The sequence below is a fragment of the Cyprinodon tularosa genome, unplaced genomic scaffold (assembly GCF_016077235.1).
Source record: "Cyprinodon tularosa strain WSP-4 unplaced genomic scaffold, ASM1607723v1 ctg351, whole genome shotgun sequence".
Lineage (NCBI taxonomy): Eukaryota > Metazoa > Chordata > Actinopteri > Cyprinodontiformes > Cyprinodontidae > Cyprinodon > Cyprinodon tularosa.
The window spans coordinates 151-129352 of NW_024039065.1; the positions used below are offsets into that span (position 1 = coordinate 151).

A 129202-nucleotide genomic window follows, 5' to 3' on the forward strand; every position below is an offset into this window, starting at 1 on the left:
ATCGGAGACAAAGGATAGCTCTCGCTTAGACTGAAAGAATTTTTTAGATACCATTTACGGTTTGTCTTCAGCACTTGTTTGTTCGGAGCTGATAATCCCATTCAAAAAAGCCTGAGAACTAAGGAACGATAGTGCTGCGCGTTTCTCTCTGTCACTGACAGGCTCGTTAACGTTGTCAAGGTAACCGAGCTTCAAACAGATTTTACCTCCACCACTTTAAACAGCACATTTTAATCTAATGGAGGGAGACAACACTGATTTAACATTAGGAAGTGGATACAATATGACTACTGGCCATGACCCTTCCCTTCACACGCAACCCTGATAGACTTTCAAAATAAGACTCCGGGGACCCTTCAAAATAAAAGCCCCTACATTAAACTCATATTTTTTTCCCAGCATATGGGTCAACATTATGATCCGAACTCAACCACTTTTTTAAAAATAAGACTCTAGGGGTTTTTCAAAACACACCCCACAGCAAATTTCAAAATAAAAGCCTCCCATTGCCACTTCATCTACTGCCCTAATAAAAGGGGAAAGAGTGATTTAATGATTGGAAAGTCATCAAGTATCACTGCTGGGTCTGACCCTTTTCCTCAACACACAACCATGCTAGACTTTCAAAATAAGACTCCAGTGACCCTACAAAATAAAAGCCTCTATATTATACTTGTGTATTAATTGATGCAAATGGCTCAGCATTATGACCCAAACTCTACCAGCTTGTTTCTATTAGACCCTAGGGACCTTTTCAAAACATACCCTGGAGTGAATTTCACAATAAAAGTCTCCCATTTACGCTCTAACACAGCATCTATTCACCCAATAACATGGAAAACAAGTGATTTCATATTTAGAAATGGATTCTATATCACTGTTGGGCATGACCCTTCCCTTGAAACACATCCATGATAGACTTTCAAAATAAGACTAAAGGGACTCTGCAAAATAAAAGCCTCTTTCTTACATACACTCATTCATTGTGCCGTATGGCTCATAGCTATGACCCAAACTCAACCAATTTCTTCAAATTACACTACCAAGGCCTGTTGACCACACACCTCAGTGCATATTTCTTAATCAGGTTCTAAGATTTACACTGTAATAAAGCATCTGATAACCTCGTAACATGCAGCCTAAGCCTGCCAACGGTGCTGTCATCAACACAGCAGCTCATAACATGCAGGTTAGATTTTTGGATAAATTCAGCTCCTTAAGTTTTATTAGCTCTCTTTTTATAAGCTTCTCTCTCTCTCCTTCCTGTGCTTCTTATGGTCAGTCTTGTACTTTGGTGTGTGGATTTTCAAGCTTCTAAGGATGACACTGTTTTCTCTATGCTGATCGACTGACACATTTTAATTAATTTCACATTTTTTTTACAAGTCTTGTCATTTCCACATATGATTTCAGACTTTAATACTTATTATACATATTCAACATTTATCTTCCTATCCTTAAGCTACTCATTTTTGTCTTCAACTAGTTAAGATTAAACTTTTTTACTGTTTATGTTACCGTTTTTGCTATTTTATATAATTTCTGCATATTTTTTCCAATTTTGGCTTGATTCTGCTCTCTTTCTGGAAAGACATTAAGCTTTTCTGCTTGCTGTTAATTCATAACATTTCTGCCATGTTTCTGCTGTTGGCTTCAGCTACTTTTAAGAAACTAATTAGACATTTTTTTTTGCTATTCCATACCATTTCAGCAGCTTTGACTTTAAATTTCAGCTTGTTTCTGCCATTTAAACCTTACAGCTTACAGTTTAGCATACAGCATTCACACTGCATTTTCGCAGGAAATGCAACTTTTTCTAGTTTAAATGTAAATTCTCTTGTTCCGTTGGCAAAATGTATCTTTTACCTTCATATTTCAAGAACAAATGCACTTATTTTAAGGAAAAATTACTCTTGATTTAAATATTTTCCAGTGCGCTCACAGAAGGGAAAAACAACAATCGAAAATATATGAAGAAAACAGAAATAAAATTGATAAAGAAAACTAAAAAAATGAAAGATCACTGGACAGCTGTCCCCAGAAGCCAGCTCTGTAGAAACCGTGCGGCTGAGCTCATGAAGAACTGGACCTGTGTTTTTGGGGAACCAGTGAAGTGGTTCCGGCTGTAATGTGGACGGATCTGGGTTTAAATCCCGGTCGGGTCAGGAAGGGAATCAGGGAAATTGATGGAGCAGCTGGAAGCATACGAAAGATGAGAGGCTGGTTCCTTAAAATAAGTCTGTAAAGCTGAATGAAGCATGAATCTGTTTTTATGTCTGATTCAGCCTGCAGATTACGTCTGCTTTGTGTATTTCTATATCCAGAGCCGTTCCTTCTGTGTAGATCTAGGTGAGATGGCAGAATGAACAGTTAAACGTTTTTCTGTGGGAAGAAGAACGATGATGCTCGTTTACAAGAAAGTGTCAGCCTCACCATCACCATGGAAACATGTTGCTGTTGGCCAGAAGCGAAATGAAAGGCGGTTCTTTAAGTTAAAGTTCTGGCCTGCAGGAACCTCTCTGACCATCTCCTCCTTTCTAACACATGACGCCATCTTTGTTTGTGTGTTGACCTTCTAATCCAGCCTTTCTGACGTGATGAACTGATCCTTTCCTCCGTCACCTCTTCCATGTCTGCTCTGAGCTCTTCCTTCAGCTCTCCTCCGTCCTCTTTTTATCCGTCTGTCTTCTCTTTGCTGTGTATCCAGCCTTTTACAGCGCGGCGCCGCTCACCTCGGCAGGCATCATCCCCATCATGCAGTCGCTGTGCCCTGATGGACAGAGGGATGAGTTTGGATTCCTGCAGTACAAGAACTCGACGTGAGTACAAGTCAGCAGGGACCTGATTTCTCCTTCCACCCGTTGTCTTGTGGGATTGTTCACTGCCAGAGAAGCTTAAACCAAACAAGTCCACCGGAACGCCGCTAAACACCAGCAGGACTAAATGAGCAACTGTTAAACACGTTCAATCTAGAAAGGGTAAATAAAGTCACATCTAGATCTGGATTAAAATGAAGCAGGCTTTCCTGCATAAACAATCCGGGCGGTCCTAAACTCAACGGGTCAGACTGACATCCTGCTAGAACCTTCCTTCTCTGTTAGATCAGATTAGGCTGTTATTGGATGATTCATCGCTCTAAATCCAGTTTTACCGGCCACCAGCTTAAAACCAGGTAAAATGAGTGGTGTAAAGCTCACTCTAGTGGTGATATGTAGAGTCTGGCTACAGACTTCCAGTGAGGATGAGAACTGATGAAGGGAAGTACTTGGTTACATGTGAAACTAGAGTCTGATTAAAGGCCACTAGTTTGAAAGCAAATAAAATGAATGTTACTGTAGCTTAGGTTTATTTTAGAATAGAATAGAATGAAATTCTGGTTTTTACAGCAGCAAAAACATAAGAAAAATAGTCACACATATAGGGACCTTAGAAAAATCTATAAGAATAACATAATAGTGAAAGGTTAAAAAAATAAACAATAAAATAGTGTACTGTAAAGGGTTTTAACAATATCAATACAGTACAGCTATGGACATTTTTTACAGTTATGGATATTTGAAAATAGCAGCAACATCAGAGATGTGCAAAATGGCAGCAGCATGTTATTTAACTGACTGAGGTAGAAACTGCAAAATCAACATGAATGTAACAACTTATAAAGGTTTTTGGGAACAGCGATGGTTCTAGAGTCTTCCAGCTGCAGGGAGGAAGGATCTGTGATAACGCTTTGTGGTGCATTTAGGGTGCAGCAGTCTGTCACTGAAGGAGCTTCTTTAGGTGGAGTTTACTAGTATATTTCTGATAAAATTTTTGACCTGTTTTGGAAAACTATTAAATACAAGTACAGTTTTCCTGAAAAAGAAGAATCTCCTTTGATTTGAGCAGTTAAAACAATTAACCAGTGCATTAAGAAGATTGATCTTTAAAATAAGAAAAAAACAACAACTGTATAATATCTACTCACCTTATTTTAAGGGCAGCAATATTCATTCCACTGGCAGAACATCTTGTTTAATGTTCAAATTAATGGCAAATGTTTTTGTAGTGTAGCTTGGTAGCCCCTGCAAAGATTTGGAATCTAAATAAGTATTTTTTTACTTAAAATAAGTGAATTTTTTCTTGAATTGAGGAGGTTAGTGAGATACTTTGCCAGTGGAACAAGACAATTACCACTAAAATTAAGAAAAAAACTGCATTTATTTATTTCAAGTGCATATTATCTAATTATCTTATTTTAAGAGTAAAATACCAATTCCTTTGGCAAATCATCATAAATTAAGTGTATTTACCCTTAATTAGAGTAAGTGAATAGGATGATTTGCCAATTGATTTTGTATTTTTACTCTTAAAATAAGATAATTAGATATTATGCATTTGAAAAAAGACAATGCAATTGTTTTATTTTATTTTTTTAAATGTAAATTGTCTTCTTCCATTGACTAAGTTGTCTCACTTGCCTCCTAAATTCAAGAAAAATGCACATATTTTGTTAAAAAATGATTTATTTAGATTTCTATTTTTTGCAGTGTGATAGCCTTGTGTTTTGATCAACCAGTCGGGCTTCCTGGTACCTGATCAGAATCAGAACCAGGCCCGGAAGTTCTGCAGCGTTCTGTGGATACCAGGTTCTGACCCTGTTTTATTTCCAAACCTTCTTCTTCCAGAGTGACTCAGCTGCTGGAGCGCATCAGCGAAGTGGTGGAACAGAACCGCCTCTTCACCTCTGACAGACCGGATTTGGGCCAAGACCTGAAGACTCTGCAGCAGCGCCTGGAGAGTCTCAGTGCTGCAGCGTTACCACCTGAGTACAACTTCAGCAGCAGCCAAGGTCTGATTCCTGAACCTGTACCGGTATACTGGGCCGGACCCAAAGATGGAGCCCGGAGCCCAAAACATCCCCTGTACCATCAGTTCTGGCTGAGTTCTGACTGAGATGTTTAGCAGATGAAGCCCATAGGGATCAACGTAAAGCAGCTAACGGGTTCCTGAATCTCATGAAGCTCGTATAGAGCAGGCCAGTAAAACCAGTGAAGCAGTGTGCTGGGAACCATGGGAGCCTCAGCAGCAGCTGCTGACGCCTCATCAGGACCAGTTTATTTATATAAAAAAAAAATGTTCAGCTGCAAATGACCAGAACTAATGTTGCCACTGACCTAGCAGCTCTTAGAACGGTGCATTCAGTGACCAGAAAGAGGTGGGAGATTTGACCTTGATGGTTAGGTCAATGGCCTCAGCTCTACTGGTTCTGAGGGCATACCTAAACATTACTGTTGTTTTGTTTTTTTTATCTTGGGGCGGGGGTACAGCACTAGTGGCTTTTCGACAGTAGGCTGACAGGTGAGAGTGAGGGAGACATGCAGCAAAGGAGCACAGGTCGGATTCGAACCCTAGGTCGGCCACGTCGAGGACTAAGGCCTCCAGACATGGGTTGTGCTCACTAACCACTGCGTCACCTGGATTAGAACCGTTAAGCACTCTGATAACTCTGCAGATCATCCCAGCAGCGTTTCAGGAACCTTCTGTAGGATTATCAGTGAAACAAAATATTAACGTAGAAATCTGGTTTGTAAAGTTCTAGAACCCTGGTTCAGTTAGCTCTTCTTCTACTCTAGAAAACATAATTTATTCATAAACAGCTGAGATGGAGGGCTGTGTCTCATAACCCCCTCCGGTTCAGTACTTCTGCCACACTGTCAGAGAAACCACTATATTCTAAGGGGATCCCTTGGGTTTACTGCTACTGTAGATCTAGAGGCTGTAGATCTTACCTACTGCGTCCATATAAACCTGCTGTAACCCTGAAACCATGACCTGCATGACCTCCAGACAGACCTGGTTCAGAAACCCAAACATTAGCTAATTACCTTGGGGCTGAACTTCTGTGTTTCTGAAGGTTTTACTCTGGCTGCTGTGATGAAGAACCAGCAGGAGGTCCAGCGCTTCCTGGTCCAGAACCTCTCCCTGTCTGACTCCAGCGCCCGTACTCTCCTCCACAGTCCAGTCAGCCTCCAACAGGTAATAATAACAGTAATAAGTTCAGAGCTTCTCCCTGCTGCCCTAAAATGTTTCAATGCTGAAATTCTCCACCAATATTTAATGCTTTAATGCAGTGAATCCCAAATGCAGGTACTTGTACCCCTGCTGGTCTGCGAGTGCATTGCAAGAGGCACATTAAATATTGTATTTCTCAGGTGATGATATAAAATAGGGCTGGGATCTATTCTGCTTTCTGAGGACCCAACTAAAAAATAAAACAAGCTTTTATCAAGCAAAAAGTAAGTTATTGTTCTATGTTTTGAGTTCACCTTCAGCTTTAACATACATCGAAACTGAGCAGAGGAACCGACTGGATGTAGAGAACAGTCGTTTTTCCCACACCTGAGCTCATCAAAGCAGCACAGGCGTCTTGAATGATGAAAACAATGTAAAATAAATGGATTAAGTCTCACTATTATTTTTGTTCTATATTTTTTTCCCAATTCATTATGTTTAAATGTGATTACAGGGGATTTACTCAGAGGAGCTCCAGTTTTAAAAAGTCAGATATTATAGTATGATTTTATGTTGTATTTATTTTGATTCCTTAACTAACTTCTGGGCAACATATTTATGTCGATTTTTTTTTTAAATTTGAGTTTGAAGGAATAACATTCCAAAGAATGAAGTGGTCAACTTAAAAAGATTAAATAAAATGCTCCTTATTTTCAATTTAATTCAATTTAATTAAGTTTATTTCTATAGCGCCAATTTACAACACGTCATCTCAAGGCACTTTACAGTTTACAAATCATCCAATCAAATTAATTCAAAGTTTTCTATTTAAGGAAAAAAAGTTGATTGCATCGACTCATTGACTCAAATACAATCCCTCACACTAATGCTTGTAGCGACAGTGGAGAGGAAAAACGAAAGTTACGTATGTAACTACGGTTCTATGAATCCCGGATGACCGCCAGAGGGCGGTGCTGAAAGCACTGAATGTTCCCTTCGGGCATGCGCAGTTCGAGTAATTATACCAACAGAGTCACACCTGTGACACCGGATGACCACTCAGAAGCTATATAGCCTGGTGTCATCCTTTGCTCTGCTCCTACAGAATCTTCTCGCAAAAGCAAGGAATCTGAGTGACAGAGAAGCTCTGGCGGTCATCCGGGATTCATAGAACCGTAGTTACATACGTAACTTTCGTTCTATTTCATCCCTACTGACCGCCAGAGGGCGGTGCTGAAAGCACTGAATGACTAATGCCAACGATGTCACAAGGAATCCTGAGCACATACCTCACAGAGGAGGCCCAGCAGAACCTTGTAAAAGGACCTGACCCAGGGGATGAGGGGCAGCCACATTGACACTGTAGAACCTGGTGAAGGTGGTTGGGGAAGCCCATGAAGCAGCAGCACATATAGCAACCAGCGGAACCCCTCTCAAAGCAGCCCAGGAAGCGGTGACGCTCCTGGTGGAATGTGCTCTCACACCGACTGGCAGGGAGCAGTGACCTGCAGCGTAGGCGTGGCAGATGACACTCACAATCCAATGGGACAGACGCTGTTTAGAAAGAGGACAGCCTAACCTTGGACCCCCATAGCATAGGAAAAGCTGGTCCGAGCGTCTCAGATTGGCGGTGGCTGCAATGTATGCCTCCAACGCTCTTACTGGGCACAACAACTCAGACTCATTCTCAGTTGTACCAGATTGAGGCTGAAACCGAGCCAGCCGCAATGGCTGGTTACGGTGAAAAGGAGACAACACCTTAGGCACAAACGCAGTATTAGGCCACAGGGTAACACCAGAGCCATCTGGATTCCACCTGATACACCTAGGGCTGACAGAAAGAGCATGCAGCTCGCTGACCCTCTTAGCTGAGACGATAGCCATCAGGAAAGCAGTCTTGCAGGAAAGCCACTTGAGTTCTGCTTGTGCCAAAGGCTCGAATGGAGGGTGGCACAGAGCTGTGAGAACCAACGGCAGATCCCAATCTGGGGCTCGTGGGGCTGGCTGCTGGCACAACCTACGAGCACCACGCAGAAAAAGTGAAACCAGTTCATGGCGCCCCACTGTACGGTTGTCAACAGTTCGGTGAAGACATGAAATTGCTGCAACATACACTTTAAGGGTCGAAGGAGAGCGGCCCTTATCAAGGAGAGACTGGAGGAACTCCAAAATAGTGGGCACCGAGCAGGAAACTGGGTTCTCATTGTGGGCAGAGCACCACTGAGAAAAGAGGCGCAATCTGTTAGCATACTGCAGCCGAGTGGAGGAAGCCCTAGCACTCAATACGGTGTGTCTCACGGTGTCTGAACACCCAGTCAGCCTCCCAGGGGCCATGCCCACAGCTGGAGACGTTGAGGGTTGGGGTGCCATATCTGTCCCCCCAACTGAGACAGCAGATCCCTCCTTGCTGGAAGACGCCATGGAGTACCGTGACACAGACTCCAAAGCAGCGGGAACCACGGCCGCACTGGCCAGAACGGAGCTACCAGCAACATTCTGTGGCCCTGCTCGAGAACCCTCCGTAGAGTCGGCCAAATCAGTGAGAGGGGTGGAAAGGCATACAGGAGAACCTGCGGCCATGGATGAGCCAGTGCATCCTGGCCCAGTGCGCCCGCCATCCCGGTTAGGGAATACCATAGGGGGCAATGGGTCGACTCCTCTGTGGCGAACAGATCTACCTCTGCCTGCCCAAAGAGGTTCCAGATTATGCGCACTACGTCGCGGTGAAGAGACAACTCTCCCGGAGCAGGTGCCTGGCGGGATAGAGAGTCCGCAACCTGGTTCTGCCGTCCTGGCAGATACGCTGCGCGCAGGGTACACAGACGGGGAAACGCCCATTCCAGGAGATCCCTCGACACCTTCAAGAGACGTGCTGACCTGGTGCCACCTTGGTGGTTTATATGATAAACAACAGAGGTGTTGTCTGTCCGAATCAGCACGTGCCTTCCCTCTAGGTGGGGCAGAAGGCACCTGAGGGCCATGTGCACAGCCCGCAGCTCCAGCACATTTATGTGTTCGGTGCGCTCCCTTGGGTCCCAGAGACCCCGAACAGCTCTGTGTTGCCACACGGCACCCCAGCCCATGAGGCTGGCATCCGTGGTGACCACCTCCCTTCGACACACTACTAGCCCCATTGGAACACCACTGGACAAAAGGGTCCCGTCTCGCCAAGGAGCTAGGGCATGGAGGCAGCTCCTGGTCACCATTAGCCTGCGATGCCTGTGCAGCCTGGCGTCTAGGCGAAAGCTGTTGAGCCATCGCTGCAAAGGACGCAGAAGGAGCAGCCCTAAGGGCACGACACGAGTGACTGATGTCAGTTTGCCCAGCATTCGCAGGAAGATGATGTAGGGAAACTCCCTGCCCAGTCTGAATCGACGGACAAGCTGGAGTATGTCGTCCACCCTGTGAACAGATGGACAGGCCATCATGGTAGCAGAGTCCAGATGCATCCCAAGAAAGGTGGTTGTCTGAGATGGAACAAGACAACTCTTTGCCAAGTTGACTTTGAGGCCTAACAGTGACACATGAAGTAGAAGCTGGGACGTATCCCGAGAGGCAGCTACCTGAGAGGGAGCACAAAGAAGCCAGGTATGGCAGAATCCTGACTCCGGAGGCCTGTAGAGGAGAGAGGGCTGCTTTCACGCATCGAGTAAACACCCTCGGGGAAAGGGAGAGCCCGAATGGGAGCACCCGGAATTGCCAATGGCGCCCCGATAGGCAAACCTGAGAAAACGGCGATGTTCTGCGGCAATAGGCACGTGAAAGTAGGCGCCTGTCAGATCTACTGATGTAAACCAATCTCCCGCCACAATGGTCTGAAGGACCTCTGTTATGGTGAGCATGTGGAAGGGAAGGACCTTCAGGTACCGATTCAGTCCCCTTAGATCTAAAATGGGGCGAAAACCGCCGGTCTTCTTGGCCACAAGGAAGTATGTGGAGTAGTAGCCTCTGGGTTGCCGCAGAGGATCTACAGACTCGATTGCCCCCTTGCCCAGGAGGGCGGAAAGCTCCTGGTCTAGTGCCTGAGATTTCACCGGGTCTGTGATGACAGTCATCTTGACCCGGTGTGAGAGGGGGGGCCGCCGTCGGAACTGGAGCCTGTAGCCATTGGTTAAGGTGGCAACCACCCATGGATCTACGGCATGAGCAGCCCAGAAATTCAGCTGCTGATGGGAAAAATGTCCGACGGCTGGCCCGGTGGCATCATCTTCTATCCCCACGGCCCCTGGGGGCTCTGGGGGGAGGGCGTCCAGGATTTGAGGCCCGGGTCTGTCTAACAGGGCGGCAGACTGGCTCACGAAAGTCCCTCCTCGGTCTCTGCCGCACATCATGGGGATAGGAACCAACAGGTCTGCCACCAGTCTGAGGTCGTGGCTGAACGCTGGGGGTAGTGGCAGGGCGGCCCGAACGCTGGGGAAAGGCAGGTATGCTCCTGCGAAGGCCGGAAAGCTGCTGGCTAGTCTGACGTGCCTGAGCAGTCCGTTCCAGCGCCTCCAAGGCAGCTGATCCAAACAGCTCCCCTGGTACAACCGGGACACCCCTGAGGGTCCTACGGCATGCTTCAGTCAGAGGAGATTGTGCCAACCGGACCTGTCTACGAGCTTGGACAAGGAAAGACATGACCCGTCCAAGCTCTCTGGTCATCAGCGCGAAGGCCTGCAGCGCTGCGTCACTATAACCAACCGCCGCACTTGCACCACCAGTGTCCTGAACAGATGCAGACAGGGCAAACATGAGGTGCGCCAGAGAATTGCCAAGGCGGCCAGCACGCGCTCCTGCATTGTACGCCTTACAGAGGAGGTCATCTGTAACCCGACATTGAGTCCGCGGGCACCGGACATCAGGACGCAGGGCTTCATCTGGTGACACAATCAGTGAAGCAACAGCTGGTTCAATTGCTGGCATACAGTCCAGGCCGGCCTTCACCGACTCATGCATGGCAGCTAATACACGACCATCCGATGAGACACGCGACAGCGCTCTTGGTTCCCGCCAACAGGCGTGTAACTCCTTCAAGTACTCCTCTGATGGAGGTACAGAAAAAGGAGTAGGAGCCCTCCCACGTCTGAAAAAGGCACTGCCGGAGCTGGATGCCTCTCCTTGTGGGAGTTCCAGCTGCAGCTGCTTCAGGGCCATAAACATGACCTCCCGCATGGAACTGTCACCGGCCTCTCCAATCGCCCTCTGAGATGAAAATGAACCAGCCTCAGAGGCTTGAGAGGACCCTGCCTCCTCCTCATCTCTAAAATGAGAAGCGGAAGCAGCCAGAGAGATAACGTCATCCTCTACAACCAGCTCGGGCATTGGTGGGGAAGAGAGCCCAACCACTGGGAGCGAAGGATCAGATTGCTGTGTCTGCAACAAGGACTTCATCTCTGCCTGCTCTGCTGACAACTGCTCCACCCTTGTGGACAGGCCCTGGTCAGGTTTGGCCCGCTTCCTCCGGGGGAGGGGCACAGATGCTGTGGTCCCACCACGGCGCTTAGAACGCTTGGGGGGAACCACCTGCCCAGAGGGCGGAAGGTCCGAGCCCTCCTGGGGGCACAACTGGGCCAACCGGGCCACCCTCACTGCATGGGGCATAAAGCTGCAGTTCATACAGGGGTTCTCAGACAGCGCCTCCAAAAGGTGCTCATGTCCAAGGCAGGTAGGGCACAGGTCGTGGCCATCCTCTGCCTGCAGGGCAGCCCCACAATCCATGCAGCTGTGAGAGCCATCCATGTCGAAGGCCGACAAGGCTTAAAGAACAGAAAGTTATCGAAAATCGGGAGAGGGGGCGCAAACGCAGCCGTCACCAATTACAGCAGAGAAACGAAAGGCTGCGAGCACAAGGCAGACGATACTTGGAGAGGGGGCGAGAACCGCTACCGTCACCAGGTATAAAACCAATAAACCAAAAAAGCTAACAACGTTAGCTGTATGGAAACTTAAGTTGGGAGTAGGAGCGAACAACGCTGCCGTCACCAATTAAGAGAGCAGACCAACGAAAAGGCTGCAAAAAAGGTTGATTTTGGGAGAGGGGGCGAAAACGCTGCCGTCACCATTCATAACTAAGCAGACCGATGAAGAAGGCTGCAAACAAACCAAAAAAGGCTAACAACGTTAGCCGTCTCCAACTTCGGCAAACGAAGTAGACCACACTTGGTTGGGAGAGGGGGCGAAAACCGCGGCCGTCAGTAATTATAGCAGCGCAGACCGGTGAAAAAAAGGATGCAAAAGTAGGGAATATACTGGGAGAGGGGGCGAAAACCACTGCCGTCACCAGGTATAACACCAACAAACTAAAGAAGCTAACTACGTTAGCCGTATATAACTTTGGCAGTGAAGTTATTCACACTGGGAGTAGGGGCGAAAACGCTGCCGTCACCAGTTCGAAACAAAACAGCACGAAGCTGTAGGTAAAAAGCTAAAGTCGTGAGCCGGGAGAGGGGGCGCGGACGCTACCATCACCAGCAAACAACTCACTTACCTTCCGTAATCCTCAGAATCGACCCGTTGCAGCCCTGGGAGGGCGGAGAATAACAGCAACTCCGGTCAAGATACAGGGGCTTCAGACAACGGGGAAGTTAGCGAACCGCTTGCGAGAAGAAAAAAGGAGCAGAGCAAAGGATGACACCAGGCTATATAGCTTCTGAGTGGTCATCCGGTGTCACAGGTGTGACTCTGTTGGTATAATTACTCGAACTGCGCATGCCCGAAGGGAACATTCAGTGCTTTCAGCACCGCCCTCTGGCGGTCAGTAGGGATGAAATAGAACTCCCTTTTAACAGGAAGAAACCTCCAGCAGAACCAGGCTCAGTGGGAGCGGCCATCTGCTGAGGCCAACTGGGGCTCGATAAAATAGTTTTGTACGTTCCACTTTTGGACATTCATCAGTACTTTGTTTTGGCTGGGGGTGGGGGCGGGGGAGGGGGGGGGGGGTAATTGTTAAATCAACAGAAGATAATTTATCTATAAGAACTTTGAAGTTCCACTAAATGTTAGAATAGAAATCCCTTTATTGTCCCACAATGGGGGAATTCTAGTGTTGAATTAATACATTCAGTTAAAGAAGTTCATAGCATTTCATTCCCTTTCTGATTAAAGAAAAACTATAAAATAAAACCACCGATGAGAAATAAATACGACCTGCTCCTGTTTCCACAAGGCCTGACGGGGACCCAGGTCCATCAGCTGTACTGATGGGAGTTCTGGCCATTAGGATGAAGAGTCATCTTATTGTTAACAGTCAGACCGCTTGTTTGTCTGCTGTAGGTCTACAGTCTCGTCTTCGGAGCTTCGCTCAAAGACAGCGGAGGGAGCAACAGCAGGAGTCATGGACCAAAGGGCATCAGTCAGAGCAAAGTTCTGCAGGTTAAGGTGAGCTCACATGTACACCTAGATGAATACTGCTGCTCCCAAGTGATGGAGGAAGGAGTAGGCCCAGCAGCCACTTCACTCAGAATTAAATTCAATACAGTTTATTTCTAGACCACCTCAGGTCGCTCTGCCGTTCACCAGATCAACCAGTTTTTTATCTAAGGAAAACCAGTTGATTGCATCGACTCATTGACTCCAATGCAATCCCTCACACTAAGCATGCTTGTAGCGACAGTGGAGAGGAAAAACTCCCTTTTAACAGGAAGAAACCTCCAGCAGAACCAGGTTAAGTGTGAGCGGCCATCTGCTGAGGCCGACTGGGGTCATAATGGTCTTCCTGCTACATTCGGATCTTTATTTCTGCTCTTAATGGATAAACTAGAGCGGAAGCTGATTTCTTTAGCGGTCCTCTTTAATAATGTGACAGCAAAACAAACCAAACCTGATCTCACCGGGTCAAGCTGAAAAAAAAAAAAAAACTGTCCATCAATTTCACATTAATTATGTTAAAATGCAGAGAAGATCCAGCCTTGAAGAACTTGAAGCCTGTTTCTGCTCCAACCTTTAGGAGAAGCTGCTGGGAGGAGTTCAGAGTCTGGATGGAGGCCTGATACACAAAGCTCTACATGATCCAACTAAAGCCGCCCACAGAAAGGTTCTGGTCCAGATGATGTCCTGGGCGCTAGGCCTGACTGCCGCCTCAGACAGCCAGAGGGAGCATCTTCAGGGGGTTCAGGAGCTGGAGGTAGACCTTCTCTTCCTCTTTTACGGCTTAAACCAGACGCCCATAAATTGATCTTCCAGCTGGTTTTCCCGACTGACCTGAAGTCAGACCAAACCTTTAGCAAAACAATTTTTGTTTGCTGAAGTCCAGAACACCTGGACTGATGATTTTTTTTTTATTTCAATCATGCTTTATGCCATTACAATGAATTGTAATGCAATGAATACAATATAATTCTATAATTAAGTAAAATAAATAAAAAGTAGCAGGAAGACAATAAACGTGGGCTCTATCTCAGTCGGACAGTGATAGGAGTAACGGCGTTAAAAGTAACGACGTTACTAACGCCGCTACCTTTTTTAGTAACAAGTAATCAAAATTATTACTCTTACTGTAACTATAACGCAGTTACAATTGCCGAAACCCCGTTACTGCATGTTACTCAGGTCGTACAATTAATCTTTTTTCATGATAGGACTCGTGCGTGCGTCATGAGAGAGGGGAGGATGGAGAGTGAGGAGGATGGAAATACCGGTGTTACGTCGAGCTGCATTTCCCCATCAGATACGGTTTACCCTGCATCTCCGCACGGCGCGGCGGCACGATTCACCGTGCAAGCGACAGGAAACGTGCATGCTCGCTAAAGGCGCGTAACAGCCGCCCTGTGCTCGCGCCACAGGGTAACTATGAAGAGCGTGAACGATCATTAGCCTATATGGAGAAAGAGAGAAATATGGATGATAGTTGGACGGATGGAATAGATAGATAGATAGATAGATAGATAGATAGATAGATAGATAGATAGATAGATAGATAGATAGATAGATAGATAGATAGATAGATAGATAGATAGATAGATAGATAGATAGATAGATAGATAGATAGATAGATAGATAGATAGATAGATAGATAGATAGAGCTACATGTTGCAGTATTTATAACAACCCAAACACAGGATTTCAGAATTAGACATCCCCAGTTATTAATTTCATACACTTGCAAAAGTAACGCAATAGTTACTTTTACTACTAACTAGTTACTTTTATTGTGGAGTAACTCAGTTACCAACTCAGTTACTTTTTGGGAAAAGTAACTATAACTAATTACTTTTTCAAAGTAACATGCCCAACACTGGTCGGACCTATGCAGCCCCCTTGTGTAAAATCGTGTTGGGTGTGAGATATTCCCATTGACTGTCAATGAGCGCTACACGGCACAACCTCATCCGACACAACTTTCTGTCAGATTGGATGCAAAATTGCATTCGTCGGTTGCGTACGACTTTATAATCACAGATCTGATTTTTTTTCTATGTCACACTGCCAAGATTTTCTTCACTTCTGTCTCTGTGCTATACACAAATAAAAAATAAAAAAATCCCACATTTTACATGGACATATTATGTAAAGTTATTAAAAACAAAAATAAAGCAAAGCTCCAGTTAGCTAGCTCCCTAACTGAGACAGAAAGTAGAAAGAAAATCTGAGCTTAGCAGGTTTTGATGGATCTTTTATCTCCAGACGTCTGACTGACTGACTGTCTTCTAAAACATCCTGACTCTGTTTCTACGCATTCTTACAGCTGATTGAGTGACATGTTTCTTAAATGTTAAAAAGTAATTTTTTTCACATTATAGGTTATTAGAACTTCCAGATTGAATAACTCAGTAATCCAACCAACAGGGAGTTCTCCTGACTGGATCCATGCTGGAGTTCCTCACCTGTGGGGAAGGGGGTGCCACTGAGCTCAGGAAGATTCTGTTGGTGCCTGAGACGCAGCAGGCTGCACTGCAGTCGTACCGCAGTGTGATGTGCAGCGGGGAGGAGGGTCAAAGGTCAGAGCGCTTCAGGCAGCTGAGCCAGGAGCTCAGAGAACAGATCGACACACAGAGTGTCGCTGACAAGGTACTTCCTGTCTGTGTGTGATGGTGTCTGAATGGCCTGACCCAGGGGTGGATTTGGGAAATGTGGGGCCCTCTGAATTGAGAAGCCAACACATAAAACAGACCCATTCTACAGATAGAGAAATGTTAATAGAATAGACATCCATTATCTGTTCTAGGTTGTGTCCCTCTCTTCTTGTCCCTTTTCTTCTTGTTTTCCTCTCTATTTTGTACTCAGCTGACTTTTCATGCTGTCTCTAAAGGAATGAAAGCTTTTTTCCAAGCACTAAGCTCACTTAGTTGATTGCTCCTTCCTGTGTTTCCAAAAAGGCCAAAGTAAATAACCCAGTCCTTCTTTTCACTGTAGACAAGCCATGATCTGCTTATCTGTTCTCCATTTTTCATTTGGATGAAATAATAGCTGCATGAATCATGACAGCAGACAAGATAGAGGAGAGCAGGAGGCGGGGTTACCAATCTACTTGCTCTGAAGAGCAGAGTTCGCTGCTTTTAGATGTTGTCGCCAAAGTCTGCAGTAGCAGAAAAAAGTCGCTATGATTTGGCGCTAGGAGCTTTTATGAAATCAAATTGCTCTGAAAAGTCACTAAATATGGCGACAAAAGCGCTAAGTTGGCAACACTGCTCTTTGCATTGTTTGTTAATATTCTAAGCGTTCTGATGGCATTTTAGCCAAAGGATTTTGATGAAAAACATAATTAATTTGAATAATTGCGGAATAGTTGTATTAACCATGAGTTTTATGGGGCCCAGGAACTTGGGGCCCTTGGCAACTGCCTAGTATTGCCAAATGGTAAATCCCCCCCTGCCCTGACCTTATAGGCCAGTCAAAGGCCATATAATGAATGTGTGTTTGCTCTAAAACTCTGAGATTTATCTTCTAAGAGGAACATTTTGAAAAAGGTGGTTTTATTGTAGAGAATCAGGCAAAGTTTAAGCCACCCAAAAGTCACTGTAAAATGTCAGCGTAACGTAACTCGGTGGAGAGTATATAATGGGACCTTTGATTGCTGGGAGGACAGGTCAACATAAAAAAAAAGGCAATAAAATGTGTAACAGAGGAATAATTAATTTTTGCATCACAATAAACCTTTTGTGGGAAAAGTAGGAGATATTTTTTCCTCTATGCAATAATCTTATCATTGAAGCCTTTTTTTAAAGTTATTTTAGATGAATAATCATTGAACCTGGTCTGTTTTCAGCTTCATCTGGAGCAGCCCGGCTACCTGCCCCCCCCTCTCCCAGTCCCACCTGGGCGCTCTGTTGAGGGATTTGGCTGATGTAGAGAGGCTCCTAAAGGATGTGGACCTGCTCTCTGGGCTGGCCCGCCTGCTGCTCAAAGGAGCCTGCGCCGGTCAAAACCCGCTGTCCCCAGCCAACGGGACATGGCCCCTCAACACGACTGCATGGAGCTCCAACACCACCGACGCTCCCAGGGAGGATGGAGAGGAGACAGGGGAGGGAGGCGGAAAGGCCAAGGCGGAGGAAGAAAACCCTCACTCTCAGTTTTCGGCTTTCGTCCAGCTGTGGGCGGGGCTACAGCCCATCCTGTGTGGGAACAACAGGTAGGTGGAGCATGAAGATGGATCAGAACATCGACTGCAGGCGGAGCAGGAAATAGGGAGCACTGAAAGGTTCAGTTAAAATCCGTCTGAGAAAAGAAAGTCATTTAGAAAATTAATCACCAGGACATTTATGTTGACCCGAGACATTAATAATGTCGCCTCTATTAGCATTATGTTGAGTTATAGTAAAAGAGGCTCATAAATTCAACAGTTTTATATTTAACAAACAGCTGAGCAGTCTGTTTTCCAATCTGATCCTCGATTTCATGTGGGAAAATGATTATCTATTAAAACGACTTAGAACTCCTTTATTTATGGTCAGAGATTAGAAGAAGTCATCATTTGGAGGCATAAATTGACTGGAGGCTGAGATATATTCACCCTCTAGATCTAGATTAAACACACAATCACAAATAACGGACTGATTAAAATAATATAAGAAAAAAACTTGATCTTCTTAAATAGTAACAAGGTCTAAGGTAAATCCCATCATTCAGTCACACTACTAAGGATTTAATTTTTATTTTAATCCTATTTATACAGGTAATCTCAGTGAGATCCAAGATCTCATTTTTGATAAAACTAAATCAACAAAAATACAAAAGAATATAAACCCAGGTAATTAAATAAGTTAGCAAAAAACATCTTTGTAGAATCATTTAGGAGAAGGTTTCTGTTCAGGATTTCTTTCTTCTCCCCTCCAATTAACTGAAAGGAAGAACAAGGATTGAAGTTTTCTCTTCAAAATCTGTAAGAAAATCTCTCTGAATGGTGCGTCTGTCTTCCTGTCTCCATGGCCAGAGGAGTCTCCAGTTTCCAATGCCGCCATGGTTAACGGAGTTTCCATTGTCTCCAATGTTAGCATTGTTAGAGCGGTTCCCCAAGGTATTCCATGATTAGCAGGGGCAGATTTAGAAAATGTGGGGCCCTAGGCAAAGACAGACATGGGGCCCTCTGAACTGAGAAGACAACACATAAAACAGACCCATTCTACAGATACAGAAATGTTAATAAAATAGACATCCATTATCTCTACTAGGTTTTGTCCCTCTCTTCTTGTCCCTTTTCTTCTTGTTTTCCTCTCTATGTTTTGTACTCAGCTGACTTTTCATGCTGTCTCTAAAAGAATGAAAGATTTTTTTTCCAAGCACTAAGCTCACTTAGCTGATTGCTCCTTCCTGTGTTTCCAAAAAGGCCAAAGTAAATAACCCAGTCCTTCTTTTCACTGCAGACAAGCCATGATCTGCTTCTCTGTTCTCCATTTTTCATTTGGATGAAATAATAGCTGCATGAATCATGACAGCAGACAAGACAGAGGAGAGCAGGAGGCGGGGTTACCAATCTACTCGCTCTGGAGAGCAGAGTTCGCTGCTTTTAGATGTTATCAGCACAGCCTCCAGTAGCAGAAAAAAGTGGCTAGATTTGGCTCTAGGCGCTTTTTAGAAATCAAAGTGCTAGAGGGGTCTGAGAAGTGGCTAAATATAGCGACAAAAACGCTAAGTTGGCAACACTGCTCTTTGCATCGTTTGTTTTCAAATGGTTTGCTGCTGTCTGTTTGGACCTTTATGAACATGTGCAGTAAGTGGAATGATCCAATATGGTGGACACTGAAGGGGGGCTGAGACACACTTAATATTATAAGTGTTTTGATGGCATTTTAGCCAAATGATTTTTATGAAAGCATAATGAATGGGCTCAAAAAAGAAGCAGCAGACATTTACGTATGTGGAAGAAACCTGTTACTTTCAAAATTCAGACTGTAAATGTTGCTCCCTTTTGTTTCAGGATCATTGAGCCTGAAGCGCTGAAGCAGGGGAACATGAGCTCACTGGGATTCACCAGCAAGGAACAAAGGAATCTGGGCCTACTTGTTCATCTGATGACTGCAAATCCCAAGATCCTCTACTCCCCCATTGGCTCTCAGGTGGACAAAGTCATTCAGAAAGTAGGTAGCCTGCCTGGAAGATGACATGATAACATGGCAGCTTTCCTTTGACATGTTCCACCCATCAGACGACAGGAATGGGTCCATCCTCTGCATCTTGGTCTTTAAAACTCTTTGCAGGGTGTTATTCCTTTTTTTTCTCTGTCTAAGCAGACTTTGGTTTCAGGAAGGTGATAGAGAAGAAAAATCCTAAAATATTCATGCCTTTCTTCTCTTTTCAATTACAGGCAAATGAGACGTTTGCGTTTATTGGGAATGTGACACATTACACCCGTGTTTGGCTGAACATCTCAGCCCAGCTGAGGACCTTTCTGGAAGAGGGCCGACTGCAGAGCCATCTGTTGTGGCTCGAGCAGGTATACCGCTCTTCAATGATAGTTCTCTGTTACTATATTGCTAAAATGTTAAGATGTATGAATGCTTCCACCGTGCTGTGGAACAGGAACTTGCACACTGGGTTTTCCTTTTATACTAGTGTTTGTTAACATTTAGTTTAAATAAAAAATGTGATTGTGCCAATCATCTGTAGTGAGTCCTACTGAGTCTGATTCTCTTAGAGTCTTAGAGTCTGATTCTCTTAGACGGCTGATTGACTTTAGGTTGTTAGCCATTAGGAAACGTCCAACTATTTCATCCATTGGCGTGTGGTGAGGTTCATGGCTGCCAGATAAACAACTATTTGAAACCTCCCCTTTTTTTTACCTTTTTACTTCAACATTTTGTGGTTTTTAAAGCTTTTTGTTATGTAGTAACCAACTTAGTAGCAGTCAACATAGCAAGAGACAAATATATAGTCAGATTCTGTTCTTTTTTTTGTTGTTGTTGTTGTTGGGTTAGTCTGGGCAGCTCCAAACTTTTGGGTCCCAACAGAGTTTTGATTAATCTTCTGTTTTATCAGATAAAATTTAAAAAGAACATTTCTTATCCTCATGCCCGCCCTCCACCTGTTTGCTGTCTGGACTCAGCACCGCCCTCTATCAGTGAGGGATGGAACTGTTTACCTTTCTCTGTCCATTATCACTCTGCATTAATGGATGATTACGAAGATAAAATATTTCACACACATTCAATAAATATAAACGACAGACTATTCAACATCAGGTTTAGTTCATATGTAATGCAACATTTATATCAGTAATATGAATTAACACAGGAATAGTTGTTCTCTGAAAGGCTGCAACAGTTAAAGGCCAGAACACACCGAATCCGATTTTGTTTCCAATCCATGTCTGACGAGGTCGTGGTGTTTAGCGCTCATTCAAAGTCAATGGGGACGGTCAAACCCAACACCATTTTACACAAGCGTAGCTCCGACTGAGATAAACAGAGATCAACAGGAACCTGAAAAGGTACAGAGGAAAAGTTTAGATGAAGACTGGATCAAAGATGCTCTATATTCAGTTTGACTGAGTTTGAACACGTTTGAGAAGAAGATAAAAGGTGAGTTTTAGAAGGGCGATGCTGGTGGAGATGTACCTGCAGAACAGATGGAGGGTTTACAACATATGGGCTTAGGGGGACTGAACATAAAACTTTCCACTTTTAAAACCATTTTTGCTCCCTTGCATTTTACCTAAAAGGGCTTAAGGGATGTGAATCCATCGCTCCACTCCGCTCCGCTCATTTTGTCCCTCCCGTCTCTGTCCAGCTGTCATCGGAGCTCCAGCAGCAGCCGAACCTGTTGAACGGCACAGACAGCGAGCTGATTCAGACTCTGATGATGGGAAACTACTCTCTGCCAAACACATCTGCCCTGCTGGAGCAGCTGGATACCATCGACAACGCTGCCTGTGGCTGGACACGCTTCATGTCAAAGGTCAGCCCAGCCTGGATCTAAATTGAATCAGCAGAGTTAATCAATTTAGTTATAAAACTATCTGAATCAGACTTGGCTTAGTTAGATCCACTAAAAACAGTAACTCCATCTGACCCAGAAGATCTTCAGACACAATACTTATTCTCCACCTGGATGACTTCTCTAGGTCAGATAGCCTGTTAATACAGGAAGTGGTCATAAAGCCTGTCGGCCATTACAACAGCTGGTTGCCATTGAGACTGAATGAGGCAGAAGACTTTGGACATCTCTCAATATGTGTACTTGTACATTCTCATGTGCTTGTGCGCTCGTGAAACGTCATCAAGCTCAGCCTAGTAGTGTTCCAATTCACAAGACGTCAAGACCGAGAACGGCAAAGGTCCCCGGATGTCGTTCTCACCCCGCCCTCTTTACCCAGCATGCAGCAGAGCAGACTTATCCTTTCTTGAGATTGACAGCTGTCCCAGCATGCACTGCGGCAGCAGCAGCTTTCAATGGCGCGCTCACAGAGCTCAGAGTATTAAGTTAAAAGGTCTCTTTTCTGTTGTTCTATAAAAGTTCGTTTTAAGATCATTTGAGGTGAGAACATTCACTATATGGCCCATTTACTGATTTAATGTGTAATAAAAAAACAATTCAGAAGTTGAAAGGACTGCTGCAACCTAACGGCAGTCACGTCTAATCCTAGCCCGTCTGCAGCAGCCCTCTCTTTGCCTAGCCGTGTGTGAAGGACCGCTGGCCTTGATGGAGAGTTTTTTGTTTTATTTGGCAAAACGTTCATTTGATTTGTGTTTATCTCACTTTATTAATTATTATTCCCCCACTAAATGAAAAGAATTAAGAATCAATTATTAACTACAGACTATTAATAAAAGGCGGTGAAATGCAGCTCCAGGCTAGCCGAGCGTGTGGTGACGTCACAAGAACGCTTGTTCCATTTGACCCATATTTATGCTGCATGCTCCCATTCTCCACGAGTCCATACATTCCTCTGTTTTACTCAAGAACATACTTGGCGAGGACAGGAGTCTGTACTCGCGTTCTTGTAAATTAAGAAACGGCCATAAGCCCCATTTACAGTTGGAGCACGGTAACCAAGGTAACTGTTGAGGGTAAATGGCACGCACAACTGTACCGAACCGTGCCAGACACAACCAAAACGCACTAAACTGGTTAGTAGGGCTCAACGTGGTTCAGTTCTGGCTCGGTTCTCAGATAACAAAGACCGCATGAGCAGACCACGTCATCTCCTTACAATCAGCCTCCCTAATCAGGAAACTTTAGACATTTATTTAAAAATAGCTTCCCTACCGTGCCACACAATTTCCAGTGATGATTCTGCTTAGCAGTCTGATGAACCACAATTACTGTCGATGTTTCCTGCATCTGTAAGCCTTGATTAGACTATCCTCTAGGGCTGGGTAAAAAAATCGATTTAATCTATTTTTAATCGATTCCTTTACATTTTTGCAATATCGATGTCTAGGGAATTAGATTGATTAGTTTTATAGTGACACGTGTCTTGTGACGTTCACATTCAAATGAGCAGGAAAGTTGCACTCAAGATTACTTCAAGCCAGACAGCTGCAAATATAGCCAATAGGTTGACTGAAGACATTAACAAATGGGGGCTGCATTTGCATGAGCTGCATGTCTGCTGTGTCCCTGCTGTGTCATGTTTTTGCTTGCTGGAGTTCACTTTTTCACAAACAAGTTTGCACTTATGAGACAGTTTTGTTCACATCTCAAGTTTAAACTGTCTGTATTTTGAAACACAGTTGAACCACTTTCATTATTGTTAAAAAAAGATCGAATCGAAATTAATCGATTTAGAACTGTATTAATCAAAATCAAATCGATTCAGGACTTGAGAAAATTCCCAGCCCTAATCGTTTTTCGTATCCACTTCCCAAAAGCCGACTTTGTCAAGTAAATTCACCAAAGCCTGCCTTCTTTGCCTGACTCTCCGCGAACAACGAGATATCACAAATATAACCAAACTTCCTGAATGGAGGAGGCGAGGAACCGTGCTAGCGTGGGGTGTAAACGGTCGTAAGGAACCGAGCTTGGCACAGTTAAATGATCGAAGCTCGGCACTGATGTGTTTTCAGAGGGGAACGTAAATGGGCCTTAGGACAGTTCCTAACTGGTTGACTGTAAGGAGATGAGGCGGTCTGCTCATGCGCTCTTTTTTTATCTGAGAACCGAGCCAGAACTTTACTGTGCCAAACTCTACTGCTGAACTAGTACCAGTTTAGCGCAGTTCTGTTGCATGTCATTTACATTCAACAGTTATCTTGGTTACTGTGCTCAGACTGATCTCGGCAGGTTTTCAAAAGGTTGTGTGAATGGCGCTCTAGGTACGGCACTGGACTGGTATCAGTTACCAGAATCAGGATCAGTCGCCATAAAAATCCATTTTGTAATCCTGTTTGCAGGTCAGCGTTGACGTCTTCAAAGGCTTCCCTGATGAGGACAGCATCGTCAACTACACCCTGAGTCAAGCCTACCAGGATAATGTGTCGGTGTTTGCCAGTAAGTCGCCCCTTCAGTGCATCACAAGCGTATTATATGAAGTGGAAGAAGAGCGATCCTCTGGTTTTAACTAATGTTCAAATCAGAATAGCTGTGAGTTTGTATTGGATCCCTGAGAATCTGTGCAGATGATAACATGAAGTAACAGCATGGAGAGGTCAAATGTAGGCGACAGATTGGAGTTTACAAGGGTTAGGTTTAAAACTATAGGTGTAAGAATGTCTGTGACGAAATATATTTTTTAATAAGTATTTTTTGTCTAAAAACTGTAGCAACATCTAAACTTATAACAGTTCTCATTTTCATTTTGTCAGTGTTACAAAAACAATGCACTATTATATCAAACTCAGGTTGATAAATTCAATGTTCTTCACATTTTCCCGTCCTCAGGTGTGATTTTCCAGACTAACAGGGACGGTTCTTTGCCACCTCATGTTCAGTACAAAATAAGGCAGAACTCCAGCTTCACAGAGAAGACGAATGAAATAAGAAGGGCGTACTGGCGACCCGGACCCAACACAGGGGGGAAATTCTACTTCCTTTACGGCTTCGTCTGGATTCAAGGTAACTTCTGCATTCGACTTTCCCTTCAGGTGTGAAGATGCCTTCTATATGTTCTATATAGAACTTCTATATGCTTCACATCTAACACTGAGTCCATGCCGAACTTCTTCAACAAGTTGTCTGCAACTACAAGGTAGTGCATGGGGGCCGTGAAAGTTTTGGTTGATTAGACTTTTTTTCTATTCCCCCCCTGCAATTTTTTTTCCACTAATTGAAATGTCTTTAAATCCACATTAACATGAATTAAACACACTGTAGTAAACAGATAAATGGAGGCAGAAGATGTCTTTCTGTCATCAATGCACACATTAAGCGATACACAGGAGCTCTTTTAAGCTGGGCACCATTTCATTCACAAAACCTGTCCTATCAACCAGGAATCAGAATCCCAGGGAGAAATTACTTCCATTACATTACTCCATCTGTAATAGAGTGACTAAAGGATCAGTTTGATAGAACACTATTTCATACAATATATATAATTAGGGGGTCCCTGCTCCATCTAGCCATCACTTTGGGGGTCCTTGGCCTGGTCAAAGTTAAGACCCCTGCCTTAAAGTATTGGTGCTGAAAAGCCAAATCACTAACACTCCAACCTGACCTCGCACACACTGTTAACGAAAGCATCAAAAGCCGTGTTTCCATCCAACTGAAAAGCTAATTTTAAGCACTAAGCGTAATGGGGAGTGTTGGATTCAGTAAATGTAGATTTGCAAATAAATCGAAATTGAGTCTGCACAGGAATGAGATTCAAGCAGCTTCTGCAGGAGCGGAAGGAAAAGCCCAACCCAACTTCAAGCTTTTCTTCTCCGAATCCCCTCCTGCAGCTGTCTTTTATTAACAGAACATAACACATGGTTACAAAACAGTATCTGGTCTGACAGAACAATTGATCAGTTCATAAAGACAAGACGCTCCATCAGAATGACAAGTCAGGATGGTCTCCTGACTGCATCACAAGACACAGTGCAGCATCCCCCTTGCACAAATGATTCATAAGCACACATTAATTTTACTATCATCATTGAATAAACCTGACAGGGAGTAGCAGCCTAGTGGTTAGGGCATAGAGCTTGGAACGCTGAGGTTCTGAGTCTGAGCCCCACTCCCACAGACTGCCACCCTGGGTCTCTGAGCAAGACCCTTAACCCCACACTGCTCCCCAAGATGATTTTATAAATACCAACAGGTCATAAACAAAATGAGCTAAAACAAAAAAAACTAATGAGTTTGCTTTTAAAATGTAAGGAGCAGATAGAAGAGATATTTGCAAAAAGGAGTAGAAGTAAAAAGTTGTTTGAAAAATAATTTATTTCAGTAAAGTATAGATTGCAGAAATGTCTACTTAAGTAAAGTAACAAAGTATTCGTACTTTGTTTCTTGACACCTCTGCAGACGTCTACAGAAGATCCTTCCTGCCTAAAGCTATCAACACCTACAACGACCGGTTTAATAAAAAACTACCCTATAAGTTTCTGCCATATTTAATTTCTCTTTGGGATCAATAAAGTATTTTTGAATTTCCATTAAGCTTTTCTGATGTGATCATTAAAAATGTGCTTTAGAAAAAGCTGATGGAAACGCCCCTAATGTTAAAAACCCAAACATGGACTCTGACTCTTTCTCCTAATATGAATAACCTATTAGTTTTTCTACGGCTGTGAACAAACGACAGGCTGCTGATTTACAGCCGCAATCAACAGTAACCTCTGACAGCACACCCACTCAGCAAACTTTGCATTCTGGGAAATAACCTGCCACCGACATGTTGTAAACTACATGCTGTCACCTGTGAGATGGACAAACCTTTTTTTTTTGCCCTTTTATTTAAGCGTTGGACAAATGAAGCTTTATTACTGAGCTTAAAACCATGTAGAGCCTCCACTGAAAACTTTGATTGTATCAAAGCTCAGGTTACTCATTAATGAGTTGAGATAAAAAAATATATAAATATTGGTTTTAAGTTAACATGGTCATAAATGACCCAGTATTGATCCTTTACTTTATAAAAAGATTGATTGTGTTGCTGCTGCACCTACAGCTCCTCCATCTTTATCTGTCAGAGGCGGGGCCATAAATTACGACCCAGTTCTGCACATCTGTCCGGTGCAGCTGCCATTTTTTTTTTTTGGGGTTTGTTTTCCTAAAATCAGCATTTATATGAATAAAATGCTCAGCTTAGCTGGAATCTAATGAGGCAGTATTCATGCTTTTTTATTTACATTTCTAAAGATTTTAAATTCCACTCTGATAAATAGAACCCAGGGTATCCTCTGTATCTCACAGATTAACCTCACAGAGGAAACTGTCGACCTGACAGAGTGAGGGGATCAAACTGAGTCCCTGCAACCTCCTCAGAACACAAGGGCACTGCACTACTCACTAGGTCAACACTCCCCAGGACACTGGGTGAAAAATAACTGGTTTGTTTAGAGAAGATTGGATCTTGGTCTGCCTCTGAATGAAGCACCAGGATAGAGGAACGTTTCCATTTGCACTGATGAGACTGGAGAGAAACGCTTAGCTCTGATTCACATATCAGAGAACCAATTCATTCCAGCTGTGAGGCATGGTGGTGGAAGAATGATGGTCCGAGCTGTTTTTGGACACATTCTCGTTATATGTCAGGTCTAAGCACCTAAAACATCATACATACATACAGGGAAAGAAATAAGGCACAGAGACAATTAATTTAGTTTACTCGCGAGGAGAGTAGGAAGAGACTACGGAGTTTACAAATCTCCAACCCACTCTACAGCCTTCAGCTTTCTCCTCGCTATTGAAGAAAAGGGGATGTCCCTAATTACACAAGCTGAGGTTTAACTAAGGGGAAGGGAAACAAAAGGATCTTTCTTTAAATCAGCACATATGTTAAAACATAGCATCTGGTTGTTTTACAATTGAATTGTTCCAAGAACACATGTTTAGAAGAAACATGTGATGGAGGATGTTCAGGCCTCTTTCACAACCTGTCCGTTGCATGACCTTTATCTGGAACGATTTTAAGCAAGAGTTGATAAAAGATGAATCACACATTATACATCATAATAGTTCATTAGAACACAACCCATGAAACACAAAGAAAGTAAGAGTATAAATAAAATATTTCTAACACTATACCACAATATTCTCGAGTTGAATGTGAAGCCACCTGTCAAAGAGGCACGGCCATCTTTGCTGCTTCTGTTTTAGTAACACATGCCATGACTCAATCGATGTGTTTCAATCTGTTAGATTAAAGTTTGATTTATGCAAATACTACGTTTGATACATGCTGGTGAAGATTCTCAGTCATCCAAGTAATCCAAAAAAGTAAAAAAAAAAACATCCAGGAAGCTTTTTCAATTCAAAATGTCAGAATTAGCATTGAGTTCAATTTCAATTTTAAATTGAAAAAGCTTAAGTGATGGGAAGCGAAACGTCTTTGAACTTGGAAACAAAGTCCAGTTGACTGTTTTTTAACCTTTTTTGGAATAAGTTTGGTATAAACAATTCAACCAGCGTTTGTTTAAAAAAAAGAAAAGAAAAAAAACTTTAAATGAAAGCTTGCTTACGTCTTCGCTTTATGGCTGCTGAATTCTTGCTTTTTTCTCTCGCAAATTTAGTTTGTTTCTTTGCTTTTATCCTTAAGACATGATAGAGCGAGCCATAATCAACACATTTGTTGGCCATGATGTGGTGGAGCCTGGGAACTATGTCCAGATGTTCCCTTACCCATGTTATACCAGGGATGAGTAAGTATCATCACGTACTGAACATTTAAGCTGCCAAATGCAATAATCCTTAGATTCAGGTGTAAAAAATCAAGTGAACACATGTTGATGCAATTAAATGCGATTAAACTGATTTACTTTACATGATTCGTGTTTTGCTTGTTCCCTTTAGCTTCCTGTTTGTGATTGAACACATGATGCCTCTCTGCATGGTGATCTCCTGGGTTTACTCCGTCGCCATGATGATTCAACACATCGTAGCAGAGAAAGAACATCGACTCAAAGAGGTCAGACACTCCCTGTAGCTTTACATCAGACTGGTTAGGATTTACCCTCGCTGACCTCATGTTTTATTATCGTTTGGATTTATTATTTATTATGACCGTAACGTGTGCAGATTCAGATTTCTCTCCATGTCATATTGCCATCTGGACCCTTGTAGCATAGAGGGCGCCCAAAAATGTCCCCACGGGACCTGGTGGTTCTGCAGGAGAATAACTTTGGTTTCTCTACCTTTAACACATAGAGGTGTTGAGTTAGAATAAATACTTAAACTGGAAAAAAATCGAAATCGAAATTGTTTTCTTAAAATAAGTGAATTTTTGCTTGGATTAAGGAGGTAAAAGAGACATTTTGCCAATGGAACAAGAGAATTTACATTTAAAATAAGAAAACAGAATTGCATTGTTTATTTCAAGTGCATTTTATCTAATTATCTTATTTTAAGAGTAAAAATACTCATTCCTTTGGCAAACTACTCAAATTAAGGATTAATACACTTAACTTAATTCTAATAAGGCAGAAAAAACTATTTTGGTATTTGTCCTTCACCCTTTATAAGGAACTCAATGAAATATGATTGAAAATCAAAATTTCATGCCAAAAGTGCTATTAGAGAACAAAAACTACTACTAATATTACTTTTGTAACATTCAAAAGATGCAAAAATGAAGCTCAATGTAAAAAGAAGAAACAGCCGCTTGCCCTAATACATTAAGAAAAATAACAAAAGTGTCTCTATAAGAAATTTGTGAAAAAAAACTCACAGAGTCAAAGAAACCGTTTTTTTGTTGTTACATAACCTTAGAGCGGAGGTCTTCAACAAGGGGTCCGCGACCCCTAGGGGGTCCACGGAGGTACTGCATGGGGGTCCTCCCTGCAATTGTTTCCACTAATTGAAATGTCTTTAAATCCACATTAACATGAATTCAACACACTGTAGTAAACAGATAAATGGAGGCAGAAGATGTCTTTCAGTCATCAATGCACACATTCAGCGACACACAGGAGCTCTTTCTAGCTGGGCACCGTTTCATTCACAACACCTGTCCCATCAACCAGGAATCAGAATCAGAAATACTTTAATAATTTTCGTTAGATTACTCCATCTGTATTAGATTTACTATAGCACCAGTTTGATATAACACAATTTCACACAACATATATATAATTAGGGGTCACCGCTCCATCTCACCATCAGTTTGGGGGTCCTTGGCCTGGAAAACGTTGAAGACCCCTGATTTAGAGTATTAATGCTGATACATCACTCACATTTTTTTTTTTTTTTTACTTTTCTTTTTATTTACTTTTTAACTTTTCCACTAGTTTTTTCACTGTTTCATTTAACTTTTTACATTTTTTTTTCTTTACTTGTTAACTTTTTTTTCATCTTAATGTAAAGTAGGTAATAAATCATTCAAGTTCTCATCTAATTGGTCAAATGCAAAACTAACATGTAATGCCATGCAGCAGTATCTTTGCTGAATGGCTGGATATAGATCTTGTGTTTCTAGACCCCAATGAGGGACGTTTATAGGGCACGGTAACTTGCCCTATAAATGGTTAAGTATTAATTTTTTCTCGGGACTTTTTATTTTTATTCCCTACATTTTAACAAATAAATATTATTCAAATATCGGTTCTTTCCGCTCCTTTATTTCTCCAACCTTGCCTGTTGGTTCTAAACACATTGATAATTAAATGATGTAACAGCGGCAGCTAAATAGTAAAAGTCAAGAGCTAAGAGAATCAGTCACATTGGAGCCCAGTTAGTTTATAGACAAACAATGATGGAGAAAAGAACGAAAACTCTGCAGAGACGAATCAGATTCTGAAACGTAAGAGATTCCCCACCTGTTAGAATATATGAGGATATTCTGTTTCAATCTGTATAATTTTGCAACCTTGACATTGTAATTACTGCATCTTTAAAGGTAATCTGCTGATTATACAGGACTTCTGTTTAGTTGGTGCCTGCCATAAGCAATGCATGGGTATGAAATGCCCATTAGAGATATTAATATAGGAATTAAAACGTCCGGCTCGGTCTCGAGCAATTCTAAGCAATTAAAGTTACTTTGACAACAAAAATCTATGCATAAAAATGAATAGGCAGAGGGGAGAAAGAAGAAAAATCCACTTTTCTTGAGGCTTCGCTGTGTGGTCGTATCGCGACAGTGGCGTTGGATGTAGGAGTTTGCCCTGAAATCGAAGGGTTGACGGTTCAAGCCCCGACTCCGACTTTCATTGTCGTTGTGTCCTTGGGCAAGACACTTCACCTGCATTGTCTACTGATGGTGGTCAGAGGGCCCGGTGGCGCCAGTGTACGGCAGCCTCGCTTCTGTCAGTGAGCCCCAGGGCAGCTGTGGCTACAATGTAGCTTGCCACCATCAGTGTGTGAGTGTGTGCGTGAATGGGTGAATGAATGTAGTGTAAAGCGCTTTGGTCAAGTCTCCTAACTTGAATAAAGGCGCTATATAAGTACATGCCATTTAGCATTCACCTAAAAACACAGTTTAAATTTATTTTTGTAGATAAATTCTTCATCTTCCAAAAACTGTAAATCAGCCTTAAAGCACCACAAGGTTTGAGGGGAAAACAGATTTAGAATGGATGACATCACACAGCAGAGAGGAGAGGGAAGGTTTTCTGATGAGGCTGAAACATTTTTACATCGCCCTCATTCCAGCATATTTAACAGTTATAGCTTTAACCTTTAGGTACAATGTACAACTTGTACTTTTTTACATATGTGGAGGAGTTTAATTGGTACTTTGAATCTTTTTACACCAGTATCTGTACTTTTAATTAAAGAATATGATTATTTTTGACCCCTCTTCCTTGAAGAGATGAATTCTTCTGTTCCTCACATATCTCTGATTCAGAATGCACCTCATTAGTTACTAAACTGGGATTTAAATGTTAAAGATGATCAGCTCTGAACTGAAAGATCCTTTTATTAAATTTGCAGTAGCATAAAATGTCTTTGTTTTTACGCTCTCAATGTTTGAATGTGCTTTTGTTTGACAGTCTGACTTCATGCTATCACTGCTCTCCTGTATAATGAGTGTAGATACAGTAGATTCTGAAGTCTAACCAGCTTAATGTCGGCCTGTGGTCGGATCCCTCATATGCAGACTTCCATAAGAAAGAGACTCTTTAAAGTTCCAGTTTAGATGCGTCTGTTTCCTATCGAAACTCCCAAAGACAGAAGCTTTCTGTGTTTCCATTCCAACATGGAGAGACTGTACCAAAACCAATCATGAACACCTGGTTAAACTCCCGGGAAAAACGCTTCGGCTTCAGCCTCCAACGCCAACTCAGGAAGTTGTGTCAGAATTTCGCGCTCCTGGAACACACTGATTGCATGTGATCCCCAGGCTGTTCAAACGAGCCAACTGTGAATATAAAGACGATGGCAGGAAAATGAAAAAATAAAATAAAATAATGCTGGAAAAATAACTTAAAGAATGATAAAAGTAAGAATAACATCTGATCATCTTAATCGTCTCAGTCCGGCTTATTGAACATGGCTTAAACATTACTGTAAAAGACATCTAATAGGAAATGTATCATAGTTTTATTTAAAACACTTTATATGTAAGGTTATTAAAAGACAAAAGGAGAATTGAAACATTTTCCCACTCAGATGGTGATATTTTTGGAGAATGATCAAAAAAAGCTAAATGTTTTCAAACTGATTACAAGAAAAACTAATAACTACTACTACTAACTAACTAACTAACTACTACTAACTGACTCTTCTGGAACGCATGACTCAACACAGACAGACTACCTCCTCCGGACAAGCCTCTACCATCCACATAAACCTTAAGGACAAAGAACGTTTAAGGACCAGAATGTTCACATTTTAGATAAAGAAGACAGGTGGTTTGAAAGGGGTGTGAAGGAAGCCATTTATTTTAAAAGAGAAAAAACGGAGGCTCGTCCCCGCGGCTCCCAGGGGCGCCGACATTGCGGTGGCTGGGGGACTTGTTCGGGGCTGTCTCTCCTCCTCCCTTGGTGGGGGTCTGATTTCCTGGGCTGGCCCCTCCTTGGTGCCCTTGCTCTTGGGGTCCCTTTTCGGCTCTCCACAACCACTATTGAGCATTTTCTCTATGGATAAACTTTACATGCACAGGTTCACCCTCACAAACAATTACAGGTGCTTGGTTCCAGGTACTCAGAGATTCCCTTCCATACAGAAAGCCCACATTCATATCTTCAGGTAACACAGAGTACATGTCATGCCTTCCCAATACCAATTGCAACTAGGCCAACAGCTAGGCCAACAATGACCCTTAGCGACTGCCTTTTCAAAGAAATAACCAGTATCAGTAACGACCTCAACGACTCCCATTATTAAGGGGTGGAGCCGGTTTTCCAGCTTCAATGTGCATGTTTTCTAAGCCATTACAAGGCTCTATAAAAGCCTGGAACTCAACGCTAATCCAGACATTTTGAGTTAAACTTCCTGGATGGAAATCGAAACAGCTTCAAACTTGGAAACAAAGTCCAGTGGATTGTTTTTTTAACTTTAACTTTTTGGATTAATTAACTAAATTAATAATACAGGTTCTTTTGGATCTAAATGGACGTTTAGAAGAATCACTTTATAAAAAAAAAGCTGCATTTGTGTTTTTATCAACACTAAAACATTAGTTGGTTCTTTATCCTTTTTTCCAAAGTTATTAAGGGCCACAGTGGGGGGGTCCAACAGGCCCTTTGAGGCCCCGGATTAGCTGCTATCAGACTCCGGCCACTGAGAATGAATTAAAGTCTCTTGTTTTTGTGAGTTCTGCTTCATCTCTGCTGTGTTCCATAGTGGAGTGAGTTTGGTGGTTCAGGGCCTTGAGGTGTGTTTATGTGCTTATTTGAGTGTTGGATAAACTAGCTGACTGTGTAACCTTTGGACTCCTTCATCAGGTAATGAAAATGATGGGCCTGAACAATGCAGTCCACTGGGTGGCCTGGTTCATCACCGGCTTCGTCCAGCTCTCCATCTCCGTCACCGCTCTCACCGCCATCTTGAAGTACGGCAGGGTGCTGCTCCACAGTGACCCGCTCATCATCTGGCTCTTCCTGACCATCTACGCCGTGGCCACCATCATGTTTTGGTGAGATTTAACCAAACACTTTTTAGAGCCAGACTCAAAGTTTTTAACATTTCCCAAAAAAGCTTCTGAACTGTTTTTTTGAAAGCTTCTCTTAGTTCTGTTAAATTGGGACAGTTTCCATATTGACTCCCAGAATATTATTGTGTTATGCTTTAATGAAATTCCTGTGTGTCACATTTTGGATTGTCTTTATGATTCCTTAAAGAATCGATAGTGAATTGTTTCATTAAACATCGATCATGTTGCAGCTTCTGATCAACCTGTAGAATATATTTAATTAAATTCATTTCAGTTTATTTATATAGCATCTATTCACAACACATGTCATCTCTAGGCACTTTGAAATTCACCAGATCATCCAGTCAAATTGATTAAAAGCTTTCTATCTAAGGAAAACCTGTTGATTTCATCGACTCCTTGATTTGAAGGCAATCCCTCACACTAAGCATGCTTGTAGCGACAGTGGAGAGGAAAAACTCCCTTTTAACAGCAAGAAACCTCCAGCAGAACCAGGCTCAGTGTGAGCGGCCATCTGCTGAGGCCGACTGGGGTTCAAGGAGACCGAAGCAGACATAGAAAAAGAAGCATAGATACAAAAGGCAACTGTCAACCAGCTCCACAGGCAGCCCCGTCCAGGAAACAAACAGCCAGCTCCCAGAGTATGAAGAGAGCACATCCAGCCAGTCATAGTCAGAGAAACAGGACTACACTGAAAAACAGGCTGATCTCCAGCATCTATAAACAAAGGTGTTGATGGCAGCAGCTGATATTTCTCTCCAGGATGGAGTCACAGCCAAACAGGAACAGACTAGATGAAGCTACTATGAGAAAAAGCAGAGAGAGCAGAACGTTAGACATTGAACTAACATTATGCAGAGCGGGAGAATAGAGATAGAATCAAGCAGAAAAGTGAAAAAGGAGTCCCTATGTCCTCCAGAAGGGCTGGTTATCTCCCGCAGCAGTGTGTCGCAGTGAGCTTGACGCAGACATTTTGATTTATGCTAAATTTTGAGCATGGTCTGCGCTATACACTGTGGGTCTAGATACGGCCCAGACGGAGAGGAAGTGGGGGTGAATTTAATCCGACACGGAGAGACATGATGGCGAAAAAGAGCGGGGATCCAGGTGGAAAAAGGGTCCCAGCGTTCTCGTGCACCTCACTCTTCTAGCTGGCCCAACTTCACAAGTTGTTTTCTACAATTGCGGTCATAAAAACAAAACAAGTCGGCTTCCTGTCTGCGGTCAGCTACAATTTGGGAGAGGTGCAGCGGAGTGTCTGTGGAGGGGGCGAGGATGTCTATTTGTTCACTGCGACACCTACGCAGACGACCTATTTTCAAAGTATAAATCAGCCTTAAGCCTACAGCAGCAGAACTATAGAAATAGCTCAAGATAACCTGAGCCACTCTAACTATGTGACCTTCTACCTGACTGAGGCTGAGGAACCAGGTGAGGCGTAACAATCTGTCCAATCAGAGAAGGCCAATGGCTCTGTGACAACAGTTAGAGGATCATCAGTTAATGATGGAGTAATCTACTAAATTCAGATGCTGGGATATGGGGTCTGTTAATAATCCTTAAGGTAATATTGAGCCTGATCTTTCACCCTCCATGTGCTCCAGGCAGGAGGCTGACCCAGCGGGCCACAGGCCTTTGGCAGTAGATATCAATTAAGAATAAATAATGATTTTCTCTTTGTTCCCCAGTTTCCTGGTATCGGTGATCTACTCCAAAGCGAAGCTAGCTTCAGCCTGTGGAGGAATCATCTACTTCCTCAGCTATGTGCCCTACATGTATGTAGCAATCAGGGAGGAGGTGGCCCACGATAAGATCACTGCCTTTGAGAAGTGTATTGCTGTAAGACCTTTTCTAATTTTCCTCCTCCTTCATGCGTTGCTGTTGAACCGGATGTTTCCTAACCTGTTTTCTGTCTTGGCTTCAGTCCCTAATGTCCACAACAGCCTTTGGTCTGGGCTCTAAGTACTTTGCTCTGTATGAGGTGGCTGGTGTGGGCATCCAGTGGCGCACCATCAGCCAGTCTCCAGTAGAGGGCGACGACTTTAACCTGAGCCTTTCCATGATGATGCTTATCATTGATGCTGGGGTTTACGCAGTGTTAACCTGGTACATAGAAGCTGTTCATCCAGGTGAGAAATCCCTGCTTCCTGAATCCTGCCGGCTGTCCGCTCCGTTCACGGCGGTTAAACACGATTCCCTCCCCCTGCAGGAATGTATGGGCTGCCCCGCCCCTGGTACTTCCCCCTGCAGAGGTCCTACTGGTCAGGCAGTGGACGTGTTGAGACCTGGGATTGGCCCTGGTGTGGAGGGGGGGCTCCACGGCTAAGTGTGATGGAGGAGGATCAAGCGTGTGCCATGGACCAGCGGAGGTCTGGTACGTCTGTTTTGAACTCTCTTATGCAAACCTCTGAAAACTGAACTATTATCTTTTTTTTCTAACTTTCATCCAAAATAAATGTCAGAACGTCTTTTCACTTTACCTCCAGAGGAGATGCGGGGCATGGAGGAGGAGCCGACCCACCTGCCTCTGGTGGTCTGCATAGACAAACTCACCAAAGTGTACAAGACTGGCAGCAAACTGGCCCTCAACAAGCTGAGCCTCAACCTCTACGAAAACCAGGTGGTCTCCTTCCTGGGACACAACGGAGCTGGGAAGACAACAACCATGTAAGGAGGAGGAGTTCCAGCTGGGAAGCGTTGGTGTTGTGGTTCATTGCATCTGTTCAGGTTTCACCACGTCTCTGCGTTCGTCTTCACAGGTCCATCCTGACCGGCTTGTTTCCTCCAACCTCTGGCTCTGCCACCATTTATGGCCACGACATCCGGACTGAAATGGAGCGGATCCGTCAGAACCTGGGCATGTGTCCGCAGCACAATGTTCTGTTTGACAAGCTGAGCGTGGAGGAGCACCTGTGGTTCTACTCCAGGCTCAAGGGCATGGCGGAGGAGGACATACGCAAGGAGATGGACAAGTTAGTATGAAGCTGCTGAACCCACAGAAGGCTGAGTGAAGTGGATTCCCCAGCAACATCACAACAACCTGCAAATAACCTAAATGCTTAATGCAGATCTGCAATGTTAGAATTCATTTTTGTTTGTGCTCATTTGTTTGTGAGACATTGAAGATATTGTTTAGGTCACATCCCCTTATTAAGCTCAGATGCATCTGGAGATCTGGGAGGCTTCTTGCTGTCTGCTGACATTCAAATAATGGAGGTCTATGGTGCCCGAGACAGAAAGGTCCATAAAAGTCCACAAAAAAACGTGTCAATATTCCTCCATACTGCTCGTCCAATGTATTCCAAGTGTCCTGAGTGGGTAGCATCCAGAATTTACTCGAAACGAAGTCATTTAGAATGTTTTTAGAGCATAAACAGTAGTGTATAGGATTTCCTGAAAGCGAGTTCACGAGTCTACGGAAACCGCGGCAGACCAAACCAGATGAAAGTGCGCATTCAGCGTCTGCTCTGCCGATAATGCAAGCGTAGAAGAAGAAATGTGCTGTTTACCTGTGCAAAGAAAGAAACAACGAAAGAAAAATGTCTGAGGACTTCAGTGCTGAGGAAGAGCATGAGTTCTTTGCCGAGCTGAATGCGCACTTTCATCTGGTTTGGTCTGCCGCGGTTTCCGTAGAGTCATGAACGCGCCGGCGCGCGCTTTCAGGAAATCCTATACACTACTGTTTATGCTCTAAAAACATTCTAAATGACTTCGTTTTGAGTAAATTCTGGATGCTACCCACTCAGGACACTTGGAATACATTAGACGAGCAGTATGGAGGAATATTGACACGCTTTTTGTGGACTTTTATGGACCTTTCTGTCTCAGGCACAATAGACCTCCATTATTTGAATGTCAGCAGACAGCAAGAAGCCTCCCAGATCTCCAGATGCATTTAAGATATCAAAAAAGTACTCCAGAGTGTTGTTCAGCATGGGGGTGAGTAGAAAATGAAGGCTAATCATGTTTTGGGTGTACTATTCCTTTAAGGATCTGACCCAAAAATGCAGTAAACCACTCAGAGAGCAAGGCAAAAGTTTGAACAGGTTTATTGATAAAACCAGCGGGGGTTGGATTTAGGAAACTCAGTGTACTCAGAGGGCTGGTGAACCGGAACTGAAAGGGAGGAGGGAAGTACACAGAGGTGAGTTCAGGAACTGTGGGAATCTTGAATGCAGTGGGGAAAATGCTAGTGAGGGACTCACGTTTGGGGGAGTTCTTCTCTAACTAGCATCCAGTCTGTGTGGGTTGATCAGAGAAGAGGGAACATGTCAAAGAGTGGACAGGTAGACATTCTTTGGACCTGGAGGAGCACTGGAGCGGACTGTCACTTGGATTTCCGTGAGGGACTTGAACGGCACATGTGGAGGTTTCTCCCCTGCTTAGTGTGAACTCGATAAAGAATCCTTCCAGGGGAAGAAGGCCCAAACATCCAGTATGCAGGAGGACTTCCTGCCAAAGGCTAAGACAAAAAAATAAGTTTAAACTCAGAGAGACAAAGATACAGTTTGACTTAGTGGAACAAAGACTTAGGTTAGATTCTTCTAATCTAAGCATGGCTAGAGTACCCAAAACTGGCAAACACTCTGGCGTCGAGGTAGTGACAGTCCACTGCTTAAGTTCTCCTCCAGATAATGATCCAAAGAGCCGCAGGTGTGCAGGGAGGACCAACAAAGACAGGGCACCACCTGGTGGTGGAGGGAGAGACAGACACAAAACAGACCACACAAACTGGATTCCGGACAATTTATTTTGAGGAGTATAACATTTAATTATTTTGGGGGTAACTTAAATACATTTGTGATCAGTGGAAATTACCATCTAGTAATAATTTCTCAAAATGAGATTTGATAATTACCTTCAAACAATTATCTTCTTTTAAATGAACTAATGGATGTTTACCTACAAAACCAAGCAATTAATAGTGAAATTTAGCATGCATCATTCTGAGCAGAAAGACTTGATGATAAATAATTAATGATGTCATCAATTTCCTCCAGTGGTAGTGCTGACCAACACAAAACATGGATGTGATCAGTTTATGTAAAAAGATATAAATCAGAAATGAAAGCTGCTCAAAAGAAGCAGTTAGGATGTAGAGAACTTTGGTTCAAATCATGGTGGTGGTGGTAAGGGGGGGAACAAATAATGTTTAAGGCACTAAAGAAGCACTTATTCAATTCAATTCAGTTTATTTATATAACACCAATTCACAAGACGTCATCTCCAGGCACTTTACAAATACCCATAATTTAAGAAATGTTGACTTATTTTTAGGTCATTTTTGTAGTAAAAAGAAGATAAATATGAGTCCTGAAAATCCTCCAAGGAATGTCCAATGTTTCACCACCAAGTGGGTCTCAGAACCATATGGTCCGACCCAAACACGGTGCAGAACCCAGCTTAATGTGAAGGAAGCACAGTTCTGCTCTGACTCTAGCAGAGGGTTGGTGCAAAAAAAGTCAATCTAGATAGGTAATCTTTTCTTAAAATAAGTGCATTTTTTCTTGAATTGAGGAGGTGAGTGAAAAAAACCCAATTGCATTGTCGTATTTCAAGTCTAGTTATCTTATTTTAAGAGTAGAGAATCTCATTCCAGTGGCAGATCATCTTATTTACTTACTCAAATTAAGGTTAAATACACTTAATTAAAGAAATGTTAACGTATTTCTAGATTGTTTATGGAGAAAAACATTTATATGATTGTGTGTCCAGGATGATTGTGGACCTGGAGTTATCCAACAAGCGCCACAGCTTGGTCCAGACATTGTCAGGAGGGATGAAGAGGAAGCTGTCCGTGGCCATTGCCTTTGTCGGCGGCTCCAGGGCCGTGATCCTGGATGAGCCCACAGCAGGGGTGGATCCTTATGCCCGCAGGGCCATCTGGGACCTCATCCTGAAGTACAAACAGGGTGGGTGATGCAGCAGATCCAGACCAATTGTCTGACACAGTTCAATCGTACTAATTGTGTCATAACTGTGGTTTAGCTTCTGTTTGCCTGGAAAGTCTGCAGTTTTTTAGATGCAGGTATGTTGTCCTCTCACTGATGCAGGGAAAGTTCTGCTCAGGTTCTTGGCCAGGGCTGTCCACCATGGCTGGTGCCTGTTCACCAGCTCTACCCACCGGCATCCCACCGAGTAAAAATTGGTGGAAAAGGACATGATTTGTTTCTAAACAACGTCTACATTTGGTTGAAAAGTGAATGGGGGGAAAAAAGGCGTAATTTTCAGATAGTTGAAAAGATGTTGAAAATAGGATTTTTAACGTCTTCTCAACATCTATTATTGGACTAAATTGGGACAAAATCACAAAACACAGCCCAATTTTCAACCATGATTTATGGACTAAATTAACACTATGAGCAACTGACCAGATTTAGCCTAAAAACTAACGCTTAAATGCAGTCTGGTGTTTTGGAGGGATGGGGTAACCTGACTCCGCCAGATGGATTTGCTCCGCATATCCATCTGGAAACCTTCCGTTGAAGAAATTTTGGGAAGGGGCGAAAATACTGGTTAGCTGATTGGCCTATGTAGGTGATAGACGGGCCAAATGAACCAATCAGATCAACGAAGCATATGACGTACTAACAGAGCGACGACGAAAACACAACCACAAGCCAGGCTACTCTTGCCGAAACCAGTCGGGAGAAGAGCAAAAACATCTTTTCCTCTGAGAAAAGCCTCCAGAGCAGTGTTTTGCTCTTCTTTCAGTGAAGAAATACTCTGTAATTCCAATAAAACTTGCTCGATAGCCACGCTAACACTAGTTTCATCGGCTGAAGCCGCCATGTTCTTTAGACTGAACTGTTCTCGTTGCGTCACACCTCAACCCGCCTCAAAGCCAACGCTGATTGGACGTTCGTTTGGTGAACGGCTCCAAATTTTCTTTAACGGAGAGTGAAACCTTGAAACCTCGCGAGATCAGGATGGTCTCACGAGGCTATGGGGATGGGGATGGTTTTACCACTAACATGAAGCTAGTATCCGGCTCTGGAAGTGTCTCACTTCACTAACTTAAATTTCTTCTTCTTTTTTCTCTTCCAAGCATGTTCTGCTCAAACTGTCCAGTAAACTCGTAGAACAGAAATCCTTGCTGTGTATCCTCCCGTTCATCAGAGTGATGCTGTGGCGGTCTGTTTTTTTGTGCCTTTGCTCCAGGCCGGACCATCCTGCTCTCCACCCATCATATGGATGAAGCCGACCTTCTGGGAGATCGCATCGCCATCATCTCGCACGGCAAGCTGACGTGCTGTGGAACACCTCTGTTTCTGAAGAGCACCTATGGAGACGGGTACAAACTGACTCTGGTCAAGAAGCAAAGAGAAGGCAGAGGTGCACATTTACAGTTTCCCTCAATCTTTTATTTCTGTAGACTTTTGTTCCAAATAAACCGACCTCTTAAAATGCTTTAAAGAGTCCTCTGTGTTTGACCGTCCAGGCCAGGGCAGCCAGCCGAAGCCTCCCTCCTCCTCATCGTCCCCTTCCTCTGCGCTGTCGCCCTGCTCAGAAGCTCGGGTCACCCGGTTCATTCAGAAGTTTGTGGCATCCTGCTTGTTGGTGTCTGACTCAAACACGGAGCTCTCCTACATCCTGCCCTCCGAGTCCGTCAAGAAGGGCTGCTTTGAGAGGCTTTTCCAGGTATGAAAAACTGATTTCAGTGGGAGTTGCCATTCCATCAGCGTTTGACAGTTTCCTCAAAGGCCAGACTAAATGGGTTCAACCTCTAATTAGCCACTAAATGAGGACTGTTATTGTTGCACTAAAGGTTTCTTCATTCTTGATTGAACCAAATTCTTTTCTATGATTTAAACTAAGGGTGTGCAAAATAATCGTCATGACAATGCATCACAATTCTAATTTTTGTCATCTACTGCATCGATTCTTGAAGGCAAGAATCGATTATAAAAAAAAGAAAAAAAAGAACAAATAAAATACAATAATGGTTGGCGCACATCAGCCAATTCAAGTGGAATACAACTTCCAGTCCAGCAGATGTCGCTGCAGATGTGTTGACGCTCGCTGCTTTGTGTCACAAGCATGTCCGGCCGCGGGAAACTGAGACGAGTCATTCATAAACAAAATATGGAGGAGACTGAGAAAATTCGGCCCCCGGTTCCATCACATTTCAAATCAGATGCTTGGATGCATTCTGGCTTAAAAAACAAATAAGGTAAAAATGAAATTGATAAGATGCACGTAATTTGTAAAAGGACCACTGAGGCCATGTAAACGGCACTGATTATCCTTAATTTGTTATTTTAAGTTTTATGAATCCTAAGATCTTTTTGTCAGTGTGTCCACGCCAGTAATAGTAATATTTGTGTCCAGTATTTGTTTTCATGGCAAAACCTCCAAAAGTTGTTTCCATAAATACAGCTATGTATGAATTCAGTTGCTTTCAGTTATGTATCAATTGAAGACACGATCCAGATCATACCCAGCCAGTCAGCCACTGGTAAGGGCTGTATCTTTTTCTTACAGTGTTCAGTGAAAATATCGCAACGCATCGCGATGCATCGCAATATTTCAAGTATCGTGATGCATCGTGATAGAATCGCATCGTGGCATGTGAACCGTGACTCAAATCGAATCATGACTTCTTTGCCAATACCCACCCCTAATTTAAACAGGCAGCAAGAGGAGGAACATTAGATCAGAAGAATTTAGAGGGAAATGCCTCACCTGGTGACAACAGAGAACAGTGACGCAGATGCGTTTTTATTTCAGCAGTTTAACTCTGAATCCAGTTCATTTCAGTTTTCAGTTTCACAGTAGTAACCATTCAAAATTTCCTCACTTTCCTTGATGGGTCCTTGGCTGGTCCCCTACATTTCCTTTATAAACATCAATATTTGTACTAAAATATTCTGTCATGATTTGTGGAGATTAAGAAAGCGCCATCTCCTGGTCAGACCCTGTAACTCAATGAAAGAGGGGAGTCAGAGTACAAAAACGTGCAAGACGGGGTCACTCCAGTGCCTGGAAGTTGGAGGGGATTCTGCATGGAGTTGAAGGGAAGTGGGCTGCCATTTTGGTGGAGTTTGACTTGGAAGTGCCATGTTGAATGGCTGCTACTGTATATAGCGCCAATTCCCAACACTCGTCATGTCAACAGTGGTGGATGAAGTACTCAACAGTAGTACATTCGGTGAAAGTATTGATGCAAATAGTCAATCTTACTCAACTACAAGTAAAAGTTACTCGGTTAAACATCTACTCAAGTTAAAGTATTGAAGTACTCGATTTTGAAAATACTTAAGTATTTAAAGTGACATGCATTTAAAAGTACTTTAATATTCAAAAATACAAATAATATCTTTACATTTCTGCATCCTTTTAAAGAACCGGTAACTTTCAGAAACCTCCTGCTGTATTGATGGGTAAAACTTCCCGCTACAGATTCTACACCATCTGGAAAGAATTTCAGCATAAAAATGCCACAAAAAAGGGCTGTTTTTTTTATCGTTATTTCTTATTTAGAAACCTAAGAGAAAACAGGAAAGTCTTGATTCCCCTCACACTTTGATTATGGGATATATATGGAGGACTAAGGTCAGGCAGAATTAAATAGCGGCGAATAAATAACTAGTGTAAAATAATACAAAGGAAGAATAAAACAGACAAAAATATTATAATATGCAAATAAATAAATACTTATATATAAGTAAATAAAACAATAAAGCTGAAGATTATAAAGGACAAAAAAATAAATAAGGTAAATATTACAAAGGCAAGTAAATATAGAAGCTAATTAAAAGAGTTATATACATTTATGTATCACTGTATAATTTAATTTCTACTTACATTTATTTGTTTATTGTATTTTTGGTGGCAATTAATTGTAGGCTTATTTATTTACTGAGCATTTATTTATTTCTGTATTTATTTTTATATATAGCAGAGTCGGTCCTCCATAGATATGGGTTAAAGGTCGAATCTATTAGAAACTGGAACTCGAGAGGTTTTGAAAGCTCATCCTACTGAACAATTTGGCCACATGGCAACAACTAACACTTTAATAACATTTGTAAGCTACTAAAAATATCTGTCCTGAGTTTCTCACATTTGTTGAAGGTCATGCAAATCTCTAAAACCGTGGTGTCCAGATTTAGTGCTAATGGCTGCTATCTGCAACGTGGAAATTGCATTTCAAGAAAGAAAAAAAGCAACACTGGATTATGACGCTGAGCTGAGCCAAAATGATCAAGTAACTAACAGCTTCCTAGAAATGTAGGAAGTTTATAAGAACCCCCAAAAAAATTACTCAAGTAAAGACACTCAATAAAAGCACTTAATTAAATACAGTAATAAAGTATATGTACTTTGCTACTTTCCACCACTGCATCAATTCAAATAGATCAACCAGTCAGAGTGGCTCAAAGCTTTCTATCTAAGGAAAACCAGGTGATTGCATCGACTCATTGACTTAATAATCCCTCACACCAAGCATGCTTGTAGCGACAGTGGAGAGGAACACTTTCCCATGCAGAAGGAAAGCGATGCTGCCCATAAGAGTTCTGATAAAGTCGTGTAGATTATTTATCGCCAAAGCGTCGTAGGGAGAGCTGTAAATGAAAAAAACATCCTGGCTTTTGTTTGCAGGCTTTGGAGCAGAGCCTGGCCAGCCTGGCGCTCACCAGCTTTGGAGTGATGGACACCACATTAGAGGAGGTGTTTCTCAAAGTCTCTGAGGAGGACCAGTCTATGGATAACAGTGACGCTGGTGATGCCCTCCTCCCTTGCACGGTGATCACTGTTGTACTTTTCTTTTCCTGCTGACACCTAGTTGTGGTTTTTCATCTCTTTGCAGAGATGAAGAGCTCTCCTGGGGGCAGCTCTTTGGGGAAACTCTCCGCAGGATCAGAAGTCCAATCTGGACCACAGCCTGAGACCGAACCTTCGGTGCAGAATGAGAAGTCCGAGGTTGAACTGAGCAATCTGGTGCAAAGTTCCAGGCTCAGCCAGAGCCAGGCTTCCCTGAGGTCCTCCTCCTCGGTGGGCTCCGTGCGTGGAGATGAAGGAGGGCTGTATGCAGACTTCTATGGAGATTATTGCCCTCTGTTTGAAAATGGCCAGGAGTCAGACTCAGCCAGCCTGAGAGGTGAGACCAGGATCGGCATCACTGCGATAAGAGGCAGGGATGGAAGGGGAAAATAACTCTCATGGTTCACTAGCACAATAAAACTATTATCCTATCACGCAGCCACAAAAACTGTGATTTACTGAAAAGTTAAAGCTTTAAAGGAAGAAAATGCCGCCTACTTTAAAGATTACCCTAACACTAATGGAATTCCCCTATCGGATTAAGAGCATATTTTTGAATTGAATTTCTGTTCTATGGTTTTTCACGTTTGGTCTTTTTCATTTCATAGATACACATACAAGGATCTTTTTCTCTCTCATTTTATTTATCTAATTTTATTATTACAACAATGTGGTAATATTATAAAATAACACTTTTTTAGACAACTTTTGACATGTTTCTAACTATAATTTACATGCTAAGCATTTTTGCGGTGGTGCCACCCCATCTCTCCCACCCTTAGTACCACCTATGCACAACTGCAATTAATTTATTATTATTTAATAATGTATTTATTTGCCATTATTATGCTCCATAAAGTTTTTAAAAAGTAAGGTTTGTTGTCTGTATGGTCCATTCAATTTCCACCACACCATTTGTTTTTAAATAAATTGTTGCAAAATTCTAATCACTCATTAAAATCTTCTTCATAACTTAAGAGATAATGTTCTACTTTAATTAAAAACACAAGTATTTACACCTTGAAATGTATCTTGCGATTCCAATGCTCTATCTCAGGTTATGGCGAACATAAGATTCGCGTCTTGTCCTCATCACAATTAATTTACCTAATCCATAAATGTATGGGTTTTACAATAAAGGCATAAACGGCTAAAACTATATATGAAATCATAGTATTTTAGAATAAATTCTCTCCCCTGCAGGCGATGCAGAGAATCCCTCAGAACCAGAGGTTCTAGAAGGTCAGGGGAGCTTCAAGCTGGAGGGCTGGTGGCTGAAGCTCAGTCAGTTTCATGGCCTCATCATAAAGAGGTTCCACTGTGCCAAGAGGAACACGAAGGGCCTTTTCTCTCAGATCCTTCTACCTGCTTTCTTCGTCTGTGTTGCTATGACTGTGGCCCTATCGGTTCCAGAGATCGGTAAGTTCTGATAAATGCACCCGTGCTCTTTAGAACGCCTCAACATGTGATGGTGGTGGTGAAGGCTGGGCTTGTTGTGTTTCACAGGAGATCTGCCGCCGCTGATCTTATCTCCCTCTCAGTATCATAATTACACGCAGCCCAGAGGCAACTTCATTCCCTACGCCAATGAAGACAGACCCCAGTACAGGTAACAGCACCTGTATTCATTGTGATGCAGCTTAAAAGGTCAAATTCTGGCCATGACCCAAAGATGTAACAGGGTTATCCTTAAGGAGGGTACATATAGAACGCTGTAAATGCTGATGTGGATGTGGCTAATTTGAAGCTGAAGACCAGTGCTGCATTAAAGCACTCTTTGAGATTCATTAAACCTTTATCCTGTTTATAACAACACAGAAGATAAGTTTATAACACATTTTAGTAACAAGACCGAAGAGAGTAAATAGCAGGGGCTTGTTAGAAGTCATGCATGTTAGTTGGACTCTAAACTTTAAACCTTTAATGTTAATCTGAGGCCACACTAATCAAAAATTTAAACTTTAAAAGGTGAGATGCTTTAACTTTTGACAGCAGTTTAAATTAGTTTAGGGCTTCATGTTTATGCAGCTTTTGGGGGATTTTATTTCAGATTAGTTTAGCACAAGATCCAAATGCTGCTTCTTCCAGTTTGGTTCTGGGTGTACAGAGTAGATCTGATCTGGAAGAGAAGGTCTGGCTGTTGATTCACTGACAACAATACTCCTTTTCTTACCGGCTGAAGAACCCATTTAATCCCGGGAACAATAGGCTTTTAGTGGCAGCGGTATCAACTCACTGACGCGTGTCTACCAGAGTCAAAAGGCAAGCAACCTGCGTTAAAATAGCTTTGGCTCTGATTTGCATGCTGTGGGAACGTCAGGTCAGGATCTAGCCGCTGATATACATGATACCATTGAACCTAACATACGCATGTCAACACACCGCGCCACGTCTGTTCTAAGAAGCCCAAACAACTCTGTTTGCATTCGATAAACTTGGAACAGCTCTGGTGAGAGAGATTTGGACAGATAAAATACTGAAACGATAAAGCACACCGACCACGCCCTGGCTTCCTTACATGTTGCTCTCCATTGTTTACTTTCCTGAATTCTGTCCCACTGGTGACATCAACGCAAACCCAGTGTGATGATGTCACCAGAGACGCAGCGGCATGGGTCAGAGGCCAACTTTCTTTACCAATGGGACGGGACCCACGTGCTGATTGTTAGTGGGTCATGTTTGATAAACACATGTTAGCCTGCTATTTTAAGTGGGAAAGAGGCTAAAGTCTATAATGTATGTTTCAGGTTTTCTGTGATTTATAAACTAACATAATTATTTTAAAGTATTCTCTGAGATACTGGGAGCTGGTGTAGGACTTCTGGGTTGATGTTCTCCAATTTCCTAGTTGTAGCGAGAACGCAGGTAGTATTTGGATCAGCTGCAGCTGTCTGATCCACTATTTAGACAAACCTGTTAAGACACCTCTGCAGGGATCCTTTCTCCTACTGATGAATGCAGACATTAGTCCTTTTAGATCCTGCTGGTCGTCTGGTCCTACTGGTGAACATCTTGTCCTGGAATAAATATACTAAAAAATGTGGCTGTGGGCTTCTAACTGTCTGAATTTTGGAACTGCAGGAGTAAGCTTTCACCAGATGCCCGTCCACAGAAGATCATCAACACCCTCCGTCTCCCCTCGGGTGTGGGGGCAACATGCATCCTCAAGACTCCCTTTAACAGCACCCTGGACCAGCTAGCCCAGACCCTCAACCCCAGTGCCAACGACTCCAAGACTCTGGCTGCCCAGTACTTTGACTCCATGTGTCTGGACTCCTTCACCCAGGGGGTCCCTCTGTCCAACTTCGTCCCCCCACCACCTTCCCCAGCTCCTTCAGATGATCCAGACCCTCGTTTTGTTGATGGGTTATGGAACTTTACTGTTGCCCCTCCAACCACTGTACACGGTGAGTCCAAAAACTGTGCGCTTTTATATCCCCCTATAACCCCCTTCTTCTCCGCTTCACTCCCAAAACTTCGTCCCTTTTTGCATCACCACATCGCGCTGCATCATTTTATCATGATTGGCTGGTGGCATCATTGGTGGAAGTTAAAAAAGATTACGTTTTAAAAACAAAAGCAGCAAAACTGCACAAATCTGCACTAATGATGCATAAAAAAAGTAGAATGCTGTGGTTCAATCTGGAGCTTAGTGGTGAGATGGTGACCTCAGGATGGCTTAAAACCATTCAGTCTATTTGTAGAGATTTTTTAACGTGAGTGGGCTGTCAGCTTTGCTTGTGGACCATGAATTGTTGCCACTATATGCTCGGCGTGCGCGTTTAGTGCTAAATACGCTTGTTTAATGTTATTTACGCTTGTGGTGAATGAAAATACACTCGTGGTTCACTTTTGTTGTAATCCTGATGCCATAATCCAGCCTTTAACCCCTGTGAGTATTTTAACTTAGATCTACTGCGTGGTTTGAGATCCTTTGCCTTGAGTGACATGTTGTATTCAAGTGTCTGATTACAGCACTAATTTAATTTATTCATTCAGTACCACCAGAAGGAAATGGATCCAATTACCTGAACCTTCATTTCTTGAATTTCTTTTAAGGGTGATAAGTTGTGGATCTCTGCAGGTTATTATTTATAAGTGGTAAAGAGGCCCAAAGAAATGTCTTGGATCTGAAGAGAAGCTGTGTTTAGGCCAGTAAATCTGATATTAAATGAGAAAGGTCATGGAGAAAAGTATTCAACCATACAGTTCAGTTAAATAAACAGAGATTGATGGATTTCACTCAGTCGTTCATCATTATTGCACGGTAATCAGCCCTGTTCTGATCTGGGCAGCGTCCGTTACCCCTTACTTACAATAATGGAAAGTAATCAGAGTCAAAACAAATTACAGGCACTGAATTGTTCTTTGGCATGAGGGGCACTTTGTAAATTGTTTTGTTCCATTAGCAAATTGTCTCATTCTCCCTCCTCCGTCCAAGAAAAAAATTACTTATTTAGATTCCAATTTTTTGCAGTGTAACCGTTCAAGTTATCCTGCTGCCATGAAGCAGACAGGACTGAAATTTTAACCTCCTTGGTAAATATGGCTGAAAAGTCTGCTGAGTGTAATAAATCTGTGGTTTCCTCAGAGCCTGTCACATCTCCTCCCACCCTCCCGCTGTCCATCCATGAGCCAGTCCGATGCACCTGTTCGATGCAGGGCACCGGCTTCTCCTGCCCCAGTGGGGTTGGAGGACGCCCCCCTCTCATGAAAGTGGTGACAGGGGACATCCTGGTGGACATCACAGGACGAAACGTCTCAGAGTATCTGCTCTTCACCTCAGACAGAGTGCGGCTCCACAGGTAGGACTGAACAGGCAACCCGATGAAAACCTGATCGATTGATTGACTTTATTGATCTTACAGTGGAGAAAGTTACATCAGCTCAAATAGTCAAAAGAGAAGAAGGTGCCAAAGGAAGAAAAAGGTGCATGCAATATTTACAGGATATAAAAGTGCGTCCACATATGACAGGTTTTTTTTTATAACAGGATTATTATACAGAGTTATTGCACAGGGTGTTTACATCTGTATTTATATAGATGGATATTTATATATGTAGTTATTGCACTGGGTGTCAAATATAGAGAAACAGGTAATTGCACCGGGTATCAAATGGTAAATTGCACATTATACAATGCCTGGCCAAAAAAAAAAAGTCGCCCCCTGGATTCAACTAAGCAAATAGGTACAAGCCTCCTATTGGATAATTACTGCATGAGTGATCTTTCAGCTGGCAACAAGTTATTTAACCCCAACTGGTGCAATGACTTGCTTCTCATTTTTCTAAACAACCATGTCGAAAGAAACATCCCGTGGTTGTGGAAAAGATGTTGGTCTGTTTTAGAAGGGTCAAAACATTGGCATGCATCAAGCAGAGAAAACATCTAAAGAGATTGCAGAAACTCCTAAAATAGGGTTAAGAACTGTCCAACGCATTATTAAAAACTGGAAGGATAGTGGGGACCCATCATCTTCAAGGAACAAATGTGGCCGGAAAAAAATCCTGAATGATGGTGATCGGCGATCACTTAAACGTGGGGTGAGATCAAATCGAAGAAAAACAACAGTAGAACCCAGGGCTATGTTTAATACTGAAAGTAAGAGCATTTCCACACGCACAATGCGAAGGGAACTCAAGGGATTGGGACTGAACAGCTGTGTAGCCGTAAGAAAACCACCAATCAGTGAAAAAAAGGCTTCAATTTGCAGGGAGCATAAAGATTAGACTGTGGAGCAATGGAAGAAGGTCAATGTGGTCTGATGAGTCCAGATTTACCCTGTTCCAGAGTGATGGGCCAATCAGGGTAAGAAGAGAGGCAGGTGAAGTGATGCACCCACCATGCCTAGTGCCTACTGTACAAGCCTGTGGGGGCGGGGTTATGATCTGGGGTTGCTGCAGTTGGTCAGGTCTAGGTTCAGCAACAGTATGAGCTCAAAGAATGAGGTCAACTGACTACCTGAATATACTGAATGACCAGGTTATTCCATCAATGGACTTTTTCTTCCCTGATGGCACAGGCATATTCCAAGATGACAAATGCCAGGATTCATCGGACTCAAATTGTGAAAGACTGGTTCAGGGAGCATGACTCATCATTTTTACACATGGATTGGCCACCACAGAGTCCAGACCTCAACCCCATTGAGAATCTGTCAATCTGGTCATGGCTAAAGCAAGAAAAAATTTAAAACTTTCTGAAGAGGCTAAAAAGAGAAAAGGGGACGTGCTGTCAATCTGGGATGTGCTAGAGAGGGCTTTGCGCAGCGGTCAGACTCTACCGTCATCAATGCAAGATCTTGGTGAAAAATTAATGTAACACTGGATGGAAATACATCTTTTGACATTGCAGAAGCTTATCGAAACAATGCCACAGCGAATGCGTGCTGTAATCACAGCTAAAGGCGCTCCAACAAAGTATTAGAGTGAGGGACCTTTTTTTTTGGTGGCAACTTTTTTTTTTTGGCCAGGCAGTGTACATTGCACAAGTTATTGTCCTTATAGTGTCGCATAGTCTGGTTGCAGCAGGGATGAATGACCTGCAGTAGGGCTCTTTTTTTAAAAACAGAGTGTAAAAGTTTTTCACTAAAGGAGCTGCTCAGCTCCTCTACAGTCTGGTGCAGAGGGTGGAAGGTGTTGTCCATGATGGATTTAAGTTTGGACAGCACCCTCTTCTCAGTCACTTCCTCCTCTGTGTCCAGAGTGCAGCCTAGGACATTAGGAAAATACACTTTTCCTAATGTCTAACATATTTATATGATTTATTTACAGGCTGCATACATTAATTTACATCATGTTCCTGAACTCACTGTCATTAATATAAGAAAGATAATGTCGGCAGCTCCACCTCAAAACAAAAGCATTTTAGGCTATCTGAGTTTTTTCATCATTTCTAAGCATCCAAACATCTCTTTTTGAGAGTTTGCAGAGATATTTTAGAAATTCATAAGAAGTTAAGAAACATTTTGAGACATAGATTGTAGTCATTCGAAATAAAACAGGGAATAAAATGGGACAGATTTCAGATTTTCCTGTCTGTTTTCTTGGTTTTGATTAGATACGGAGGTTTAACTGTGGGGAACATCCAGAAATCCATCCCTGCTTCCTTTGGGAGGAACATTCCTCCAATGGTTCGTAAGATCGCAGTACGCAGATCAGCTCAGGTAAGACAGGCAGCCCGAGGGTCTCTGCTAAACTACAACGTATCGTGCTGCTCCTGAAACACCGCCTTGTTTCTAGGTCCTGTACAACAACAAAGGCTACCACAGCATGCCCACCTACCTGAACGTCCTGAACAACGCCATCCTGCGCGCCAACCTGCCTGCCTCCAAAGGAAACCCAGCTGCTTATGGTACAGATATATTCATTTTATTGCAGTTTTCTTATTTCGACCAACTCCTTCTCTTTCTGGAATAGCCCTAAAAACATCTTTGTCTTTTGTGTTTACTTTTTGGAGGTATCACACTGACCAACCACCCAATGAATCGAACCAGTGCCAGCCTTTCTTTGGACTACCTGTAAGTTAAGACATATTGCAAGAAATTGCCTCTAAATCTAAACGTTATACACACAGCTGTGAAGTCTCTCATTATGGCTGGGAAAATACATTATTTTACCATTTTTTTTCTACCACTGTCCTAACCTAGCAGTAAATTTCCCATATTATTGAATTATATAAAGAAAAACACTGGTCGGCCTCTCCAAATGGACTGTCGCTAGCATTGCAAGTCTAAATCTGATGACCTGATTGCAATTTGCATTTGGTTGACAACTGTTTCATTTAGATTTCTTGTTCCAAAGAGGTGAAAAGAGCTTTAAAAGCTTCCTGGATGGGAAGCAAAACGTCCTCAAACTTGGAAAAATATTCCAGTGGATTGTTTTTTCACCTTTTTTGAAATGACTACGACCTGGATGACTGAGAGTCTTCACCAGGAGAGGTTTCTTGTGCACATGTTTTAGAATATAATGGATACTGGAGCTGGACTGGAATGGTCGGAGGGCTGTTTGTCAAATCGAAAACCTGACAAATGTGGTTCTGCAGCATTTTAAGTGTTTGAATGTGTGTCCAGGTGTCACTACCTGCAAAATCTACCTCGCTAAGGCTGAAAAAGAATGGGAGAAACTGGGTTTTTATTGCATTGTTTATTCAGTTTAAATAAGAAAATCCTTAATCTTTATCTTTTCACCATCTCTTTCTACTCAAAACAAGTTCGGATCATTTTAGGACTAATTTTACTGATGGAACCACTACGGTTGTTCAGGTTTAAAACATCTATGAATATCTATGGACGGGGGAAGTTTAGATCTTCTTTCAGACCTTCAGCAATAGTGACAAATCCAAATATTTTTCAAACTGATAAATTGGAAGATGCTGTTGTTTTGAAAGGCACATATATTTTCCTAAATCTACAGTTGTGTTTATGTTCAGTGTTTCCTTCTGCTTCACGGTTCAGTCTAATAACTGCTACCAAAAGCTGGCTGCGTTCAGTCCGATTACTGCATTAATTCCTGCAGTAGAATCACTTCCCTTCATCTCCTTATCTGCAGGCTCCAAGGCACAGATGTGGTGATCGCCATCTTCATTATTGTCGCCATGTCCTTTGTACCTGCAAGCTTTGTGGTTTTCCTGGTTGCAGAGAAATCCACTAAAGCCAAACACCTGCAGTTTGTCAGCGGCTGTGACCCTGTCATCTATTGGTTGGCCAACTATGTCTGGGACATGGTGAGGAGGACCGAGGCGTGACGTGTGTATCGCTCATGCTGATCATCCTGCAGCACGCTGACATCGGGTGTTGTGTCTCTTCTGTTTTGCAGCTGAACTACCTGGTACCCGCCACATGCTGCGTTATCATTCTGTTTGTGTTTGACCTGCCGGCCTACACATCACCAACCAACTTCCCTGCCGTTCTCTCCCTGTTTCTACTCTATGGGTGAGATTCTGATCTTCTGTGTGGGCTAGTATGCGTCTGCCTGGTTCTAAGCATGCTTTTTCTTTGCAGGTGGTCCATTACCCCCATCATGTATCCAGCATCCTTCTGGTTTGAAGTTCCCAGTACAGCCTATGTCTTCCTCATCGTCATTAACCTCTTCATAGGCATCACTGCAACCGTGGCCACATTCCTCCTGCAGCTCTTTGAGCATGACAAGGTGTTTGACTGTTGCAACTGCACACTGTACAGCAGGGCTTTAGGATTTTACATCAATGATTTGTTTTAGTCACACCTGAGAGATTTGGCACCGCACAGTGCACATCTGTATGGAAGCAAATCGTTACCATATTTCCGATGAAAAAGCATTTCTGGAAATGCTTTTTCATTTTAAGAATGTGGCTGCATTATTTGACTCATAAATTAAATTAGTAATCAATCATCCTATTTGCATTTTCATTTTCTTCTTAAACACCGGTCATCCTTTTACTTAATTAAAATGAAAAAGAAAAAGACATTTGCGATTTATTTTTCAAAATGCACCCCAGCAAATACATACCAAAATTCAATTTGAAATGTAAAAATCTCAAATGTCTTTTTAATTTTAATTAAGTAAAAGGATGAGCAGTGTTGAAGAAGAAAATGAAAATACAAACAGGATTATTGATTACTAATTTAATTTATGAGTCAAACAATGCAGCCACATTCTTAAAATGAACAAGTATTTCTGAAAATGCTTTTTCATTTTAAATATGGTAACAATTTGCTTCCATACTACATCTGGAGCAGTGGCAACTAAACAGCAGACATAAATGCAACAAGCTACCTCAAGAAAGTAGAATAGAAATGATTTATAAAAAAAGATCAATAGTTTCAAAATACCATGAATTGTTAACATCCCCTATATCCGAGGTCTGAAACCTTTAGTATCCAAAGAGCCATTTATGACTTCAGTCCAGTTAGCTGTTTTAGAGATTCAAACCTTCTCTACAGAAACAAAGGGATAATTTACTTATAATTAACATTTACCACAAGAGATTTGTATTTTTTGTTCTAACAACGACCATGCTATTTCACATTTTAGGTTTCAAATTTAAGAAAAAATGAGAATAAATACATTTTTAATTGGTTATTAATAATTTTGGAAAATTATGTTGAAAAACATATTATTCCCTCTTAAAAAAAGATAATTAGAAAAATAAATATGTAATTCTGCTTTAATTATTCCATTTATTTTGTGAATTGAATTTAAAAAATGTCTTCAGCTCTAGTATTAAAACTGTATTAGAGCTGCAAACTTTACCAGACCTTTTTTTTTTTTGAAAATTATAACCTATATTTAACACAAATATATAATGGGTTACTGATATTTTTTTGGAAAATCATGTAGCTGTTATAATTAGGTTTTTTTTATTTATTTATTTTTTATTCAGTGCCATAAGTTATGGAGGACCAACTCCATAACTTAGAAATAAATAAATATATAAATGGTAAAAAATAAATAAACATTGGTTGGTTAGCATTTTATTGCAGAAGATGGGCCGCCAACCAATGAGCAGAAGGTGACTCTCTAGGACACACCCCCTCCTTCTCATTTGCATAATGAGACAGAAATGCGTATAGAAATGTAAAAAGGGCAGGCAGAAATAAATGACGACGAAGAACTAACTAGGGTAAAATAATACAAAGGAAGAATAAAACAGACAGATATCATAACATGCACATAAATAAATACTTAAAAATATAAGTAATTAAAAATAAAGTTGAAGATTATAAAGGACAAAAAAATAAATAAGGTAAATATTACAAAGGCAAATAAACAAAGAAGCTAATTAAGAGTTATATATATTTATTTCAAACTGTATAATTTAATTTCTACTTACATTTATTTGTTTATTGTATTTTTGGTGGCAATTAATTGTATGCTTATTTATTTATTGAGCATTTATTTATTTCTGTATTTATTTTTAAATATGGCAGAGTTGGTCCTCCATACAATAAGTCAGTGGAACAAATGCTAAAACATGCATTTGGTATTATTTCTACAGTTAAAAATTTGCTATTTCTTCATTATTTTAAGCCTAAGTGATGAAGACCCAGTATTGAAAATCTAAAACTATAGGAGCCCTGCCCTATATTTATCAATGAAAATGTGTCTGTATTTAAAGGCACATCGTGTAACTTTTGGCCACTAGTGGTGCTAGACCTGTAACTGCCTCTATTCTGCTTCTACTAAACATCGAAAATGATAACATTGATATATGACTGCATAATAGCAGCAAAATATGAACTTACCAGTCTAATTTTACAGTTGAGAAAAGGGAATTGGTTTTACATCCGGCTTCTTCTTTCAGCCTGCACCAACAAACAAATTCCTTTCTAAGGACGACTCGTGTTTTTCCTCAAGCACGTCCCCTTTTCTCTTTTTAGCCTCTTCAGAAAGTTTTAAATTTTTTCTTGCTTTAGCCATGACTAGAAGTCGAATAGGTCTCCTCTGTTCATTCAGGCCAACAATTCCCGCTAACGACCCCCCTTTCAGAGACATGGACAGGTATGGAGGATAGCAGGGTAACGAAGAAGACAAATGACCACCATTCCAAAGGGGCGGACCTGTTCGTCCGGTTCAATTCGCTTTGGTCTACTCTATTAAGCCTGGAACTCAATGGTTTTTCTGACATTTTCAATTGAAAAAGGTTCCTGGATGGAAGCAAAACGTCTTCAAACTTGGAAACTAAGTCCAGTGGATTGTTTTTTTTTACTTTTTTGGAATGACTATGACCTGGATGATTGAGAACTTCACCAGCATACTGTACCCCATTTTCTTTAAGTTCTCATGAAATTAATACTTTAAACATTTTCAGGGGTTTAAATCTGGAACTTCAGGGAAAACCAGCCCACCTGCAGAGTGTGGTATTTATTTCTGGATCATTTTCTTCTGCCTCAGGATCTGAAGAGAGTCAACAGTTACCTGAAGTCCTGCTTCCTCATCTTCCCCAACTACAACCTGGGACACGGCCTGATGGAGATGGCCTACAACGAGTACATCAACGAGTACTATGCCAAGATAGGTACTAATGCACTAAGCTTCCACACAGGGAGCTCAGGAGGATCTGGGGATGATCCCAGTATGCTGAGTCAGCAGATCCTTTTCCGTCTAAGACGGAAACATTTCCCACGTTTCCAGGCGGAAGCAGGTCCTGCTTCCTCATGTCAGGGCGATGCTAACTGTCCCAACTGCTCTGTTCGTTACAGGTCAGTTTGACAAGATGAAATCTCCGTTTGAGTGGGATATTGTGACTCGAGGACTCGTTGCTATGACGATTGAAGGCTTCGTCGGCTTTCTCATCACCATCCTTTGCCAGTACAACTTCCTGAGGAAACCTCCGTGAGTGTGACTGCGTTTGATTTCCTGCTGCTGATCCGTCCAGCTTTCCATTTAGCCGATGCTCTCTCACAGCTAACATTTTAGGGACCTGTCCAGATATACACCATAACTGACTTCATAGCCTGCAGGGCAGCAACAACCATATCCCCTCTGATAAAAGAGTTTATAGCTTATTAGGAGCTAATATGTTTAATATATAAAGACAATGGAACATACTGCATTGTTGTTTAGTTACCATGATCAGGGGTGGATTTAGGAAATGTGGGGCTCTAGGCAAAGACAGGCCTCTGAATTGAGAAGACAACACATAAAACGGACCCATTATACAGATACAGATTTATAGAATAGACATCCATTATCTGTTCTAGGTTGTGTCCCTCTCTTCTTGTCCCTTTTCTTCTTGTTTTCCTCTCTATGTTTTGTACTCAGCTGACTTTTCATGCTGTCTCTAAAGGAATGAAAGATTTTTTCCAAGCACTAAGCTCACTTAGCTGATTGCTCCTTCCTGTGTTTCCAAAAAGGCCAAAGTAAATAACCCAGTCCTTCTTTTCACTGTAGACAAGCCATGATCTGCTTATCTGTTCTCCATTTTTCATTTGGATGAAATAATAGCTGCATGAATCATGACAGCAGACAAGATAGAGGAGAGCAGGAGGCGGGGTTACCAATCTACTCGCTCTGGAGAGCAGAGTTCGCTGCTTTTAGATGTTGTCACTAAAGTCTCCAGTAGCAGAAAAAAAGTCGCTAGATTTTGTGCTAGGCACTTTTTCTAATAGAATTGCTAGAGGGGTATGAGATTTTGTTGGTAAATATAGCAACAAAAAGGGCTAAGTTCGTAACACTGCTCTTTGCATCGTTTGCTTTCAAATGGTTTGCTTTTGTCTGTTTGGACCTTTCTGAACATGTGCAGCAAATGGACTGATCCATTATGGTGGACACTGAAGGGCCTGAGAAACACATAATATTATAAGTGTTCTGATGGCATTTCAACAAAAGAACTTGGGTCCCTTGGCACCTAGTTTTGCCTAATGGAAAATCCACCCCTGACCATGACCCAGAGTCGTGTCGACAAAGAGGCAAGGAGCTGATTTGGAACAGGATCTGTTGCTACTTTTATCAGCAGCTTTTCTCTTTTTATTTCCATGGATCTTTAAAAGAAAGTCTAGCTTCAGGTGTGTTTGTTTGTGCATGAATGCAGGAGGGTCCCGGTCAGCTGCCAGCCGATTGATGACGATGACGTAGATGTTGCCAGTGAGAGAGAAAGAGTGCTGCGCGGCGACGCCGACGGCGACATGCTGCAGATCGAGAACCTGACAAAGGTTTCACTCTCTGATATGGTCCAGACTGTGGCCCCCGAACCACTGAAACATCAGATACAATGACTAATAAAAGCGTTAACCCGTCTGATTTGTTGCCCCTCAGGTATATAAGTCCAGGAAGATGGGTCGCATCCTGGCCGTGGACCGCCTGTGTCTGGGCGTCCGGCCTGGAGAGTGCTTCGGACTTCTGGGAGTGAACGGAGCAGGAAAGACCAGCACTTTTAAGATGCTGACAGGAGATGAGTGCACTACAGGAGGAGAGGCTTTCATCAATGGAAACAGGTCAGCACCATCTTTAGGAATGATCCCTCTTCTGTTGGACCCTCTTACAGGGTTAAGCCTGATGTTACGGTGTTTTAGTCAAAATCTGTTAAAAGTAGGCATGAAATTTGAAAATGAGAGCATTACCTGTTACTGTAACATGAAAATCCTTTAAGTCCAACTATCCATCTTACAAAAAGAGCCTCACTTCTAAAATACTGTTAAAATAACAAAAAGCAGCAGAATAAAGAGAATAAGAGACATTAATGTATGACCTGCATCACTGTACAGAAGATAAATAGCCATATTTACACTGAGCGCATGGCATACAATTATGCCAATTTTCCTAATCCCTGACCGATAATTTTTAATCTAGGGTTATCTGGGTGGAGGGTAAAATAGGTGGTGGGTGTGTTACTCTACTTACATTTTTTTTTGCCTTGCTGTTGTTTTTTAGCCTGCCAAGTCAAAAAAAAAGTGTCTGATTCACGCCAATTACCGGACAAAAATCACGCCATCTGGTGGAAAACACGCACCTTTTTCAAATCACGCGAGAATGTGTAAAAAACAACAAAAATTGCACCGGCAGCTCTTCTGGGTCGTTTTCACAGAATGTCGGTGATTTTAAAGTAATTTTGAGTGATAAATATTTTTTTTTTGCGATCATTGCACTTACCCGGCGGGCAAATGCAATGAAATTTGTCCTCTCCTAACAATAAAAACTACTTGCCTCGGGAGATCGGGCGATGGTTAACATCGAGCCCTGTATATGATCTTTTAACATGACCAGTATTGCATTGCTGGTCACTAGATGATTGGTATTAAACTTAAGCGCAAACAATTCATATTTATTCTGCTGCTTTTTGTTATTTTAACAGTATTTTAGAAGTGAGCCTCTTTTTCTAAGATGGATAGTTGGACTTAAAGGATTTTCATGTTACAGTAACAGGTAATGCTCTCTTTTTTTGCACTTGCCCGGCGGGCAAATGCAATGAAACTTGTACTCTCCCGACAATAAAAACTACTTGCCCCGGGAGATTGGGTGATGGTTAACATCGAGCCCTCACACCACATTAACCCATTCACTCTCACACTGATGATGCAAACTACATCGTAGCCACAGCCATCCTGGGGCTCACTGACAGAGTCTCTGGCCAGCAGCAGTAGGCATTGCGGGTGAAGTGTCTTTCCCAAGGACACAACGAAAAACCGGAGCCGGGTCTTGGACCGACAACCCTCCAGTCCAGTCCTTTTCAATTCCCCTTAGTCTTTTGAATAAAATACAGCCTCCAATTAGTGAGAGGTGGATACGCCTCCAAATTGTACATAGAATTGCTTTGCATGGTCTGTGGGGAACCACAGGAGGGTTCAGAAGCAAAAACTAAGAAGTGTTCATAAAACATATCTTGCTGCAGTGGAAACTGACATGATGCTCTGAGTAAGATCACTTTCCCCAGAGTGAACTAGCCTCTGACATCATAAGGTTGCTTTGAGTTCTGTGATGACTATAATTTAGGCTACTCTTTAAAGTCGTGAAAATAACTTTGGCTGCAGAAGTACTTTTAGACTGATGTGGTGTTTTGTTTGTGCTGCAGTATCCTGAAGGACCTGCTACGTGTTCAGCAGAGCATCGGCTACTGTCCTCAGTTTGATGCTCTGTTTGACGACCTAACTGCCAGGGAGCATCTGCAGCTCTACACTCGCCTCCGTGGGATTCCCTGGAAGGACCAGGGGAGGGTCAGTATGAACACACAACTTTATATTACAGTTGTAGGAGCTAGCCAAAAGATGCCAATTTCCTAAAACTGGAAGAGATGAGCTTTCATCTTCATTTTAACAAAAGCATGTTCTTCTAAACATGAGTAGCAAAAAGCAGAGCCCTTATCTGTTGGTTTGAGTCTCAGCTGGGTCATGTTGTTCCAGGTTTTTACATCTGCGATCAGAGGTTTTTAACCCTTGTTCTCCTCCCCCTGTGTCTTTCTACCCCACAGGTTGTGCAGTGGGCTTTAGAAAAGCTGGAGCTCTCAAAGTATGCAGACAAACCCGCCGGCACTTACAGCGGAGGAAACAAGCGCAAGCTTTCCACAGCTATTGCTCTGATCGGATACCCGTCTCTTATCTTCCTGGTGAGATGTTGGAAGAGTCTTACTAAACTAAGCATTCAATGTTTTTTAAATCATTTTAGCCTTATAGGAAATAAAGCAATGAGAAACAGGGAAACTGTTAAGGCTTTACCTTGTTATTGATCGAGGCGCCACAGTTCTCCTAATTCAGAACTTTATGTACACTGCAAGATCATGGTCCCCATGTCCTACACCTACTGCTTGTTGTACAGGATATGTATGAAAAGAGTTTTCCTACAAAAACAAACTTTAAAATCCTCACAGTCTGGTGCAGAGTTTGAAGCAGCTGATCCAGCTGAAGGCAAAGGAGCTCTAGAGCTGTTACTTTCTATTCTTCTCCACTTGTTTGAACTATGAATGTTGCTTTTGAAGAGCTCCAGCTCTAAATAGTGCCTGTTTGCAGGGATTATTGGGGGGAAGTTGAGCATTTCCTTCCACCCTCTCATTCTTATTGTTTAAGCTCATAGTATTTGTTAAATAGAATACTAGGAGAGACCTCACACATTTACTGAGTGAACTTTGTGCTGTGATTCAAACTTCGGAGCTTTCTGTTGCCAGACAAGCACCAACATCTCCTCCACCAGGAAGCTGTGCTGTATTTTATGGGGCGCCTTTTGTAAAATTAAGCAGTCAAAAATTAGGAGCAATATTTATGCTTATTTAGCGTGTTTTAAGAGAAAAATAAGGGTCAATTATTTCAACTTCTTCCAGTATGTTATTCATTGATTTACAAAAATCTTACTTTAATTTAGTTTGCAAAGAAATATTTAGTTTGTTAAATGTTTAATTTGCAAACTAAATATTTAGTTTGGAGCTAAGTAGTTATTTAATAAACTAAATATTTAACTCCAAACTAAATATTTATTTTAAAAAAAGTAAGATTTTTTTTATAAATGAATGGATGACATTATTTTTCTCTTAAAACATGCTAAATAACCATAAATATTGCTCATAATTTTTGACTGCTTAACTTTACAAAAAGTGCCCCATAGAATTTAAAATGTTTATTTAATCAATACATCTTATTTAGTCTCAGACCTTTTCAGATTTACCAAGTAGATTTTTCTTCATGATTAATTTGACATAAAAGGTCATAGTTAAACGGCAGATTCTCTTCTCTTTCCGGTACCTGTCGATGGTATTGTGTGGCCCTCAACCAAGCTTCCAAAATGCCATTTGGCCCGTTGGTGTTTTTAGTTTTGGTTGATGTGACATTAGGAAGAACAAAGGAAACCTAAATTCACCACATGGACCTCATGATACCATAACGACCCCTATGTGGATGTGGTCTAAATGTTTGCACCTGTTGTTCTTATTTCAGAGACTTACATTCTATGTGTGTTTGGTTAGTAGATATTTCTGCTCTGGGATTATTACTGATGTTTGGGATTCTTATGGAAGGAAAGGGAAACATAGTCTGCAAGAAAGCTCCTGAAACTAATGTTAAAGATTAGATTAGATTAGATGAGCTTTATTGATCTCACAGCGGAGAAATTCACTTCTTACATATTGGCATAGAAGTCAATGAAGGTGAAAACAAGGAGGAAAAAGGTGCATTAAAATGAGTTATATCCAGGGATAACATTACCAAGGGGTCTCTGGGCAACATTAAAGCTATTAGTTGGTTAGATACAAGCTAAACTGCAAACGCAGAATATGTGGGATACAATCTGCTGCTTCGCCTCATATCAAAATAATTCACAATCAAGCAAAAAGTGCTTCTGACAACATCAGTATCTGCCTTGTTAAACAGCAATGAGTTGTTATTGGTTTTAGGACTAAATTAGACTTTATCTGATTCCCAAACCAAAACAGTTCTCTCCATTATAGTGAGCAGGTTGAGTCTGGGTTAAAAGAACCCAGGATTCATTATTCTTCTGTTTCTCCTTTGTTCTATTATCCAGGATGAGCCCACCACTGGCATGGACCCTAAGGCCCGCAGGTTCCTCTGGAATTTAATCCTTGATATCATCAAAACCGGGCACTCTGTTGTTCTCACGTCACACAGGTGATGACACAGACACCTATAACTGCAGAGGAACATTTTAACAGAAGGATCTAACATCTTATGTATGTTGTTTTCCACAGCATGGAGGAATGTGAGGCTTTGTGCACCCGACTGGGAATTATGGTAAATGGGAGGTTTAAATGTCTGGGCAGCATCCAGCATCTGAAGAACAGGTAAACAATCACACGCATCTTTTGGAATGTTGGAATCAGTTCCACAGTTTGAATTGGCTCCAGGGGTGGAGCCAAATCAAACTATGGAACGGGTTCAATGGCTGGAACAATTCCTTGGTCTGAACCAGTTTCTTAATGGAACTGATTCCATGGATGGAATGATTACACATTCAGAAGCAGTTCCTTAATAGAACCAATTCCCCAGTTGGAATGACTCCACATTCTGAACCAGATCCAGAATGAAAATGATTCCATGGCTGGAACGACTCCACGGTCTGAACCAGTTCCCGAATGGAGCTGGTTCCACAGTTGGAATGATTCCACATTCTGAACCAGTTTCTTAATGAAACTGATTCCATGGATGGAACGATTCCTCGGTCTGAACCAGTTTCTTAATGGAACTGATTCCATGGATGGAACGATTCCACGGTCTGAACCAGTTTCTTAAAGGAACTGATTCCATGGTTTGGAACGACTACACATTCAGAAGCAGTTCCTTAATAGAACCAATTCCCCAGTTGGAATGACTCCACATTCTGAACCAGATCCAGAATGGAAATGATTCCATGGCTGGAACGACTCCACGGTCTGAACCAGTTCCCGAATGGAGCTGGTTCCACAGTTGGAATGATTCCACATTCTGAACCAGTTTCTTAATGAAACTGATTCCATGGATGGAACGATTCCTCGGTCTGAACCAGTTTCTTAAAGGAACTGATTCCATGGATGGAACGATTCCACGGTCTGAACCAGTTTCTTAAAGGAACTGATTCCATGGTTTGGAACGACTACACATTCAGAAGCAGTTCCTTAATAGAACCAATTCCCCAGTTGGAATGACTCCACATTCTGAACCAAATCCAGAATGGAAATGATTCCATGATTGGAACGACTCCATGGTCTGAACCAGTTCCCGAATGGAGCTGGTTCCACAGTTGGAACGATTCCATATTCTGAACCAATTTCTTAATGAAACTGATTCCACAGCTGAAACAATTGCACCACTGGAGTCGCTTCCTGTAAGGAAGAGACCCAAACACTGAAACAGATTCCTGATTCCAACCAACTCCACATTTTGAAAAGACTCCATTGTTGGAACAGATTTCAGTTTTTTCACCAAATACTAATAGAAGTGATTCCGAGGTTGGAATGGTTGAAATTGCAAATAATAGTCCATGTTTGGAAAAGATTTAATGGTTTGAAACAATTTTACATTGGAACCAATTCCATGGTTGTCACAGTTCCTGATTTGGAAACGATTGCAACAGTGGAATCAGGAACCGGTTCCACCGTTGGAAACAGATTCTGACTTCACTACTGAAACCAATTCCCCAGTTGGGAAAGACTCCATGCTTGGAACCAATTTAATGCCTGGAACTGGTTTCTGGTTGGAATAATTTTCTGATCGGACCCAGTTCCACCACTGGAACAGCTTCCTGTTGAAATCTGAGCCCACGTAGTGTCTGTGATATTTGGACATGTAACGGATCATATAAATACCGAGAATTTTATGGAGTAACTAAATCCTCACATTGATTAGTTAGGACAACAGATTAGATGGAAAATGGTTCAAATGCTAACCTGAGAATGATCGGACTGAGTGGAGAAACTGTTGCTGGAAAGTTCCATTCGTGATGATCCTCCAGGTTTGGAGATGGCTACATGATAACTGTGAGGACCAAAAGCAGCTCCAATGTGAAGGAGGTGGTACGATTCTTCAACAGAAACTTCCCAGAGGCCATTCTGAAGGTAAAAGAGCCTTAGCTGCATACCAACCTGAGCTCCAGCCTCATTTCCACAGGAAAAACAGAACATTTTGCCTCTTAGAACCACAGACTGGGTTCCTATAATGTGCAATCTACTGACATATTTGCAGGAGCGCCACCACACCAAGGTCCAGTACCAGCTGAAGTCTGAGAGGATCTCCCTGGCTCAGGTCTTCAGTAAGATGGAGCAGGTGGTGGAGGTCCTGGGCATAGAGGACTACTCCGTCAGTCAGACCACGCTGGACAATGTGTGTCTCTCAGACGGGTCGCAACATAACAGCATGACATGTTTCCATGGGGACCAATCACTAAGCAGCTCCTCTTTTCTTACTTAGGTGTTTGTTAACTTTGCCAAGAAGCAGAGCGACAACCTGGAGCAGCAGGACGTGTTGGCCCCTGGTGATGGGCAGTCCCCCTTGCAGCGCCTCTTTAGCTTCCTGAAGGTTCGGCCTGCCAACACAGAGCTTAATGCTCTGATCAGCGAGGAACCAGAGGAGCTGGAGAGCGATGATGATGAAGGACTCATCAGCTTTGAGGAGGAAAGGGTGAGTGATCTTTCAGGAACACCTCAGGTAATGTTTTTTCTGCATCGGTTCATGTCGTCAGTGTGGTACCAGTTAATATCAGCTTTGGTCTGAAGGTTCTCCACCAGAGAACAGATCGAGCTTCTCTTCCAGTCTGTGGGAATGAGTCCAGTCACCAGACAGAGGATGATCCCAGCTGTTTCTATCTGGGACCTCTGCCCTTTCATCGCCTATCCACCATGGCCTTTTATGAGGGTCAGGATAGGGACCAGCAGATGAACAGCTTAGCTTTTTGAATTTGCTATGAAAGTCACAGCTTGAAGGCCACCCTCCTCTAGACAACCACGCCTTGGAATCCTGCTAACAGGATTCCTGACGGCTTTGTCCTTAGTTTCAAAGCCCTGATGACAACCAAACCCCTCCTGGGTTTCTGCTCCATAGACACCATGGGGAGAGCTGAGGCAGCGTCCTCTGAAGTGGCACACTATCCAAAAGAACTGGATTTTTGATTTATGCCCAATTTTGAAGCGTGGTTAGCGCTATGTTATTCCACGCAACAATGCAAGAGGGACAATCACGACATGATTGGGATTGTGGGTGAGGTGGGTGGCGTTTTACTCTTCCGTTACTAGGGGTGTAAAAAATAATCGTCTTGAGTATTGATTCATGTTTTTAATTTATTTTTTATCCATTTGCCCCTGGACGTAATTCTCCCTCCCGTGCTGCGGTGGCGCTAAGCCTATTTTACCCTCCTACCTCGTTTTCTGGTTATACTCTTACAGCAGTGTGTTGCAGTGAGCTTGACGCAGACATTTTTGATTTATGCTCAATATTGAAGCTTGGTCTGTGCTATACGCTGTGGGTCTAGATACGGCCGAGGCGGTGAGGAAGTGGGGGCAAGTTTAGTCCGACGACGGAGGGACATGAGGGCCAAAAAGAGCGGAGATCCAGGTGGAAAAAGGGTCCCAGCGTTCTCGCGCACCTCACTCTTCTAGCGGGTCAAACTTCACAAGTTGTTTTCCGCAATTTCGGTCGTAAAAACAAAGCAAGCTGGCCTCCTGTCTGCGTTCAGCTACAATTTGGGAGAGGTGCAGCGGAGCGGTCTGTGGAGGGGGCGGGACGTCTGGAGCCGAGGTATTGCATTGCACTCATTGCACTGATTTTGTGCAGTATTTTTTTGATGCAAGGCCTTTCAGAATCTATAATGCAGGGGTATTATTATTTTTCAGTGAATTAGGTTTTAATAGGAATAGGTCTAGTACAACTTTTCTACTTCTGTTATTTGCTGTTGTTTCTCAAAAAAATGCATAACGATATTAAAGCTTTCATTAATTTATTTCAAAATTTAAACATTGTCTAGCCTGTAAGGTGTTAAAAAAACAATTAATCGAATCGTGGTGTATTCTTGAGTATCAAAAATAATCGAATCGTTGGGTCAGGAAATCGATACTGAATCGAATCGCCATGATGGCTGAGATTTACACCCCTACCGGTTACGGAGGTCATTCAACAGCAATCCTTGTGGTGTGGAGAACGAGACTCGTACAGATTTGGGTACCTCCTCACTTCTTCGCAGACTCACTCTACTAGCTGGTCCTTCCTCGAGTCATTTTCCACAATGGCGGTCATACAAACAAAACAAGCCGGTAAGGTACCAAACAGGAAATATGCATAGAGTAGAGCGGATGTAGAGTTGACCAATCAGAGGCCTCCCTTCTCTCCTCCCTGCAAAGCTATCTGCTGCATGGTCTGCGGTCACCTACAATTTTGGGGAGGTGCACCAGAGTGTCTGCGGAAGGGGGGGGGGTGGCATATCTGTGTTAACTGTGACACACGCAGACGACCTGGTTTCTGAGCATAAACCAGTCTTTACTCCAGTCTTTATTTGTGACCCACTCTTCCATCGAACACTAAGGATCAGCCCCACAACCAGAGCAGGAGACCAACAAAGCTGTAGCAAAGGAACATGAATAATGTGAAAAGTTTTAGGCAGCATCATGAAGTTTTTCCATAAATCAACCTTAGATCCTGCCACCAAACCGTTTTTCTACGTACTTTGCTCTGCCAGCCAGGTTTCTGTTTTCTACATTCGTTCATGTTCATGTTCATGTTCGTTTTTGTTTTTTTTATATATTCAAGTTTTCATTAAAAGGCAGTATAGTCTTGTACAATCCTCCATTCCGTTTCTTATATTGATCCATACAACATACCACCTCGTGTGATTATCCGGTATTTAGTGTTCCTTTTTTTTTTTTTTGTCTTTCCTCCTTCCCCAACCCAATTCCTATCAGAGGAGTGGGGAGGATAAAGAATGAACAAAGCATTGTTTCTACTGAGTAACTTTTACAAACCGTAAAACAAATGTTCTAAAATGAACTGAGTAGCTACGGAACAATGGGTGTCACATCACTGTGATTATGTACAAGTCTGGTGTCCAAGAAAGTCTAGCCTCATGAGACCATCCTGATCTCGCGAGCTTTCAAGGTTTCACCTGCAGATCACTCTGGAGACTCTCCGTTAAAGAAAATTTGGAGCAGTTCACCAAACGAACGTCCAATCAGCGTTGGCTTTGAGGCGGGTTGAGGTGTGACGCAACGAGAAGCGCAACAGTTCAGTCTAAAGAACATGGCAGCTTCAGCCAATGAAACTAGCGTTAGCGTGGCTATCGAGCAACTTTTATTGGAATTACAGAGTATTTCTTCACTGAAAGAAGAGCAAAACACTGCTCTGGAGGCTTTTCTCAGAGGAAAAGATGTTTTTGCTCTTCTCCCGACTGGTTTCGGCAAGAGTTTGATCTATCAATTGGCTCCTCTTCGTTGTCGCTCTGTTAGTACGTCATATGCTTCGTTGATCTGATTGGTTTATTTGGCCCGTCTATTACCTACATAGGCCAATCAGCTAACCAGTATTTTCACCCCTTCCCAAAATTACTTCAATGGAAGGTTTCCAGATGGATATGCGGAGCAAATCCATCTGGCGGAGTCAGGTTAAAGAAAGTCTGCCATGGAGTCCAACATTTTTCAAATTTGTCTTGTTCTAGTTTCAGTGCAAAAGTCAGTTCCTCCATCTTGTAAATGTCTTGAATGATACTTATCCAGTCTTTAAGTGTGGGAGTCTTATCGGTCAATCATTTCCGAGTGATTGCTTTTTTGCTGGCAATTAGCATTATGTTGAACATATATATATATATATATTTTATAGAATCCTTTTAGACAGTTTGGACGTTTCCCCAATACCATGGTCTCAAAGTTCAGGGCAAAATTATTCCCAATTACTGTCTCCACACTTTATTAGATTTTTTTCCAGTACGAAAGTAGCTTTGGACAGCTCCATAAGATATGAAAATGGCCAGATTGATTTGACCCACAAAACCTCCAGCATGTTCTATCTGCATTTTTACACCTCTGTTTTGAAGAAGCGTGTAGCAGTCTTCCAAGCAAATTCTCTATACGTTAGTGATGATGTACACTTCCAACAATTATTCAAAATATCTAACCAGTCTTCTATGTGAATTTGGTGTCCCCATTCCTTGTCTCCCCCCCCCCCTAAGTTTTGTAGTTTATTATACATTTTGGATGTTAGTTTATTCACAGGGGTTGACTGATATGATTTTAAAAAGACATTCAAAATGCCAACTATTGTTCTGTCTGGTTGTTGGGTTCAAAAATTTAGGTTCGTAAAAGAAGGACTGAGTTCACACAGAAAGGGATTCTCAACAGCTTCTGCAGAAGGGGAAAGAGCTGCAACCCAACTTTCCAACACTCTCTCCCTCGGACCTCCTCTGCAGAGCGCCTCTATTAACAGAACATAACACATGGTTACAAAACAGAGTATTGTTCTGACAGGACAATTGATCAGGTCATAATACAGGATGCTCCACTGACTGAATCACAAGACAGAGCGGTCTTCTGATTGAATCATAAGACAGAGTGAAGCATCTCATTTCTCCAATGTTTTTTTATGTACATACATTAATTTTATAACCATCATTGAATAAACCTAACACTGGTTCATCTTTATTTGTTTTTCTAAGTAGTGCTGGATTTTTGGATAACGAAAGAAATCTCTATTATCAAGACTATATTTTTGCTTAACATCTTGAAAGGTTCTCAGAAAGACTTTATGATATAAATCATTGTATTTTATTTCCCTTTCTATCCATTTTTATTGTATTGTCTGTTTTATTTGGGGTAAAATCTTTATCATATGCTATCCATCTGATTGGTAAAGACTCTTTATTTATGTTCGGGTTTTTGATGCTTCGCTCTGTTTGTCTGTAGGTGCAGCTCTCCTTCAACACAGACACCCTCTGTTAGAAGCGGACCTCGGGAGCAGAGAGACTGAACCGATCCCACTTTGTTGGACCAATGAGGCCTAGAGAGCGAGCAGAGGGGATCCCTGACCAGAACTCTCCGTCTTGGGGAGCGGTTTGATCCTGAAGCTCTGCAGGCAGAGAGGCAGCCGCAGGATGGACGATCCTTCCATCCAGTTTATCTGAGAATGTATGAGATGCTGCACCTGAAGCAGCGGAGGAACCAGAACCCTTTCCACTAAACTCAGAGAGCATGCAGTCTGATGGGAGATCTCTTCCCCCAGCAGCAGGTTTAGAGAGGAGCTTTCTGGCGTCTGACCCCAGAGGCCATCCGCTCCGCCTGGTCGGCGTCGTCCTTCTATGAACTTGCTCCAACGTCGTGTTTCTTCATTGTCTTTTGTGCTTTAAACTTTTCATCATTTTGTGCACTTGAAGTTTGTTTCTGTAAAGATATGTAGAAAAGTCCAGGAGGAGACGACTCCACCATCACTGTGACACCAAAACCAACCCAGCCCACAGGACTGACCACCAGAACCAACCTGTTTATTATTTAGAAGATCATCAACTAAGGTTTATGTAAATGTTAAAAGAAAACAAGCTTCTGGATATGTGTCGGCATGAAAATGGAATATCTGCTGAGGTTCTGTTGCAATGTGTTTCTTCCTCATCCCCCAGGCGTCGCTAAGCTGGCTGATGATGGTACCGTTAGACTGGATCCTGATTCAGCTTGTTTTAAACCGGTACCAGCTGAGTCTGATGTTCACTTTTTCCTATTAATAAAACAATCAGGAATCAGTGTAGTTCCTGGTTCCCTATGAATGTAAAAATATAACAATATTCCGTTTAAGCAGAACTGAACCTGAATCCAGAAGCTGGGCCCAGAGGCGGTTCTAGACGGGGGGCCAACAGGGGTCTGTGCCCCTATAGAACTAGTCCTGGCCCCTTTTATGGGCCCTGTTCTGAAAACACACACAACGAAACAGATGCAATTGGCAGATGCAATTATTAAAAAAATATACTTTTTAGATCGGTTTTTGCAGTATAACTAAATAAATTTGTGATGATCATATGTGATGAAAGATGAGACTAACTGATTTGTACCTTGGACCAATTGGATATTTTGCCTGGACAGCTTACTTTAACAATTATTTAGAAATTGCAGCTTTAGCTTCACCTGCTCTGAGAAATGATCACAGTTTTTATCTTTTAGATCAAGTGTGCAACCTGAATTTTATGGCTCATTTATAATACTAAAAACTCTCATCCTAGGATTTTTTTTTCTTTAGTTCTATATACCTACCCCGCCCAAAAAAACAACAATGGCCCCATCATGTCCGCTTGATATATTTTGTCTAGAACCACCAATGGCTGGGTCCATCCTCACTGCTGCCATGGCAACCAGCTGAAAGATTCAGGTGTGTTTTAACTCACTGCCATCATCTTTCACCGTAGAGGTCCTGCACAGAACCTGGGTGAAAGGTAAGGATCCGTAGAGATGAGGAGGAGCTGCTTTCAGCGCTTCTGGATTTATCTTCGGTTTCTGTCATCATGCCATCGTCAGGAACCAGAACCAAGCCAAAATAAAGGGGATCAGATCCATTTAGAGACCAGATCATTTCTGTTTAGTCTAAAAAATAAACGTAAGACTTGATCGACTCGGCAGGATCAGTAATTCATGTCACCAGCAGCAGATTTATGCAATCCTTTCAAATCTGGAGTTAACATGACTCAGCAGGTTGTGGTCTGGAGGATGTTTCCATGGCAGCAGCAGCATTATTATTCTACTGTAACGATCCATCTCTTTAGAGATTGACTGGAGGAAACTGTTCTTCTCAGAAATTTTGATTCTTTTTCTTTTGGGTTGTTGTCCTGTTTTCACACCAGTGCATCCATGTACAGACGGCTCAGATGTTCCTAATAAAGCTTTATGTGAGCATAAATTCACCCAGGAAAGAGAGATGGTGGAGTTCCTTTATTTACTAGAATAAAAATGATCTCAGATTTTTTCATATGACACACCCAACAGCTCATCAAGGGGTAAGGAGACAGAAAGGAAGGAAAGAATGAAGGAAACAAGGACACCATGAAGGCTATAAAACAGAGAGTAAAGAAGGAATAAAAAGAAAAGTTACAGGTCACACTGAAGGAAGACTACATTTATCCAAATTTAAAACGCATCCCATCATCAATAAGTATTAAAAACATTTCATCCAGTGAGATTTTAAAAAGTTGCAAAAAATCGATTAAAACATCAATCTTCCTCTTCATCATCGAAGGCCACGCCAGTCGCCTGGATCTTCCTGGAAGAAACAGAAAGCAGAAGCTGCTGATCCAGAGTCAGACGGAGGTCCAGCTGGTACCGGGCTGGGAGGTCCGACTGAGCTTTACCTCTTGGTGCCGGGGTTGATCAGCGAAGCTCCAGGAAGCCTCCTCTTCATCGTCCCGATTGCTGCGCCGCCCTGCTGCCGGCGAGGCTGGAAATCTGCAGCAGAGAGAGGAGCTGAAGGAAGTCCAAACCTGTCAGAACATCTGCAGAACATCCACAGGGACTGTCTCCTTAGACCAGGGGTCACCAACGCGGTGCCCTCAAGGACCACATGGGGGGCCCTCAGAGTCTTCTAAATAAAGACCAACCCACCAGTGGGCTAAGTTTGAAATTTATTTTATTCTGTTGCTCTTCTTTTTAATCATTTATAGAGATTTTAAAAATGACAATGTCTAAATAAACTTGGAAATTAACAGAAACACTGAAAATATGTTGATAATGTACAAAGTTTAGGCTAACGCTAACCCTTGCAGCTCATGGGTCAGTAATGGTCGCCCTTCCTACGTCTCGGTACCCTTGAAGTGGCCCTCAGCCTTAAAAAGGTTGGTGACCCCTGTCTTAGACTATCTGATTATTGTCTGAACATTGGCAGGTTACCATGGAGACACAATCCAACAGAACCAGGTCCATTTTTTATGCTCACACTGAGGAGTGAGAAAATTAGGAATATCCTATACCCAAATGACTCCCAATACCTAAGGGGGGGACCCGTTCGTTTGGTTCAATTTGCATGTTTTCTAAGCCAAAGCAAGGCTTTGTTCTGGGCTACTCCATAAAGCTTGGATCTCAATGCTAATTAAGATCTAATTAAGAAGATGGATCTTCAAACTTGGAAACAAAGTCCAGTGGATTGTTTTTTTTTACTTTTTTGGAATTATAATGACCTGGATGACTGAGAATCTTCACCAGCATCCTGTCCAGGGGTGATGCTGAGAAACTAGTCCATGCATTTGTTACTTCAAGGCTGGACTATTGTAATTCTTTACTATCAGGAAGTCCACAAACTGTAGTTAAAAGCCTTCAGCTGATCCAAAATGCTGCGGCCAGAGTTCTGATGAAAATGAAAAAGAGAGATCATATCTCTCCTATCCTGGCTTCTCTTCATTGGCTTCCTGCTAAATCCAGAATAGAATTTAAAATCCTCCTTCTCACATATAAAGCCTTAAATGGCCATGCTCCATCTGATATCAGAGATCTGATTGTTCCTTATGTTCCTAACAGAGCACTTCGCTCTCAACCTGCAGGTTTACTAGTGGTTCCTAGAATTTCTAAAAGTAGAATGGGAGGCAGATCTTTTAGTTATCAGGCTCCTCTCCTGTGGAACCAACTTCCAGTTTTAGTCTGTGAGGCAGACACCCTGTCTACTTTTAAGGCTAGGCTTAAAACTTTCCTTTTTGATAAAGCTTATAGTTAGAGTGGCTCAGGTTATCCGGAGCTATCTCTATAGTTATGCTGCTATGGGCTTAGACTGCTGGAGGACATAGGGACCCCTTTTTCATCAGCCGAACCAGTGAAGGCCCAAACACCATAAGCAGCTAATCAGTTTAATATAAGAGTTAATTTTTAAACCTATTTTCTTGATTATGACCAATCTAACAGTTTTTCGTGCTGCTTCAGCTTTAAGGACCTCATGCTTTAGCTGTCTGTTTTAGTCACACGGGATTCAGAACTTTAAGGTCCAATAATTCTGAGCCTGAAAGCGGACTGTGTTTCCATCTGAAAGCTCACCTGCTGCACATCGCTGGAGATTCTTCACTGGACTCGGTGCAGGGCTTCCATCTAAAAGGATAAATAACCGCACAGACATCTCAGAAGCACGTCTCCAGAGGGGGTTGGGATCATGGTTTGGATCAGTACCAACAGAACAGAAGGATTTAAAGTGACTGACTGTAATAGAGGACATCTAACCCAATGGATCAGATTGATCTGGCTCAATTTGCCACCTTCAGGTCAACAAAAAAAAAACATCTTTTCAGAATCCTGAATGAATAACCGGGTCATGTCAGAGACACCTTTGGACCAGGTTCTGGAAGAACAGGATCATTATCATCAGTGTTGTATAGTAACGAAGTAAAAATACTTCACTACTGTACTCAACTATATTTGGGAGTACTTTATACTTTCCAAGAGTATACATTTTTTTTGAGAACTTTCCCTTTTACTTCACTACATTTACGAACTTAATTGCATACTTTTACTCCGATACATTTTCAATGTTTGGTTTAGTTACTAAGTAAAAAAAAAAAAAAAAAAAAAAAACGAATGAGAGAGCGAGAGAAACGCAATTGATTTGACCTCAACTACTGACTACAAAGTCTGGTCTTGCCTGGGCTTGTTCATCAACACCAATAGGATATAGATTGGTCATGAGGCACTATTGCGAAATCTTGAGCATAACGTTATCTGTATAAATTAACTTTGTTTGGCATTGTTTTCAGTTCCACACGTGGCGTATTTAGCTTAAGCTAAATGTTGACTGTAGCAAGCTTTTGAAGATGAACAGAAGATTTTACAGTTTTAAGTGATAATGGGGTTATAATGCGAGGATGACCACAAGGGGTGGTTAAGATTTGGAGGGGAAGAAAAAGTCAAGGACAAAGATTTAGTTAATTGGCCTGTAGTGCATCTTTTTTTCTCTGGTGTGATGTACACCTAATTTCAGCACTGCCTTTTTTTACGTTTTAAGGTAAGTTTTACAGAAAATGTCTTCCTCTTCAGATGCCAAATAAGCTGCAGTTCCCTCCCATTTATTTTTCTTTTGTAAAATGAAATGTTATGTTTGCGCCTTTTGTTTGTGAAGTACAGTCATTTACAGCTTTTTTTTTTTTTATGTTGGCCGCGTTTACAAGAGGGGCTTCAAGCTGGGCTCCCTCTTCAGATGCCAGATAAGCTTCTGTTTTTTCTTTGTAATAATGTCAATAACAGTAGCAGTAATAAAACTTGGTTTAAATTGATGCTTCACTTGGTTGTTTATATTATTTTAAGTGAATTTACCCTTCAAAGTTGACCAAAATGTGAAAAAAAAATCATTCAAACTGCACCAGTTTTTACTTATACTTTTCACTACATTACTTGAGTACATCTATTTTTACAGTAATTCTTATACTTAAGTACAAGCCGTTTAAGATACTTTAAGACTTTTACTCAAGTAACACTTCAGTCAGTGACTTGGACTTTTACCAAAGTCATATTTTGGAGAGGTACTTATACTTTTATTGACTCCGAGATCTTAGTACTTTATACAACACTGATTATCATAATAAAGCCCATCAGATATCCTGATCCGATTTTATCCATAAGGACCATCCCCAATTTTGGGCCCCGTACCATTAAAAAAAGCAGCAGAACTCTCGGCTGTTTTTGGTCCTGCACATTGCAGACAACTGGATCCAAAAGCAGAATCACAGAGGGATATATTTCTTTTATCACGGTTCTACTTTTTATTCTTATAGCAGGAACCACATTGGATGAGGGAACCACTAGAGGGCGTCAGACTATGGAAACAGAAACTGAGCTCCATAAGAAAACCATTAAAGAGTGAAGGAAGAGAACAAACGGACCTCCAAGCTGAGTGAGCCGGTCCGCCATGATGAAGAGCAGCTCCTTCAGCTCCTCTGTGGCCCCAGGGGCCTCCATCCTGCTGAGGGTCACCTTCAGACCAGTTGGCCCCGAGCCCAGGAGAAGATCAGCTGTGCTGTTCTGGACCACAACACTTACATCCCCACCGAGGCAGCAGGACCTGTGGGACACCCAGAGACAGGAGAGGTCCACTGATCATCAGGAGGCCTTTATATTCAAAATAATATAAATTATTTAAAAAAAATATTACATCAAATAAATAAATGTATTTACTTCAAGATTTATTACTTTAAGGATTTCTTTAGTTCAAATAAATCTAAGATTTATCTGTCTGCATTAAAATGTATTATATTTCACTATAAGATGTATTTGGTGCAAAATATAAATATTTAGTTCAAATAATTGAGATATATTTTATGGTTTGCTCCTGTATAATCTGTGAAAAATCACAGATTATACAGGATTATACATAATCAGCTCCAGCTGTTCTGACCCGATCCAAGAAATCAATCGTTCTTTTGTCGACTTTTGTCAACAACTCTGAAGTTTCATTGGGTTTATAAAAACATTCCTTTAGATATTTCTATTCCATTAACAAAAAAAAATCTGCTTTGAAACATTAATCTGTTGCAACAAGAGTTGAAGCTGATGTCACACATCTAATTTCTTATCTATCATATTAAAATTCACTGCTTATTAGCAGAGGTGTCAAAGATATTAATGTTTATTACTCAAGTAGAAATCCTACTGTTTAACAACCTTTTGTATTAGTTAAAATGTCAATTTTAGCTTTTTACTCCAGTAAAAGTGTAAAAGCACCATTTTTAAAACTATTTAAAGTATAAAAGTAAATGCAATGCAGGAGAAAATGTTAAGGACAGAAGCTTTACTGCTCTACCCTATTAAAAGAACATTTTTCTACCATTCTGGATTATAACTTCTTTAGACTTAAGTTTCTTAGTTCTATAACTAATGGTAACAGTGTCACATTTAACTTTGCATCATCTTGAAAACCTTTATTTTGGTTTGTGGTGAGCAACAAGTTGGGGCAGCACCGAGTCCAAACACAAAGACATTAATTGTCTGAATGAAACTAATTATTTTGATGGTTTTTATAGAATGTAAATAAGCTTTACTGAAACAAAACCAAGTCTATTTTTAAAATATAAGGAGTAGAAAGTAGAGCTAATTATAAAAAATGTAAAGACTAGAAGTACAACTTTGTCTGAAATATAATGAATCCAGTAAAATTCAGCCCAAATTTCTACTAAAGTAAGGAAAAGTATTTGTAGTTTTTTACTTGACAGCTTTGGTTATTATATGAATAAATCAATGAATGTTAAAGAGTTTAGCCTTCATCTCAAAAACACATTAAACTTTCAGTTTCTCAAAGATCTTAAATTGTTTGCTTCAGGTGTTGATAGAAGATTCTCACCTGAACTTCATGAGGAAATCCTCTGAGGAGCTCAGCTGCAGCCCGTTTCCCTGCAGGAGGAGAGGAGTCAGACAGGAGCAGAGGAGGAGGACAGGAGAAGCTGTTTGACAGGAGGAGGACAGGAGGAGCTGATTGACAGAGAGGAGGACAGGAGCAGATGAGGAGGACAGGAGAAGAGGAAAAGGACAGGAGGAGCTGATTGACAGAGAGGACAACAGGAGCAGAGGAGTCAGACAGGAGGAGGAGGACAGGAGGAGCTGATTGACAGGGAGGAGGACAGGAGCAGAGGAGGAGGACTGGAGGAGCTAATTGACAATGAGGAGGACAGGAGCAGATGAGGAGGACAGGAGAAGAGGAAAAGGACAGGAGGAGCTGATTGACAGTGAGGAGGACAGGAGCAGAGGAGTCAGACAGGAGGAGGAGGACAGGAGGAGCTGATTGACAGGGAGGAGGACAGGAGCAGAGGAGGAGGACTGGAGGAGCTAATTGACAATGAGGAGGACAGGTGCAGAGGAGGAGTTGATTGACAGAGAGGACAACAGGAGCAGAGGAGGAGGACAGGAGGAGCTAATTGACAGTGAGGAGGACAGGAGCAGAGGAGGAGGACAGGAGGAGTTGATTGACAGAGAGTCAGACAGGAGGAGGAGGACAGGATGAGATGATTGACAGGGAGGAGGAGAGGAGCAGAGGAGGAGGACTGTAGGAGCTAATTGACAATGAGGAGGACAGGTGCAGAGGAGGAGGACTGGAGGAGCTGATTGACAGAGAGGACAACAGGAGCAGAGGAGGAGGACAGGAGGAGCTAATTGACAGTGAGGAGGACAGGAGAAGAGGAAAAGGACAGGAGGAGCTGATTGACAGAGAGGACAACAGGAGCAGAGGAAGCAGACAGGAGGAGGAGGACAGGAGGAGCTGATTGACAGGGAGGAGGACAGGAGCAGATGAGGAGGACAGGAGAAGAGGAAAAGGACAGGAGGAGCTGATTGACAGAGAGGACAACAGGAGCAGAGGAGTCAGACAGGAGGAGGAGGACAGGAGGAGCTGATTGACAGGGAGGAGGACAGGAGCAGAGGAGGAGGACTGGAGGAGCTAATTGACAATGAGGAGGACAGGAGCAGATGAGGAGGACAGGAGAAGAGGAAAAGGACAGGAGGAGCTGATTGACAGTGAGGAGGACAGGAGCAGAGGAGTCCGACAGGAGGAGGAGGACAGGAGGAGCTGATTGACAGGGAGGAGGACAGGAGCAGAGGAGGAGGACTGGAGGAGCTAATTGACAATGAGGAGGACAGGTGCAGAGGAGGAGTTGATTGACAGAGAGGACAACAGGAGCAGAGGAGGAGGACAGGAGGAGCTAATTGACAGTGAGGAGGACAGGAGCAGAGGAGGAGGACAGGAGGAGTTGATTGACAGAGAGTCAGACAGGAGGAGGAGGACAGGATGAGATGATTGACAGGGAGGAGGAGAGGAGCAGAGGAGGAGGACTGTAGGAGCTAATTGACAATGAGGAGGACAGGTGCAGAGGAGGAGGACTGGAGGAGCTGATTGACAGAGAGGACAACAGGAGCAGAGGAGGAGGACAGGAGGAGCTAATTGACAGTGAGGAGGACAGGAGAAGAGGAAAAGGACAGGAGGAGCTGATTGACAGAGAGGACAACAGGAGCAGAGGAAGCAGACAGGAGGAGGAGGACAGGAGGAGCTGATTGACAGGGAGGAGGACAGGAGCAGAGGAGGAGGACTGGAGGAGCTGTTTGACAGGAGGAGGACAGGAGGAGCTGATTGACAGAGAGGAGGACAGGAGCAGATGAGGAGGACAGGAGAAGAGGAAAAGGACAGGAGGAGCTGATTGACAGGGAGGAGGACAGGAGCAGAGGAGGAGGACAGGAGAAGAGGAAAAGGACAGGAGGAGCTGATTGACAGAGAGGACAACAGGAGCAGAGGAGTCAGACAGGAGGAGGAGGACAGGAGGAGCTGATTGACAGGGAGGAGGACAGGAGCAGAGGAGGAGGACTGGAGAAGAGGAAAAGGACAGGAGGAGCTGATTGACAGAGAGGACAACAGGAGCAGAGGAGTCAGACAGGAGGAGGAGGACTGGAGGAGCTAATTGACAATGAGGAGGACAGGTACAGAGGAGGAGTTGATTGACAGAGAGGACAACAGGAGCAGAAGAGGAGGATAGGAGGAGCTAATTGACAGTGAGGAGGACAGGAGCAGAGGAGGAGGACAGGAGGAGTTGATTGACAGAGAGTCAGACAGGAGGAGGAGGACAGGATGAGATGATTGACAGGGAGGAGGACAGGAGCAGATGAGGAGGACAGGAGAAGAGGAAAAGGACAGGAGGAGCTGATTGACAGAGAGGACAACAGGAGCAGAGGAGGAGGACAGGAGGAGCTAATTGACAGTGAGGAGGACAGGAGCAGAGGAGGAGGACAGGAGGAGTTGATTGACAGAGAGTCAGACAGGAGGAGGAGGACAGGATGAGATGATTGACAGGGAGGAGGACAGGAGCAGATGAGGAGGACAGGAGAAGAGGAAAAGGACAGGAGGAGCTGATTGACAGAGAGGACAACAGGAGCAGAGGAAGCAGACAGGAGGAGGAGGACAGGAGGAGCTGATTGACAGGGAGGAGGACAGGAGCAGAGGAGGAGGACAGGAGGAGTTGATTGACAGAGAGTCAGACAGGAGGAGGAGGACAGGAGCAGAGGAGGAGGACTGGAGGAGCTAATTGACAATGAGGAGGACAGGAGCAGAGGAGGAGGACAGGAGGAGTTGATTGACAGAGAGTCAGACAGGAGGAGGAGGACAGGAGCAGAGGAGGAGGACTGGAGGAGCTAATTGACAATGAGGAGGACAGGAGCAGAGGAGGAGGACAGGAGGAGTTGATTGACAGAGAGTCAGACAGGAGGAGGAGGACAGGAGCAGAGGAGGAGGACTGGAGGAGCTAATTGACAATGAGGAGGACAGGTGCAGAGGAGGAGTTGATTGACAGAGAGGACAACAGGAGCAGAAGAGGTGGACAGGAGGAACTAATTGACAATGAGGAGGACAGGTGCAGAGGAGGAGCTAATTGACAGAGAGGACAACAGGAGCAGAGGAGGAGGACAGGAGGAGCTAATTGACAGTGAGGAGGACAGGAGCAGAGGAGGAGGACAGGAGGAGTTGATTGACAGAGAGTCAGACAGGAGGAGGAGGACAGGATGAGATGATTGACAGGGAGGAGGACCGGAGGAGCTGATTGACAGAGAGGAGGACAGGAGGAGAAGGACAGGAGGAGATGATTGACAGAGAGGAGGACAGGAGGAGCTGATTGACAGAGAGGAGGACAGGAGGAGAAGGACAGGAGGAGATGATTGACAGAGAGGAGGACAGGATGAGATGATTGACAGAGAGGAGGACAGGATGAGATGATTGACAGGGAGGAGGACAGGAGGAGCTGATTGACAGAGAGGAGGACGGGATGAGAAGGACAGGAGGAGATGATTGACAGAGAGGAGGACAGGATGAGATGATTGACAGAGAGGAGGACAGGATGAGATGATTGACAGGGAGGAGGACAGGAGGAGCTGATTGACAGAGAGGAGGACGGGATGAGAAGGACAGGAGGAGATGATTGACAGAGAGGAGGACAGGAGGAGCTGATTGACAGAGAGGAGGACAGGAGCAGAGGAGTCAGACAGGAGGGGCTGATTGACAGAGAGGAGGACAGGAGCAGAGGAGTTAGACAGGAGGAGCTAATTGACAGAGAGGAGGACAGGAGCAGAGGAGGAGGACAGGAGCAGAGGAGGAAAACAGGAGGACAGGAGGAGCTAATTGACAGAGAGGACAACAGGAGCAGAGGAGGTGGACAGGAGGACAGGAGGAGCTAATTGATAGAGAGGACAACAGGAGCAGAGGAGGAAAACAGGAGGACAGGAGGAGCTAATTGACAGAGAGGACAACAGGAGCAGAGGAGGAAAACAGGAGGACAGGAGGAGCTAATTGATAGTGAGGAGGACAGGAGGAGTTGATTGACAGAGAGGGGGACAGGAGCAGAGGAGGAGCTGATTGACAGAGAGGAGGACGGGAGCAGAGGAGGAGAACAGGAGGAGCTAATTGAGAGAGAGGACAACAGTGGCAGAGGAGGAGGACAGGAGGAGAAGAACTCACCAGTAGCTTCAAGATGTCCTCACAGCAGTCTGAGCTCCAAACAGCTGCTGCATCTGTCACCCTGCATGAGACCATCATCATCATCATCATCATCACCCCCCCCCCCCCCCCCCCCCCTCTACCCAGGTCAGATGATCTGGACTCACCGTATCCGGAGTCCTCCTCCGTCCCTCCGGGTGTAGCAGACATATCTGCTCCTGCTCCTCCTGTCCTCCACGGTGCAGAAGCAGCTGTCCTCCTTCTCCATGACTCCTCCTGCTTTAGCTCAGCATCACCTCTGAACCAAACAGCTCCTCTAAACTGCAGCGATCATTCATAGATCGCTGGTTTGTCTGTTTGGTCGCGTGAACCGGAAGTCTGTCTCCTGCGCATGCGCCGTTCATTTAAAAACAAAACGTTTTTATTAGTTTATTCATCTTAAAGACTTCTGCGCCGTTCAATATAGATTAGGTTTAAAATATAAATAAACAATAACATAACATAAAAACGAAAGAAACACGAGTTAAAACATGAACTTATTTGTTTCTAAGGCATACATGAGGGTTGCATAGTTTCAAAGGTCAAAACAATAAAAACACACCCATTTTTTTATATAAATATTTAGGCCTATATATATATATATATATATATATATATATATATATATATATATATATATATATATATATATATATATACATATATTATAAAAAGACTTTTTTCGATTCTTTTTTTGTTATATCTTCCATATTAAAGCAACATTAACCGGTTATAATCTGAGATCATGTCTCTAAATTTTTATTATCCGTCACCAATTAAAGAGAATAAAATGTTTCTCTGTTTCTTTGTCTGCTGCAAAGGTTACATTCATTCACTACAATAATAAATCACCACATAAAATTACCACAAAGATCAATATTGCGGTTCGGGAAAAAAAAGAGTTTTAAATAAGAATTTTAAGACAATCTAAAAGAGTTTATACCGCCACCTGTCGCATGAACTACATGGTAGGACAACAGATAAAAAAAGGAAATTTAAATCCCTTTATTGTCCCACAGTGGGGACATTCACTCTGCATTTAACCCATCCCCTTGGCTCCCCAAGGGGATGGGTTAAATGTGGGGTTAAGGGTCTTGCTCAGGGACCCAGTGGGAGGCAGTGGGGATTGAACCGAGAACTTGGAACCTTCTCAGAGCATTTTTCCTTTTGAAAACTCGTAACAAGCCAAGTTTTATATAATCCTGGCTGATGCTGATTAATATTTAGATTAGCTGCTCTCTTCTTGTTCTTCACTTGGTACTTAAATTTTAATTGACTTATGATTTTTTTAATTATTTCTTTATTTATAATCTGCTGTCTATCTTTGTTTTATATACTTATGTATTTTCATATCAAGACAAATAGAACTGGATTGAACTTGATGTAACTGGAGGATGAACAAAGCTGGAGGGGTAAATACCAAACAGTTACAGAAGAAGAGGCCTCATTTCCTGAGATCAACAGAAAAAAAAAACATCTCCAACAAAAGCTGCTTTTACTCCTCCTCTACTTTCTCAGAGAGGAAGGACCTCTGGAGTTTTAACATCTCCAGAGAAGCTGATTGGCTCTTTTCCTGGTGAAGCTTTACAGTCCTGTCATTCAAAAAAAGTAAAAAAAAACAAACAAAAAAAACAAAAACAAAAAACAATCTACTGGAGTTTGTTTCAAAATGTCAGAATAGAGTTGAGTTCGAACCCAACACTAATCTAGACATTTTGAATTAAAAAAAACTGCATGGGAAGCAAAACATCTTCAAACTTGGAAAGCAAGTCCATTGGATTGTTGTTTTTGAACCATTTTGGAATGACTATGACTTGGATGATTGAGAATCTTCACCAGTCTACAGCTCCTGGTGCATGACTAAAGTACCACCAAGATGCTAATCTGTGTTGTGCAGCTCTATAATGAAAACACCATAAAAAGGAGAAGTGAAAGTGAGCTTCCTATCAAGCGTGACGAGTATGAACATAGACTCTGTAGAAGGAAATGTTTTGTTCAACATAATATGTAATTAACTGCCCACAATGATCAAATTTCAGATGAAAGCTCCTGAAAATCATAGTTTGGATTTATAATTTTATCATTTCAACTGAAATGAATTTCTAAAAATTCAGAATTAGGCCTAAATCATTAAAGCTATGTTTGATATACATCAATATGTTTCCTTTGAGTGGCTCTAATATTAATATTTTGGACTGGTCCACTCAGAGCAAAGGCTTAAATCCTGACAGAGAACCTGTGGATGAAGATAAAGATTAGGGTGATAGCACAGAGGCCTTCAAACTTTACATGTCTAAAACCGATCACCAGAAGCAATTTCTCAAAGCAACACCCAGAAGAAAATAAAACACTTTTTTTTTTCTGGAGATAAAGGAGTATTGCAAATCAATTTTGAAGCAAAAACATTTTAATTGAAGCAGTTTCTCTCAGTCGACAAATTGGTGCGATGTTGCCCCCTGCTGGCGCTACTATGGAAATAACAGCACACCTAATAGATTTAGGCTACAGTGCATCATCTAAAGATAACCTGAGAACAGATACAGCATTTTTTATTTAAAATAAAGATTCATCTGTTTTATTTGATTTAAAAAAGCATTATCAAAAAACTATTTGGACCAAAATGGATATAAAAACAACAAGTCAACAAAGTGGAACCAGAAAACAAATGATATCTGTCCCATTGAGTCACTGAGTATGCTGCTGGATCCACCTGCAGAACCTCTGGGAGTACTTTACAGGACTGACAGTAGAAAAATCTCTGCCAGGGAAGCGAAGGTTCTTCCACAGATTCTCCAGTCTTTTCCTCAGACTGTAAACGGTGAAAATGTCCACTATGCCCACAAAGTAGCGGCGGTCTGCTCCGTCTATCACATGAATCGCATTCTTGAAGTTTGGCAACAGTCTTCGATTATGTTCGTGGAATTCCTTTAGCTCTGCATCACACATCGTCTCCTGGGTCGGTTCAGGGCCCTCAGACCCACAGCCAGCACCATCCTGAACATCTTCACTCCGACTGTGCAGTAAGGGAACATGGCAGGGATCTGGGTCTGTGGGACGGTCATCCAGGTCCAAAGATCTACAGGAGGTGAAGAAGAAGAAAACAGTCCAGGAAGAGGTTGTTATGGTGAAGAGGTGTTTCTGATTGGATTTGATCAACACACCCAGGTGGCCCTGACCCGATAAACCTGATTCTCATGGATTTCTTCACAACAGACTAACAGCCATTCGGTTACAGGCTGCTTTGTTTTGATTGTTGGCTGGATTCACTATATGGATGATTTTTTGGTTTTAATGAGTGGAAAGTTTGGAGGTTAGGACGAGAACTACTCTGAGAGGACTGATGGGGGTCAGTTCTAGTGTTCATTTAGCTGCAGATGTGAATGAAATTCTCTAACTAAAACCTCCTTGTTATTTGGAGTTAGGGTGACCAGATCTAAAATCAATTACAATGATGCTCATGACGGAGGATGTGTTTTTTTTAGCCATGCATTTCTTTTGTACGTCACTTTTACAGTATTGCTAGTCACCATAACTTGATGAACCATAAACCTATGCAGTAGCAGCCATTCAAAATGGCCCTTACCAGTCAAACAGCATCCGAATGGCGGCGCACTTCCCTGCAACTCCCAGTAAAATCCCCTCCAACTTCCAGCCACTTGAGTGACCCTCTCTTGCATATTTTTTCACTCTGACTCCACCCTTTCACTGAATTACAGGGTCTGACCAGGAGATAACGCTTCTCTTTTGATTTTAATGTCCACAAATTACGACAGAAAGAATATTTTAGTACAAATACTGATGTTTAAAAAGTAATTATAGGGGGATCAGCCAAGGACCCATCAAGGACAGCGGAGAAATTCTGAATGGCTACTACTGTATAAGACAAAGCCCTGGTGCCCAAACCCCCAACTCCTTATATCTGCTTCCAGCTGTAGGCGGTAAGGTGACCCAGATCTAGCCCTCGCTGTCTGTCAACATAATGAAAAACCTATTTTACTGTACACTTTCTCCATCATATTATATTTAATTTACACAGTATTGCCCTGTGTGTCCTCATGAAAAGCCATCATGTGAAACTATACTGTGCTTCCCTTTAAATTTTTAGTAATAAGTCACAGATTGCTGATAATATTTAATGTTTGTTAGTTTGAAAGTGTCAGTGAGGGGGATAATTTTATTTTTGTACAAAAAATTAAAATAGTTTTCCAGCTGATTTACAAACTTTAAACTAATCTCATGAAATAAATTGAACTTCACTGTATTGTTTGATAACTAGGATTAAACTGGGATACATGTAACTGGATTCTGTATGACTCAATGGAGGAAACTAAAGGTCAAACTTTCCTTTTAACCTTTAAAGGGTTTTACAAATTCCAATAAACCTACTTTGTGGTTCGGAGGATGAGGTCGGCGAAGGAATGCTTGCCGTCCAGCTCATCCTGATGCAGAGGTTGGTGGGCCAACAGGAGGCTGTAGTCCAGCACGTTCAGCTCTTGGAGAAAAGCTGCATCAGCTTTGACTTGTCTGGCAAACCAGGACTTTTCTGGTCCTACAGCCACCAAAAACAAAGTTCACCTTTGCATATGTTTAGTTATCATTCCCGCCCACCAACTGCAAACAATAAATCCGAGGCTTAAAGTATTTCCAGGCTTCTTAAGCAGCTTGTCTTATATTTAGCTGAATGTGATAAAGAGACTCACATTAGGATCAAACTTCATCTCACAACAAAATGAAATTAGTTCATTTCAGATTTCTGTTTAACTTGCAGACTTTGTGATGAAATAAGCTGAGTAAGAAGCACTCACCTAAAGCAATGCTCTGTCCTCTGAAGTTGTTGTCCTTTAGCACCTTTATGATTTGCTCTCCTCCTGCCTCAGGGTCCGTCCACCTCCCAACCTCACAGCCTTTGATGTCGTACCTGTAAAACCCAAACATCCCTGAAACCGCATGAATCAACACTTAGACATGACGAGGGAAAGCTGCAGGCTGTACCTTATGTTGATCCTTTCATCAGGGTAGAATACACTCTGCATCACGATGAAGTACTTCTGGGAAGGAAGCAAATACAATGAGAATCGCGGTGGTTCATAGACACACATCATTCTAATAAAAGACCATACCTTCAGTTGATTTGGAACAACAATCTGGTGGACCCCTGAAAAAAACAACAACCAACATGTGAGGATTATTCTGGCGAAAGTTTAAGCTTTAATGGAGGACAAATTACAACAGTATAATGGCTAAAAGCAAAGCAAAAGCAGCATCTAACTGAAAATGAGACTAATGGAGACATTAAGCCTGATTCTTCACCCTAAACTGATGTTCAGCAGTAACACAGGAGCATTCTGTGTTCTACTATGAAGGTGAAGATGATATAGTTATGCTGCTGTAGGTTTAGACTTCTGGAAGACATAGGGACCCCTATTTCATCATTCTATCTCTATTCCCCCTTTCTAGAGAATGTGTTAGTTCAATCTCTAACGTTCTGCTCTCTCTGCTTTTTCTCATAGTAGCTTCATCTGATCTGTAGCTGTTTGGCTGTGACTCCATCCTGGAGAGAAATATCAGCTGTGCTGCTACCATCAACACCTTTGTTTATAGATGCTGGAGATGGGCCTGTTTTTCAGTGTAGTCCTGTTTCTCTGACTGTGTCTGGCTTGATGTGCTCCCTTCATGCTCTGACATGGGAGCTGGCTCAAAGCTTGTCTGCCTGGCTGTTTGTTTCCTGGACGGGGCCGCCTTTTACAGTCGCCTTTTGTATCTCTGCTTCTGTCTCCTTGAACCCCAGTCAGCCTCAGCAGATGGCCGCTCACACAGAGCCTGCTTCTGCTGGAGGTTTTATCCTGTTAAAAGAGAGTTTTTCCTCTCCACTGTTGCTACAAGCATGCTTAGGGATTGCATTTGAGTCGATGCAATCAACTGGTTTTCCTTAGATAGAAAACTTTGAATCAAATTGACTGTATGATCTGGTGAACTGGAAAGTGCCTCGAGATGACATGTATTGCGAATTGGTGCTATATAGATGAACTGAATTGAATTGAATGAAGAGAAAAAGTGAAGATGTACTCGTACCCAGAAACCGCACCATCAGTGAATGAGGGTATTTCTCCAGGTGCTCCATGTACGCCGGCAGGTTAGACAGTAGGAACCTGATCTCTCGCTCGTTCTGGGTCTTCAGGAAAAACCTTTTATCATTTCTATCAATGACATGAAGCACAAATAACTAAGAGTTTATATATAAAAAGCTGTCAACAAATGATCACCAATGTTTTTGTCTCTTCCTCTTACTTTCTTATGTCATTCTATGTTTAATATTTTCTTTACAAACATTAGTGACCAAAAACATTCACAGTCATCAGAACAATGGGATCCAGAGAAGTCCTGAGGGCAGATGCTGATCATCAGCTCATGGTCAAAAAATGCCAAAAGGTTGGACTCAAAGGTACCTTCAACTTTCACATTATGACAGGACTCTTCTTCTGGGTTTTAGTTGCTACTTTGGTTGTTTTTCCTAAAATCTCTCTCAGATGGAAGGCATTAATATCTCCATTAAATCGGTGGATCCGTTTGCAATGGTATACAGTACCACTAGGCCATACACCATCATTGTATTGGAACTTTTTTATAGCCGGTCCCAATCTCTCCACAGTTTACAGATTTTAGTATAATGTATTAAAACATAACGGAATGTAGCTGATTTTCGGTATAAAAATATAGCACCAGGTTAAACCAGTTGATTCTAAATGCTTGCCATACATTTATGTGGCTGATAAGTGAGGAGTCGAGGAGTAAAAGATTCTTGTCTGTAATGTTAACCAGGCTCCAAAAGGTATCTGGAGCAGAGTTGAATGATAACAGCAGAGCTCTGAGCACTCCTTCACTACCAAAGGAAACGGAGGTTGGACTCTGAAAATATTAACCTGATTCCAACCCTATAAAATGCTTGTTGAATGTACAGAGGAAAGGTAAAAACCGTTAAATTATCTCTGTGTCATCTAGTCTGGTCTGTCAGGCTCTCAGCATTAATATTGTACAGTGCCACCAGCTGGAAATAAGCCGAAATACAATATTTATTAGTTTGTTTCTCTTTATTTCCAAAATATCTTCTCAATATTAATTCTTGAAAACAGCAGCACTAGATAAATAGAAAAAAATGCTAATTTTGCACCAACACTGTGCAATAGACTGGTGACCTTTCCAGGCTTTACTATGCCTTTCGCACATAGACAGCAGGGGATAGTCACTAGCACTCCTCACGACCCCAGCAGAGATAAAGTGTTACAGAATATTGATGGATGGATGGATGGATGGATGGATGGATGGATGGATGGATGGATGGATGGATGGATGGATGGATGGATGGATGGATGGATGGATGGATGGATGGATGGATGGATGGATGGAACCAACAATGGTGCAATTACTTCCACAAAAGAAGTGTGGAAGTAACTATTTATTTAGTGGAAAAAAATATTTTAAAAGAGGATTGAACTGAATTTTAATATTTTAAATTCCCTAAGGTTAACACTGTGACTGGCAGCTCATGTAGTTTGTATGAATCTTTAAGTAGATATGTATAAAAAAATTGCCTTTGTTTCTGTCATGTGTGTAAAACTTTAGGGGAAAACCAGCAGTTACTTTTTTCTCTTAAACCACTGCTTTACCGGATTCATTTTTAATTAAATAATCTTTTTTCAACCATAAAAGAAATTACATGGCTAATTAAAACATAAAATCTGCTTTCATATGCTCTTTCTGAAAAAAGAATAAAAATAAAAATGAGGTCACTATGGCAAAACCAGGATCTAATGTGCCTTGAAGAGGCTTTGCAGCACAGATGTTAGACTCTCATTTGGCTCGGTAAATCTGCTTTTTTGTTCCTAGATCACAAAAGCGAAACTGTTAAAGTGAAGCAGAGAGACGTTTGATCAAAATCTTGAAAATATATTGGGGTTTTGTGTCCGTGCTTAACATCACAATCAGAGTCTGGAGATGGAAGCTTCTAGATGTCCTAAAGCACAGATGAAGTCATTTTCTCTCTTATCTCTTACAATGAGATGTGAGTTCTAACCAAATCTTTGCTCAGCTGATGGCTGCACCCCTTCTGTGACTGTTGCATCTGCAGGGCAGAACTTTTTCATTCAAACGTAAGAAGAACAAACAATCAGTGAGAAAGTGTCAGTCAGATCTCTTACAGTGATGCCATCAGTGACTTTGCAAACGGTATTGAACAAAAGTGAGACAGAAAAAGTCATATGTGTGGATAAAAGTAGATTATGTTTTTAAATAGAGGTTTTAAATATAGAAACAGATATTTACATAGTTTTTAGGAAATGATTATTGACTTTAAATTTAATTTCCATTTATTTCTCAATTAAAAATAATTTTATTTCCATTTTCATAATGCTTGATGTTTCATTGTTTGATTTAATTATGTTCTGTTTTATCTGTTTTTCAGTGATCAAAGCCATTGTATATGTTTGTCAAAGTTTTATATATGAGTTTATAGTAATTTTGTGAATTAGCAATCGTCTGACTCTCGATTGCAGGAATCTGTATAATTGGCAGAAGAGAGGCCCCCCAAATTAGTTAGATTGATTGACTGATTGACTTTATTGATCTCACTGTGGAGAAATTTACTTGTTACATCAGATCAGATAGTCAAAGGAGAAGAAGAAGGTGCCAAAGGAAGAAAAACATGCGTGGAATATATACAGTATATACAACACATCCACATATAACAGCTTTTTTTTTTTTGAATGGAGGCTTGGGTTGGCCCTGGTTGCATATCATAACATCTGTAAAATCTTTGCAGATGCATTGATCAAAAAGCAGTTTTAATTATCTATTTTATTAAAAGAATGCAATAACCAGAAAAATATGGAGGAATATATTATTATAAAATCATAAGCTGAAAGAATTACCGGACTACTCCAACAAGTGGCTAATCTGAGTTGGACAGTTCTTTAATGATAATAACATCATTAAAGAAAATCTTAACATCTTTAACATCTTAAAAAATCAATTTCCAGGATTAAAGGACTAATGTCTCAGCATGATCTGGAAAAACTAATCCATGCGTTTATTTTTAGTCGAATTGATTACTGCAACGGTGTTTTCACAGGTCTGCCTAAAAAGTGGATCAGACAGCTGCAGCTGATCCAGAACGCTGCTGCCCGTGTCCTCACTAAGACTAAGAAAGTAGAGCACATCACCCCAGTTCTAAAGTCTTTACACTGGCTCCCTGTATCTCAGAGAATAGACTTTAAAATCCTTCTGTTAGTCTATAAATCTCTGAATGGCTTAGCACCTAAATACATCACAGACTTGCTATCAGTGTATCAACCCTCCAGACCACTCAGGTCTTCTGGCTCCAGCCTGCTCTGCACCTAGAACCAGAACTAAGCATGGAGAAGCAGCATTTAGTTCCTATGCTCCACTTATCTGGAAAAAACTTCCAGAAAACTGTAAAAGTGCGGAAAGCCTGAGTTCCTTTAAATCAAGACTAAAACACATTTGTTTAGGATTGCCTTCGACTGTTCTAGTTAAACAATTCAACAAAAACATGTTTTCTTTAATCCAACTGTTTTTAATATTCTTTTTTTGTTTCTGCATTTTTTATTTTATTTATGTTTTATTTTTCCCTACTTGCTTTGATTCTGTTTTATCTTCCTGTATTATAATCATGTAAAGCACTTTGCATTGTCTTTGTACTGAATTGTGCTATACAAATAAATTTGCCTTTCCTTGCCTTGCCTAAAAAAGTGCATGAGGAGAAGGAACACATAGAATTAGTAGAAGAAGGAAATGTTTTGTTTAACAGACCCAGCAGGTGGCAGGTCAAGAAGAGAGAAACAACAAATAAAGGAAGCTTTAATCTGTACCAATAAGTGAAGATGTAGATGCTACTTACGTGAGGAAGAAATCCGCCTTGCTTTTGGAGTTACTTATAAACTGAAGGTAGTTGGCGTCGGAGCAGAGGGAGTCCAGAAATTCCTGCTCACTAATGTCCAGTGAACGCCTCAGTGCAGAGAACACCGTTGCTGCAAACGCATGCATCTCAAACCCCTGGTGGAAAAACTGATTTTCATTTTGTTTTTTCCTCCAAAATCATTTGGATGTAGAATCCAACTAAATGCTGAACCTTTAAGTTAGAATGATCTCCTACCTTACATTGTTGAACGTCCTCAGTCTTGAAATGTGCATCTGTGAGTGAATCCTGTGCAAAAAAGCTTTAATGTTCATGACTGACACGATGACATGATGACTAGAGTGTGATTCCAATAATTCAGTACTCATGCTTCTTACCTGCTCCTCTGTGTTCTGGATGCAGGCCTGCAGGCCTTCCTTCATCATGGAGGTCAGAGAGTAGAACTCATGTTTGCTGTCGATTTCAAAAACTCCCACCATCCTCCACCTCTGACTGAGCTGCCACCATCGCGCTCGCCGGGCAGCTCTGGGTCTGCCTGCGGAGTCGTCCCCTGCCATCTGTGACGACAGTGTGCAAACATGACTGTAAGGGTGGACTGATGGGTGGTGGGCTACACCAGAAAGCTGTGAAACCGGCAGATCCAATCCAAGTCTCTTCTACCTAAAGAATAAACTATAACAGGTTGTCAGCTTGACCAGCGGAGGCCAAATATTTAATTGAGAGGCAAGACTAAGCTGACATTTGGGTGGCTTAATTGACTTCAGCTTGTAAACACCAACTCAAGCTCAATTCAGGTGACATGAAGTAAGGAACTACGAAAAGGCATTATCAAGAAAAAGAAACAAAATTACTATTCATGCAAACCTACACAACAACAATAAACTATGCACCGATTAGATATTTACATACATACAAATCAAAGCAATTAAACAAATCTAAAGTCAATCACAAAAACCCCATTAAATTTAACACAACTCATCCAAAACTACCCTCCTGATTATTTTGGTTTGGTCCAAGAGAATTTAAACAGCACCTGGAGCACTTCTGCCACACCCTGCTGAGCAGCCAAACCAGGTATGTTAACTTACCTTACCTTACCTTATCTTGATAAACTAAAGGAGAAGTTAATGTTTACACTTTCTTTCCACCGGCAGGATGGCCAGTCCTTCTGCTTTACAATAATGCATGTAAATGTCCAAACAAAACTACAAAAAGAACTCAAACAACACAACTATTTGTTCCCACTTAATAATAACTGAGAATCAATAATCATATTTTATTGGATAGTGGTCTCCATTAAACAGGTGTATTAGCTGGTGTCAGTAGAGGTTGTTTTCATCCCTCTATTTTCTAAAGAATTGAATAAATGAACAATCACTTTTGTAGTTTAGAAAGAAGAGGTCTAAACAATCCTCCAATAAAAACTTCATATCTTTCTTTATATTCTAATTCAAATAATTCATTTGCCATGCAGCCAGTCATAGTACAGGGATGAATTGTTGCAACCCTTGATTATTACAACCCCATAATTTTCTTGTTAATCTCATTAAATACATATACATACAGAGTATTTTTTCTCAGATCATCCAGACAGATTGATCAAAGGTATTCTATCTAAGAACAAACATCTCATTGCCTCCAGTCATGGACTTTGCAGGATTAACTCCTCCTGGATGCAGGTAGAGATAGTATACAGTAACTTGCATTTTGTGATTGACTCTGCAGCCATACCTCACACTGAGCATGCAGTGGAGAGGAAAACCTTTAAAGAGGAAGAAACCTCCAGCAGAATGTGTGTGGAGCTGTTTTTATCCTGTCAATGTTGTGTTAAATTGTTTTTGATGCAAATCATACCTTGGCAGGTAGGGTTCATGTTTAAATGGTAAATGGCCTGTACTTATATAGCGCCTTTATTCAAGTCAGGAGACTTGACCAAAGCGCTTTACACTACATTCAGTCATTCACCCATTCATGCACACACTGATGGTGGCAAGATACATTGTAGCCACAGCTGCCCTGGGGCTCACTGACAGAAGCGGGGCTGCCGTACACTGGCGCCACCGGGCCCTCTGACCACCATCAGTAGACAATGCAGGTGAAGTGTCTTGCCCAAGGACACAACAACACTGAAAGTCAGAGCCGGGGCTTGAACCGTCAATCCTTCGATTTCAGGGCAAACTCCTACATCCAATGCCACTGTCGCCCCGGATCAGTGGATCAAAAAAAATTTGAAGTCATCCCACTGAAAAGCAAGAACTTTTCTCTGATTGGCTGAAATAAGACTCTCGTTTTCTTTAGCAAGCACAGTGGTTTCCAAAGTTGTACCCACCAGGGGGCCTAAGAAATAGGAGAAAAATAAGGGGGAAAAGAGATTAAAAAAAAATTTCTTTTTATTTATCATGATATATAATTCTTCTAAAACATTTTTATTAAATGTGACTTGATAGGCCCATATAAAGATCAAAACATGAAAAACGTTGGGAATTTAAAACTGAACTAACTGTGTAAGGAGGGACTGACGGGTCACTGAAAGACATTTTCCCTTTTGCAAAAATGTATTTGTGTAAGACTGGCTGTTTTTAGCCTTTAAATCATAAACTATTAAACATTTGTATAAAAAATTATTTTCTCATAATAGAGTTTTCAATCATCGTAAAAAAAAAAAGGAAAACAAAAACACCATAGTCGATTAAGTTAAATTAGATCAAATATTTGCATCACTTGTGTTACATTCAGTGCATACTGTGCTTAACTACTTTTGTTTTTCTTTGAGTGTCTTTACTTGAGTAATTTTCTGGAGGGTAGCTTATAACCTTCACTCCACTGCCTTTCAAAGTTAAATATTGTACTTTCTACTCCACTACTTTTCTAGAAAGCTGCTAGTTACTTGATCCTTTTGGCTCAGCTTAGCTTTATAATCTGCTGTTGCTGTTTTTCTTTCTTGAAATGCAATTTCAACAAGGCAGATAGCAGCCCTTAGGAATGAATTTTTGACACCACTGTTTTAGAAATTTGAATGACATTCCACAAATGTGAGAAACTCAGGGCAGATATTAGTAGGTTATAAATTTTATTAAGGCGTTAATTGTTGCCAAGTTGTAAAGTAGGATGAGTTCTCAAAGCAGAGTTGTGGTTTCTTTGTGGCATGGACGAAATTTTCATTTCAGAAGTGGGGGGGGAATACGAGTATCTTTTAATATTATTAACTTCAGCATGTTTCACCATCCAATCACAGACCCGATTCATTAGCTAATGTAAAGCAAGCTTCTCAGGAGTGACAGCGATGGCAGCTAATTCTACAACAAAAGACGATGGGCCAATCAGGAGCTTGTGGGCGGTCTAAACTTAGGGAAGCAGGCTTCAGTTTTAGTTAGTCCTAGTACTGTCCCGTCCCACTCTCACAGAAAAAAATTGTGTCCCGTCCCGATCCCGGGCCAGAGTAGAAATCTAAATCCTGTCCCATCCCACTCCTGGTGAAATTACTCTCACTCCCATCCCGCTCCCAATCAGAATGACTCCCGCTCCAGCACCACTCCCATTCTTGTTGTTTTTGAGCGCAGGTGAAAAAGTCCGAGCGGAAGCGCTGTTGGTTTTTGGGTCGTGTAGTTTTTTTGACTCGCATTATAGTGTAGGCGTCAAGGAAAAAAACTACAAAATGGCTGTGCCAGTACTGGATTTTTTTTTTTTTCTTTCTATTTTATTTTATTTTTTGGCATTGATCCTAGTTTTTTTTAGTTACTATTGGCTTGCTCCTGCTCCCGTCTGCTCCCGTTAATGTTTAATCCTGTACCGTACCAATCACGTGATCGTTATTAATACTGACTCCCATCCCACGGGAATCCCGTGACCCCTGGGATTCCCGAAAAAATGTCAGTCTCTAGTAGATACACTTCTGGCACAAAACACCGGAGGAGGCAGCTGCCCCTACAGATCTTTAAGCTAGCGCAATGGCATCCACAACCTAATGCAACAGCCTGCCCCATTTCCGGCCCACTGTGGCACATAAACAGCTGTTCTGACCAGCAAATAGCATCTGCAGCCACAATGTACAGCTGCAATGCCGGACCAGGTACAGTGTGTTCGCCAACCTCTATTCATCCCACTGGAATTGGGGCAGGCAGTAGGCTGCCAGTTAAATGGCTGAGCCAATGTATGCTAGGGGGAAACCTTGGCAAGAAAGACAATGTTTGGCCACAACGTCACTCCAGAACCACCAACCTTCCAACGAAGAATGATGGCCAGTACACAGAGCTCACTGAACCTTTTGGCTGTCATTACAGCCAGCATAAAGGTCGTTTTCAGACTTAGGCTTCAAGAAATTTATTGTCATTTTTTATTCACAGAGTGCAAAATGCAGTAAAAAACATTTTTGTTGAGTTCTATTTTGAATATTCACCATTTAATGCAAGTATGATGTTATCAGTGTGATACAGAGTTTGATTTATGGCACCGGGGAAAAAGCTGCTGGTCCTGCATGGAATGCTGTGAAGTAATAATAATAATAATAATGAATTTTATTTATCATGCACTTTACATTTGATTTCAAATCTCAAAGTGCTACAAAACAAGTTTAAAAGACCATAACATTAAAAACAGAGTAAAAAGACAGTCATTAAAATCAATACATTAAAAGGCATACGTAGCCTATTAAAAAAAATCTAAAATCAACAATTGTAGGAATTTCTAAAAAGGAAAGTTTTTAGTCCTTTCTTAAAACAATCCACCGTCTGTGGGGCCCTAAGGCGGTCTGGGAGGGCATTCCACAGACGGGGAGCTGCGGCTTCGAAGGCCCTGACGCCCATTGTTTTTAGCCGTGTCCTGGGTGGGGCCAGACGGTGCTGTTGGCCTGACCGGGTCCGGGAAGAGGTGTGTGGTGTGAGCAGTTCAGTGAGATACATGGGGGCCGCACCGTGCACACAGTGATGGGTGTGCAGAAGAATCTTGTACTCTATACGGGCGTGAATGGGCAGCCAGTGTAAAGTGTGAAGGATGGGAGTGATGTGCTGGTGTTTCCTCACCCTCATCAGGACCCTGGCAGCGCTGTTCTGTACATACTGGAGCTTCTGAAGGCTCCTGCCAGAGATCCCGACGAGGAGAGCGTTGCAGTAATCCAGCCTGGAGGAGACGAAGGCGTGGACGAGCTTCTCTGCAGCAGGGAGGGATAGGGAGGGACGGAGTTTAGAGATATTACGGAGGTGAAAGAAGGACGTTTTGCAGATGGAGGTGACATGATTGTCAAAGGAGAGGTGGGGGTCAAGCTTGACCCCAAGGCTTGTAACAGAGGGAGAGAGGGGAATGGTATGACCACAGAATGAAACAGAGGTGAGAGGAGAGGAACGGAGTTGATGAGGAGTACCAGTTTGGATGGCCTCTGTTTTTGAGGCATTAAGCTGCAGGAAGTTTTGACTCATCCACGCCTCTATATCCTCCAGGCAGGAGCTGAGGCGGGTGACAGAGTTGGCGGGGGAGCTGGGAGGAGTCATTTTAATGTAAAGTTGTGTGTCGTCAGCATAGCAATGGAAGTTGACCCCATGCCTGCCGACGACACAACTAAGGGGGAGCATGTAGATGGTGAACAGGGTAGGGCCGAGCACGGAGCCCTGGGGGACCCCACAGGTGACAGTGTGAGGTCTGGATTTTGCCTCCCCCAGGGCCACGTACTCGGTCCTGTCAGTGAGGTAGGAGTGAAACCAGTGGAGGGCAGTGCCAGAGAGACCAATGAAATGCTGGAGGCGGTGGAGGAGGATGTGGTGATCTACTGTGTCAAACGCAGCAGACAGGTCAAGAAGAATGAGGAGGGACGTGAAACCGGAATCAGAGGCCATCAGCAGATCGCTGGTGACTCTGATGAGAGCTGTTTCTGTGCTGTGGGAGGGGCGAAAACCAGATTGGAATTTTTCATACAGATTATTGCATTTAAGGTGGTTGTGGAGCTGGGTGGAAACAACTTTTTCTAGGAGTTTGGAGATGAATGGGAGGTTTGAAATGGGTCTGTAGTTTGACAGAGGTTCAGGGTCCAAGGTGGGTTTTTTTAGGAGGGGTTTAATGAGGGCAGTTTTAAGGGTAGATGGGACGGTACCCGTTTCCAGCGAACTGGCTATTATTTTGGTTATGAGATGACTAATGGATTGATGGTGAGTTTTGAGCAGAGGGGATGGGAGGGGATCTAAAGAGCAGGTGGATGATTTAGATTTGCGGATGATGTTCTCGACCTCCTGCTGCGTTGGCAGAGAGAAGTGTGATAGGAGTTGTGTGGGAGATGTCTCAGGGGTATCAATAGTGGTGCTGTTTGAAGGTGAAAGTGAAGAGCGGATGCTGTCTATTTTTGATATGAAGAAGTCCAGAAACCGGTTGCAGTTTATATCTGTGTGGTTGTAGAATGAGGAGACCTGTGGTTTGAGAATATGGCTGATTGTGGAAAAGAGTTTTCTGGAATTACCTGGGTTATTGTTGATGAGCGAGGAGTAGTAATTGGACCTGGCCTTGGAGAGGGCTGTTGCATAATTTCTGCGATGTTCCCGGTAGGCCAATTTATGCACCGTCTGGCCAGATGTTTTATATGCCCGCTCCAGGACACGGCCAGACTTCTTCATTTGCCTTAGCTCTTTGGTGAACCAAGGAGCGGAACGTGTGAATGTGACAGTCCGGGTTATTACAGGAGCATGAGTATCCAGGATGGAGTTGAGGCTTGTGTTGTAGAAGTCCATTAAGTCACTGGCTGATGAGTGGAGAGGGGGAAAGATGCTGAAGATGTGAGCTGAAGGATGAGGAATCAATGTTTTTGATGTTTCTGAAAGTGATATGGCGTTTTGGTTTGGTGAAAAAGGTTATTGGGAGTCTAAATGTAACTGCCAGGTGATCTGAGACACCAACATCGTATATGTTGATGCTGGTGAGTGGAAGGGAGTCAGTTATAACAAGGTCCAGAGTATGCCCTTTGCTGTGGGTGGGGCCATCTGTCAGCTGTTGAAGATTTAGACAGTCCAAAACCTGTTTGAATTCGGCAGCTAGACGGGAAGTGTGTGAGTCCATGTGTATATTGAGATCACCAATTACAAGAATATTTGAGTGTGCTGTGCAGAGAGAGATTAGGAACTGATGAATGTCAGAAATGAAAGTTGGTTGTGGTTTAGGGGGGCGATATATGACAGCTACTGTAGCAGAGAAAGGATTATTGCATTTAAAAACAAGGCTTTCAAAGGAGGAAGCACCGGGTACAGACAGGAGGGACACTGCAAAGTAGCTGCGAAATAAAACAGCAAGGCCCCCACCCCGCCCAGTTATGCGAGCTTTGTCCAGGTATGAGTACCCTTGTGGGCAGGCCTCATTCAGGGAGCTGTAGACACCGGGCTGTTGCCAAGTCTCTGTGAGGCAGAGAATGTCTATTTCTTTGTCCAGAATGTGATCGTGGATGAATCCGGATTTCTTTGACAGTGACTGCACATTAAGCTGTTCCATTGTGATGTGGGAATTTGAGTCCAGTTTATGCAGAGAGCGGAGAACGCTGAAATCCACTCCAGGTCTTCCAGTTCGCCGGTCCAACTCAGCCATATCTGAGGTAGGCATAGCGGCGCTCAGATGACGCAGATGGTGACGTACCTGTTGCGCGACAGGACGTGATGCCGACCAGAAGGATGCGATGGAGCTGTGGTCACCGCGTTTGGACATTACAAGGCGGCGCCCGGATCCCCGGTGGATGTAACGGGGTCGACGTGGAAGATCCAATGGAGCTCTGTTGATGTTGAGAATCCGAAGTGGTTGTATCGTGGTGTCGATGGGCAACAAGTGGCGTGATGGTGTGCCGGTGCTAACAGTTAGCCAGGATCCAGGTGAGCAGCGGTGGAAAAAAGCCATACCCAGAAGGATGATCCACAGCTTCAACAGAGGTGGTGTTCCATTCACAGACCTCCGCTGGAAGGCGGAGGCACTGGAAGATTTATGAAGACTGATGGTGCTGATAGGACTCTGTAAACAGAAGAGTTGCTCCGGCTAACTCTGTTAGCGTAGCCAACCCAAACAAGTTGCCACGGGCTAACAGGCCGACGTGCAGAGATAATCCAGGGAGGGCATGAAGCACTTAGACATCTCCGTAGGAATAATCCAGTTTGATGGAAACAAAAGGAAGCAGCAGGATTGGGGGATTTGAAGCCCAGAGAAAAGGACGATTCACTTAGCAAGCAGTGTCCAGCGTAGTGACAGGTAAGTCCAGGGTACCACAACAAATTCGGTGTGTACTACAAAATAATCTGTCTCTTACTGTAGTAACTGAGTTCCCAGAATACGGTACAGTAGGATGGATTTTGCAGAAAAGGACAGATTTTGACGGATTTGCAGAGAAGCGGCAAACAGCCAACGCCAGCGTCCTCTCTGCCTGGACCCCCCAGGCAGAGAGTCTGCCTGGGGTCTGCCTGAAGTCTCTTCCCATAGGGCAAAAAAAGAGCACTGTCCATGGTGGGGGCATTAAGGGTCGCTGATGATGTTATGGGCTGGAGACATGCAGTGCTAGGATGACATAGACACAAAGTACGTAGGAAACCGTCTTTTTTCAGAATTAGAAAATAGGTGGAATAGAAACCTTTATCCTGCAGATGTGGTGGAACCACCCCTATAGCCACTTTAACCAGCCAAGCTCCAGGCAACGCTCGGCTCTGCTGCCAAAGCTGTGGAGAAGCAATGTTCCGAAAATGACACTGTGGCTCCCGTATGTCATGTTTCCATTGTGGAGCGGGGGTCCCATGGTACCACTGAGACCACACTAAGCTTCAGGGGCCTAGACTGGGCTAGACTGCAGACAGTGTTTCAGTGCCATCTATGCATCTGGTACAAACAACCAGCCTGGGAACTTCACAGCCTATGTCAGCTATGCCTACAGTCGTCCGAGATCAGGGCTTGTGTCCATAGACCATATGTCTTGTGATCACCAATTGGACAAAAGGTGACCCAGCTCCCTCAACATGAGCCTATAGGCCTGCAGCGCTGCACCATTAGTGTTGCCCAATGCTGCCCTTGCCATGCCCGCCTGCAGCACCTGGGACTGAGCCAGCAGGAGAACGGAGAGCAAGTTCCCGATGAGTGCTAAGTGAGCTGTGTGTATGCTTTGCACAAAAAGTCCTCCATCACCCGACACTGGGCGCCTGGCTGTTTTCTTCAGTGCCTCAACTGGGGAAAGAACCAGAGAGGCAATGCAGTGGTCCACTGGGGGCATGTGGTCCAGAACATAGTCTGCAGGGTTGTGCATAGATCATGCATCCTTACCATGGTGGGAGAGGTGCCTAGGATCTGACCAACAACTTTGAAGCTCCTCTAAGATGGCTGGAGACGGAGGAACCTTGAACGAGGCACCACTGGGGCCCTGCAGAAAAAGGGATTTCCGGCAGTACGGGATGTTTGAGTGTCATACAAGCCATCTCTGGCCAAGGCTGCCATAATAATCGCGTAATAATTGCAGCTGACATGGGTCCTACACTGGGTCAGAGCTAACTGAACTCCTGAGAGAATTTCCCAAACCATCCTGACCTTCCAAACTCTGGGGGTTCCAACTCCTGCCCACGAGGGTCAGGGAAGAGATCTCCTTGCTCCCCCAGGGACTGGAACTCTGAATAGGAGGCCCTCACAGAGATTCTATCCTCCTCCAGGTCCCCTCCTCCAATTCCCTGGATGCCTCTTGGGGAACAGAATTGGTGACTGAAACCTTGAGTAAGGCTTTGAGCTGCTCCACCACAGGCCTCAGAAATTTCCCTTCCTGGTGATATGGGCACTCGTGCTGAGATGGACGGCCCAGCCGAGGCCTTTCCCTCTGCTGATTATGGCGCTTTTCAGCTAGCGTATCCTGGAACACATTGAGGTGCACCTGAGGGGGCCAACTCAGCTGCAAAGGGTTCTCTGTGTTATGCGGCCAGGATCCACTCATCTTTCCCTCTGATCTTTACTAGATTTAATAACCTGATTAAAATTTTCCCTTTTTTTTCTAAGGGCAGATCTGATAACCTATGAGTTGGTTAAGTTTAGTGACATCAAATGTATTTAAAGCAGGGATCTTCAACATTTTCCAGGCCAAGGACCTCCAAACTGATAACGAGATGGAGCGGGGACCCCTAATTATATATATTGTTTGAAATTGTGTTATATCAAACTGGTGCTACAGTCAATCTATTACAGATGGAGTCATGTAACAAAAGTAATTTCTCCCTAGGATTCCTGGTTGATGGGACAGGTGTTGTGAATGAAAAGGCGCCCAATTTGAAAGAGCTCCTGTGTGTCGCTTAATGTGTGCATTGATGACTGAAAGACATCTTCTGCCTCCATTTATCTGTTTACTACAGTGTGTTGATTTCATTTTAATGTTTATGTAAAGATATTTCAATTAGTGGAAAAAATTGCAGGGGGGGGAATATAAAAAAAAAAGTCTAATCAACCAAAACTTTCGCGACCCCCATGTAGTACCTCTGTGGACCCCCTAGCGGTCGCGGAGCCCCTGTTTAAGACCTCCGATTTAAAGAGCCTGATGGATCTATATGTGCAGACAGAGATTTTTCAGGATGAAATCCTGCTGTTCTGTCAAAGGGGAACTTGACAAAGACACCAAGAAGAACGGGTATGTCCAGACATGACAGAAAGACTCACACTAACAGTCTCACATACCTGGCAACAACAGGTAAACTGCTGTTTAATGAAAAAATTTTCTGACTGAGACGGCTCCTCCCTGAATGAGCTGAATTAGAACAGACTGGGAGAAAGGGACAGAAACTTACCGCAAATGGATTAGAAGAAACACATAAAGATAGTTCTTCATTAGCTTTGGTACAAGAAAAGATAGATTTTTTTAAGACTACATAGAACATCCTGAACGGGATCCATTTATTAGTGTAGAAAGCAGATGCATGATACATGTATACATATTACACAGACAATGCTCTAGATAAAATCCTGGCTGTTTGGTCTTACCTTTCTCTGAATCTGTGTTTAAACGCAGCACCTGAACAGCTAACGTCTCTATCAACAATGTTCAGCAACTGGAGCCTTTCTCTATCAAATATTTGCTCACCCCTAGCAGGTCAAACCGGCTCTGAAGGGTGCGCCCCATTCAAAATAAAGGTGTGTTTAAAGAAGGAAGGGAAGAGACCTGGATTGTAGAGCAGGAGGAGTTGGACTGTAGCTGGAAGGCATTGTGGACTGGGTTAGCTTCCACCAAGGCATGTCTGTTATTTTCACTGAAAACAGCCTTCTAGGACTTTTTCCACCAGTTCATAATGGTTTTGAGTAGAAATATACAGAGGATGTTGCAGGGAACTAGTCAATGCGTTCAGTACTTCAAATTGAATTGTAAAATTTCGACAAAATATCCATTAATAGTTTAGCAGATCCAATGTTCTGCAGGTAGAGAACTGAAAGAAGAGGCCATATTACTCCTACTTTTAATTAACTAATTATTAAATCCACAATAGAATTCAAAAAGTTTTTCTTCTCTCCTCTTTACTTTTCCACATGGTTTGAAGCCAGCTTTCCACAAAAAGCTGCTCTATTGTGACCCTTGTGAGCAAAGCTTAGAGGACAGAGCGCCCAGTCTGCTGAATGAAGCTGTTGTAACCAGAGATCTGTAGACAGGGGTGGGGGGGTGGGGGGTATCTAAGGCATTCATCAAAACCCTTGGGTTAGTTTACAGTTACCTTGATGATCTTTTATTAATCACATACAATAGTAGCCATTCAAAATTTCCCCACTTTCCTTAATGGGCCCTTCGCTGGTCCTTGGCTGGTCCTCTACAATTCCTATTTAAACATACATGTTTGTACTTAAATATTCTTGCTGTCATGATTAGTGGACATTAAGATCTAAAGAAAAGTGTCATCTCCAGGTCAGACCCTGTAATTCAGTGAAAAGATCATGCCCAGGAGAAGGCCAGTGGTTGGAAGTTGGAGGTGATTCTGCTGGGAGTTGGACGGGAGTGGGCTACCATTCGTCTGGCTAGAATAGCCTCCAAATGTTAGCATGATAATAATATTAACTGAACTTTATTGATCTCACACTGACTGGAGATATTTACCTCTAAATATAACCAATCCCCTTGGGGAGCAGTGGGCGCCCGGGGAGCAATCGGGGGTAAAGGGTCTTGCTCAAAGAGCCAGAGTGGCAGTCTGTGGAAGTGGGTTTCGAACTCACAACCTCAGGATTTCAAACTCTATGCCCTAACCATGAGGCCGCCACTCCCCATGATCAATTAAAACAAGTCGACACATGAAGTCAGGAAAAAATTTCTTCATTTTCCATAGTAGAAAACTATTACTTAGAGCTGTACATAAAAACATTACTTTCAAAATAAAGTATAAAACAATATAAAATAGCAGGAAACTGGCCATCATGGCTCATTTCTAGCAGCTCATCGTATTTACAGTGTTTTGTTGTGAACCAGAGGAGCAGAGATGGAGGACCCTGCTGTCAGCTCTGAGCTCAGAGATCTACTGTCTGGATGTCGCCTGCTTCGTCGTGGAGCTCTGAGCCGGAGCCGTTGTCGTCTGCACAGCTTCAGTCTTCCTGAGCCTAAACCAACACCACAGACGGTCAGAATGACAGCAGAGATTTCCCAAACAGTCACAATATCAGAGCACAGAAACTCCTCAAAGATGGAGCCTCTCAGCTGATCTTACTTGTTTTTGTGTCGGTTCAGAATAAGCTGTCCAATGTGTGACTTTGGATCCAGACATTTCTCCTTGTCTGCCACTTTAACACTAGAGGAAGAAAAACAGCACAGAAGGAGCCTATTAGAGACCGACAGAGGAAAACTGCAGAGTGGATGTCAGCTTTGTATCACTCAGAAGCTGAGATGTAGACCTACATGATCTCATATTGTGGGCAGAAGGTACTGGGCTGGTAAACCACTGGTTCCTTCTGGATGCTCCGCAGTTTGACCCTGCTCAGGAGGCTGTGGGAACACTTGCATTTGTTCGACCTGTAGGCTGGTTGTCCTGTGGAAAGAAGAAGCACAGACCTGTCAGATAAAAGGAACCCAAAGCAGAACATTTCTTCTCTCCAAGCTCTTCTGTTTATCATCTCACACACTCAGCTGGTCTAACACGACCCAAAGGCATCCCACCCAGCAGGTTTCCACAGTACCTTGTGCAGAGAGGAGAAGCAGGCAGGCAAGGAAACCAAGGAGAGCAGACTTCATGTTGTGGCTTCAGAAGGCTTCAGGTTCAGTCCTCCTTGGTGTCTGATTGTAGTCTGGACTGCTGACACTCTCATGCTCCTGTTTTATAGCGGACGACTTCTCTAAACTCCTCTTTGCAATGTGATGCAAGAGTTTCATTTTCCTCTGTGTTTCGCTTTCTTTGACTCTTCCTTTTTCTTTCACAAAGCCTGTTTCCAAGAACTGCCTTTTCTTTCCAGATTTTTATGAAAACTTTTTTTCTCCTCCAAGCTGTTTTTTTTTTTTATATTTACAATTGACCAGCAAATAAAAATCTTAAAGCTCTTAAATTACCAACACTGTGCAAACTTCAGGATAGCTTCAGCTCTACAAAATCATTAAGATCTGCTGAGGGTGCAGCAGCTGCATCTATGCAGTGAATCAAAGCCTCATAGATCAGTGGTTCCTAATCCTGATTCTCAGGGACCAAAGCCCTGCATGTTTTAGATTTTTCTCTGTCACAAAAGAACTGATTCAAGTGATGACATGACCTCCTCATCAGCCATCAAGTGCTGCATTCATTCATATTAGAAATGTGTGTGTGGCAGCAAGGAAACACGTAAACATGGGTCCTTGAGGATCAGTATTAGATGATTTAGGAGATAGATATTATTTAATCAGAAAACTTTCTCTGCAACGCTTCTGCATGATGAAGTTCAAAAGGACTACAGGCCAACAAAAAAGTGGTTCCAACAACTGGACTGAGGAATACCAGGCTGAGAGTTACAGCTTTTTTTTAAACAAATTTGTAGCTATTTGACTGGTTTATGCTTTTCTGGTGCTGATAACACCAAGGTCACAGGCTGAGGTGCAGGGTGCTAATGTTAGCAATCAGGGAGTGTACTAGAGAGGCCCTTAGACCCCTGGTTCAACCTCTGGGTCCCTGAGTAAGACCCTAAGCCCACAATGCTCCCTGCCCAGGGGCTCCAAGCTGCTTACTGATGCAGAGGCTAAATGCAGAGAACCAATGTGGTTTTCATGTACAATTACAATAAAAAATAAAGGTTATAATTATAATTCTATCATTAAAATAGCATAAAGTCACCAGCAGAATCAAAGGTTTCGCAAAGCAATCGGTTTATGCATCTGTTTTCCACTTTCCTGAAGTGTTGAACAGTAGAACAGTTTGTAGTAACAGCTGAGAGATGCAGACCTTCCAAAGTCGCATCTTGTTCATGCAGATAGGAGCTTCTAAAGAGGAGGTGCTGGAAGGAAACCTCTGTGTGTCTGAAATTGACTTCTACTGGAAGACTCACAATTAGTGCAAAGAAACTAATTTCAGACGTTTTTCTATTTACAAGAAAATTAAAAGAAAGGTTTTGTTGGATCTTATTTAATTTTAGCATAAACTTTCTGAAAAGATTCACTACAAATACAATGAAAGGAGAGTTTTTCATGAACGGGAAGTAAAACTAAAACCAACCAGACGAGGGAAAACACCATCCGCAGTATTAGCCCTTTAAACCTAATAAAGACCAAAGGGTTCAAATCTAAGGATAAAATCCTTATTTCATGGAAATGAGACATCTGGTCTGAAATCAGACACATTATTCTGTAGTTTTAGACGCATAGAAACAAAAATATGTAGAGAAAAAGTTTAGAGTCTTTTATATCATTGAAATTAGTTAAATTAATATAAAACTGCTGTGACAGACAATATTTCCATCAGTTTTAAACCCATTTTTGTTCATGTTGCAGCAGGAGAGTGGTGATTTTTTTTTTTATATACTATTATTTTAATCCTGTTTTTTCCGAAGATGCTTTGCGTTATCCATATTGTCTTAAGAGCTCCACGCTGCCCTTTGACACAGTTTTAAGTCTTATCCTACTGACTGTGTTTAAGGACTTGGAGTCAGAGGAGATTGAGCCTAATGTTGATAACGGACTAGTTTAGGCTAGAAACAACTTACCGCCTCCCCCTTAACTAAGTGGTGGTCTCCCTCTTTGATACTGTTGTTGGAAAATTTAGATTTCTCTTTTAATTATATATTAATCTATCCTATTTACTCACTATAAAGGTTTTCACTCAGTCTGTTTCACTTGAAGGCCACACCATTCTCTGCAGGATGGTGTTTGTAGACCAGACATAGCTTCTTCCCATAACAAACCAGATTCTTTCTCAAGGTTTATTCATAACATGTTACTGTTTAACCAAAGTGTCTGTAATTTGTTTTGCCTCTGACCACTTTCCATTGTTGTAAGTAAGGAGGGACGAACGCTGCTCGTGCAGAACAGGGCAGAATGCTGTGCCATTAGGGCTGTATGATGAACTTTTCTCTCTTTGCAAAGATATGAATAAATGTGCCGACTGAGTGAAATCCATCGATCTCCGTTTATTTAACTGGGGTGAATAGTTGATTACTTTTTTTCCCACGACAATAAATAAAAATTCCACAACAAGAGAAAAGAATAAAGAATCATTACTATCATCACGGAAACATAATGCAATATTTTTAGATCCCTTAGATCAGAATGCACTTAGATAGAAAACAGACAGAAAGATAAAAACATGAACATTTTAAGACACTTCAGAAGGAAAAGTGGAGCACTTACAGCAGCTGGAAAACATCTCGAAACACAAGCAGGAAATTATGTATTTAGTTTTTATTTGGGAGGCACCAAATTAATATATATAAATAATTTGTTTTTGGACTTTAATTGATGAGCAGAGGAGCAAACCTGGTCTTTGTGCTGAACTGTGGGACAGCAGTGAACATTTAAATAATCTCCTCCTCTATGATGCTCTAGGGACAGTCCTATTTAGCCCACATGTTAGTAAATGTGTGAGCAGGTTTGAATCTGAACCTGACCTTGACTACCACTAGGTGGGGTTGCAGCACATGCTAATGTAGCATCATCTGCTCTGTGGGTTTTAGTTCTACTTTAGCAGATTTCTTCTTGATACCTTCCTGTTTTCTCTGTTTTGTATAAAGCTTTTCTTTTGAGCTCTTCTAGATAGATTTTGGGTCTCAAACATAAAATCTATGCTGGACTGTAACATCATTCCATCATTTCATTGGTTATGGTTTTTTAAACATTTTTATTTCTTCTATGTGTACATAGTACTTTAGTTTAACTGATTTTCACTTATGTTATTATTATATACTAATATTAGACGTTTTTGTTAATAAATGCTTATATTTTGAATGGAAATAGTTGTGAATTTATTCCATACGTCTGCAGAGTTAACTTTTTGACCTTGATTTAATTCCTGGATGTAGTGTTTCCACCTTTCAGAAATGGAAATAAGGGATGTGGGGGTCCTAGAGAAACCTCATTGTCGCAGGGGGGCTGCGGGTCCTCCCCCAGAAAATTCTGTATTTCTTAGATGCAATTTCCTGCATTTTAACCAAATTGTGTCCTGTTTCAGCTTAACACAGAACCATACTTTTATTTTGTTCTTTGAGTGTGGCTTGTATTTCTTGCAATAAGCTACAGCCAATTAAAATAATTAATAAATGGAAATTTATTAATATAATTTTTTTATCATGTTTTCACAATATCATCGCACACAGAAATGGTAAATGTCCTGTACTTATATAGCGCCTTTTTTCAAGCCAGGAGACTTGACCAAAGCGCCTTACGCTACATTCAGTCATTCACCCATTCACGCACACACTGATGGTGGCAAGCTACATTGTAGCCACAGCTGCCCTGGGGCTCACTGACAAAAGCGGGGCTGCTGTACACTGGCGCCACCGGGCCCTCTGACCACCATCAGTAGACAATGCAGGTGAAGTGTCTTGCCCAAGGACACAACAACAATGAAAGTCGGAGCCGGGGCTTGAACCATCAATCCTTCGATTTCAGGGCAAACTCCTACATCCGACTCCACTGTCGCCCACACACAGAAATCCCCTCACAAAAGCAATGGCGTCTGGCCTGGTAGAATTTTTTAAAGATTATATTAATGTGTTTGTTTTGCTTATTTTTGGTTTATTTTGGTTGTTAGTTACCCAGATTATTAAATGACTACAATTGTTGTGCTATACTATTCCTGAGTAGGTCAGCTGGGCTCTTGTAATGAATAAGTTTGGCATGCGCAGGTGCACAGTTGTAGAACTAGAACTAAACATGAGGACCGTCACAAGGAAACCATGACGAACTCGCCAAGAAGATAGATTACCGAGTGGAGAATGCTTTAGACAGACGCCATGGGGGGGTGAATCAAGAACAGTAGAACTCTAAGCTCAAAGATAGGAGAGGGAGGGAGAGAGAATCAGGACACGTGGACATGGGTCTCACTCGCAACATAAGAGTTGTTCTATGTGCAAGGTCCACCAAAATGACAGTTTTTTTTTTAAATTATTTTTGAAAATACAGAACAAATAGTGTCCTTTATCAGCTTAATACAGGACGTGTAATTTAACTTCCAAATACGGAATGATTCCGTATTTCAAGGGACGGGAGGAAACCTTACCTGGATCACACTTTTTCTGTAAACACGCAGCCAGTTGGGTATATGTTCACAGATATCAAGTTACAGTCCAAAGGTTAGTTGATTAAATAGCAAAAAGTCACGGTGTACTTTGTCGTTGCACAATCCAAGTACAGAGGCCTTAGTCCTTGACCTGGCTGATCTGGGTTAAATTTTGGACTGTGTTCCTTTGCAGAAGGTCAATCCCCTCTCTCATATCCCCTCTCCTGTCAGCCCACTGTATAAAAACATGAGCCACTAGTGCATCAAAACGTTACAACAGGCAGGATTAATACTGCTGATGGTGTTTTCTTTTATCTGGTTTGTGTCGTTTCAGTTGCCATTCTGGAAAAAACTTTACTTTCATTGATTACCTCAAACTCTTCAGTATTTGTAATGAAGTTTACTAACAATAAACATAATCTAAGAAAACCTTTTTATTCTGTGTTGTAAATAGAAAAACGTTTGCAATTACTTTCTCTGTACTAATTGCGGGTCTTCCAGTAGAAGTCCCATTCAGGCACAGAGAGGTTTCCTTCCAGCACCTCCTCTTTGGAAGCTCCTGGATCTGCATGAACAAGATGTGACTTTGGAAGGTCTGCATCCCTCAGGTCGGTTCTTCAAACTGTTTTCATGTTCAACACTTCAATACAGTGGGAAAAAAAATTATTTGTATTTTTTTAACTGCTGTAGTGTAACTTTTTTAAAACTGTCGCACTAAAATGGATCCTTGTCTGCATTTTATTATTTTATGCCTTGCCATATTTTAGCCTCCTCCAATGTCAATGCCTCTCCCAACAGTTTTTAAGTGGGACCATATTGATTTATGTAGGGTTTGGTTGATGTGTAATTATCAGGTTCTGTTTTGCCGGTTATTATTTTTCCGTCCTGTGGGTTGGATCAAAGTGTTACCAAATATGACAGTTGAGTGATAAAATCCTCTAATGACTGGATGAGTGACTGTTAGCACAGCCAGTAGCACTGACAGTTAGTGGACTGAATAAATGGAACAAGTTGAATTTAGAACCAGGGGCCGATTCAGGAAAATTTGGGGCCCTAGGCAAAGACAGGCATGAGGCCCTCTGAACTGAAAAGACAAAACATAAAACAGAGCCATTATACAGCTGCAGAAATTCTAATAGAATGGACATAAATTATTTGTTCTACATTTTGTCCCTCACTAAGCCTATTCTCATATAGCTGATTGCTCCTTCCTGTGTTTCTAAAAAGGCAACCGTAAAAGCAAATAACCCTTCTTTTCACAGTAGACAAGCAATGATCTGCTTACCTCCATTTTTATGAATGAAATAATAGCTGGAAGTAAATCTGAGCTTGTCTCCATTCCTTGGAAAGATCCTGTCCTTCACCTGGAGTGGTCCTCTCCGTACTAGTGAGCAGCGTGCACGATCAGACAGCTGCTTTGGCCAGAGTGCCGGGTCATCCTCAAGAAGTTTACTGCACTACTAGCTGATTGGATGACGCTGGACTTTTCCAGTCTGGTGGAACGGCATCATTATCACAGCCTGGCTGGTTAATATCGGATCTCTCTCTGTTACAGCACATCCCTGTCTCATTCACACATAACACACAGTATAAGGCCAGTGGTTAAAGGTAAGTATATTCACTCAATTGCAAAAGTAGAAATTTGAGGATTTCATGCAACTTCAATTTTGGCTACGTCAATGTTACTCAGGGGAAAATACTGCAATTTCTACTCTACTACTAAACCTATTTATATTGCTAGTTACATATTGCAACACCTTCAGAAATGAAATAAATTGAACTTTATTGATCTCACAGTGGAGAAATTAGCTCTCTGCATTTAACCCTTATGCCCTTTGGGAGCAGTGGGCTGCCACTGTGTGGCGCCCGGGGAGCAGTGTGGAGATAAGGGTCTTACTCAGGTACTTGCAACCTTCTCAGAGCACAAATGCTCTGCTCTAACCCACTATACCAACACTCCCCCAAAAAACCTTGTACCCCTAAAATGATGATTTAATGTTTACCATTTGTGAATAATTAAACAATTCTTTCTTTTGAGGGGTTTTTTCTTAGGCCAGAACTCTTTAAAAAAAAATCATCTTTGGCTGGAAAATTAATTATTACAAAAAACAAAAGATGCATATCACAGGAAAGACCAGGGATGTACTGTTATCCTTAACATCCACTGCAGCTGTACAGAATAACAAACATTAAAGCAACGTTGATATAAAGCTGCAATGCAGAGAGGCTGTTAATAATTTGTTTGTTTTTTTATGTGTAACTTAATAATTTCATGGCTAAACACCCTCCAAAACCATTTGTTAAACTTATGGGTGCCTTTATAAAGGACACCCAGAGGTTTTACTAAAATTCAACAAGAACCCCCCCCCCTCCCCACACACACACAAAAAAAACCAAAAAAAAAAAACTAAATAATATAAATTAAATTCAAAACTTAATTTTAAAATGAGGTGAATAAATATTTATCAATATAAGGGGAAGAACCCTTCAATGGTTTAATTCAAATACTTTATTCAAAATATTAACACATATATCAGTGACACATTATTGCACAAAAGATTAAAATCTGGATTATTTCCACATCGATTAGCAACTTAAATTAATTTTCAACATATAAGTTAGAAATAAGTATTAGTATTAGGATTAGTTACACAAGTATTTGGAATTAACAATTCATAATGCATGACACATCAACCGATGAATCAGTGGGTGGATGACAGATGTGTTCTTAAAAATCCTTCCATAGACACAACTTGTCCTGGATTAACGGCGCACTTAGCCTGCTGAAACATAGACAACAAAGGAATACTGATGCAGAAGCAAAACCTTTATAACATAACAAAAAGCAGGTTTTAAAAAGGAATCTGCTAAATTGGAGCTAAAACCCAAAGACTACATCGTGTTGCTTTAGCTTGCTGCTAACCCACCTACAGGTAGCCAGAATCAGAGCTCCAAAGATTGCCCTACCTCATGTGAACTTTGACCTGTAATGTGTGTGTCTAATTAATCTGATTAATTGCGGATCAACAGTTATGCAGTTCTTGGAAACAGGCTTTGTGAAAGAAAAAGGAAGAGTCAAAGAAAGCGAAACACAGAGGGAAATGAAACTCTTGCATCACATTGCAAAGAGGAGTTATAGTCGTCCGCTATAAAACAGGAGCATGAGAGTGTCAGCAGTCCAGACTACAATCAGACACCAAGGAGGACTGAACCTGAAGCCTTCTGAAGCCACAACATGAAGTCTGCTCTCCTTGGTTTCCTTGCCTGCCTGCTTCTCCTCTCTGCACAAGGTACTGGGGGATGCCTCTGGGTCGTGTTAGACCAGCCGAGTGTGTGAGATGATAAACAGAAGAGCTTGGAGAGAAGAAATATTCTGCTTTGGGTTCCTTTTATCTGACAAGTCTGTGCTTCTTCTTTCCACAGGACAACCAGCCTACAGGTCGAACAAATGCAAGTGTTCCCACAGCCTCCTGAGCAGGGTCAAACTGCGGAGCATCCAGAAGGAACCAGCGGTTTACCAGCCCAGTACCTTCTGCCCACAATATGAGATCATGTAGTTCTACATCTCAGCTTCTGAGTGATGCAAAGCTGACATCCGCTCTGCAGTTTTCCTCTGTCGGTCTCTAATAGGCTCCTTCTGTTTTGAGAGTTTTACTATACGATAAGTCATTTATTATTAAGACATTAGTTTAAGGCCAAATAACTGCTGATAAGTTGTGCAGTTAATGTATTATGTTATACTTGATTTCAAAGATAAAAATGGTATAGTTATAAGAACTGAATGTTTTTATGTTCATGTGACAAGTAGGCAATTTATTGTTAAGAGAAAGGAAAATAATATTTCTTCAATGAGTATATCATAGTATACTCTTCCATCCATTAAAGACATTTCATCCAAGCGCTGCATGTTCCGAGCCCGTGACATCATCAATGAGCCCTCACCCCCCCAACATGGACTGTTCTCCCTGCTGCCCTCTGGGAAGAGGCTTCAAAGCATTGGATGCAGGTCCAACAGATTCAATAACAGTTTATTCCCCCCTGCCATTAGACTGCTGAATATTGTGTAAAATTAGTTATTTTATTTAAATACTGAAAATAATAAATATGGTAGAACTGTAAATACAGTCATATGTTTATGTTACTATGTTTTAATGTATTTATTACTGTTTTCAAGGCTGCACTTTAAAAATGAAATTGTCTAGAGCTGTTTCAAACTAAATTTCTTTTTGTATACACTCATGTATACAAAATGACAAAATAAATCTGTCTGAGTCTATACTAAAAGTACATGATTATATAGTTTGAGTTTTATACTGAACATAAAAATATTCACCGTCTTAACATAAAACAGTTTTAAGTGTGCTTTCTTCCAGCTTATTTTTTAGTAAACATAATATATTAAATGTGTGTCAACACAAAGTTCAGCTTAAAAGAGCACAATTTCTTTTTCTTTCTTTGCATAACCTAAATCTTTTCAGTAGTAACAAACTGAATGTGCACAGTGACTTTACTTCAATTCAGTTTATTTTTATAGCGCCAATTCACAACTCATGTCATCTCAAAGCACTTTACAGTTCAACCAGATCATAAAGTCAGATTGATTCAAAGTTTTCAATCTAAAGAAAACCCGTTGATTGCATCGACTCATTGAATCAAATGCAATCCCTCACACTAAGCATGCTTGTAGCGACAGTGGAGAGGAAAAACTCCCTTTTAACAGGAAGAAACCTCCAGCAGAACCAGGCTCGGTGTGAGCGGCCATCTGCTGAGGCCGGCTGGGGTTCAAAGAGACAGAAGCAGAGATACGAAAGGCAACTGTAAAAGGCGACCCCATCCAGGAACATTGACCTAGAAATCAATGTTTTAAGAACATAAAACAATTTCATCATTTTACTGAAAAAATGTCTTGGGCTGACAGAAATTTATTTCAGACAATAATACACATTTAGTTTGTGATGGTGGGAACCAAAACAAATCGATGAAATAATTTCGAGTTTAGATGAACAATGGAAATTATTTTATTTTTTTCTACCTAACAAACAATTTATGTACATAAGATACAGTATTAGGTTATCACACATAATGTTATTGTGTTTAATTAACATAGAAATCAACAGTTTTTGACCTTCAGCTTTTTATGTCATATGAACTGAAAATGTTATGGTGGGGGCTGCTCAGTGATGCAGTGGGTAGCACTGCTGCCTTGCAGCAAGAAGATTCGAGGTTCAATTCCCTGCCAAATGCATGGAGTATGCATGTTCTCCCTGAGCATGCATGGGTCTTCTCCAGGTACTTCGGCTTCCTCCCACAGTCCAAAAAAATGACAGTTGGCTTCTCCAAATTCTCCTTAGGTGTGAGTGTGTGCGTGAATGGTTGTTTGTCTCTGTGTTGCCCTGCAATGGACTGGTGACCTGTCCAGGGTGGACCCCACCTCTCACCGTAGACAGCTGGAGATAGGCACCAGCTGGGATAAGGATAGACATTAATTAATTCAACATTAGCGAAACGTATTCAAACTTGGAAACAAAGTCCAGTGGATTGGTTTTTAACTTTTTTTGGAATGACTATGACCTGGATGACTGAGAATCTTTATCAGCATATCCAGAGACAAATTGTTGACAATAGAAAATATGTATATATATTTGAGGTTGTTTTAGGGAATCACACTTGTTGGAGGATAAGAAGAACTGAAAGCAAGATAGACACAATGAAAAGTGAAACTGCTGCAAATGACTTCCTAATGGTTGTTATGTCTTATAATAAAACATCAGACTGTCCTCAGATGACTAAGTGGCTAAAATAACTGAGCAAAACAAGTACAGGTGAACTAACCACTTTAAACTTTCATCGGAGAGGCATTTCTTTCTAGAATGTTTGTTTTTGTCATAGCCAGCAGACTGTTTAGTTCTGCTTGATAAATGCCAGTCTAACTATACACTTTCTCATAAAGGAAAGTTTTAAGCCTAGCCTTATTTTATACTTTAGATGTTAGAAAAGATTTGATCAAGTAATATCACTAAAACAGGAAACAAAACTCAGCAACAAAAAGTATGAAAACAACTGACCCATGTAGAATTAACCAAAGATTTACAGAATTCTTTAAAGGAAATATCTGGTCATATTTAGAGTTCAAACTTCTGACAGTTCTTTAAATATGAAATTATGACATAATGTTCAATAAATGATCAGTGTTTTTAATCGAAAGAAATTTCTTCTAAATGTGCTTTACTAGAGGCATCCATGTTTGTCAAAGAACACGACTGCCACCTACTGGTTTGTGACGTCACGGTGCGGTATCGGCTGTTGATCAAGTCCCAGTGCTGTATCTGGTGTTTGTCACAACGCGCTATTATCCAAGTCATCTTGAAAACATTCTTCTTCCAAATGTTGGCTACATATTACGTGTTTTTTCTCTGGCCAGAAGTTCAATGGCAAACTTGTCTTTTTTTAACTTTTACCCGATGTATTCCAGCATCCAGCTGCCATGCACGTAGGCATTGTCAGTTTCACTATAGCTCTGGTGAATTTCAATGGTGAAGTCCTCTGGAAATCTTCAATAATTGTTGTTGATTGCAGATGTGTCTAGTAGTTCCTATTGATTTTGCTTGTAAAGCGGGGACAATGGCGCTAGGCTTACCGCACTCTGCCGGAAGATGGCAGGAGGGAAGTGTTACTATATTTAAGCAAAAATTTATTTTTGTTTTTTACTGATTACCGCTAGATTCATAAATTCACAGGTGAGCACACTAACTAATACAGATGACATCAGTGCCACTCACAGATGTGGTGACGGTGTCCGCCGACGTCACATGCATCACGTGTGCACATACACCCAGATAGAGGAGAACAGTATTAGAAGAGCACAATTCAATTCAATTCAGTTTATTTATACAGCGCCAAATTCACAACACATGTCATCTCAAGGCACTTTACAGTTCAACCAGATCATACAGTCAAATTGATACAAAGTTTTCTATCTAAGGAAAACCAGCTGATTGCATTGACTCATTGACTCAAATACAATCCCTCACACTAAGCATGCTTGTAGCGACAGTGGAGAGGAAAAACTCCCTTTTAACAGGAAGAAACCTCCAGCAGAACCAGGCTCAGTGTGAGCGGCCATCTGCCGAGGCCCACTGGGGTTCAAGGAGACAGAAGCAGAGATACAAAAAGCAGCTGAAAAAGGCGGCCCCGTCCAGGAAACACACAGCCAGGCAGACAAGCTCCAAGGCAGCTCCCATGCCAGAGGACGAAGAGAGCACATCCACTCAGTCACGGTCAGAGAAACAGGACCACACTGGAAAACAGGCCGATCTCCAACATCTATAATCAAGGGTGTTGATGGAAGCAGCACAGCTTCTTTCCAGGATGACGTCACAGCCAAACAGGAACAGACGAGGCAAAGCTACTCTGAGGAAAAGCAGAGAGAGCAGAAGGTTAGAGATTGAACTAACAGATTCTGCAGAATAGGAGAACAGAGAGAGAATGAAGCAGAATGATGAAATGGGGGTCCCTATGTCCTCCAGCAGTCTAAGCCTATAGCAGCATAACTATAGAGATAGCTCAGGATAACCTGAGCCACTCTAACCATAAGCTTTATCAAAAAGGAAAGTTTTAAGCCTAGCCTTAAAAGTAGACAGGGTGTCTGCCTCACGGACTAAAACTGGTAGTTGGTTCCACAGGAGAGGAGCCTGAGAACTAAAAGATCTGCCTCCCATTCTACTTTTAGAAATTCTAGGAACCACTAGTAAACCTGCAGATTGAGAGCGAAGTGCTCTGTTAGGAACATAAGGAACAATCAGATCTCTGATATAAGATGGAGCTTGGCCATTTAAGGCTTTATATGTGAGAAGGAGGATTTTAAATTCTATTCTTGATTTAACAGGAAGCCAATGAAGAGAAGCCAGGATAGGAGAGATATGATCTCTCTTTTTCATTTTCATTAGAACTCTGGCTGCATCATTTTGAATCAGCTTAAGGTTTTTAACTACAGTTTGTGGACTTCCTGATAGTAAAGAATTACAATAGTCCAGCCTTGAAGTAACAAATGCATGGACTAGTTTCTCAGCATAACCCCTGGACAGGATATTTCTAATTTTTGCAATGTTCCTCAGATGAAAGAAGGAAATTCTAGAAACCTCTTTGATATGGGATTTAAATGACAGGTCCTGATCAAAAATAACACCAAGATTTTTTACTTTATTATCTGAAATCAGTTTAATCCCATCCAAATGAAGTGAAAGGCTAATCAGTTTCTTTTTCAGAGACTCTGGTCCAAAGACTATAACTTAACACAAGATGAACATCTAACGACTTATGGCTCCTACAGTCATAATGAAGGGTCAACTTTCTAATCAATTAGTCAGCAGCTCAGGAGCACCACAGGGGACGGTTCTCTCTCCGTTCCTTTTTTCTCTGTACATCTCTGATTTCCAGTACCAGACTGAGTCCTGTCATCTGCAGAGACACTTGGATGATTCCGCAATCATTGGGCGCATCAAAAGTATACAAGAAGAGGAGTACAGAAAAGCCGGTGAACCGCTTTGTGGCATAGTGTGGAAACAATCATCTGTTCCTGAATATCAACAAAACAAGGGAGAGGATTATAGAGTTCAGAAGAAACAGCAACAAGTTGAATCCTGTTAACACCATGGAAGAAGAAGTGGAGGTGGTGGAGGAGTAGAAATGTCTTGTTGTTGACTTGGTCAATAAACTAGACTGGAGACACACCTATGAAGCTGTCTACAAGAAGGAACAAAGCAGACTGAACTTACTAAGGAAGCTTAGGTCTTTCAGTGTTTGCAGCAATATGCTACAGATATTCTATCAGCTTGTTGTGGAGAGTTTGGTCTCTGCTATCATCTAAAGGGGTAACAGCACCAGAGAAAATTACTTAAAGAAACTCAACAAGCTGTAATAAAAGGTCAGCTCTGTTCTCCTAGAACAAATTTTTAACCCAAGCAATCCCTTAACTAAAGTGGAATTTTAAAAAGAGACTTTTTGTGATGATGAAAATGGTCTCTCCTTCATGTCCTGGGTTGTCCATTGTTTGATGTTGCTTGTTTATGTGGTGTTCTGGAAATTATGTGATTGCATTTCAATGTTTTAAAAAGAAAATGCATGTTTTACCCTCCTGCAAACCAAATTTCCCTCAGAGGACAAAAACACAAAGTTGAACAGTTTACTGGAATTGCTTTAAGGCCGACAGACAGTCTTTTTTGGCCACTCTGAACTCCTCCTAGGTCTGAGGTTTTATTTCTGTCAAACTGCTCGGGCAGTTGAACTCTTGGTATCTGAGTGCTTGCTTCCTGCCTCAGGAGCCCCACAAGCCAATCGGGCTTGATATGTCTCATTTTTTTTTTTCATTTTAAAGACATCGTTTACTGCCACTGTCCACCACTGGATCAGGGAGTGGCCACCATTACAGGCGCCACAGACCCTACTTTCACAGCTATGTGGGGCTACATTAACCCTAAAGCCAGAAATCCTCCCCCAGAATCAGAGAGAATGTCAAGGCTCAGAAGAAAGGACCCAGAATTCAAGGCAAAAAGACAGACTCCTTTATCAAATGTGTTTATCAAAAACAAAGGATCTGCAGTACCTGCTGGGATGCCTAAGGCAGGAACTTCTGGTCTTTAAGTTCAGTCCGTGCCCAGAAAAAGTGGTGGTTTCCAGCCGAACGGCTGCCAACACCACGTGCCGAACGCGGCCCTGAGAGTTCAGGTGCTGAAGCCTTGAAAATTGCAGGACTGGATGAGGAACAGATCCAAGAAGGTGAAGCGAAAGCCAATATTGAAGACGTGGTCAGGATACAGAAACAGGAGATCAGAAGTCCGAAGAGGTTCCAGAGGAAAATGCAGGCCGGTGACAGGAAACAGCTCCAAGTTAAGCAAACAGGAAGCATCCAGCAGCAATCCAAAGACAGTTCAGGCAAACAGACCAGAAAGGTAAAGGCAGGCTCAGTGGTTGAGAGGCAGAACAGATCAGGATCAGGTAATCAGAAACACTAACGCTGAAATGCTCTTACCACTAGCTCGAGAATAATCTTGCCTGAGGACTGGAAGCAGGCAGGTAAAAACTGATCAGACGTGAACAGGCAAGCTTAGTGGTTGAGAAGCAGAACAAGAATTCAGAAACAATAAGGCAGAGGTCACGGATTAGTGGACCAGGGTCCGGATCTGGACCCACCTGCTGGCTAATCCGGACCGAGCCTGATTTAAAACATTTATAAATTACTTCATGTTGTCCGACGACAGTGTCTAAGCATCACTTGTGTCGCTTCTCCTGTTTGTATGGGAAAGATCTCCGGAGCGTCTGACTGCACATGATAAAAAATAGCCAATGGGAAAGAAGGAGAAGATGAGAAAATAAAGAGAGCAGAAAAATTGTGGACTGATGGAAGAGGCACGGTGAACTAGTGAAAGAAAAGTGAAATGTGCTCAAAGATGACCCTGCACATTTTAAGTATGTTTCGCTCAACCTACTGCTGTAGAGCAAGATTCTCCACCATGAGCGTATTCAAAAACAAATCCATCCAGGCTCAAAATGAGCACCTTGATATGAGATTAAGAATAGCTTTGTCACCAACCAAACCAAGGTTTAAAAGCTTTGCAGTGCAGCCTAAAGCCCACTTCTCTCATTAAGCCATACAAAAATAAAGAAAAAATAACTGTTAGGTCAGGTGTTTTACAAAAAAAGGGATTCAGGAAATTGTCTATATACCAAACTAAAAGATTGTTGTACTTCTAAACCAGTTTAGATTTTGAAATGGAAAAACGTTATATATTTTTATATTATTTATTTAAAAATTCAATTCATTTTATTTCAGTGTTAAATTCTGTTTAAAGTAAAGGATTATTAGGGATGCACGATATAATTGGCCCCCTATCGGTATCGACCTTAAAACTGAATATCGGACATCCGGCCACCCCACCGATATTAAACCCGATATTTGATCAGCTTCTAAGTTTCTAAAGTCTAAAAAAAAAAAAACTACTTCTTCTTCTTCCTCAAAAACTTCTTTTTTACAGACTTAAAAACTTCTAAAGACGAGGGAAAAAATATTGATACATTAAAATATCACAATATCTTCATATGCTGATATATTGCCATTTAAAAACACCATATCGATCTCTTTTACTAATGAAATAATGCTATATGTCATCGTTATGCTACGAAATACCCCGAAAATTCACAAAATTTTGCCATATTTTTATATGTTCATATATTGACGCGGTATCGATCTATTTTACTAACAAAATCTCACAAAAATTTGCAAAATATCACGAGAGTTTGTAACAGAATGATGAAATTTTACGAGATTTTGAAAGTAAAATAGATCAATACCGCGTTTTTAAAAATCTATTTGATATCTGCATATGAAAATATATTTGAGTATATTATTTTTCAAAGTATCAGAAATGGATAACAAAACTGCTATTTTCAATGACTACTTATTTTTGTCCAGCTTTAACATCGGTATCGATATCGGTTATCGGCTGCATGAGTTTTAAAATATCGGCATATCGGATATCGGCTAAAATCCAAATATCGTGCATCCCTAAGGATTATAATTAAAAATGTCTCCGGACCTTTACCAGTTGTTGATTTTCTTTATTCGAACCCCACTCCCACTGATTTTTAATTGGTTACCCCTGCAATAAATTAACCCTGAAACATCCTCACCACTGACTTGAGAATAATCTTCTCTCTGGCTCAAGCTTGAGAATAGTCTGACTCTGATCTAGCAGGCGGCTTTAAATAGAGGCAGGAGCAGGTGGATAAGATGATCAGTAATGAGAAACTGGGCAAAGTTAGACAGGTGAATGAAATTAATAGTTAAGCCAGTGATCAGAGCCTCATGACAGAGATGGGATTTAAACATGTCCCTGACAGATAACTCAGCAGACCCTCACTATTCCCTTGAGCCTGCCGAGCCTGTCTTGCATCCTCCCCCAAAAAATTTATCCAACACTCCACCTGGTCCTGATCCATGGACAGCTCACCTCTGTCTTCACCTCATCGTCTAAGAGATGTGGCAGAAAATCAGAAGAAACAACTACAGATCAGGACCAACATGCCTGTAAAACGGGTCCATCTGGACAGAAAATGCTGTGAGACGGGTCTATCCAGGCCCAACGTGGAAGTATGTGTGATTAAACTCAAACTTCAATTCAGTTTGGTTTTTATAACACAAACTGTATTCACAACACCTCATCTCAAGGCAATTCAGAGTCAGATTGATTAAAAGTTTCTATCCAGAAAAAAGAAATGATTGCATCGAGTCAAATGCATGTTAGCCTCAAATGTTCCTATAGTTAAAATGAACAACTCAAACATCACATCCACTGTTAGAGATCATGCGGACACATGCAAGCATTCTGGGACATGCTGAGACGGCACACATATGGAAAGTCCCAGAGAAGAGCATGATGTCTGTCAGATCAACCACGCAGCTCTGTCAGTGTATGAATGTGTGTGTGTGTGCAGTCAGCAGACTGGGTACTACTTTCTGTTTGTGGTCAATGACTTAAACTCATCAAAGGAGTTTGTTTTTATAGGAGAAATGTTGATAACTTGTATTACCAAAGGTTTACACACCCCATACAACCATGATATTGTGACTCAAATCTTTCAGAGTATTTTTTAAGGCAAGGCTTTAAGACCTTAAAAAGGCAATATAATCTGAGATAGTAAGGTACTTCACAGGGAATAAGTTGAAGGATGGATGTGCACACCTAATTTGAAAAGAGTTTCCAGTCGACCTTTGGACTCGTTCCAGCAGCCAATCTTAAAATATCTACCATCTACAGCTTTCATAGATACTCCTGTTATATCAGAAAAGGGGATTTGTGGCAAAGCAGCTCTGGGTGGAGTGGAAAGCTTCATAAGGTTCCTGCAGCCACTTTTGTTCAAAATTGTTCATTCTGAGGTTGGTTAAAACTTCAGCATTACCACCTGCTGGTTATCACTGACCCGTCAATGCCACAGGGCTGCATTTAATCTCTATGCAGACTTTGAGAACTTACCAGTATAAACAGTTTAAAGACTTTGGTGTTGTTCACTCACCTCTGCTTTCTTTTAAATCTAAATGTAATTCTGGTACTTAAATGCAGGAAATACAGAGTTCTTTAGTGTAAACTGCATACGGTCCAAACTGTTTAAGGGTTTAACATTTAAATGTAATATCTTCAATATTTAGTCCGTCACTAAAATCTGCAACCTTTCTCTAACTTCAGGCTTTTGAAAGTGAAGCTCTGTGATTTTACTGTGAGCAATATGTTGCCTGTGTTTTTCTGTGTAGTAAGGCAGAGGTTTTCTGCTCCAGTAATCAGCCAGACCAGCTGCTAGCTACCTCAGCCTAGACAGGTGTGAGCTATGGGGTTTTGAATACGTTCTGATTCTGTATTAAAAATGTTTATGTGTTTTATGGATCTCACAGTTGTTAACTCGTCATCAGCTGAATAGTTATCTTTCCAGATTTGACCAGATATTGTGTAAAAAACGTTGGACAGCTCTATGGGTTTGATTTCTTTACATTCAACTAACTAACAAACAACAGAATAGTGATCTGGTTTTAGATTTAGTAAAATGATACTTTACAGTCTTTTGGCCTCCTGACAAACTTAGAATAACCTTATTTTAGAATTATTGACACTAAAAACTTGATGAATCTGGCCAGCATTTTTCTTCTCTAAGTTAATTCTTCAAAAGGACGCTCAGATGAATGACCCAAAGTTTAAAATCCCAAGGCACCAGCACTACTTAAAGGGCACTTACTATGGTGACTGTGGATGCACTTCTGCCATGGGTTGAGTATCCTTACTGATTTAAGGTATTAGTAAAAGTCTAGGACTTCATGGAATAACTGTTAGAAAAATGTAAATGTCAGCATTTCTCTCTCTCTCTTCATCCTCTGACATGGGAGCTGGCTCGCTGCTTGTCTGCCTGGCTGTGTGTTTCCTGGGCCGGGCCGCCTTTTTCAGCTGTTTTTTGTATCTCTGCTTCTGTCTCCTTGAACCCCATTCGGCCTCAGCAGATGCCCGCTCACTTTGAGCCTGGTTCTGCTGGAGGTTTCTTCCTGTTCAAAGGGAGTATTTCCTCTCCACTGTTGCTACACGCATGCTTAGTGTGAGGGATTGCTGAAGAGTCAATGAGTTGATGCAATCAGCTGGTTTTCCTTAGATAGAAAACTTTTAATCAATTTGACTGGATGATCTGGTGACTGGCTGTACGTGCCTTGTTTTAAACGGGTAGAACAAATGGTTCTCCCAGAAAGTGACCTGTAGGGCCTTATCCAGCTGTGCGGTTGCAGGTGACTGATCACCACCTGCAATAAAACTGCATCCCCTGAACCCTCCGGATGACTTGTGGCACCTGCTGATACTTAAAGTCAGAGAATAAAAGCAGGAGACAGAGATGTCCTGACAGAGTGTCATTCTCCGTCTGTTTTCCACTCTCCTCTTCTGCAGAAAACTAACCTGTGTTTGTTTTTTTCTAGGACTATAGGGGATTATTATCATTAACCCTATCAATAACTTGTTTCAATTAATAACATAAACATTATTTGAATGTTTTGCAACTTGGATGATTTAAAGTGGACATTTTTTTTCAATAAATATGATTTGTATCAGTTTTACATAAAGTGCCATGAGTTTAATTTAATGTGAAAAAACTGCAATGATTTCATGCATTTAAACAATTGGATCTTCAGACACACATTCTATACCCAGGCCCCCTCAGCCTACCTGAACTAAAGTGGTCACTGGAATATCCATCCATTTATGCATCTTGTAACACATCCTTCAGCATCATTGAGGGCTGGTGCCTATTTCCTTCAGTCTTTGGGCAAAAGGCAGGGTGCACTCTGGAGAGGAAGTCAGTCCATCTCAGGGCAACACAAAGACACACAACCATACCCACACCCACAAGTAAGGGCAATTTAGAGTCACCAATCAACCAAGCAGTCATGTTTTTGGACTGTTGAATGAAGTACCAGAGTACCCAGAGAAAACCCACACATGCATGGGAGAACATGCAAACTTCATGCAACCAGGGAATCAAATTTAGGAGAACAGTGCTACAAACATTGGAAAGTATTTTCAGAAGGTAAAAAAAATTACTGAAAAGTTGTTGTGGATGTCAAGATTACAGAAATCTTTACATGCATCCACCATCATGTCCTTAAGCCAACAGAGCTCAACCTGCTGAAGATAAGCAGCAAATATACGAGGAGAAAACTGATGCAGGGATGAAAAGAAAAGCTTTATATCCATCAGAGAAAACAGGCAGATATCAAGAAGAAATCTGCTAAAGTAGAACTAAAACCCACAGAGCAGATGATGCTACATTAGCATGTGCTGCAACCCCACCTAGTGGTAGTCAAGGTCAGGTTCAGATTCAAACCTGCTCACACATTTGCTAACGTGTGGGCTACTGTAAATAGGACTGTCCCTAGAGCATCATAGAGGAGGAGATTATTTAAATGTTCACTGCTGTCCCACAGTTCAGCACAAAGACCAGGTTTGCTCCTCTGCTCATCAATTAAAGTCTAAAAACAAATAATTTATAAATATTAATTTGGTGCCTCCCAAATAATAACTGAATACATAATTTCCTGCTTTTGTTTCTAGATTTTTTCCAGCTGCTGTAAGTGCTCCACTTTTCCTTCTGAAGTGTCTTAAAATGTTCATGTTTTTATCTTTCTGTCTGTTTTCTATCTAAGTGCATTCTGATCTAAGGGATCTAAAAATATTAACGCATATATAACGCATGAGTAGCGTTCGTTCCTCCTTACTTACAACAATGGAAAGTGGTCAGAGGCAAAACAAATTACAAACACTTTGGTTGAACAGTAACATGTTATGAATAAACCTTGAGAAAGAATCTGGTTTGTAATGGGAAGAAGCTATGTCTGGTCTACAAACACCATCCTGCAGAGAATGGTGTGGCCTTCAAGTGAAACAGACTGAGTGAAAACCTTTATAGTGAGTAAATAGGATAAATTAATATATAATTAAAAGAGAAATCTAAATTTTCCGACATCAGTATCAAAGAGGGAGAGACCACCACTTAGTTAAATAGAGAAGATCGATCTTTGTCTTTGCAAATTTATTCAAAGGCATAAAGAGTTTAAAGGTTCCTGCTCTGAGAGGCAAAAAGTGCTGAAGGAAGGTGTGCAGAAATTGTGAATCATCACAGAGGAGGGGGAGGCGGTAAGTTGTTTCTAGCCTAAACTAGTCCGTTATCAACATTAGGCTCAATCTCCTCTGACCTTAAACACGGTCAGTAGGATAAGACTTAAAACGGATGGATAACGCCAAGCATCTTCAGGAAAACAGGATTAAAATAATAGTATATTTAAAAAAAATCACCACTCTCCTGCTGCAACACGAACAAAAATGGGTTTAAAACTGGCGAAAATATTGTCTGTCACAGCAGTTTTATATTAATTTAGCTCATTTCAATGATATAAAAGACTCTAAACTTTCTCTCTACATATTTTTGTTTCTATGCGTCTAAAACTACAGAATAATGTGTCTGATTTCAGACCAGATGTCTCATTTCCATGAAATAAGGATTTTATCCTTATATTTGAACCCTTTGGTCTTTATTAGGTTTAAAGGGCTAATACTGCGGATGGTGTTTTCCCTCGTCTGGTTGGTTTCAGTTTTACTTCCCGTTCCTTAAAAAACTCCTTTCACTGTATTTGTAGTGAATCTTTTCAGAAAGTTTATGCTAACATTAAATAAGATCCAACAAAACCTTTCTTTTAATTTTCTTGTAAATAGAAAAATGTTTGAAATTTGTTTCTTTGCACTAATTGTGAGTCTTCCAGTAGAAGTCCATTTCAGACACACAGAGGTTTCCTTCCAGCACCTCCACTTTAGAAGCTCCTAGATCTCCATGAACAAGATGTGACTTTGGAAGGTCTGCATCTCTCAGCTGTTTCTACAAACTGTTCTACTGTTCAACACTTCAGCAAAGTGGAAAACAGATGCATAAACCGATTGCTTTGTGAAACCTTTGATTCTGCTGGTGACTTTATGCTATTTTAATGATAGAATTATAATTATAACCTTTACTTGTTATTGTAATTGTACATGAAAACCACATTGGTTCTCTGCATTGAGCCTCTGCATCAGTAAGCAGCTTGGAGCCTTTGGGCAGGGAGCATTGTGGACTTAGGGTCTTACTCAGGGACCCTGATGTTGAACCGGTGGGTCTAAGGGCCTTTCTAAAACAACACTCCCTGATTGCTAACATTAGCACCCTGCACCTCAGCCTGTGACCTTGGTGTTATCAGCACCAGAAAGCTGTAACTCTCAGCCTGGTATTCCTCAGAGTCCAGTTGTTGGAACCACTTCTTTGTTGGCCTGTAGTCCTTTTTAGCTGCATCATGCAGAAGCGTTGCAGAGAAAGTTTTCTGATTAAATAATATCTATCTGCTAAATCATCTAATACTGATCCTCAAGGACCCATGTTTACGTGTTTCCTTGCTGCCACACACACATTTCTAATTTGAATGAATGCAGCACTTGATGGCTGATGAGGAGGTCATGTCATCACTTGAATCAGTTCTTTTGTCAGAGAAACATCTAAAACATGCAGGGCTTTGGTCCCTGAGAATCAGGATTAGGAAGATTAGATTAGCTTTATTGATCTCACAGCGGAGAAATTCACTGGTCACATATTGGCATAGTAATTAAAGAAGGAGCAAACAAGGAGGAAAAAGGTGCATTAAGATTAACAATATATATACAGTATATCAAGATAAATAAGGATTAAGGTGCAAGTGTACATGTATCACACACAATGAAAAACAAAATAAAAATAAGAAATAAAAAAATAACACAGAGATTTGAGGTGTCATATGTACAATCCGGATGGCTTATATACAGGTGGATTGACTTTTACATTAAAATGTAGTAGGTGAGGAGCCACGGAGAGGTAGTGGTATGACTATTCTATTCACATATATTGCACAGTCAGTAAATAAAAAAACTATAATATAGCTGCACATTTAATGCATCTATGAGGCTTTGATTCACTGCATAGATGCAGCTGCTGCTCTCTCAGCAGATCTTAATGATTTTGTAGAGCTGAAGCTATCCTGAAGTTTGCACAGTGTTGGTAATTTAAGAGCTTTTTTAAGATTTTACAAAAAGCTTTTTATTTGCTGGTCAATTGTAAATATAACAAAAGAGCAGCTTGGAGGAGAAAAAAAGTTCTCATAAAAATCTGGAAAGAAAAGGCAGTTCTTGGAAACAGGCTTTGTGAAAGAAAAAGGAAGAGACAAAGAAAGCGAAACACAGAGGAAAATGAAACTCTTGCATCACATTGCAAAGAGGAGTTTAGAGAAGTCGTCCGCTATAAAACAGGAGCATGAGAGTGTCAGCAGTCCAGACTACAATCAGACACCAAGGAGGACTGAACCTGAAGCCTTCTGAAGCCACAACATGAAGTCTGCTCTCCTTGGTTTCCTTGCCTGCCTGCTTCTCCTCTCTGCACAAGGTACTGTGGAAACCTGCTGGGTGGGATGCCTTTGGGTCGTGTTAGACCAGCTGAGTGTGTGAGATGATAAACAGAAGAGCTTGGAGAGAAGAAATATTCTGCTTTGGGTTCCTTTTATCTGACAGGTCTGTGCTTCTTCTTTCCACAGGACAACCAGCCTACAGGTCGAACAAATGCAAGTGTTCCCACAGCCTCCTGAGCAGGGTCAAACTGCGGAGCATCCAGAAGGAACCAGTGGTTTACCAGCCCAGTACCTTCTGCCCACAATATGAGATCATGTAGGTCTACATCTCAGTTTCTGAGTGATGCAAAGCTGACATCCGCTCTGCAGTTTTCCTCTGTCAGTCTCTAATAGGCTCCTTCTGTACTGTTTTTCTTCCTCTAGTGTTAAAGTGGCAGACAAGGAGAAATGTCTGGATCCAAAGTCAAACATTGGACAGCTTATTCTGAACCGACACAAAAACAAGTAAGATCAGCTGAGAGGCTCCATCTGGTTTAGGCTCAGGAAGACAGAAGCTGTGCAGACGACAACGGCTCCAGCTCAGAGCTCCACGACGAAGCAGGCGACATCCAGACAGTAGATCTCTGAGCTCAGAGCTGACAGCAGGGTCCTCCATCTCTGCTCCTCTGGTTCACAACAAAACACTGTAAATACGATGAGCTGCTAGAAATGAGCCATGATGGCCAGTTTCCTGCTATTTTATATTGTTTTATACTTTATTTTGAAAGTAATGTTTTTATGTACAGCTTTAAGTAATAGTTTCCTACTAAGGAAAATAAAAACCTTTTTTCTGACTTTTTGTGTCGACTTGTTTTAATTTAAGCCTTTCGACCTCTAATCGCCCACGTTATGTGACTAGAACAAGATCTCAGATTTGGCCTGACCCTGTTGGTCAGATTTGGCCCCCCACCCCGTTTACAGTTTTCTGGTTACAACAGCTTCATTCAGCCAACTAGGGGCTCTGTCCTTTAAGCTTTGCTCACAGGGGTCACAATAGAGCAGCTCTTTGTGGAAAGCTGGCAGCAAACCCATGTGGAGAAATAAAGAGGGGATTTTAGAGTAAAGAGATGAGAAACGGTTTCATTGGCATTTCTTAGCCTGCAGTGCAGTTTCTCCAAAGAAAGTTAAAGGTCCACCATTCTGCTGTTTTAAACCATAAAGTCAACTAAATGCATATGAAATATTGCCTTTGCATTACATAGTATCCATTTGTTATGAAATCAATTTTTATCTTCTCTTCCTACCCAAAAGAAATACACTTAACTTTTATGCCCATTTCACGATGTCCCCCTGGAGCCTCTGCAGCATTATTATCACACCACTTCTGGAGACTAGGCTCTTCTTTAGTAAAGCTAAACAAAGTCCCACACCTCTTACAGACATTAAATCATTTATTTGACTTTGGCATTAGCTTATAACACATACTGTCACTGTGCAGATTAGCTGCTTAAACAACCGTTTTTTCCTCAGTTTTGAGTGAAAAATGATGGTACTCTGCCTCACATTAATATGCACTATCATATAAAGTGTGCATGTTCTTTTCTGGGCAGGAGGTGTATTGAGTGTTGCTGCTTCCTGCAGGGAGGATGGTAATTACTGCTCTGCATGAGAAGGTGATGGCCACTCCCCCTTTCAGTTTAGAGCAGAATTCAGCTGGATTACTCAGACATCAAATATCATAACATTGTTAAAAGCGTAGCAGTAATTAAAAACAAGTTACCAAGTAAAGGTTGTTTTAAAATCTAGCAGCTCCTGGGAAGAAGGATCTATGTTTACCTTCCTTTGTGCACTCAGGATGCAGCAGTTGGTGATAAATGGCGCTTCATCCAAAAACTCAATTTTCTTCAAATGAATGTAGAAGATAAGTTTCCTTTATACATTTACTAACAAGCAGTTTCTTCTTAAGCTTATTGCAGAATTTTTTTCTTCTTGGCATTGCATTGACTCTCTATAGAACGCCATTTGTCTCTTTAATCTCAGTCAAAAAGTCAACCATTTCAACTTGGTGTGAATAAAGTTTGGGGGAAATGTTGATTTAAGAACAAAAGTCACATTTCAACTTGATTCATCACCAAATTCAGAGTCTTTATTAGCAAATACAGAACTGCAAATGTAATCACGTCAGCAATGCACAGTGAAAGAGTCCGGTTCCATCAGTTTAGAGGCGAGGTTCTGACATCAGAGCCAGTTGAGAACCATTTCTAAGACACATTTACATCAGCATTGTCTTAATGGATAAAAACAGGCATTCGATACACAGGAAAGAGTTTTTTATCAGCCGGTCATCTTTCACAGCACAATTAAAGTCAACTTTCACTCTTTGATGTACAGGCGTTGTCTGCTGGAATCAGCTGAATATTTAGAGAGCATCACAGTAGGAGGGTCTGAAAGCGGCTCCAGATGAGCCGAGGCACATTAAAACCGGGCAAAACAGACCCAGAAAGAGCGCTTGGTACTGCCGACACCAACAGAACCGGCTGTTAGTGCTGGAGGTCAGAGGGGTTCAAACCTTTTGATACAGAGATTTTATTTAGGTCTGGTCTGAATGTGCACATCTGG

At 41.9% G+C, this 129202-nt stretch overlaps 3 protein-coding genes across 5 annotated transcripts; 1 reads left to right on the forward strand and 2 right to left on the reverse strand.

Annotated features, from left to right (window-relative positions):
- Positions 1–2601: 2601 nt before the first annotated feature.
- Positions 2602–71051, forward strand: abca2 (ATP-binding cassette, sub-family A (ABC1), member 2; the record flags this gene model as incomplete). Its single annotated transcript, XM_038295202.1, is given in 48 exon segments — positions 2602–2819; positions 4665–4828; positions 5894–6015; positions 13246–13350; positions 13919–14095; positions 15757–15978; positions 17177–17203; positions 17205–17539; positions 19325–19484; positions 19712–19840; positions 21133–21300; positions 23739–23835; positions 24226–24399; positions 28031–28133; positions 28285–28399; positions 33318–33508; positions 35215–35365; positions 35451–35655; positions 35736–35900; positions 36013–36193; positions 36286–36498; positions 39242–39438; positions 40688–40861; positions 40968–41167; positions 44132–44252; positions 44340–44630; positions 45497–45712; positions 45800–45902; positions 47375–47700; positions 48885–49098; positions 51354–51459; positions 51536–51647; positions 51753–51813; positions 52844–53018; positions 53111–53226; positions 53296–53443; positions 56168–56291; positions 56476–56608; positions 57807–57927; positions 58031–58209; positions 59784–59925; positions 60180–60314; positions 62216–62319; positions 62400–62492; positions 64139–64241; positions 64369–64506; positions 64594–64803; positions 69063–71051. Coding segments are annotated over 48 exon segments (7500 nt in total), but the record flags the coding sequence as incomplete, so codon positions are not given.
- Positions 71051–80941, reverse strand: paxx (PAXX non-homologous end joining factor). Its single transcript, XM_038295143.1, has 7 exons — positions 80724–80941; positions 80578–80638; positions 76435–76484; positions 74981–75159; positions 73149–73199; positions 71483–71576; positions 71051–71394 (listed from the first exon to the last, which is right to left on the reverse strand). The coding sequence occupies exons 1-7, from the start codon at positions 80822–80824 to the stop codon at positions 71346–71348; spliced, it is 585 nt and encodes a 194-aa protein (XP_038151071.1). The 5' UTR covers positions 80825–80941; the 3' UTR covers positions 71051–71345.
- Positions 80942–82984: 2043 nt separating this feature from the next.
- Positions 82985–101627, reverse strand: LOC119789935 (phosphatidylinositol 4-phosphate 5-kinase-like protein 1). 3 transcript variants are annotated; one of them, XM_038295139.1, is made up of 10 exons: positions 101471–101627; positions 90904–91083; positions 90764–90814; positions 90509–90663; positions 86668–86792; positions 85716–85750; positions 85588–85643; positions 85401–85513; positions 84982–85144; positions 82985–83671 (listed from the first exon to the last, which is right to left on the reverse strand). In XM_038295139.1, the coding sequence occupies exons 2-10, from the start codon at positions 91081–91083 to the stop codon at positions 83281–83283; spliced, it is 1269 nt and encodes a 422-aa protein (XP_038151067.1). In that variant the 5' UTR covers positions 101471–101627; the 3' UTR covers positions 82985–83280. The 3 variants fall into 3 exon arrangements, with proteins under 3 accessions (XP_038151067.1, XP_038151068.1, XP_038151066.1); XM_038295140.1 differs by lacking the exon at positions 101471–101627 and adding an exon at positions 101168–101250; XM_038295138.1 differs by lacking the exon at positions 101471–101627 and adding an exon at positions 99782–99884.
- Positions 101628–129202: the final 27575 nt, after the last annotated feature.

Bases quoted from the DNA above. Each gene is read 5' to 3' on its own strand.
- LOC119789935 (XM_038295138.1), bottom strand. The intron at 86,793-90,508 runs GTAAGTAGCATC...TGTCATTGATAG, and splicing joins AAGGCGGATTTCTTCCTCAC to AAATGATAAAAGGTTTTTCC. The intron at 85,514-85,587 runs GTACAGCCTGCA...TGGGTTTTACAG, and splicing joins GATGAAAGGATCAACATAAG to GTACGACATCAAAGGCTGTG.
- paxx (XM_038295143.1), bottom strand. From the start codon at position 80,824: ATGGAGAAGGAGGACAGCTGCTTCTGCACCGTGGAGGACAGGAGGAGC. The intron at 75,160-76,434 runs GTGAGAATCTTC...GGTGTCCCACAG, and splicing joins GATTTCCTCATGAAGTTCAG to GTCCTGCTGCCTCGGTGGGG. The intron at 73,200-74,980 runs GTCCGTTTGTTC...TTATCCTTTTAG, and splicing joins CCGGCTCACTCAGCTTGGAG to ATGGAAGCCCTGCACCGAGT.